This window comes from Primulina eburnea, chromosome 3, assembly GCF_022965805.1.
Source record: "Primulina eburnea isolate SZY01 chromosome 3, ASM2296580v1, whole genome shotgun sequence".
NCBI classification, from domain to species: domain Eukaryota; kingdom Viridiplantae; phylum Streptophyta; class Magnoliopsida; order Lamiales; family Gesneriaceae; genus Primulina; species Primulina eburnea.
Genome location: NC_133103.1, coordinates 11,467,160 through 11,582,523, shown reverse-complemented (window position 1 = coordinate 11,582,523; position 115,364 = coordinate 11,467,160). Strand labels below are relative to the sequence as shown.

Here is a 115,364-nt window from a genome sequence, read left to right as displayed (position 1 = left end):
CAGGCTTTTCATCACCCAAAGCCGAAAACTAATGGGTTTTTTGAGAGATGAGGAGAAGCGACGAGTCGAAGTTGACGATAATAAGATATGGTTGGATGTCTTGGCCACCGATCAAACGGGGGCAAGCTACGAGTTGCGTTTGAAAAAGTGGCACAGCTTGAACATGGTTGTCCTGAACGGGAGAGACTGGAAAAAAGTGGTTTTGGAAAACAATTTGGAGGCAGGACGTTTGGTCGAACTATGGGTATATAGAGAACATGATACTGATTTGCGCTTGGCCATGAATTTCAAGAATGTCGAGTGATTCAAGAACAACTAGAGCCGCAACAACATGGATCATCTTAGAACCAATTAAGACTTAGATTTTTTTTCTTTTGAGTATGAAGATGTTAATTGAGTCCAAAAACAAAAAAAAAAACAAAAAAAACTTAATGCGTAGCCAAAAAAAAAAAAGAAATTTTTGGTAGCAGTCAGGAACAAAGGATATCGTAGAATGGTTCTAATTAGGACTTAAAATTTTATTTTTTATCGAGTCTGAAGATGTTACTCGAGTCAAAAAAAAAAAAAGAGGTGTCCAAAAAAAAATTTAACGAGGGTAGTAGTCAGGAACAACAAGCAGAAGCAATCTTTTTAGAGTCTCTGTTTTATTTTAAATAAGAACTTTTCGTACAATGTTTATTTTTTTAATATGATACATGGATTGAGTTATTTTATTTACTGATATTAATTAGTTTATTTTTTTGATACGGTACATGGATTAAGTTATTTTATTTACTAATATTAAACAATTTATTTGTTGCTTCAACTTTATCGTTTGACATATCTGTTTTTTTCTTCCTAATCTACCTTAGCAAATCTATTTAAAGCCATTATTGTTTTTAAATTATTACCACTTTCAGAATAGCAATAATAATTTAGCAGAATATGAACTTGTCAAAGATCGCCTCTCAATTACTTCATAATTTTATGGTGGGATAATTACAAATCACAAGACTTGCATATTAGAAGCAGCATTTATGAACAGTATATATAGACAATAATAAAAGGTAAACAAAAGTGAGAGCTATTTTCAATTACACGAGAGTGATGTGTATTACAAGTAATAAATTTATTTCAAATTTTGGTGTAAACACAAGTTCAATATGGAATCAAAACTTCTTTTTGCCTGCTAAACTGGAAGAATCATCACCATCCGCCTGTGCCTCTGCTCTCTGTAGTGTATATAGTCCCTCATATTGATCACGAATCCGAAGATTCGAACTCGTTGATGATTGAACCATTCACCGAGTTCCCTCAAAATTGTCCAATGCAGAGGACACATCAACTCAAAACTGGAGACCAGAAAACAGAGAACATACAGAACCGGCCTAATGGAGTCTTGGAACACAAGCGATACTAATGAAACACAGGTAAATAGCCAACAAACAAACATACAACGATTCAAAACATTATAACTGGACCTCAACTCATACTTTAGCCGACAGAAATACACAAGAAACAGTATAGAAATGAGTGCAGAACAAATGGTTTTCGGGTGGGTATCGAACGGAGTCTTGTTGGTGCCTTGGCATTTCAGTATCAGAAATTCTACGAGAGTGGATATAGAAGAGAAGTAGAGTTCACATAAGGACGTGGTCTCACCTTCGATACGCAAGAATAATATTCTATAGCACACTCTGTTGAGAAATACAGAGAAAATATGAGGGGAGAAGCTTGTTCTGGCTGCAGGAAGAGAAGCTGTTCTCTGTCCATTATCTGCCATTGTGTTATTAAACTTGGAATGCAGGTTCAATTCACAAGGAGGATGACTTGAGCACATACATATATATATATATACATTTATAATTCTTCTTTTGTCTCTGAAAAGGGTGCGTGCGCTTATAGGAAAAGGCCATGTTTTTAAAGGGATTGGTGAGGTTAATTTGAGGCTAATGTTCAGAAGGTTCATTTGGTTCTTAAAATGAAGTTACTGTTTGTGTTTCATTATCTGGGTTGCATTTAATTAGTCAACACTGAAAAGGGACTATCAGTATTCAAGGATCGGATGTTGATGGGCATTCGTATGCCTTTATGCGTTGTGTTTGATTTTACAAAAACAACAGCTTTCAATTTTCCACAGTTACTCGCTGGATTTGGATCATCTGAAAAAACAGCATGTGATATTGTGCATATTTTACACGAGATGATCACGTGATCATCTTATGGACATCAATTTAAAAAATTGTCAAGTTAAACGAGATGATCAGTTCACAACATTTGACGTCGTGTTTTCAACACGGTAGATGATCCAAAAGTCTTTTGATAGAACAACTGGTAACATGTTATACAAGATGAGAGGGCATGCATAATTAGTTGAGGTCCAAAGGGTCCATTCAGTCGACAATGTCGAGCATTTGGGAACCCTACCAAAAACCCATTAATTCACTTCACCTAAGAAAGACAAGAATATTCAAAACCTGTTGAATTTAAGTTACACTGAAGTTGCACTGATGTTGACGGCTATTTTTAAATAATATCATATTTTTCCATCTTTATATATATATATATCGGTATTTTATTCGCTTATTATTATATTCTAATTAATTAAGTGTTACCAAATTCGGTTACTAAAAGGGTCTCTCGATTAGTATAATTGTATAATCTAGATATGAAAAACTTTCTTTAGTTATTTGATATATTTTATAATAAATGGGTAAATGTATATAGTTGAGATGTGAAAAAGTGTAGAATACTTAATTCCCCAAATGCTTGACATTCTGGAGTAAATTAACCCTTTGGTCCTGTCAAATGTCCAATGCCCCTTCATCAATTATTATAATCAGAGTAAAATATTTTTTAGCAAAAATAAAAAATAATTATAAAACAAAAAAAAAAATTATACAAGCATACAACAGATTCACGAAGACATTAGTTTGTATGGTTGTGTTAATTTTTTCACGGACATGACTGATAATATTTGATTTTTTACATAAATTTATCTAATTTATTTTACATTGTAAAGATTAGGATAAAAAAATGGGATGATTACATCCACTTTTCTGAAGTTTCTCTATAAGGCAAAAACTTATGTAAGACGGTCTCATGAATCGTATTTTGTGAGACGAATATCTTATTTGGGTCATCCATGAAAAAATATTACTTTTTTATGCTAAAAATATTACTTTTTATTTTGAATATTGGTAGAGTTGACCCGTCTCACAGATAAAGATTCGTGACACCGTCTCACAAGAGACATACTCCTATCGTAATCATAACAAAATTCAAATACATTTAAATGTTACATGGTTTGTCAAAATGAAATAATAAATCTAATAACTTTTGAAATTACAAACACCCTATTAATTTTGTATTTAACTTATATTTTTAGGGGTTGGAAGTAAGAAAAATACAAATACGAAGGATGTATATAATATTAAAAGGTATAAAATTTATTTGTTATTTTTCAGAAATAGGGAGACGTATATAATATTTAAATATAGTTGAGTATTTTTTGTTAATCAAGATGTAATTAATCCTAAAAAACTTGATAATCAAAATAGCAAGGAAATCAATTGATAAATATGCAAAACCAGAGGGACTTAATGAAATTATGTGAACTTGTGGGAGTTAAATTGAGAATTTCCCCTTCGCCTCCCCCACATGAGCTTTCAAGAATCGCAATTGCAGCAGATCCGCGATTAGTGAAAAGATGGTTAACAATAGAGGATCATATCAGAGGAACCTATTTTCATCAAGAAACAGAAATTCATCGTTTTTATCAGTTGTGTTGTACGTGATGCTTTTATTTGTTCTTTCCATCTCCATTTTCATCATATACAGCAAAGATATACTGGAAGAAGATGAAAAGAGTATTCCCCTTCTTAGAGTTGAGAAGTCCAAATCCGGGCAGGTTTGGTTTTGGTGCTTTTATTCGTATGATGATTAAATTTTTGCTTGTTTTCGATAAATATGTAAATTTGGGATGTTGCTTGTTTTCTTGGTTGAATAAGTGAATTTGGGAACTTTTGACTTGGCGTTATATATGATTTAAAAGTTATCGGTATCTACAATGGAGAACTTTTTTTTCACCAACTATAGTATATCGTCCACATTATTACTGAGTTCATAGATTCAGTTGCTGGTGTTCAACGGGTAATAGTAACCGGGAGAGTGTTGTCGGACTAATTTTCTGTCTGAAAATCGTGTTCTGCCATGGTTGTGGGTATGAAACTTCAAAGATCGGAAATTTGTCAGAGAAAGCTTGAACGTAGCTGCAGTTCATAATTCTGTCGTGGGTGAATCTTTTTATACATATTAGCAAGAAAACTGCACAAATTTATGGGGGGAATTACAGAGGACCGAAGGCGGGCTCCAAGGCTAATTATCAAAAATTATATGCTGCTTAAATTATCACCATGTAGTTAAGGTTACAAAACACCCCATAACAAAACATACGATTTCTGCAGGTGTTTTCATTGTTAATGGCATCATGGTTACTAAAATAGTCTTGTGTTGATTTTCATAAAAATGTCCATGTTCTCGCTCGGTTCTACGGCCACATTTTTTATTTTTTCTATGAATGAATATTTGGACTAATTATTTCCCATTGCCCATTGAGGCAGATCTCACTTTCTAGCTCGTTCTGTGATTTGATTATCACTCTTATCATAGGGCTAGAAACTAATAACTGAACAGGTAAAAAGTAAATTAAGTGGAACATTATCGAAGGCCTGTGGAAGTATTGGGTAGGTTCGATGCACTGCCCCACATGGTTCGAATGAACAAGATTTAAACACATATGTGATTTAAAAAAAATTAGTGGACCCCATGTATGTGTGGCTAAATTTGAGCCCTTGATTCTATCATGGGGTAGTGCCCCTACATGTAGGATGGAATCAACCGAAGTATTGAACTTTTACATTATGAACATATTTCGTAAATGTTAAGTAGCAAGCACTTTGATTGTTCAAAAACGATTTTTTTTTTAATCTAGAGGGCCAACCACAATGCCTTAAAACTGTTCTAATTCTTAGTGACGAGGTTATTTTGATTTACTCTGCAGCAGAAAGATGATAAACTATGGGAAGCTCCTCGTAATCACCGTTTAAGACCATGTTCTAAACCTACCAGTAAATATAAAGGTTCTGTCCTCTTATCTAACATATTTATGTTCCTCGAAGTCCTATGATTAATGTTATCTGTACTTCCATTTATTCCAAATTCATTTATTTTGTCTTGAATGCCCGGTCCCCCACAGCAACCTCAGTTGGGAATCACTATATAACAGTGAGGAGCAATGGCGGGCTAAATCAAATGCGCACTGGGGTAAGCATTTTTTTCCATCCACTATTCTGTTGTTTGTGTGGATAGATTGATTTGTTTTAAAGTTAAAGTTAATTCTCACTTTTGAACATGCTATGTATTTAGCAAAAGGCATATTTCAAATTGGTTCTGTTGCCTGGATTTCTATGTAGTATATCCAGATATTCTGCTAGTGTTGAGGGTACATCATTTTGAATCATTTAGTTATATTATTTTGGTAAATACTACAATGCGGAAACAAAAGTGACAAAAGCAAAAAAAAACATGCAACTCTAGCCATTTTAAATCTATTCCTTTGTCCGATTAAAAGAAAAGACTAAAGATGATGTAATTTCATTTATTCTTTAGAACTGATACTGTTATTATGATCAACAATTTGATAAATGCCCATTTTCTTATAATTTGTTCCATGGATGTTTTACATGTAGATAGCTGATATGGTGGCTGTGGCACGCATAATGAATGCTACACTTGTGATTCCTCAATTAGACAAGCGTTCATTCTGGCAGGATTCAAGGTACATTATTTTACTGCAATGCTTCTGCTGCATATCAAGTCGTCTTTGCATTAATATTGTAATAAATTTGTAAAGGTCTCTTCATTGTTGGCGTAAGTTTTTAACTTCGGGGATTTTTGTTGAAATACTGTTTATACAACAATATTATATGAGTTTGTATGTCTCTGACACTAAATGGGATGCATTTGTGTGCAGTACATTCTCTGATGTATTTGATGAACTCCATTTTGTCAATACATTACAACAAGATGTGGTGATTGTGAAGGAACTTCCTAAGGAATTAGAATCAGTTCCTCGAGCTAGGAAGCACTTCACTTCATGGTCTGGTGGGAGTTACTATGAGGAAATGAGACAACTCTGGAAGGACTATCAGGCAAGTTTTTCATCATCCGTTTGTTACTTGACCTCCAAAATATTCACACAAAATAGAAGCACAAATAGTTATCTCATATTACAGCTGTTAGGTATTGTTTCTTTCATGTGCATTGTTAAAAAAATTTTGAGGAATCAATTACTCAAGATTAAAATATCTGGAATGCCATTAATAGATGTGGATGGATGTGCTATAATCATTTGCGTGTGAAATTCAAATTTCATTCTGGATTGACTTTTTCAGTCTTATTTGTAGATAATTCATGTGGCAAAATCAGACTCTAGGCTTGCAAACAACGACCTGCCTCTAGACATTCAGAGATTGAGATGTCGCGCTCTATATCATGCTCTCCGTTTTGCTCCTTCCATTGAGAGACTTGGAAAGGTCAGAACCATGATTCTAGTTTCCATTCCCTTGTCTGAATTACTATTTTGATATTTCACACTAGAATCACTCCGAGGTTGTCAAAATTTCTCGAGGTTCTTGAGAAATTCAAATACCTAAAAAATGGGTTCGTAAGTAGAATTACGAGTACGATATCCATGAATTCACGTGTTTTTGGTGATATATTTAAGAAGTATCCTATGGGGATTCATGTTATATTAGGTTCTGAGCTTAAATGACGGTGACACCACAGAAGCTAGTGGAGCGGCTGAGATTCCGTGCAAAAAGATACATTGCGCTGCATCTGAGATATGAGAAAGATATGCTATCTTTTACTGGCTGTACTTATGGTCTTACTGATACAGAATCCAAGGAGCTCAGAGTGATGAGGTGAAAAGCTTTCTATGTTTTTTACGTGTTGATGTGCCCATATGAATTTTGAATGACTTAGGTTTGTCTAAAATCTCGTAGCCAACTTCATTATCACTGTTGTTGGTATCTGCGGATTGGAGTTCTCTTTTTTGGTGTTCTGACTGGTGACGATCCACGGGTCCCTGTGCTGGGTTGACTGATGATGTACTGGAGCAATTTGGAAATCATCATAACCTAAATATGGTTTAGGTTAAGAAATATATTCTTGTGAATGATCAAAAAAATAAGAAAATTATTCTGGAAGTACAAGCTATCCTATTAAGAGGGCTTTTCTTGGTTTTGATTCTCTGTAAATTGGTTTTGTTTCATTTCAAACATGTTCAATTAAAATAGTTGTTTGATATTGAATAATTTATTTGAATGGGGAGATAATTGTTCCATGACATACTGTTTAGAACATGCTTAATCTTAAGGTTACACAGCTATAAGTATTTGAATCCTCCTGTTTAGTTAATTACTTGGTTTTATTGCTAAAACTGAGTAAACAAATTCGTGATTTACAATGAGGGCATTTGGTGAGCTGTCTCTTCTATACATATTTGCCTACTAAACACCGTTAACCTCGTGTATTTTCCTCATCTTACATTCTCTAATTTTTGGTCTTGTTAGGGAAAATATGAATCATTGGAAGATTAAGAATATTAACTCAACCGAACAGAGAATTGGTGGTTTCTGCCCTTTAACTCCCAAGGAGGTTGGCGTATTTCTTCAAGCTCTTGGTTACCCTCCATCTACATTGATATATATTGCTGCTGGTGAAGTTTATGGTGGCGACGCTCACCTTTCAGAGCTCAAATCTCTATTTCCAAACATAGTATTCAAGGTTGCTTTTGTTGGGAATTTTGTATTTGACCGGGAAATATATGCTTTTTTTTCCTCTTTCAAAATATAGTTCTCAGAAGCTATCTGGCTAAATTTCTCAATCATGACAGGAAATGCTTGCAACCCAGGAAGAACTGAAAACATTTTCTAATCACGCCTCACAAAGTGCAGCACTTGATTACATCATTAGTATAGAAAGTGATGTTTTTATTCCATCTCATTCGGGTAACATGGCGAGAACTGTTGAAGGTCATCGTCGATACATAGGGCATAGAAAAACAATCACTCCAGACAGGTATAAAGTACTAGCAGCAACAATATCTTGTTTATATTTTCAGGTAAATAATTTTTATATAATGTTACTAAATAGTTCCACTAACCTTAAAGAAGCAAACAGAAACAGATGTCTAGTAATGTAATATTGGTGATTATACTCCAAATGTAGAAAGTCAATATTCTCAAACCCATAATTTACCATGACAAAGCCTACTGCTAGGATTGCTATTAGAAGAATATCTATATTTCTTTTACCTTATAATTTAGATTTTTAGGCATCCAAATGAAATCTTATCATTCGTTTGTACATTATGATATTCGATATTTTTAATATGGTCCATTATTGTTACAAGTACAATAGTGCATAAAACTTTTCTGAGTTTCTTTATTATGTCCTATGATACTCTGTACATTATGTGCAGGAAAGGTCTAGTTGAATTATTTGATAAACTAGAAGATGGAAAGCTCGGATTATCGTCTTTGTCCCGTCTTGTGAAGAAACTTCATCAGAATAGGTAAGAGATGTATACGCAACTTTATATTTCTTGTTCACCTCATTGGCAGATATATTTCAGCGCATACTTAGCTTCTTTTCCTGCGTTGGTGGATTACGTTCATCTCAATCCTATTCTTCTCAGATGTTTTGCCCCTATTATGTTGAATTAGGTTTCTTCCGAAAAGATGTAAGAAATGTTGCGGGGTACATTTGAACCCGATTGTGATCCTACACAGCATCTTTAGGGGGAAAAAAGTAATTCTGAAAGATTGACTTTTAGGTTCAAATTAGGTTCGTTTACTGATCACCACTTACTGGGTTGTAAACAAGTGTAGGCAAGCTCAAGTGGTGTTCTACTTGAGCTCAATCTCGCTGAAGTAGCCTTTTGAAGTCGATCTCTTACTTGTAGGAAATAAGGTTACTCACTCTCTACAAGCTGAAAGCTTTTTCAAGTGTCGATGGAGTTGTTGCGATAGAAATAATTCAAGAGGTCGGCTAATGAAACTGCTGCATTGGCCTCTGGTCTTCACAACATTAGTTGTCAAATGGCCAATTTTTTTTCCAGAGTGAAGAGCAAAAGAGCAATTTAAATTAATTGAAAAGAAAAATATATATAAAAATATAATAATGAATACTCGAGTCAGAGGAAGGAACCGCGCTTTCAACGAGCAGGTTGAAGCGCTTGCACCTCTACCTTGGCAAGCTGATTTATAATTATGCCACATAGATTAACTATACTACGAACTTTTACAATTATGGACTTTCAGGTACGGCGCACCTAGAAGAAGAGAAGGAGCTCCTCCAGGAATCAAGGGCCGAGCACGACTCAGGCTGGAGGAATCCTTCTACCAAAACCCGCTCCCTGAATGCATATGTAACTCAGAAGATGCAGGCAGGTGAAATGCAAAAGTTGTACCCTCTTCATCAAGAAAAAGTAAAAATGGGTGATCAAAATGAGCATCAGCTATTCCAAAATTTGTTTTTCGGCCTTTTCAAAAATTTTAGCACTGTGATTTTGGGTTCATTCTAACTTGTGAACTATCATGTTCATCGTATTTTGGGTTCATTCTAACTTGTGAACTATCATGTTCATCGTATAATTCTTTCTAGTTATTAGTTGTGAAATAAAGCTAGTAAGTTGTTGTAACCATAATGCGTTGATGCGCTGTGATTTATTTTTATGAAATAATTTTTCGTTGTAATGTACGCCATTCGCAATCACATACCAGACTAGTAGTCTATGTCAACAAGCAGCATTCTATATAGGAGTCGCGCATGTATTTTATGTGAAACCCATGATTGCTTTGATCCATCCAACAGTATTTGTTGTATAGGAAGTACTTTCTTCGATACAGCACAGATTATTCGGACCAATGTGTTACAAATGACAGTCAAACAAACGACAACTAAAAGATTATAAAGAACTTGAGTCTTGAATCTCATTGGTGTCAAGGGTATAGTGATACGTGACCCTTTCCAAAGAATAAAGGAATGACGCTTCGTAAATTGATGGACTCGAGAATGGAAAAAATTATTCAGACTTTTGCATACAAATATCACAACAGCAATGAAAAAATGACGTGGGAACGACAAAAATTGATGCGCGATCTCTCTGTTTTTTGGGTGTGTTTCTGGTACAAAGAATGAAAAAATTAAGTACCAAACTTCTTTGACAAGCTATTCTATGGTTTACCTTGTGTTTAGTAACTCGTGTACATGTTCCAACTTTGCTCGCTAACTTAGCGAACTAGTTCCTGTAGTCGGTTATAAGGAATTGATGACCAAGGAATTTACCCACAGTTCTGAAGCTGCAAACAAAGAATGCAAGCTTAATGATAACGCCTTCAGTTATAGATATCATCAGTACATCAAAGAAACTAGGGCCATTTCCATGGGCTCAAAAACATCGCATTATAAAGACTTGTTTCACGAATAGAATCAAGGTATAATCTGTTTTTCATATTCTCCAACACGTAGTATACACCTACACAAAACCATGCGTGACTTGCAGAATTACATGCGATAGATGCGATGTAGGACCATGTGTGACCTACACGATAGATATGTAATCAATGGCTCAATGCACCAACGTGTAATCGACCTTATCAAACTGTAATCAATGGATCCAATAGCATAAAAGGGTCTTGCATAAATCTGGGAGAGGAAAGCAACACGGATAACTAGATGGATTTTGAGGGGGCAAATTTTATAGTTCTAGAAAAATTACTCATAAACTTTCAAATTGTTAAAGGTGGTCCACTCCCTCGTCTTTTTTTATCGGTACTCGTCTTTTTGGTCATTAAGCAGTCAAGCATGAAAAAGCACAATATAAAGTCATTACTCCAAGTTTCTACAAAAGCGTCAAGGCCATTAACTTACCGAATTCTCGCACTCAAAATCTTGTTCAAAGATACCGAGCAAATAGGAAAGGACTATCTCGTTCCACATATCAGGTACTCCAGGTAGACACCAGTGGCTACAGTCAGATAAAGAAGGCATGTCACCCCAATTCCCAACATGTGCATCGCTTCGAAAAGATGACATTGGAGTTACGTGAATAACAGTAACAGGAACGGCCATATTTTTCACCACTTCAAGTACCATACTTGAAAATGGATTTGCACTGTCTTTCGTGACTTCTAAAAGCGGCAACTTAGTCACATTGCATAGCCGCAAAGTCACATTCCTGAAGCAGAAACAGACTGCCATTTGATAAGATAAATCGGCCCAACATGGAAAACCAATATAAGAATTGTTTAGCAATAGGTACCTCCAGTGAGATGGCTCAAATGTTCGAAAGAAAACTCGGGTTCTTTTTGGATTAATCATTTTATCAACCCAAGATGCCCAAGTTTGCAAGGCAGTTTTGTAAGCACCAACAATTGGCATTCCAAGCTTTAAAGTCTTACCAAACTGGAAATAGCAACCCCTGTAAATACAGAATTCAAGACTTAATATACATTAAGAGAACAGAGGAACCAATAGTGGTGGTTCTGGATTACATGATTAGTTAATTGTTCAAAAATCATATGCATGACATAGAAGATATCAAACATAAATCGTCAAATAGTTGGAAAAATGATTGCCTACTTGCACTCAGATCGTGCACATTAGTTCAATCACGACACAGCTGATATATCTTATAAAGGCTCAATGAAATGAATAGACAAATAAATCTAAAATTTATTTATGATCGAGGAGGTAACTTACGTCCCAACAAGCTTTCCCGGGACCCACCACTGACCCGAATTGAAAATCAGAACATCTGAATCAATCCATTCCTTACTGATACTATCCAACTTGTCCAACTTAAGGGTTGATCTAACTCTCTTTGGTGCATGTTTAGGCGCCCAGTTATGTTGTACAAGGAAAACCGATCTGTAAAACTCAACGGTGAAATTAAAGGAACTGAACCTTACACCCAAGAATCTAATTTGCTTTGTTATTTTGCTCCCGTTAACTTCATAAGCACTCTCCTTATCTTCCAAGCCGGTCATTAAAAAACATATCAAAGATTCCCACTGTGTTCTACTCATTGAATCACCAACAAAAACAACTCTTTTATTTCGTAGCTTTTCCAAAATAACCTGCACATTAACTCTTGGAATATCACAATTCTTTGGTTTCCACCTCCATTTCAGATAATCTTCATCCATCCGACCATTAGCTAGACAATTGAATCCTTGCTCTACAAAAGGACATTCTGAAGCATTGTACAATGGGTAACCATGATCCAGAACCCAATTTCCATCAAATACATCACACGTATTATCGGAACCACTGAAATTCATAAATCTATCCTCCGGAACATGAAATGAATGCGTAAGATTTGGCAGAACATACATGTATCCACAGCCCACAGCCAAGAAGAAGGAAACCAACCATCCCATTATAATCAGAGCATGAAATAGAGGTGACATCCGACTCTTTCTACTAAATCTTGGACTTCCAATATTAGCAGTCCTTTGTTTAAAGGAAACACTTCTATTAAAACTACTCATTCTTTCCATTGATAACAAACTGCACCTCCGCACTTTAAAAACAAGATCTTCTAAAACAGGAAACCAAATGAACAAAAATTATCTCTTTAAACAAAAAGAACCATCTCTAATAAAGCACCCAAACCAGAAATAAACCAGACAACCAATCAGTACACCTACCATTCAGTCACAATCACACCTAATTTAGCTGTACACCAAACTAAAATGATAAAAAGTTCATTACATCTTTATCAACTTTGTCCATAAAAGTCCCTATAAATCGAACCCTGAACCTCACTGGATGACACCTTCATACAGAAATACACAAAATGAAACGGGCATCCAAGAATTCTTAAAAAATAAGCTTTTTCCACGAATTTCGACTCAATCCAGCAACAAAAAAGCCCGGATAGAATCTTATGCCAAAAAATGAATAATAAGTAATGGGAAGGCGAGATGGAACAGTTGAGATCGAGGGAGTTGGAACGATGTTTGAACAAACAACAATGGTTCCGGTATTGCCGAGCATTACGTGGATCCCGGCACTTAGCCTACGTTTTGCTTTAATTACCCCTTGAACTATTGAAAGTTTCTTGATTCTAACCTTTTACTTTACTCGTCATACCATTTTGCGCCACCAAAGTTATATTAATATATTAATGATTTATTTTTATTTTATCAATTCAATCCTAAATTATTTTTTAAAAAAATAATACGCCAATATTTGTTAATGATTAACTAACATAAGTTCAAGAAATTCCTAAAAAAAAAGATTTTTATTAATTTCTTTCAAGAAACATTATCCCACTAAAAATCAAATTTCCACAAATTATTTTTTGGGGAAAAAATAATTTTGATGAAATAACTTGTATACAAAATTATATGTACTGAAAGAGATTATTTATTGTATGAGTGAGTCTTACGTGAGACCGTCTCACGGATATTAATCTGTGAGACGGGTCAACCCTACCCATATTCACAATAAAAATTAATACTCTTAGCATAAAAATTTATACTTTTTCATGGATGATCCAATAAGAGATCCGTCTCACAAATTCGACCCGTGAAACCGTCTCACACAAATTTTTGCCTTATTGTATTTATTTACATTTTTAGCAGAAAAATATAATTAAAAATTGTCGATATAATTTTAGATTATGGGATACTTCTAAAAAAAATCTTGGTGGAATAATGAATTTCTGACTGCAATTTTTTTATTTTCTATTTCCTCCAGTAAATCCAATTTGCAAGGGTATATAAATAAATTATACCCATAATTAGGCATGGGAATAAAAGATTGCTGAAGCTGCATACTGTGTGTAGCTCGCCACTTCAAACCTACTATCCGCCGGAGCTGGGTGGCGGGAATGGAGAAAGGATGCAGGGATGCTAAAAAGTTCTCAAGAAATTCATAGATGTTTGAGTGATTTTTTCAATGTTTGTTTCTGTGATCAGGTCTGCTCTTATCCGCATAAAGGTCTTTGGCAGCGTCCAATTCATGGGACTCCAATCTGTTCCATCGCTTCCACATTTCACTCCTTACGTTTCGGACTCTGGTTCAGAGGATCTGAATTCCATCTTGACGAATGGTGCTGTTGTAATCAGTGATAGCGTCGGCAAGTGGTAACCATTCCGGGCAGTTGAATCTGTTTAAGGTCGTTGAGATTCTTAAGGGATGCGAAGGAAACCCATTTCTGCGTTATCTTTTCTTAAGCAACTCAAGGAAGTGGGGTTTCAGCACACTGTTGAAACTTACTTGGCAGTTATTGATATTCTCTGTTTTTGGGGGCTTGGATAGGAAGTTGAATTCTTTGATGTTAGAAGCAATAAAATTTGAAAAGATGCATGGTGATTTCAAGGTGTCGGAGTTGATGGAGGCAATAGTGGGGGTGATTCAGGCCGAGGGTCCATGTTCACTTGTTCGCGCTTTCGATGCCTTAGTTAAGGGTTATGTTAATTTAGGCATGTTCGACGAGGCCATTGATACCATTTGTGAAATGAAAAGAAGCGGTGTCGAGCCACGTTTGTGTTTGTATAATAATTTGATGAATGGGATGATAAAGCGTGGGAAGGTGGATATAGCCATTGCTCTGTTTAAGCAGTTGAAGACACTTGAGCTGAGGTCGAATGTGTATATATATGGGATTGTCATCAAGGCATATTGTCGAAAGGGTGGTCTTGAAGAAGCCGTTGATATATTTGTGGAGATGGAGGGAGTAGCACCTGATGCTTTATTTATGCAACTTATATTGAAGGGCTTTGTATGCATGGGATGTCTGAGTGGGGCTATGCGATCTTACGTTCTTGGAGAGCTAAATGTTTTTAAATTGATGAACACGCTTATATTTCTGTGATTCGAGGGTTTGTTAAAGAAAAGAAGCTCGGAGATGCAGAGATTCTCTTAGTTGACATGGAAGAACAAGGGCTAGTTCCTAAAGAGTTTAGTTATAGTCCGTTGATCCAGTGGTTTTGTCCTTCAGGTAACATAGTTACTGCTTTAACTTTACATAATGAGATGGTGACAAAGGGTGCCAAAACTAATCATTTCATAGTTGCTTCGATTCTTCAGTGTTTGTGCCTGAGGGTACGTCGCATGAGGCGGTAGACCAGTTCTTTAACTTCATGAGATCGGGTATTTTTCTTGACACAGTGTTGCGAGATAGGTAAAATAGAGGAGGCGATGGAATTGTTTGATGAGATGAAAAGAAAGAAGTTAATTCCAGATGTAGTGCATTACATCTTTGTGCATTTCCTTGGTAATTGGCTATTGTCTCTGTGGAATGATTTTGTTGCGATAAGCTTATTAGAGGAAATGAACAAACTGGATTGAAACCCGATTTTATACTTATGATGTTCTTGCATGTGGATTGTCTCGAAAGGGTCTATCGAAAGAGGTGCATTTCCTTTTGGATACCATGAAAGGACTAGGTTTGACTCCAAGCACTGTGATGCATAACATGATAATTGAAGGCTTGTGCATTGGAGGAAAAGTCAAGGAAGCTGAAAAGTACTTCAGTAATTTAGAAAAGAGTCTCAAACATTATACTTATATGATCAATGGGTACTGTGAATCGAGCATGGCGACAACAGCTTTCGAAGTTTTTTTCCAGATTGATCATGCGAGGATTTCTGGAAAAAAAGAGTTCTTGTTTAAAACTTCTTAGCAGCCTCTGTTTGGATGGAGAATGTGACCGAGCTATCAAGCTGTTTGAGATAATATTTCTTCTGTCGATGGTCCTAGCAAGAAAATGTATAGAACTCTCAGATCTTCTCTATGCTGTGCTGGAAATATGAAAATAGATGGGCATTTGATTATATGGCCAGAAAAGGATTGTCTCCCGATGTATAATAATGTACACCATAATGTTGAATGGATATTGTCAGGTGAATTACCTACGAGAAGCCCTTGATCTCTTCAATGATATGAAGGGAAGGGGCAATAGCCCTGACACAATCACTTATACTGTCATGTTTGACAGACATTCGAAAGTAAATTTGAAAAGGGTTTGGTCTCAAGCAGAAAATGAAGGAATCAATAACAAGAAACTGACAGCTTCAACCTTCTGGTCTGAAATGAAGGAGATGGTATTGAAGCCCGATGTCATTTGCTACACAGCTTTAATCGACAGTGGATGCAAATCTGACAACCTTCAGCGTGCTCTTTCCCTGTTCAATGAGATGATTGAACATGGTTTACAACCTGGTACTGTCACATACACGGCCCTCTTATCTAGGTATTATAAGCAGGGGCGTATGGGCAAGGCCTTAACCCTGTTACATGAGATGTCATCCAAGGTAGCAGAGCCAGATAGTCGTACCATGTCAACGTTGTATAATGGTATTGTATGAGTGAAGAAAGTACAGTTCCGACATTGAATCTGCCTCGCTCTCTGGTAGAATACTCAGCATCGTTATGCATAGGGGTGCAAACGAACCGAATCGAGCCGAATAATAGTAAAAAAGTCAGGCTCGAATTCGGCTCGAAATAGGTATATTCGAGTTCGAGCTCGATTCGAAGTTCGATAATTTCAAATATTTGGGCTCGAGCTCGGCTCGAAATGAAGTTCGAGTTCGAGTTCGAGTTCGGCTCGAAATATTCGAATATATTCGTGAACTATTCGAATTATTGCTCGGATATTAAGGTTTGAAAGCTCGAAATGCTCGAAATATTCGAAATGTATATATATATATATATATATATATTATATTATATTAATAAAATATTAAGGCTCGCGAACTATTCGCGAGCTATCGAACAAAATAATTTGGGCTCGAGTTCGACTCGAAAAAAAGTTCGAATGTTTTCGAGTTCGGCTCAAATTCGATAAGTTCGAATACGAATCGAATATTTATCGAGCCGGCTCGAAAAACTCGCGAACATGTTCGGTTCGTTTGCAGGCCCTAGTTATGCAGTTGTGGCTAGCTATTGTATTATTTGGAATTAGATTTTTGCTTTATAATTGTTTGAAACTGCGGCTATTCTTTTCACAGATTTGACATCAGATGGGAGGGGAGTTGCATGTATTTGGGCCACAAAGCTGGAGATTTTACGTATACAGATTAATGCAACTAGCTGATAATGCTACTTAAAATCCCAAAGAGTTTCTCGTCCTCCTTCGTGGTTCGAGAGAGCGCACACGGATGATGGATCAAAGGCTTTTGAACTGCCTAGACAGCAATGCACCAATGTGCTGTGAAATGGAGCATTTCCGGTTAGCCATTTTTTCTGAGATTCGACTCTAAAGCCCATCTTACCTTATCTGTGCAGATAATGAAACGAAGAATGTTTTTGGGTGGGAAGAACTTCGAAGGTGAATGGATTCCTTGATAACTGAAATACAAAGCCTTTTTCTCCGACTTTGGCCAGCTTAAAAAAGCCACCACCACCCCCAGGTGATTGTGTTGATTCATTTGGAACATCACCTTGCACGCAGATAAGTATCCAATGTTTCCTTTCAGGTGAGGAATTTCACAATTGTCTACAATTACCATAAACTGCATATTTGAGATTTGACTTTGACATTTGCTAGCCGGTAGAAGAAAAAAGTTGCTGGACAGTAAATTGCAGCCCGTTTTACTTGTTTTGAAAGTAGATTGAGAACAAAATGCTTTATATGCAGAAGCTTTAGAAGTTATCAAGATGTATTATCAGATGGGTTACCATCAGAAATGAGGGAGAGTTGACAAAGATTTATTCAGGGCCTCAGCTCACAGCTGTCAAGAATTTAATTGCAAGTACATAGAACACTACCCAGGCTTTCAGTGCCAGGAGTTTTATTAGAAAAGTATTTGTCTGCAACTTTGTCGGTTGCCAAATTTTGTACTGTGCTCTATATTGTTGGAATAAAAGTTATTTTATCGTATAATGTCGAAATACGATCGGTAGGTGCACAGCATTTGAATTTGTAATAATATCTACAATGAAGACCCTGGTACAAAATGTAATCCATGAGAATCCCAAAACCTCACAACTCCTCGACTTAAAAAAAAAAAAGCATAAGAAAAGAAAACACTATGCAACCCAGCTACTATTTATATGAGAAGATTGAAGTTTTATCCTCCAATGTAAACTATTAAAAAGAAACCCTAGAATACAAGAATTGATGCTTTCAAGTCCTCGCTGGTGTTGTACTCTGAGTCCCTCCAATGAATGTGCCCACCTTCTCTCCCCTAATGGCTTTCGATATGTTGCCCGATTTGTTGAGGTTAAACACTACAACTGCATCAGAGAGACCAAAAACCATTTTCTAAGAAAGTACAAAGAATCAAGAAAATGACATGGTTTGCCTACTAATAATATATATATATATATACACACACAGAGTATCAAAGGCAATAGCACAATATTACTTTCCTTTACTGTTTCGGGGAATGTAGGGAGTGGAGTTAAAACAATTGAATCCACATATGATGTTCATGAGAGGTTCAAGGCTTACCAGGAATGTTGTTTTCTTGGCACAAAGTAATGGCAGTCATGTCCATTACAGACAGTTCCTTTGAAGTTACATCTTGGTAGGTTAAGTTATCAAGTAGTCGTGCATTTTGATTACACCTCGGATCATCGTCATAAACTCCATCCACATTGGTAGCTTTCAGCACCACTTCCGCATTAACTACACATATTATTCAGAAATTCAACATTAGTTTCCGATGTCCCATTTATACTATGAAATTTTATACAAGGAAGAAACGAATTATTAACTATACAAAGAAAATTGATGGCACTTGAATATTTACACAACGCGAAGGAATACTAAGAGGGATTTATGGTTTTGTAACATGTGATAAATAGCATATTAGTATAAGAATCTAAGTCAAAGAAATGGACTCACTCTCTGCACACCGAAGTGCTGCAGCAGTATCGGTTGTGAAGAAGGGATTCCCAGTTCCAGCTGCAAAAATTACAACTCTTCCTTTCTCTAAATGGCGAACAGCTCTTCTTCTAATGTATGGCTCAGCGACTTCTGACATGCGAAATGCAGTCTGAACTCTTGTTGGGATGCCCATGCTCTCCATCGTTGATTGCAAAAAGATCGCGTTCATGACAGTTGCTAACATCCTAAACATCAAAACAAGAAATGCTAAACCATCATATTACAATAAACCATCCTAATCTGTAAAGCTAAAACATAATTGTTACAATAAACCATCCTAATCTGTAAAGACCAGTTCGATAAGATACACAACTAAAAAGTTCAGCTACACGCCAATTTGTATAGCTAAATTTGGAACCTTTTTTCTTTGAGTTGGCTAACCCATGATAGTAATTTAGGTTTTTGATGAGTTCTAAAAAACATTAAATGTTACGAAGTATTTCAAAGATCGAATATTAATAACTATTATCAAACTAAATTTTAACGTGTGAACAAGAAACTAGAGGACACATTAATTGAGATGGGTAAAAGTGAATACTTCTGAAAAGCATAATGTATTGCACAATCAAAACTATCACATTAAATTTTGTTCAAAATGTAGCAACGTAACAACAAGAAATTACCCAATATAATCTGCAGATGAGCGATCAAGACCACTGCTCCCTGCCCAAGAGGCTCCCCGGAAGATATTTCCTCCGCCAACCACAATTGCCACCTGAAGAATTTCTGTATACAAGTCAGTACTGTGCGGAAAAGGAGCAATTTAAACCCATGTCTTAGCTAGAATATGATGGTAACTGCAACGTACTCAAACCACGTTGCAGTTACCTATATAGTTCATTGCGTGAAGAGAACTGACAAATGCAAAATTAGCCTTAAATGACAATAAGGAAAGCATTTCTAGCTGCATTATCTAGCAGCTATGTCACAAAAAAATTTTTCTTCCCTTTCAGAGAGTGTAATGATAAAAGATACCTCAATCCCAAGCCGAGTAACAGATGCAACTTCCTTTGCAATGGCCATAGTGATCTGTAAAAGTATATTTTTTTACAAGCATAGAGGATGTACACTAATAAACGCTAAATTATATCTGCAACAGTATTCCAACCTTTGGATCTATAGTTTGTGTTTGATCGCCTGCAAGTGCCTCCCCGCTTACTTTAAGCAACACCCGTTGCCATTTGTATAATGGTTTGGATGAGCTACTATCATCCATCGTTACACCAAAAGGAGGCATAGACATTGAAGATAATTGTTTTTGCCTGTGAAAAAAGAAGGATGTGAACAAATCGGAAGGAAAATAATTTTCATTTATATACCTACATTGTGATAATGAACAAACTGAAGAGAGCCAATACCCAAAAAAAAAACATAATAGAAGAAATTATCCGTACATAAAATTTGAAATATGACTAAAAATTTCCAGAATAAATATGCATGTCATATCTGACAACGAATGATCGAGGGAAAGGGCATTGCCCAAGGCCAAGGGAATGTCCTGTCACACAAATCATGAAACCTCGAGTCGATTTGACTTTCACTTTAAGAACCATCGCTAAAGCAAAATAAGAATGAAACATTGGTGTATCTGTCATTTTGTAAATGGCTGGACGTAGTCATACACCATATGTTAGACATGAGACATTCTGGAGGGGACCATCTGCCTCTTTAATTTAGAATGTAAACAAAAAACAGAGCGCCATTTTCAAGAATTATTTTACATGACGGTAAAGTAAGGTACATTGTCGTGAAAACAGCACATTGAACTGAAATCGGGTGAGACATGACTTGGTAGGGGACACGAGCTATTCCACAACATATACATTGCTTCCACTAGCTAAGGTCCCTCTTCTCAGAGTGCAAAGCAAGCCATTCAAATTCAATGTCCCACAATATATTTTATTCTGAACAACAATTTTAAAGACATAATCGAAAAAAATATTTTATACTGAGAAAAAAATTAATGATTGAGAGTTCCCAAGTCAGATATTTTTAAAAGTATGTGGGGAATGTTTCTTCACGATCAGAATTCGGTTTGCTTCTCCAATAACATACAACTATTCAATTGTTTGGGGAACAAAGCATTCTAACATATATAACAACTCACTATCACGAAGACTCAGCACCTGCGATACAGAAACACAATTCCAAGAAACACCCAAGCACCATTCAACAATTTACAAACAACCCACCAAACCACTCGCAATTGAGTACACTAATTCACCAACAAAAGCAAACACGAGAGAGAAATATTAGCTAGAAAAGATACAGCAATGAAGGACGAGAATACCTGAAATTCACAGGGTCTGAGTTGGGACTCTTTTCAGAAGAGCAGCATTTGATAACTGTATGATAGCAAGAGCTCTGAAATCCCACAAACACTGGGGCCTTAGGCCTCGAAAAACAGAGTGGCGCCGAAGAGGTAATGGGACGGCAAAAGGAGTTTGAAAGAGCCATTATTCAGAACACAAGAAAAGAGTAACCCTGATTTCAATTCTTCAGCTATCTGTGGACTGTGATTGCTTTTCTGCCGCCTTTTGTGTTTTTCTACTTCAGTTTTGGTTTTTTTGCCCCCTGATAACAAAGGCTAGTTGAATATCTTGGATGAAACGGAGGTTCATGAAAAATATAAAGACAAAAAAGATTGATGGAAACTCAAAATTAATTTTGTCATTTAATTGCCAGTAGGTTTCTGTAACTTATGTATTATAGCCGTCTTCTTTATTTTCAATAAAAAAAAAAAATTTAATTTTTATTGTTATCATATTTTTTTTATGAGCCCACTAAAACTTTCCTACTTCATCAAAAATCGTTATCCTATAAAATGTATGTTGCAGAAAAAAAAACGAAAATGGAGACCTATATGTTTAAAATGGAGACCTATATGTTTAAAAAGACTGGTAGCGCATGTACGTTGCACGTTGGTGATGAACTTAAATACGTTATAAAATAAAAATCATAAGAAAAATCATGCATACATCAAATAGATTTAATAAAAACTCTTCCAAACACGAAAAAGAAACATGAAAATTAGATATGATGATATGATTGTTGAATTTATTGAAGAAAAAAGCAGGAAAATAAAATAAAAAGATGAAAAAGATAATGAAAAATTCGAAAATCATATGGTTGTTTAAAATGATAGATAAGCACTGAAATAATATTTGTTATTGAATTTTATGAGTTATATTTTAAAAATTAAAGGAACTTACATCTGTTATGGTACCACCAGGTTTTCCACCCCGCTCAATGGGAGATACAAGTAACAAAACAACAATTAAAAAGAATTTATTAAAAAATTAATATGAGGAAATTAACGCAAAACCACAATCACGGAATAATTTTACGTTAAAAAAATATTCTTACAAATAATTTGTAACATATTTCAATATCAATAACATGTATGATGCTTATTAGTTCATATTTAAAAATCAACTTGTTATAAAAACTATGTATTTATATGTAAAATAAAAGAAAATATAAGGTAGAAATATTAAATATTCATTAGCAACCATGAATAAATCCACTCATTTTAGTAACCGATTTTAGTAGAAAAAAATATTGATAATTGATAAATTCAATATACATTAATGTCCAAAGTCATTTAAGATGAATAATAAATTATAAAAAAATTAAAAAATTTATTGATTTAATTTTCAAATTTAAATGAACAATGGTATATTAGAAAATTTACAATTAGAAGTCGTATATTTATATGTACGATAGACATTCTTTTTTTAAAAATAAATAATAAAATTATGGAAGATTCTGCAAGACTGCAACACTATCGGCTAGTTTTTTTATTATCGGACTGCACCAATACACACCATATCGATCATTTTGTTTAATTTAGCATGATTCACTAGGAAGATAATTAGGCATGAGGGGACCGTTCACAAAACGATTCCTGAACGATATAGAGAACACATATATAATATAGTATATAACGATATATATATAAATAATAATATATAAACTACTAATATATTAATGTTTAATTAGCATGATCAAAAACAATTATGTGTCCTGTGGTTGCTCAACTCATGGTGGTTATAAATATATATATCGATCATTTTTGTTTAATTTGCATGATTCTAAAATTATGTGTCCGCGTTATATATATATATATATATTTATATATATATATATATATATATATATATATATATATATATATATATATATATATATATATATATATATATGGGTGAAGAAATTTGAAGTACTTCGACGAAATGCTTTTACAAAACCTTTGCAATAGGTGCTCCAAAAAAGTTTTAATTGAAAATAACACAATATCTAGCCTAACATCCTAAGATTCTTTGGCTATAATCGAAGTGTCAAATTACAATTAAATGACGAATGTTAAAACAATTATTATTCTTATCCCAGTGTATATATCTTTCAAAATTATTAACCTGAAAAATCTAAGGGCTCAAGTTCTTCTGCAGCAAGGCTTAATGATACAGCAGTCAATTCCCTGCACTGAAAAATGAACAATATCATCTTCAATATGTCTTTGAGCAACACTAGTTCTAGCACCTGATGACCATGCCAAAAATAGCATATCTGTGACTTCTTGAGAGAACCCATTGCGACTAAGATCTAACAGTTGCAAACTAGAAGCCATCTTAATAGAAGCCCCAAGTTTTTGGAAGAGCTGGTTTCCCGAAAGGCGAGCTCTATCTTGGGACAAGCATGCATGACTTTCATCCACACCAGGTAATGTAGTTTCTATTCCTACTTGCTCATCATCTTCACTGTCAGCGACTTCAAGCTGGTTATCTATTGTGTCTAGGACACATGTTTCTTGGGGTAAGACCTCGATTTTTTCAGGTGCAGGAGGGTGTGCTGATACTTTTGTTGGTTCAATGAAGTCTGTTAGAGAATGGATTTCCCGTGTGCTAACATTTTTGGTCAGGTTGAGCTCTTCAAGGGAGCAATTCTCTGACAGAGCTTGTAGTATGTGAAGGAGACCAAATAAGCTGAGTTCACAGTTGCTGATTGCCAAAACTCTTAAACAACATTGTGGGTTGCTAAGGAAAGAAGCCAATGCATCACCACCCTGCATTTATTCTTTGATTTAGCTTCATGAAAACGAATATCTTAGAAGTGTGATATAACCCATATGACTAACAAAAACTACAGTACAATTTGGATAAAAAATTGTCATCTCACCTAATGATTATAAAACTTTCCTGGATTTGCATCATCACAAATTAGGTTATCAAAAGGATCCCTTATTGTAGAGCACCTCAAATATCTAAGAAGTAACTTTTAACTTGAAATTTCAAGAATTGCACGAGTCTAACCTCAAGGTTTACATTCAGAACACAACTCTCAAAATTTTAAGCTATGTTAACAGAGAAGTTACGAAGAAATTCTCCAACAGCATAAATTTTAAAGAAATGGCTCTACAAGGGAACACACTTAAAAGAAAAAACAAACCTCTTTCTTGATTGGATTTCCACTGATATTCAGCTCCAGGATACTACAAATCAAAGATACTTCATTGCAGAGATCAATGATACTGCTGCATGTAAGTTCGCAAAATGAAATGTCAAGCCTGACCAATTCCTGGGTGTCTTTAGGTAGTGACTCAATCAACCGTTTTGTGGCATCCTGAAAGCCATCCTTGCATATGGTGAGATTAATCCAAAAGGTCATTTGCATGTAAAAAAAGCTTCAGACATTAAAATTGGATATACACAAGATCGATGAAGGCATAATTTTCCCAAGAGATCAAGTTTCGGTTGATTTAGCACAATAAAAACACTAATAATAGAAATTTTTAACTAAGTTTGGCTAGTAAGGCATAAATATGTGATCAATCGATAGCCATTATGAGCAAATAGATAACTTACGGTTCCAATATTAGTATGTCCCAGCATCAATCCTGACAAACAACGTTTCTTGGCAAATTGACAAAGGCTGTCTACCATAGGCTTGCTTAGCTTTATACCATTCAGATTGAGCTCGTGAAATCTGTTACAAATAATACAACAATTTTTAATCCAACAATATTTTTCATATCAAACAATTGATGAGTAATGGAAAAGTAGGAAGAAAACTAAACAATAATAGACCTTTCTAAAGTGGCAAGCTTGAGCAAGAGACAACTTATTGCATTTCTAGAAACAGGGCGATTGTATCCTGTTAAACAAAAAGGGCAAGTGAATTTGTTACCCAGACGAAAAGGATCATAAAGATGATATTTTCTACTTTCTCAAGACAGATATACCTAAACAAAGTTGTGCAAGCATTGATCCAGTATCCAATGAATCAGCAAGCCTTTGAATGGTGAGCGATGTGATAGAACAGTTCTCTATATCCAGACTATACAGAGCTGCGAAACAAAGAGCTAGTCAAGAGTCTTACCACACAAACTTGTGGAGCTTCCTTTTGTTGATGATGTCCAGTTCAACAGACAACCCATTCAAACTCCGTATGAGGTCTTAACCAAGCGACTGAAAGAAACCAACTTTTTACAAGGTTTTTTACCTTTGCAGTTTTTAAGGATGGTTGAAAGGTAAGAGGCACATGAATCAGTCAAACAGTTTCCCGAGAGATTGAGAACTTCCAATCGAGTAAATAGAACAGGGCATTCACAAATCTGTGAAGGGGAGCAGAAAATGTTAGCTAAACATCCAGATATATTATGCCCATCTGGCACAGTTGCGAAGTTGTGACGAGGAAAAATCGTAACGGCACTAAGTTCAACATCTACTAATGAACATGATGTTACTTAAGGTATTGGTTCAAATCAGAACCAAATGAACCGTTAGGAAACGAAACGGAAACACAAACCGACCAATCTATAGAACATACAATTATGGTTCTGCCTTTTTTGGACTGGGACTTCAGTTCCTGAGTCATGGTTAGTGCAACCTTTCCAAATGTCCCTCATTTGGCATTTCTTTCTTACAATGCAGTAAATATCTGTTTAAAAGTTCAGATTCTTAGAACTTTAAAAAAAAAGGAAACAGCTCTCATTTGTTTTTTGCCGTTTCTTTTGTTGATTCTTATTCTTTTTTGTCGATAAGATACTTTTAGGTCTACAAGAAATTTTAAATTAGAAATCAACGCCTATTTTATTATAGCAAAATTTAATAATGCTAATCTTCCACCAGTAATAATTTGAAAAAATAATGAAAATAAAAACTCGGACAAAGAATGATCAATCACAGTTACAAACACAAGAGTTAATATTAGTGCACAACCTCGTGACAGGCTTCAATCGCAACATAGATTGAACATAGCTACATCTCATTTATTTTAAAATATGGATCATTTGTTTTAATTTTGACAGGGTCTAAAATTGGATACAAATAACATATTTTGTGTTTCAGGATATGAAATAATCAATAATGGAAGGATATTCAAATTAATAACGCTCATATCACTATTTCTACACGTACAGTGTATTTCCACCATCAGAGCCATAACAGAAAGAAAGAGAAGAATATAGAAGAACCATTATAGGCCCATGCATCCACGTGTAGTCAAACTCATCAAGATACAACACTTGTAGAAGCAAATTGAACAACTAAAAAAATGAAAATTTAAAACCAACAATAACCAAACCTGGAATAAAGCAGTTGGCCCAAGTTGATTACAGTGCAAATTTAGAACCAGACCACCGTAACTTTGTCCCGATGACATAAATACTTGCTTAAGTTTCTCAGCTGTTCCATTTCCTGAGCAATTAAAAAATGAAAGGAATATTTTTTGTTAAAAGTGAAAAAAGTGAAGAATCACTTATTCAACAAGTATGGAACGCTGCAAAAATACACCTGAAAAAGTTTGTAACAAGAGAAACACGACAAAACAAACTACAGCACAAAAATTACCTAATAGATTGTGAGAAAGGTCCAAGACGGCGAAGGTTTTGTGTAGTTGCAAGGCATTTATTAATGGTGCTACTGACACATCTTGCAATTCACAATCAGACACAACAATCACGTCGTCTGACGCCTGCGAAAGTTCGTCGAGAAAATAAAAGGTTATTCCTTGACCCTTTAGCTTTTAAGATCACAAAATCTGAGGAAATCATTTCAAATAGCAGTCTGTGACCGACGTCGAATTTTAAAACTTGCCTGTAAGTTGTACAGTTTTTTGACGACTTTTAAATTTGGTGGCACAGATAGTTCATCACAGCAGTCTACATACAGTTTCATCACACGCTTAGGCACCATCACTGTTAAAGGAAAATAAAATCATCTCTGAATGTCCATAATTTTAAATCTTCCTACAAATGACAAAATTGTCAGTGGCTTTCAAAAAAACGACTTTATCATAATATACTTACCATTGTAATTTTATTGAACTATCCATCACTACCATTGTAATTTTATTGAACTATCCATCACTAAAGCAAATGTATACATTCCCCCAAACCTATCTTAAATTGTATGCAGCATTTTTGAATAACCATCATGCAGGATGGATTTAAGCTGATGTGGTATCAGCCACAATTCTTTTTCCAATGTCGCATTTCTGTAGTTTGTGTCCGTATCCAATATGCATTGGCCTTAACCCAACTTCAAACAACAAAATTGAACAAATAGTGTGCGAGAATAAACAGGCCAAAAACTATACCAGCAACAGAAACCTCCATCAAGCCATTTCCTGATGCATTGTCTCTTAAAGTAAGAAGCGTTTCCACAGATTCAAGAATTCTCCCCTTGTACTCAACATGCTGAATGACTGGCACTAATCCTGTGGACATGCAGCAACAATTATTACCGGTCAATAATCCATGCTTTTAGCCTAAAATGAGTTCCAACAGATTCAGCAGTCGAAGTCATGTTTCTGCACCCTGACTGGAAAAGGTTAGTGGAACACTGCTGAAAATAGTTGGAAAATAGACATGAGCCTTCTTTGTTTTTGCACCTAGACCTATAAGGTGGGTCTTAACTCTTAAATAGTATAATATCTTGAGTTTCTTGACCATTATCATTAATATAAAAAAAATGATCCAAAAACCTCATCATTGGATGGATTTCATAAAATATTATTGGATAACAAGCAAAAATACCAACACCCAACAAAAATCTCAAACCCTACTGCCATGGTTAAAAGCAAAACATTGTGCACTTCGAATATTAAGAGTTTTCCGCTGATAAAAGATTTTATAAAGTGCTTTTGATTGTACCTCAACCTTCATGACATATTAAGTTAACAACTCAAAGATCATCGGAAGAAGCATTCGACGACCATAATCAAGTGGGAAATCAACATTAGATGCTTCGAAGTACGAGATGAAAAGAGGGGTTTGTTTAAAGACTATGAAAATCATGTGCATAAGAAATCGTGATTTTCATTTCAAGTTCAAGCAAGCTCTTGGTCAATCAGATAATGTGTAAGCGAGGCTATAAGTAAAAATACCAAAAAAATTCAGAACTTAAACACGTTGAAGTTTGCCTCTAAATTTAGCTGGTAGACAATTATTCAAATTTACGAATGGCAAAAAAGTAGCCACTAATGTCATGAAACCTGTAACAATATTAATTAACCATTTAGACATTCTTAAACCATTTTCAAGCAATGGGAAAGACACATAGTGGGTAATAAAATACTTCATGACCAGTGGATTCCGCTGTACCACAAAACTGATCTTCGGGATAACACGAACATCTGACTGTCAGCCTAATCACCACCTCATTAAATAATCACAAAATTAAGTTACCTAAAGAATGACTGAGGATCACAGTTTACCTGTTGACCTTCTCTCTTTGGAGAGTTGTAAATAGTACAAGCATGCCAATTCAACCTTCAGTTGTTCCATGCTGAGCTTACCACCAAAATTCCACAAATCTCGGTCCATACGTAGCAATTCATCTTCGATTTTGAACACGATATGTTGCTGCAATAAAGAAGTTCAGTACCATGATTTGTAAATAGTATGTTCATGAAAACAAATGAAACCCAACTATAATACAAAACTTATCCAAGGAGACCAACCATCAACTGATAACAAGGAAAGACAAAGTTCTCCGTCATTCAGGTAATGCACTGCCTCATGGTCTTGACAAATTATTAGAAACTGTTCTTTCAAGGAAAAAGTGATTATATCTATTATTTGACTATGTGCATTTCCACTTCAATTCAGGTGTATGGACTTCTATCATTTAAAGTGGCACAAGAGTGTATGTGAGCTGTAACTACATATTTACAGCAGAAAGATTGACAAATGGATCATAGTCGCAAAGTTTTTTTTCTTTTAAAATTTACTCACACAAGTTTCATCACAGCAAGAATGCACATTGGCAGTGGAAATTTCATTGTGGAGAAAGTTACAGGAGCCAATAGCTGCACGTGCTCCTGCAAGTCCAAAATCCTTGCCATCCTGTACACCTAATGTAGAACTCCTAGATTTGGAGGAACAAGTACTTGTCTCAAGGTCAAGAGGACAAGCACCGAGAGTACATCTTGAGACAACGGGTGAAACATTCTACAAAACAGCAAAACTAGAAAGTTAGCTTTGATTGGCATGGAAAATAAACATGATGAACAAGGTTACAAAGTGCTATTACCTGAACTTCGTAAACAGGACTGCTGGCAATTCTTTTCATATCTGCAACAGTATAAAATTGTTTCAATTTTGTTTCCTCGTTAAAAAACATTGAGAAAAATGAAAAACCCATTGGTAGCTTACATTCATCAGAAGTCGCAATTCTTTCAGCAGGACCCTTGTTAAATAATTTTTCAGGACGACTGACCTCGTCATCTACATGTTCATCATCAGAAATGATTACACGGACACGTTTACGACTAACTGTTGGACTACCAGTGGATTTGGATATGCTGCGTGTTGTGGAGCCTTGTGGAGCGTTAGGTGCCACTCCACAAGCAGTTTTTTTCTTGTGTAACTTTTTACGAGATTGAAGTAGGGATCTCAAAGTTATGTCCTCGATCACCTCATCAGCAGAGTTGTTAGCTTTCGATTTAGAGGAATTCCTTGAGCTTAGGTTTGGAGAAAAGCTACCATCAGACTTATCGTCTGTTGATAGATTATCCATCTCGGTTTTAGTTTCAGAACAATGGTTTCCTAGCAAATCTTCATCATCAAGTTCTGCATTAGTTGGTTGCTTTAATTCATCAATCAACAATTTGGTCCTCCTGAAAAGTTATTTGAAGCTATTGAATGCACAAATTTTAGTAATTTAAAAGAAAGATTTATTACTCATCAAAGCCAAAAAAATTCATAGAGGATATTTGGAATCATCTAAATGGTTATCCTCAACTTCTTTTTCCAGCAATGATTTATTTCCAAGCCAAATGTTCAAAACTGTAATGCTACAAGGAAAGGAAGAAAGGGAGCAGCGAGCAAACTCAACGCAATGGATTTTGCCAGCAAATAACTGAATTTTCGGCTGTTCGATCAAGTAAATGAAACTCAATGGAATTCATAACTTTTGCAATCTTTTTTGCCCTTCTCTTTTTTATTGTCTGAATAGTCAGGAGCTAAGACCATTCCAATGCCCCCTTTCGCCATGCATAAACTAGAGCAAACATATGATAACAGATTTTAAATTGTAACCAGGCGTCGCCCAGTGGTTCTATACCCGATTCATAACTAGAAAGTTTCTCCGGCGAATCCGCTAATGAAGGTTACAGATTCATAGCAAAAATCCTTCCTTTGCACAAATGGTCCTCCAATATTCTAAGACAAGTACACTGCACCCCACTAATAAAACACTCAATTTTTCCGCACCTGGTATGGATCATGGATTTGTGAGATGTCACAGAGTGAGCCAATTATGGATTAAGTAAAAATGTGATTTACCTTGCTTCTTCTGTATCATCTAAGCGAATCATGTAGATATAATGCATATTTTGTAGAGCATACAGCTGCAAGGAAGACAATTTTGCATCAACAGCGATCCTGCAGTCAAGAACTATTGTCAGCAAATATAAATTTGTTTTGAAAAGAAAAAAGAAAGAACCAAAGAAATCTCCAGCAACTTGTCTATAACAACAAAAAAATTTATAATGAATAGTGGCAAGTAAAAACATTTAACTATTCTTTGTCCAAGTGAAAAGAAATAAAATAACTCCGCCATGGCCGGTCCCAGGCCCGGGTAAAGGAAGAGGGTGCTTGCGTTAGGTTATCAGCCAGCATAAAACCTTGGAAATTTTTTATGCTTGGACCCATTAAAGAGGATCTACGACCCCGTCTAGTGGGATAAAGGCATGTGATTGATTGATATATGATGTGAAATGAAATAAATCTCTTTTTCATTAGCACCATGAAAAGAGATAAGCATGCAAGATTGCAGAGGCTCAGAGGCAGAATGTCTGGAAAGAAAATCCATAATTATGACAACATAAAAGGGTAAATAGAGAATGGGAGTGATCGAAGTGGAAGAGAGGGAGAGTTGGGATATAAGAAGAATATAGGTACACAAGTACCTAGTATTTGAGACTACAAAGAAACCAGAAAACCAATTAAAAACCACAATTATCAAAATAAAAGTAAATGTCTTCTGAATCAATATATTATTAAATAAGTCCCAATAGGTGATGCGCTTGAGTATTGAGCATGAGGAAGATTATAGTGATACTTGCCTGTATCCCTCCTTAAAAGCATCAAGAGCACCTGCCCAATCAGCATTGGAATCCAAAGTATTTCCCATGTTAATCTTGGTCATCGCTTGCCCCTGAAATCACTTTGGTAATAACATAAGAATCCATAAGACTGACAATGGAGAATTACGATAATTTCGCAATCAAAAGATTCTGTTTTTGAGACACTGATAACATTTCAACCATGGAAATCAGTATATCATTCAGTGACAAGTACATGATTCTGAGAAAATTAACATGATAATCATGCTTTGGAAAATTTCCCTCCGAAACGATTGTAAAATTCAGGACGGGTGATAAAATAAATTACCTCTAAGTTGCCAATCGACCTATAGGCATCCCAACCTTTTCTGAACCATTTAAGCGCTTTGTTGTGTTTCCGAAGGAGCTGGTATGACTCTCCAATGACTGAAAATGAATCACTGAGCTTCTCTGTGTCACAAAGTTCACTTGCTATTTGCTTCTTCTTTTTCCCATATTCACGAAGCTAAGTTAAAAAAACATGAATTATAACAATTGAAATGACAATAACTGGATAGAGAGGGCAAAAGATCAAATAGATCATCCCCTAAACTTAATTTTGAAAAAAATTACACACGTTGACATCCTGATTAACACGAGCTAATAAATATTTTTGTTGCCTCCAATCAATTCTTCATGTGCTAGAAACAAAAGTGTCATCCAAATAGATTCTTGGTCAAGTGTGACATGGTAAAATCACTTTTCTGTCAAAGAAAAAATCAGTTGCCAAGGAAAGAAAATAAAGTCAGAACTATAATAGGAAATATATACCTTTGGCCATGAAATGATCATCCTTGCTTTCTCAACAAGGATATCAATAGACGAATTCTGTTTCAGCAACCACTTCCTTTCATCTTCTGTGCCTCTAGACATTCTAGTGTATCTTTCGAATTTTTTGAGAGTCTGCTCTTCTTTCTTTAAGTCATCGATCACTTTTACTGCCTCTCTTACAATCTCAATATTTCCATCAATTTGATCAACTAGTGCATCTTCATCTTCCAGTGATTTGGCAAGGTCAAGTGCTTTTTGATAAAAAGAAATAGCTTCATCGTATTTTTGATTTCTATAATGCAGCTCGCCAAGATTAATATAGCCTTTAGCCTCCCCTTGACGGTGCCCAATTTGCCTACATATCATCACGTCCTTTTTTATGTGCTCTAGGGCTCTTTGCCATCTCCTCAGCTCCAAGTAAACATTTCCCAGGTTATGATGGAGCCTACTGCGTGTATCATCATCTTCAACCACCTCTTCTTCGTCGCATATTTCTAATCCTCTTGAAAGAATCTTCTCTGCTTCACCCAAGTTCTCAAGATCTAACTCAAGCATTCCGAGGTTATTATGGGCATCAATATATTCCTTTATGAAAGAAAATCTCTCAGTAGGCGGATTCTCCTTAAGAGTTCTGGCAAGTTTCATAGCAGATTTGAAATACTTTTTGGCACTACGAACTGAGTAATGGTCATCCTCTGACTTTAAAAACATTTCATGGTATGTTCGCCCAAGCTGGGTGCTAGCTCTTTGCTGCTCGATAAGGTCGTTTGCATCATTGGCAAGTTCTAAATGTTTTTTCTGCCATGTATTAAGTATTAACAGAATAAAGTTAGCAGGAAAAGTAGAGCTCAGGAACAACTGTAGACTGTTTGGGTGTCCTGTAAGTGAAAAAAAAACGGTTTTGGAAGTTCGGAGCTAAAGCAAAGTAGAAGAATGCGTACAATGAAAAAGTGTCGCAATTGGTAAAAGGCTTGCTGGTACTCGACACAAAACTTTAAGAATCGGACGTGTGTGCATGCTTTATAGATCACCAGCCTACATTAACAGCTTTCGCACATCTATCAGTATTTGGGTATGCACTGTAACCCAGTTTGTAGTATGAACTTAAATCCCACGAGAGATCGTGAGTGAAGGAAAGGCAGAATCCAAAAAACAAAATCCCAGCTTAAGCAGACCATATCAGTCCATCAAGAATCCATAAGATTTGCGCATATCTTCAATCCAACGAAGCAAAACAGCATGAAAATGCATACAAACACAAGGATTAACATGAAAATGGGAAATCCCCTTGACATACCTGATACACAAGGGCATCGTTGTAGTGATGGAGGCGGAGGTAGAGTTCGCCGAGGGACTGACACGTGGGTAGCAGCTGCTTTTGCGTCAAGTGCTTGAGGGAGACCTCATAGTCTTTTCGCAGCCACCGGAGAGCCTCAACGTACTCGCCGCGGTTCTTCAGTATGTCCCCGATCACGTTTGCCCAACGGGCCTCCTCCTGGTGGTTGCCCTCGGCCACCGCGCTCTTGTAAGCGTTCTTCGCCGCCTGGAGCTGCTGCTGGTTACTTGCCGCCGCATCTTTTGGACGCATTTTTTTAGGGTTTTTGATCGGAGAAACGATGATATAATCAGTCTCGGGAGTGTGTGAGCGTGGGGTGTGAATGATGTTGGGTGTGGCGGGTATTCCTTATAATCTTGAAAATTTGTGAATCGATTTTCCCGCTCGACGCGAGTAATAATCATCTTATCTTAATTTTAAAATATCAGTTTGGTTGAGTGGATTAAATAAGGATAGATTAATAATCAAATATTTAATCTTTAAAATTTTAAGTTGTTTTAATAATAATTTTGACCCGGTTTAAGATCTAATTTTATGGATAACTATTTGATTAATAAAATTACCGAGTCGAAATGATTATTAAAACAACTTAAAATTTTAACGATAAATATTTGACTATTAATCTATCCTTATGTAATCCATTCAACCAACACACAGTAAAGTTATAGATTTTTTTATTACCTATGGAAAGACAAATCAGTGTCTCTAAATACCTTCTATTTCTTTGTTTTTTTAGCATATAAAAAAATTAAAAAACTTATGACAAAATCATAAAATTTTAAATTTGATTTGAACATTTATATAAAAATCGACTATACAAACACACAACGTACATGAGTGATACTGATTATAATTATTAAAAGATATATGATATTAATAAAATAATATAAAATATGATTTTTAAGGTATTTTATATATTATAAATTTAGAATATTACCATAAATATCGACACTAGTTTAAAGTTTCATATAATTTTTCGAATAAATAAATAGTGGGGAACCAATTGGTTTTCCCGTCTAAGTAAAAATTAATGAAAGAAAAGTAAATAAAAGCGGACAAATCAAACGTTTGAAAATGAGTAAGAATGAAACATAAAAGGATATCGTTTTACACCCACAGCAGCGGATCCATTCCCAATTTTGTTTAAGGCGGTAAAAAGTGAAAAAAAAAAAAAAAAAAAAGTCAAGAACAGTGGTTAAAGTGATGCTGGATAGTACAGTTTTGTTGGAAGATTCAGACGGCAGCAGCGGCGGTCGTGGTCGATGGTCAGCCTTCAATAGGGTGGCGGTGGAGTTTGGAGATGAACTTGACGGCGGGCGTGGTGCTGAGGAAGAGGGTGGCCGGAGCTCAGGCAGCAAGCGGTGGCCACGTGAGGAAACTGTGGCTTTGTTAAAGATAAGGTCCGATATGGATCAAGCATTTCGCGACTCCGCTTTCAAAGCTCCTCTGTGGGATGAAGTTTCCAGGTATATTTCGATTTAATATGTTGATTCTGGGTTCCATGAAGCTTGTGAAATGCTAATTTTTCCTGAAACAATAATATTATCCTCGCAATCTGAAAAGTTTAATACATTTGGTAGTATTTGAGCAAAATGTTTGGGAAAAGTGGTTGAAGAAATTGTACAAGAATTCTGATGCATTCGTGTTTTTTAGAATATGATTAATAATTTTATGAAATAATTTTAATTAAAAACAATGAGTATGTTTGAACATATAAAAATAAGATGAAGATAAAATTTTTGGAAATAATATTGGAGAATATAACGAATGTTTGCGTTTATATTTGAATATTTTGGAAGAATGCTAAATTTCGTGATGGAGATTGGCTTCTGTATAGTACGAAATAATTTTGTTAAATTTAGTAGATGTGAAAATGGGGAAATTTTTATGTTTGTTTTAATGAGTTTGTCCTATGTTATTGGTTTATAATTTATAATGAAATAAAATGAAGTCCTCGTAGTTGTTGCTTTCTTGTCTATGAAATCTTGTCCTCTACCAATCTGATCGTTTTAAATGATGAATCTGAATCTAAATTAGGACAAGCTTAATGTGAATTGGTAGTCATCACGACAGGAAATTAGGTGAGCTTGGATACAATCGAAATGCTAAGAAATGCAAAGAGAAATTTGAAAACATCTATAAGTATCACAAGAGAACCAAGGCAGGGAGAGCTAGTCGACATAGTGGGAAAAGAAAGAACTATCGGTTCTATGAGCAGCTAGAGTCTTTCCAGGCTGGAAGCTCAGTTCCGTCTACTCCCTCGGAGCAATTACACTTTACACCGATGGAGAAAGATGCAAGTTCGACTCACGCAAAAATATCGGTGAAGCCAGTGAGTTCTTGTCAAGATTTTAGCATGCCATGCTCCACGGAGTTCGTGTCTGTTTCCACATCGACCACGTCATCTTCAGGAAAAGATTCAGAGAGGAGTGTCAAGAAAAAGCGGAAGTTAGCCGACTATTTCCAGAGCTTGATGAGGGAAGTTTTGCAAAGGCAAGAAGATTTGCAGAAAAAGTTTTTGGAGGTCATTGAAAAAATCGAAAGGGATCGTGCAGCGAGAGAAGAAGCGTGGAAGGTTCAAGAAGCGGCTAGAATGAAGAGGGAAAGGGAATTCTTGGCCAAAGAAAAGGCTATCTCTGCTGCAAAGGATGTTGCCATTCTTGCTTTTTTGCAAAAGTTATCGCGCCATATGAAACTGCCAGTGCAGGTTCCGGAGAATCTTGATAAAATGTTTGAGCAAGCTTTCGAGAAACAGGGGATTGTATTGAAAGAACCGGTCGATTTACTAGTTAATGGCACCACCGAGACTTCTACTCAGATGAGTTCTTCTCGATGGCCTAAAGCAGAAGTTGAAGCTCTGATCATGCTAAAAACCGATCTCGACTCAAAGTACCAAGATAACGGATTGAAAGGGACGCTGTGGGAGGATATCTCAACATGCATGAAGAAGCTTGGTTATAGTAGAAATCCCAAAAGGTGTAAAGAAAAATGGGAGAACATAAATAAATATTACAAAAGAGTAAAATACGGTGACAAGAAGAGGCCCGGGTATTCGAGAACTTGCCCGTATTTCGGCATGCTCGATACCCTTTACGCAGAGAAATCCAAGGACGGGGAATACAAATCGTACAGTGGTGATTTTAACATGAGACCCGAGCAAATTCTGATGCAAATGATAGGAGGACAGCAATCTTTGGGAGAATATGAACCAGACCAAGACCAAGACCGAGACAACTATGAAGAAGTTGAAGAAGGTAATGGCAGTGGAGATGCCGCCATTAACTGCCCTTCAGCGCCATTGGAGTGAGCACGTGTCAAATTGGATAGTGAACAAAACTTTTTTTTGGAAAACTCTCGAGAACACGAAATTGTATTAGATGTTGTTTTAATGTAATATGGGATTGGTTTTGTGTTCTGCGGTCGATTTGATTCAACTAGTGTCAGTCGTCAACAACTGGGCCGGTATGATGAATTTGGCCAAACTCGAGATCTGACCTGTAATCTGATGATTGGACCCGCTAAATTTTTAATTGGTGAAAATTTTAATTTTTTAATAGCATTCACTACACAATAAAATGTTTGAATTTTAATAAATTCTCAAAATTACTTTCTTCTTTATGTTAATAATTTTTTAAAAAAGATACTATCATAAATTAAAATAGTTTATTCAATTCATAACAATTTTTTTATAATTATACATTTTCATATCATATGCATCATGATATAATACAATTATTTCAAGTCTAAAATATAATGAATTAAAATTAATAATTAAAATATTTATTATTCAAAATAATAAAAAAAAATGTAGCTAGATTGTTAATTAAATATATGTATCCGTGTGTATATATATATATATATATATATATATATATATATATATATATATATATATAAGCGTGACGAATTCGGAGCTGGCTCACTAAATATCATGATCCGCCCGAATCCAATTATAGACCCATTGAACCGGGTCCAACTGACTTCACAGGCCCTAACTGATAACTCGCCTATAACGGAGAGGGTTTAATTTGGGACCCGGTTTGCCATCTCCGTGTTTGAGTTCGCCGGCTTTTATTAGTTCTTCGATGCTCAAGCTCCTAAGAACTTTAGGGAGAGAGAATAGAACAAGAATTTCTAAGAAGATAGTTCTTAGATAGCAGATGAAGAATGATTTCAGTCGAAGTCGAATTTATAATTTATTTAATCTAGGTTTTTTATATATACTAGTTATCATTTATAAGCGTTACGTTTTTATATAATATATTTCATGTATAATATTTTTTTGTTAAGAATCTGAAATTTGACATAATCTTTTTCATGTATATTTTTATTTTTACTGTTTATTATTCTACAAGGCTATAAGATTTTTTAATTTTTTTTTCATTTTATTTGAGATAGTTATCTAAAAATACTTATTTAGTTAATTATATAAATATATTCTCTACTTACTTTTGTTAGCCGTCAAATAAATAATTAGTGAATTAAATATTATAATTACAAATTCGAAGCGATCATAATAGTTATTTTAAAGTGTTTTCTATTATAATATAATATACACACACACATATATTTAACTAACTTTCAATTCATTGACTAATGATTATAATAAAATCCTCATTGTACTTTGTATTAAGCTCTTTTGATCTACGAATATTATCTACCCGAGACCGACGGTTTGGCTCAATGGTCTAACCTTATTTTCTTCGTATTGACTCAAAGTTCGAGTCTTCTCTACTCACTATATATATATATATATGTGTGTGTGTGTGTGTGTTATCTACCCAAAAAATATAATTCTTTAATCTTTTGAAACTTCTCTCTTTTTCTTTCGCACATGCGAACATGTTAGCTTTTTTTGATATTCTCTCAACGATAGTTCTCTAAATATGGATGGTAATGGGGCGGATAGAGGTGGGGGCGAGTTTGCTATCTCCATTTCCGTCCTCGTATTCCCACTCTCACTCCATACCCGTTTCGATCTCCCTCGAACCCAAAATCGTGAGAATTAACTTTTCATCTTCGCCCTCATCTGTGTTTCAAAAATATAAATGTCGCAAGACGAGGGCAGATTTAAGGATTTTCTCAAACCAAAATGTATTATCATTAGTGATAATATTAATATTAATATTTTTTAAAAAAATTATAATAATATTATTAATGCTAATAATATTATTATTATATTAATGATATTACTTTCGGGATGAGATAGTAATCTCATATTCGTTCTGAAATATTTCGAGAATTTTAAAAAATCATCGAACCCAAAAAAATCCTTATCTCTAAATGTGAGACCATTTATTTTTCATGGCTTCTTCCATAGTACGCTTAATCCTAACGTAGATAGCAGTATAGAATTTACTTTATTTCACATGTGTTTTAAATTTCATTTCCTCTGTATTTTATGTATTTTACATTTATTATTCTTATCAACCGTGAAATTATAATACGTCAATGGATGTGAATTCCAAATACTTGAAATGTAGGAGAAATGAAATTAACATTTTCAAATATGTAGTACTCTCTCCATCTCATATGTAAGCTTATACATATTTTCACACAAATTTTAAAAATTATTAAGAAAGTAAATCTTAGAAAGAAATTTCCGTTTCAACTTTACTTAACGTAACGAAGGTTTTAATATGATAAAGAATTAATCGGTAAAAAAAATGATATTAAGTTTGGAAACTATACTATGTATATTTGAGACGTATCAAAAAGAAATTGAAGACTTTATGTTTGAAAATTTTTCATGTCCAGCGTATCACATTTACTTTTTTGAAAGATATTGTCTGTTGGACGCCACGTAAGAATTGGGATGGCCCACACTCAAATCGATAAGACCACGTCGTTTAATGAAGAGAGTATGGAAATGCTGAGCTGTTGCAGAGTAGTGAGAACCAACTGAAAACGCACACACATTCTTTCGAAACGTGGCATCGTTTCTATTTCATTCATAGGGTTTTCCGAATATGTATTTGTTGATTTTTTTCCTGATTTTGTTTAGAGTTTGATGAATGGTTCTTTGTATTGATCAATGAAGGGTGATGTTTCACGTGCTTCGGCGGCGGCCAATCTCCGCAAGGTATGGTCGGCTGGCTGCGTTTTTTTTCCCTAGCATGCGAATGCAGTTTTACTTTGAGTTATGCTGTCTGATTTTGTTCAGATGGATTCTTTTTCTTATTGTATGTGGCATGTTTTGGTGTAAATTTGATCTGTACTGTTTTTGTAGTTGAGTGATAAGTGCGTTGATTCTTTAAAAATAAAAAAATATGATGGTTACTTGATTGAGTAGTTTAAGTTATACGAAAAGAAGACCAGAGAATTTTGTGTTTTTTGTCCTTCATTATTCAATGCATACTTAGGAAAGATGGTGTCACTTAAAAAAAAGAGGTGATGTCCTCTGAGTTCTAGTTGTTTAATATAAGGTAGCAGGGGTGGGAAAACGATAAATGGTGCTTTGAATGTAAAGATCATACGAAGGTAACTGTAAGATGACGCAATCGAAAGATGTGATACTAAAAAAGACGCGCGTGCACGATTTGGGAAAAATGTATTGTATTAATTTCATGGACCTGTCTGGTGGAGTATTTATAGAAGACCGAGAGGGATGTGAAACCAGAAAGCGAGAAACACGTGTTAAAAGCTAAGTAAAGATGAAGTAAGCATAAGATTTATGATTCATAACGATTTTTTTTTTTTTTTTTTTGCGGATGTGTCCAGTGTCAACTAGGAATTTCTACCTAGGATTGGAGATAAATATGTCGTAAAATAAGTTGACATAATAAACATGAGTGTTGGATCACTCTGGCTTTGTGTGAACTTCTCCAATTTTGAGGAAATGTCGTTGAGTAGTTGTTTTTTTCGTATCTTATATGCTGAACGGAGGTTGGTAAGCTCCCTAATTAGATGTTTTGCTCGTGATTCATACATGTGAATATGTTACCAGTTTTGACTGAATGTCTTTGTGCTAAATGTGATCGTATCATACAATGGTAGGTAAAAGCCAACTCCCCAAGGTTAATCATATAGTCTGGCAATGAACAATTCCAGATGGGGGATTGCGACTACAATTGCGAATTCGCTCCCATTTTTGTAAAGACATTCTGGGTTGTTTTACTTTGCATGATTGTCGAGTTTACAACTAACATGTGCAGTACATCCTAAGAATTTTGCACTCTCTCTTGATATGGTTGACTGATTAGATATATTTTCTGGGATTAGAACTTGGGGAGAATGCTCGAGTAATTGTGTACACATTCTAGTAAACTTGATTGCCCTTGGGAGATTAGTCTAAGTTCTAGTATGGGTTCCCATGAGAAAAAATCATAGGTAAATGGTCCAAATCATTAATCTGGCAAAGGATATAGCCTTTCTACAAGGCTAGATTCTTAATATATGCTTATTAATGGCAGATAATGGATGTCCTTTTGCTGCTGGATCATATTACTGTTGGGATCTTGTTTAGTTGAAGATAGCATATCCATCAAATGGGTTTTGAGAAATTTAACACAGTTTGTGGTCTATTTAAGCATTTCAGATTTCATGATCTTTCTTGACTTTCACGTGTTCTATTTAACTGCTAAAAAAGAGCCATTTCTATCATTAACCGGGTGAAGTGTGTGCAGGAAGATTTTCGTTTAAAATTTGGTGTAAAATCAAAGAAGACAAGTTCTAATGCTTTACGCTCAAAGAATCATCTTGCCTGGTATGTTGCATTTAAAGCAAATCCTTCAGAAAAGATGCTTTCAGGCAATTTTCAGATTAAATGGAAATGCCCTCCCAAGGTATGACAGGTGGAGTTGGAAATGCTATTCTGGTCTTTCCTGTTTCTGAATTCAATTCTATCACATCCTACTTGTAATTCTGTCCTGTGAGCAGCTAGTTTTGGATCCTGGATGGCACGTGGCCTGTGGTGAAGAAAGTTTTGAGATAGACGCTCAAAAGTGTAGGGAGACATCAGTGACTGAAGCAGTTTATCCTCATCTCTCGGCCATACCTCCCAGGTAAAATATTTCAATATATATCTGAATATATATTCTTATACTTTTTTAGTTTTTTTTCCCAATTTTACAAGTTTCTGCCATTTGTCTGAATCTACATCTAGCCCTTTGGTCTCTCCGGGCATGGAAGGTAAGCATGATGACGACGACGACAGTCAAATTCCGCTAATCCCAATAGTTCCTATTGAAGAAGCAGGAGCAATAGAAATGCCATTCAATACATCAGCACCTGTGAAGACTTTCAATTGTCATTCAACTTCTGAAAGCCTCACCCTTTCTCGGTGCGACTCTTCTGTTTCTCCGAACCCGCCAACTGGTAAAAAGCCTCTTCTTAACGTATTGCATGGTTTAGAAGGTAATGATCTGGCAGTTGCTGCCGGTGCTGCCGTTATTGTTTCTGCATTAATGGAAAGTAAACACGAGCTTGACACTGAACTGTTGATCAAATATCTTACTGACCCAGAAATGATGAAGATACTGATAAATGAAACCAGGATTGGAGGCGATACTGAATCCAGATGTCCATCTGGACCGAAATCTGCTAGGTATCCCCTCTCATCAAACTCAACACCTGATCCAGGTGTCAACATCTTCGTGCCAATGGCAATGAATCAGCCTATTCCCATGAAAGAATCAGCCAGTGACCCTGGTGTGACTCCGGCAAAATGTGCGCATATATGCTCTCCAATATCGTGAAGAATTGGAGTCCCGCACCACTAAGATCCGATTCTCATTCTCTCCTGATTCAGGACTGGACGAATGAAGCCAGAGAGCCTGCGATTGTTCATTCGAGAACCCGCAGTGCTACAGGTACAAACGAACCCAGACCTCTAACTGCTCCAATCCTGAGTTATAATGAGAATCAACATGCGAGACTGATTAACCAATACGGAGTATCTAATGCTGCTCCGAATCAATATCCGAGATTGATTAACCAATACGGAGTAGCTAATGCTGCTCCGCCTCTTTATCCTTCATTCTCGAAACGGAATTTGGAAGCAGCAAATAACCCAATGGTTAAACAACATCTACCCCCTTTTTTCGCTGGGATAAAGCCGGTATCTTCTCCACCTCCATTTTCTTCCACCTGGAGACCATATGAGCACTGTACGACTGATGGATATCGAGCCCTTGATCATGCTGGGTTAAATCCCTGCCTGGGATTAAACCCTTCCATGCCTTCTCCCTTGCAGTCGAATTTCACTTCAAGCGGTACATTTCATGCTTGCCCTTTTCCATGTATGAATAGATTACCCTCTCCATTGCAGGATATCAACTACTGCAAATCACTAATTAAACAGCATGGAGAAAACCATGTCAGAAACGAGGACAATTTCCCAAAATATGGGCAACCATCTAATCATTTGCATGAACTAGAATTGGCACAACACAGAAATCCATTACAAATAAATCCTACTTTTCAGAAGCCTTGCATATTCTTCAATAGTCCTAATGGGTGTCGTAAAGGTTCCAGTTGCCAATATACGCACGCAATGTCTAGACGGTGGATGGCTAATGGAGTCGAGGATGGTCCGGTCGCTAACAAGATGAACTTAAGTCAGAAACAGAGATTTTAAAAAAGGCTTCTTCTGAAGCTAAAACAGTTTACCCTCCAACGTTTCTTCATAACTCTATGGTGGTAGCAAATTTTCTTTTGGTGGTACTTCGTTTGAACTTGGGTATTTGGATGAATCCATATTGGCATAGGAAGATGATATCTAGTGCTTCTGCGGCGGATTGGACGCTCAGTTTTTCAACCTTTATCCAACTAGCCAAAATTCTAGTGTCGAGAGTAAATCTCAGTAAATACAATTATTAATATCTATAACAATTTAGAGAATGGATTTCGGAAATATGTGGAATATTTTATCTGCAATCCTTTCATTTAAAAACAGAAAATGGGGCGAAAAAAGAGAGATGCTTATTTAAAATTAATCAGTAAATTGTCATGTTTTTTTTTTTTATTTTGAATAAAAATTGACATATATATTCATAAATATGAATCTGACATACATGCATTGTCTCTTGTTTCACTTTCAATCCTCACAATGACTATTTTGTCCCTCGGCTTGCATGGTTGGTTTAATGATCCACGATAATGCAATTTGACTCAAAACATCATGGATCCAATATTCTGATGTTTCGTCACCGACCTCTAGGTCAAGTGGCATCACTTGTCCTAAATACGGGAGACGTCATGGGTTCTATGCCCACAACTCACAATCCCCCCACACCCAACTCCCAAGTCAAAAAAATATTCTGATGTTTCAATGAGAAGGATGATCCATCCCCTAAAATCAAATAAGGTTATATAAATAAAAAAAAACTTTCTAATTAGGTTAACTTTTTAAACGATTCTTCCGTATGTTTTCATCTTCTTGTTCCATATTTTTTTTCAAAAGTTACACTTCCAAATCTCTTCTTTTCTTTTGTTTTTTTCCCTAAATTACCAAAACACCTGTCAAATAAATTTAGATTGTACACGCACAAAAATATCGGCAGGACGAGTCGTACGACTATTGGTTATTACAAACGTTCACACATTTTGTCATGTCTCAAGGACAGCAAACCAAGTTGCACATATATTAACTCATCAAAGTAGGAAGAATATAGATTTTCAGGATGCTATCCCTCTTCTTCTGTCAGAAAATGTACTCTCTGTTATCCTTTCCATTTAAATGATATTGAATTTTCCTCTAAAAATAAAACAAAATCAAGAGTGTCTACATCCGTAAAACAACGCCGTCAATCATTTAGATGAGATACAAGGATGTAATTCTAAACTATTTAGACAAATAGTTGAAACAAGAGTTCCAGAATGAATCATAAAGTTAAACTTATATTTTGCAACTCCACTGATCTTAGGTAAAAAATTTACTAAATAAATATTAAAGAAGTGTTTTGCGTTATAAGAAGCATGCACTAAATCTAAATCTAACAAAGCATACAATACATACAGATCCAACAAAGCAGTAGAACAATCTTCATAAATAAACTGCATGGTACAATTCTTCTGAGACTTTTGAAAACACCAACTTATATGATCCTTATCAGCTGCATTCATTTTACAAATGAGAAAAATAATGACACATGTTTAGCGATTAAGCAAATAATTGTAACTCCGAATATACGGCTATATGCAATCATATTAACGATGGATCACTGGTGATTTCGAATAAGGAGATCCGATGATCAGAAGGGGGTAGGGTCGCGAATCAACCCGTTCTCTTTATGATATGAACTCCACTGTCAGTGTCTATAATGTCACTTATCTCACCAATTTTTAGAGCAAATGTTGCTTCTTCAAAAGGCTTCTGCATTTGACCCCTTCCAAAAGGTCCTGCGATTGATAACATATTTCAAGAAATCAGTTAAAAAACACCATTCACGCTTCTTCAACCTGATTAAGTCACAGGTTTAGTCCATGTAAGATTCAGAAAAAAAACTTATCGAAAAAAATCTCACCAATCAATTTCAAATCATTTAGACTGCTTTTGATTTGACGACGGATTTGGAATGAAGGTCAAGGGTTTTAATAAATGACTTCTTCTAGGAATTCCAGATGGTCCAAAAGTTGGCTCATAAATGTATTGAATTTAAGTAATATATTTCAAATTCTCAATGTTCTTTCCATATAGCCAAGCATATATGTTGAATTTGGACGATAAATTTTAAATTCATGAAGTTCATATTCCACAATCCAAATAAAGCTCTAGGGTCTCCTAAGAATTCACGGTTTTCATCAATTAATGAAACTTTGGTTTGATCATGGCCAAAAACAGTACTAAGTTTTAAAACATCGACGGAGGAGAACGCAGTGAGCTGAACTCACACGTTAAATAATAGCCCACAGCATGTCTCTACAGTAGATGGTGCTGTTTGCAATGCTTCAGCTTCAAACATGCAGTATAGTTTAAATTATTCTTATCCGAATTCTCCCACCCTCCCACCAATCTACAGTTGAACAATAATTTAGACCACCAAACTCTCAATGCCCATCCAGAACTATAACCACCAAAATCACTGCTAAATATTTTTTGTTAGTTAGCCGAGGCTTCAGATTATTTCTCATTGTGCTTACTTGTCAATGTTTGTGCGTTTGCATGAACTAGCATGCTCCTTGTACTCTAAGCTAGCATTTTGGATTATAGGATTTAATTTGAGCCCTAGATTACTTTATAACTTAAAATTTTGAAATCCAGAATCTGGAAATTATTAAAGCAACTTGAGTTGATTTCTATCAATGTTTTGAAATCCACCATTCCCAAATCCATCCTTCAGAACAAAAGTCACAAGACAATGTAGAAATAGTTCTCAAAGAATTTCTAAGCATTCCAAAGAGGGTAAACAATTGTGGTATTCCCTCAGCTTATTGGATCAGAGACCATCGTTGTGGGCAGGCCAATATGATCTGAAACAATCATTTTTGACTTCTAATGATCCTTGAACAACAGACAAACACACATTTAGATCCACTTGTCTAACTCGGTAAGATTTCTATTATCTTTTTCCGGCAAGAGTTTGAAATGTAGTGAGAATTGAAATGAACATAAAAGAAATTGTTTCAAACTGACTCTGCAGGAAAGTGGAAAGTTTGATCGGAATGGAAACATGTACATCAACTAGTTATGATGTGCAGGATTCAAACAGAAACACTTTTGAATGCCGTACCTGCAGAGGCATTATATCCTACCCCAACCATTCACACTTATATCATATCATTCTCAATTTCCAGCGATTATTTCTATTACTTTCACGAAAGGCCATCACTTTCATGTTCATTATCACTTTGATTGAATGAAATTTAAGCTCTAAAATTACAAAACCACGATTTGGGTCTAAAGAGTTTCATATCAAGTACGATCTCTAAAAAAAAAAATCAAACAGCAGTCTCGAGATATTTCTACAGCTGAAGTTCCTTCTTGAGAAGTATAACTAAATTAATCAAAATCATGAAATCGGTATAAATTAAAGTTGTAAAAAACAGCAGATTTGGATGATGGGGACGGACCGAGATCTCCTCCGCGCTTGGCGGAGCTGCAGTGAGAGTGACGCGAAGCGAGGTCCCGGAAGGAAGCATCACCGGAGAGGATGTCTCGACGGAGGTCCTGTAGCTGCGAAACGGCATCGTCTCGGGTGGTGGCGGAGATGAGAGTGCCATCGGGGTCCTTCCAGGAGGCCTTGCGGCGGGAACCCTGGTGCTTTATGAGTATGTGCGATGCCTTCACTTTCTCCGATGAGGGCAGTTTGGTCTTCTTACTGCTATTTGCGCCGTGCTTGTGGTGGCGATGGTCGGTTTGGTCGCCTGGTTTCTTCCTCTTCCGAGGATCAGAATCTGTTGTGTCCGTTTCATTCATTTGTTCAGTCCGTTTGTGTGCTGACCCTTTTTATGTGCGAGATTTTTGTTCCAACCATATCCAATTTCCAAATACAAATAAATTTTTTTTTAAAAGAAAAATACAAATACATTTTTTACATCTTTTTTTCTGGTGCATCTCCCGTTAAAAAACTAAACATAAAATTCTCTAAAAATATATTAATATGCTAATACACTTTTTATTAAAAAATAAACATATTTAACTTTTATGTTATAAAAACCCAGACTCATCTACGTTTCTGGTATGAGATTTTATGCCTGATTTTTAAAAACACAAAGTTTAAAATATTATTAATTTTCCATATGATGTTTTTGATTATTTTTTTTATAGAAAGTGTGGATGCAATTCCTTTTGTTTTTTGTCTTCAGCATAACTATTTGCTTTCCGTTCAACTTTTTCTCATGAAAATTTTTTTTTTATTATTTATATTATATTAAACCAAAATATATTATTCAACATCTGAGTACAGCAACTCTATTTCAAAAAATAAAAAATCCAAATATATAACTTATTTTCTCGTAACATTTCTGTAATTTTTTGGTTTGGGCCTTCATTTTTTACCAATTTTTTTTTAAAGGGCTCTTCATTTTAGTATGCGACTCTTTCAAAAAATATCCATTTAGGTCTTGACTACGAGGCAAATGAAAATTCATCAAGGACATTTTTTTTCTTCATACCTCGAATATCAAAATATTCTACAAAAAGAAGAGTCCGTTAATAAATAATTCATCAAAGGATATTTATGACTCTGTTTTCCCCTTAATGTTAAAAAGTCCGTTAAAACTGCGAAATTTAACAAGCAATAGACGTAACTGTATATTTACGAATTGAGACTTCGGTGGTTAGGCCAGTAACCAATCCAAGTTCACAAATTACAAATGAATTATCAATGGTCCAGTAGAAAAGAAGATATTCCAGTTGCCAGTACGAGTACCTGTAGTCCAGTACAAATATGTGTTGTTTTCAACCACAAAGCTCGAGAAAATAAATCATTCCCAGCTATGTCAGCTCCTCAAGAAACGAATAAGTCCGCGAATGATCTCCCAACAGTATCTTGTGTCAAAAAGAACACAGACTTTGTAACTAAATTTCCCTAAGAATGGGCCACCCTCTTCGCACAATTTCGCTGATCTTTGAATCTATCTGTTTTTGTATCCTGGGTGGACAAAGTTCAGCTGCATATCCATTAAGCTTCGTCGCCAGGACAGACATCTCAAGCTCTTCTTCCGGTAAGTTCCCAATCAATTGAAGAAGAAATGGATTTAATTTGAGCTCAAATTTCTGCAGATAGGAATGTTAAGAGCTAGTCGTTAGCCCCTGATCTAATAGAGCGCTGAATGCTAGGGAAGAACCAAACAAGCACTACAACTTGAATAACAGAGAATATAGCAAGTAAATGCACGATCGCAGCAGCATGAATTTCAGATTTGTACACAATCCCTTTTACCATACTAAGCCCAGCAGTATTTCTTTTCATGGTTACGAGAATATAAATGACCATTGAGGTTATCATCGAGAATTCTTCAAACTTAAAGATTAAACAGAAAATAAACAATAAAAAACCTGATGTTCAGCTTCTGCACGATAAAATGTTCCTAGTTGTTGAATTTGGGTGGTAACAACACTATTTTTTGACCTTGTTTGCTCCTTTTCTTTGCTGAAAGCAGCAAGCCTGGATTCTTCAGTTCCATTTGCAAAGATTATAGACCTGCTCAGGTAAGATGCTTGGGAATGTAAGAGCTCAGGCCTCGAGTTGAGAATTATACACGACAAAGGCTAAAGGAAAGTAAACTAATACCTGTATTGATTTCCAACATCAGGACCTTGACCAAATACTTGCCTAGAATCATGACTCGCCCAGAAGACCTCTAGTAATTGTCTGAAAGTTATAACTCTTTGATCGTATTCTATCTGCACAGTACGGATGGAAGAGTAACTATTACAATAACTAAGCTTAGTTACAAAGTTGTAGCATGAAAACCTAAATACAGAGTGCTTCAGAATCACAACAAATATGAAACATGAGGACGTTCGTTAAATGTCCACGAGAAGCCCCGCACCTCATTGAGATCACAGATTCACATTGGCGTACTCTCTCAACAAAGAATGCAGCTTCAGCACCAATTAAAGATTTAAATAATTCAATACATACCCACAGGCTGTAAAATATTTGCCAGTTGACCGCTACCAAAGGCATCAAGGCAATTCAAGAAAAATGGGCAAACATCAAACATTCCGCACAAGTAAATTTTGACGAGGATAAAAGCCGCGTCTTGAATCTTGAGCATCCGGAGAGAGTGGAAATCTCAAACCAGGGACGCATCAAGGAAAAATCAATATTTTAAAGAAACTAAAAAATCCATATTTTAAAGAAACTAACATGCACAGCAAGCATTTTCAGTTTGAGTGCTTCGCTTGCCAATGAAAATCCCATGTTGGTTGTATTCTTGATAACATTCAAAATCCCACCCACTGAAAAATCCCCTGAAATCAATAATTTCTCTTATGTCCCTTTCAGTGAGAGCCAAGCCATCTCACAGTCATTCAAAATTCTAAATGCACCTCCTCATATTTTCTGATAATGCCTCTTAGCACCAAACCAAATCATTTTAGCATGATCCAATGATAAGTCTAGCATATTTTTACTAACAGATAATTCAAAAAATCAATGGCAACTCTTCTTCTAGCTCTCGGTTTTCTATCTCATCAATTTCCACAAACTAAACTAGTAAGACATATATACATTCTAATCAACGAGCAAATATACTACTTCATTCGAACGATTCCAGCTGACAACAAAGCTCGCAGGCAATATTTGAATCGACAACGGATCGAGGAAAATTAACCTGCACACACTCGGCGTGATCTCCCAAGCTCCGGTATTCCGGGTTGGATTTGGATCCGCCGCAGTAACCAGCGGCGGTGTGCACGACGCCATGCAAGCATCCGAACGACGCTTCGGACCTCCAGAAGCTTCCGAGTGCGAAAACCGCTGTCCTAAGTGGCAGATCCGATCCTTCAGTCGGGTTTGCAGGTACCCGATCCGGAAACCTGATGCTCAGAACTGAGCTTATCGACAATAGGATTATGGCCAAAAGGTGAACCGACACAAGATTCATTCTTGCCCCAATCATCGAATGAGAAATCGAGCAGTGAACGAAACTGAAGAAAGGAGCCGAACAAAATTTCAACTAATCCCTCAAATATTAATATTTTCGGAGATATACCCCAACGTCACGAAATTTTATGTGTGAACAAAATGATTCGATTATAATTATTATTTTGAAAATAATATTTTTGATATAAAAAATAATATTTCAATCTCACAAAAATTTTTGAGATATTTCAACTATGGTATGTTTTAAACAAATTAATATTGTTTCAAAAAAACACAAATTAATATTACAGATTAACTTTGAGATACGAATTTTCAATTCGATCCAGTTTATGAATAATATTACGTTAAAAATATTTTTTTGTGTTGTAAATATGGATCGATTCAACTCGTCTAAAAAATATAAATTTATGAGGAGTAGCTCTCTGGTGAGACGATCTCACGAATAGAGATGACAATGGGCCGGGGCGGGGGTGGGGGCGGGTTTGCCATTATCATCCCCATCCCCGAATTCCATCCTCACCACATCCCCGCCCTGATCCCTGCTTTTTCGGGTTCGGGGAATCCTCAAATCCGAAATTTCTGGGATCAACTCCACATCCCCGTCCTCATCCCCGTTTCAAAATATTAATACGACAAAACGATAACGAATTCGGAGATTTTCTCAAACAAAAAATTATTATTATCTATTATCATTAGAGATAATATTAATATTAATATCAATATCAATAATAATAATAATAAGCCTCTTAATATTTTAAAAAATAATATTATTATTATATTATTAATATTAATAATACTATTATTTTATTATTGATATTATTTTCGAGGCAGGTTCCGGGATTTCGGGGATAGAAATAGTAATTTAATACCCGTCTCGAATTACATCGGAGATTTTAAAAAATCCTCGAACCCGAGCTCAAACCCGAAAAAATTCGCTGATCTTTGGCCTTTCGAATGGCCAGCTGTAACTGTCCATATGAGTGCCTATATATAGGTGCAGCCTCAAGTCATTCAGATTATCCAATACACTCCCCTGCTTTCTGATTTTCGTAGCTTTACTTCCAACTGTCTCGGCTGCTGCTGCTTCACCAGTTGCTGCTCCCTGTTGTTGTTCTATTCTCGTGATAAAGTTCAGGTACTTTTTCAGTTCGCCGTGGTGGTGCCTTGTGCTACGGTACTACTGGTTTTCCGTTGTATCCTGGGAAACAGACGTCCGCGTTCATCCTCGCAGCACACACCGGAGGGGACGAATCTATTTTAAGGACACTGTATTTTAATACAGGCCTCGGTTTGATTTAATTTTTGCACTGTCCTGCTGTTTTGTTTATCATACTGCTTCGCTTGTTCCGCACGTTCCTTTAAGCATTGTGCTACTTCTTTTGTTCGCAATAATAGTACATTGTTATCGTGTTCCTTTCTGTTTGTGCATATACATTTTGTTTAACAATCTTAAAACAGATTACTCATTACGTGCTGTTTCAGATATGGCTACTGAATCCAGTGTGCAAAGGGAAACTGTTCATGTTGTCCCTCCTCGAGTTGTCCCTCACGGTACCCCACGTGCTGCTGTGGTTGCTGTTCCAGCAAGTCACGGCGAAAAACCCGAGAAGTTTACTGGTGTGGACTTCAAAAGGTGGCAGCAGAAGATGTTGTTTTACTTGACGATGCTGAACCTGGCTAAATTCCTCACGGAGGATGCTCCCAAACTCAACGAGGGTGAGGGAGATGTTGAATCCGTTAGTGCGGTTGAGGCATGGAATCATTCTGATTTCTTGTGCCGAAACTATGTACTAAACGGATTGGCAGATTCGCTCTACAACGTGTTTTGCGAAAAGAAAAACGGCTAAAGAGCTGTGGGAATCCCTCGACAGAAAGTACAAAATCGAGGATGCCGGGGCCAAGAAGTTTCTTGTTGGTCGCTTTCTGGACTTTAAAATGGTGGATTCAAAGCCGGTTATCAGCCAAGTTCAAGAACTCCAAGTGATTCTTCACGAGATTCACGGTGAGGGGATGACTTTGAGCGAATCATTCCAAGTGGCTGCTATTGTTGAGAAGCTACCACCATCTTGGAAGGATTTCAAGAATTACTTGAAGCACAAACGAAAGGAGATGAATGTTGAAGAGCTCATTGTTCGACTTCGCATCGAGAAAGACAACAAGAGTTCGGAAAGACGATTATTTTCTCCTGTTGCCGCTAAGGCAAATGTTGTCGAGCATGGCCAAAGCTCGGAAAAGAGAACATTTTCTTCCTCCAGCAAAAGGTTGAACATGGGACCCAAAGGAGGCGTGTCAAAGAAGAAGTTCTCGGGAAAATGCTATAATTGTGATGGCATGGGTCACAAGGCATCTGATTGTAAAAAGCCGAAGAGAAACCGAGTGGCAAATGTGGTAGAGAACATATCTCAAGAGGTTTCGAATATGAATCTTTGTGCTGTAATATCAGAGGTTAATCTGGTGGGTTCGAATCCAAGGGAGTGGTGGATCGACACGGGTGCCACTCGCCATGTTTGCTCGGATAAGGAGATGTTTGCAACTCTTGAGGAATCTGAAAATGGGGAAAAACTGTTCATGGGAAATTCTGCCACTTCTGAAATCAAGGGTCAAGGAAAAGTTGTCCTAAAGATGACATCGGGAAAAGAACTGACGTTGAACAATGTGCTGTATGTTCCTGACATCCTTAAGAACTTGGTGTCCGGATCGCTTCTTAACAAGCATAGTTTCCGCATTGTCTTCGAGTCAGATAAGGTTGTTTTGTCTAAGAGTGGAATGTTTGTTGGCAAAGGTTATGTTTGTAATGGTTTGTTCAAACTAAATGTAATGGCTATTAAGCCCGTGATCAATAAAGTTAATACTTTTGCTTACTTGCTTGAGTCTTCTTGTTTATGTCATGGTAGACTTGGACACGTTAATTACGATACAATTCGTAGATTAATAAACATGAAAAGCATTCATGCATTCCAAATTGATAAACAACACAAATGTGAAACTTGTGTTGAGGCAAAACTAACGAGATCATCTTTTCGAACTATTGAAAGAAATAGTGAACCACTTGATATAATTCACAGTGATGTATGTGATTTAAAAAGTGTACAAACTCGTGGTGGAAATAAATACTTCATTACTTTTGTTGACGATAGCACAAAATTTTGTTATGTGTATCTCCTCAAAAGTAAGGATGAATCTATTGACAAATTTATCCAATATAAGAGTAAGTTGAAAATCAACTTAGCAAGAAAATTAAGGTGCTAAGAAGTGATCGTGGAGGTGAATATGAATCACCGTTTGCTGAGTTTTGTGCTCAACATGGTATCAAACACGAAAGAACTGCACCTTATTCTCCTCAGCAAAATGGCATTGCAGAGAGAAAGAATCGCACTTTGAAAGAAATGATGAATGCGTTGCTATTAAGTTCTGGTTTACCACAGAACTTGTGGGGGGAAGCTGTTCTAACAGCAAATTACCTTTTAAATAAGGTGCCCCGAAAGAAGCAAGATAAAAGTCCATATGAGTTATGGAAAGGTAGAAGTCCTTCCTAACAATACTTGCGAGTGTGGGGGTGTCTTGCCAAGGTAGCAGTACCCACTCCAAAGAAAGTAAAGATAGGACCAAAAACTGTGGATTGCATTTTCATTGGATATGCTCAAAACAGTAGTGCGTATCGTTTTCTTGTACATGAATCTCAAATACTTGATATTCACAAGAATACGATAATGGAATCAAGAAATGCTTCGTTCTTTGAACACATGTTTCCATGTAAATCTAAGGAAGAACCAAGTTCATCCAAAAGATTGCATGAAACAGTTGATGAAGAACAAGAGCTTGATCAAGACATTGAACATAGACGTAGCAAGAGAGCTAGGACTGAGAAATCCTTTGGTCCGGATTTCATCACTTTCATGATGGAAAGTGAACCTCAAAGCTTCAAGGAAACAATTAGTTCATCTGAGGGACCTCTATGGAAAGAGGCTATCAATTCTGAAATGGAATCAATTTTATCTTCTTCCGGGAAGTAAACCACTAGGCTGTAAATGGGTTTTCAAAAGGAAAATGAAATCAGATGGAACAATAGATAAGTATAAAGCCAGATTGGTAATTAAAGGTTACCATCAACGTGAAGGGCTTGATTACTTTGACACATATTCTCCTGTATCGAGAATAACCTCTATTCGTGTGATACTTGCGATTGCGCATTGCGGAATCTTGAAGTACACCAAATGGACGTAAAGACTGCTTTTCTAAATGGAGATTTAGAAGAGGAAATTTACATGGAACAACCTGAGGGATTTTCTGCGAATGGGCAAGAAAATAAAGTATGTAAATTGGTGAAGTCTCTGTATGGCTTAAAACAAGCACCAAAGCAATGTCACGAAAATTTGATAAAGCCATGATAGAAAGTTGATTTAAATTCAGTGAATGTGACAAATGTGTATACATAAAGAACACTGAATTTGGATATGTCATCTTATGTCTTTACGTAGATGACATACTTATCATTGGTAGTAATGATAAGATGATCAAATCCACCAAGAAGTTATTGAATTCAAGATTTGACATGAAAGATTTGGGCTTAGTCGATGTAATCCTTGGAATTAAAATCCATAGAACATCAGAAGGGCTAGTCCTAAGTCAGTCACATTATGTTGACAAAATACTTGAGAAATTCAATAACGATGACTCTACATTGGCTAGAACTCCGATAGATACCAGTCAGCATCTATCAAAGAATCGAGGTGAGAGTATGTCTCAATTAGAGTACTCTCGAGTCATTGGAAGTCTGATGTACCTAATGAGTTGTACAAGACCAGACATAGCCTATGCAGTAAGCAAATTGAGTAGATTCACGAGTAATCCAGGAGTTGAACATTGGAAAGTAATTATCAGATTGCTAAGATACTTAAGGTACACTTGTGATCATGGGCTGCACTATACAAGATATCCTGCTGTTATTGAAGGATACAGTGATGCTAATTGGATATCTGATATGAAAGATTCAAAATCTACAAGTGGATTCGTATTCACTTTAGGAGGTGCAGCAATTGCGTGGAAATCTTCTAAACAAACTGTAATAGCCAGATCCACAATGGAATCTGAGTTTATAGCTCTTGACAAGTGTGGTGAAGAGGCTGAATGGCTGCGTCACTTTTTAGAAGATGTTCCAGGATGGGAAAAACCAGTGCCGGCTATATGCATACATTGTGATAGCCAATCTGCGATTGGTAGGGCACAAAATAATATGTATAATGGTAAGTCTAGGCATATACATCGTAGACATAATACCATTAGACAACTACTCTCAACTGGAGTTATCTCTGTTGTCTATGTAAAGTCAAAGGATAATATAGCAGATCCGCTAACCAAAGGGTTAAACAGAGAGTTAGTTGCGAAAATGTCAAGGGGAATGGAGCTCAAGCCTATAGAATAAATTGGTGTGAAGGAAAACCCAACCTACGCTGACTGGAGATCCCAAGAACTAGGTTCAATGGGAGAACCTAATCGCACTAATTTGGAGAATCACTGTGGGGGTTATCCCTAATCCATTCCTATCATGAAACAGTGAATGTTGAGGATAAGCTTACGGCTTTTAATGATTCTGATGAGAAGCTATATAGAATCACCTATGTGAGAGAGAAGTGGGGCCGCTTCGAAGGAATTGCAGGGCTCAATTCTAGACCCTCTTACAGAACCAGGAGTGTGTTCATGGCCAAAACGAACACAATCATGAGAACTGAATAGTATTAGGAAGAATCTTGTGTGGAGTATATCTTAACTCACACAAACGGCTGTACAGTTCAAAGACATCATGTCTACTGTCAACCAGTGAATTATTATGCTTTCACAAGGGAATGTTCAAAGGGTAATACCTACCTATCCTATGCAAGATTCAACTGTTGAACTTTATCACGAAAACCTTTGAATATCTTTCAATTTCCATTCATGTGGGGGATTGTTGGACTTATGGGTATTGGGCTTGGTCCATTTGAATGAGAAATTGGACAATTTAGTGGATGGTAAGTGGGAATTGTCCCACATAGAAAAAAGTAGATGGCATTGGTGAACTTATATTGATTTACACTTTATAGAGGTATAAGTAAGATTGGTCAAGAGGCTCTCTCTCGCGCCCGCCGGCGCAGGGGAGGTGCAAATCATGGGCCCGATTTGCAGTGGAAAAAAGGCTTGACTTGTGTGCAAGCGTACGTGCGCGACTTGGGCGCGTCGAATGTCGGACCGATCAAGGCAAAATTTCCCACCGAGGTTCACCTGGCTTTTGCTATTTTTTTCGAAAATTAAAGACCTTTGGTGTTTCAGCTAACTCGAAACTGAAACGACCTTTGGTGCTTCAGCTGACTCGAAACTGAAACGACCTTTGGTGCTCCAGCTGCTGATCTTTGGCCTTTCGAATGGCCAGCCGTAACTGTCCGTATGAGTGCCTATATATAGGTGCAGCCTCAAGTCATTCAGATTATCCAATACACTCCCCTGCTTTCTGATTTTCGTAGCTTTACTTCCAACTGTCTCGGCTGCTGCTGCTTCACCAGTTGCTGCTCCCTGTTGTTGTTCTATTCTCGTGATAAAGTTCAGGTACTTTTTCAGTTCGCCGTGGTGGTGCCTTGTGCTACTGTACTACTGGTTTTCCGTTGTATCCTGGGAAACAGACGTCCGCGTTCATCCTCGCAGCACACACCGGAGGGGACGAATCTGTTTTAAAGACACTGTATTTTCATACAGGCCTCGGTTTGATTTAATTTTTGCACTGTCCTGCTGTTTTGTTTATCATACTGCTTCGCTTGTTTCGCACGTTCCTTTAAGCATTGTGCTACTTCTTTTGTTCGCAATAATAGTACATTATTCTCGTGTTCCTTTCTGTTTGTGCATATACATTTTGTTTAACACAAATAAACATATATTATTTGATATAATCCATGACTCTGCTCTATAGTGTTTTAATGTTTTTTCTATATATTTTATATCAGTTTGCCTTGTATTAATATGTTCGACTGATTTATAAGCAATGGGTCGGGGAGTCTGGATCAAACACAAAAATTAAATTTTTTGTGTATCGACCCGTCGTCTTGTCTCGGCCCACTGTTACCATATCTGAAATTCGCCAATGTGGAGTTTTGTACGCAACACTATATATGAAAAATGATGATCGTCAAAAGATGAGATACGATTATTTTCTTGAAATAAGTACAAATATTTCTTGTCCGTTGCTTTACCATCATGATCATAAGCTAAACGTAACGAATTTTACAAATATTTGGTTTGCGATACATAAATCCTTCAAAATTCAAATTGGTTCAGGATAGATACAAGAAAATACCGGTTTGTTATACAATTGAAAAATCAATAGTAAAAGATAATGCAATTAAGGTGACACTCGAGCATACATATAGTTTCAATAAATTACAGCACTTCCAATTCAAAACGTCACTCATCTTATCATGGAAATCAAAGAGCAAAACTCTTGTTCATCACAAGGGATGGTAAGTCCAGCACGGTGTTCGAATCCGAACTCTTCTTCCGCCCGGAGAAGCAGATTTTGAAACTCGGGGCACCCCAAAAACGTGATGGGAACTATGTACCGTGCCCTGTTTTCGCCCACGTAGACCACGAAATGACCTTTAGGAACGTCACATCTCTTGCCAAAATTGGAACAGTTTTTGACAATTTGCTTGAGTTGTGCTGGATTTTGAGGGCAGGACTTGTTTGTTTTCCGAAGTCCCATCACTTGGTTACTCAGCACCAAAGAATAATAAGAAGAAAAATGGCTTAATCTGTTGAGATTAAGGATATATTTGTGAATGTGGGGGGACAAGTACTTTGTATGTATATTTATATTTATTCGTGTGCGCGTGAGAGAAAGTGGTGGGAGAACAAATACATGTGTAGTGTAGGAGTTCAGATGTTACAGGTTCATTTCTCTCTTGATATGTGTCCTACATTATTGTTACTTCTCCTCAAGACATTAGGACAACAGGACCAGCTCTTCTACCTCCTTGGCACACGTACAACCAATTAATGATTTATTGACTTTTATTTATGATGATAGAACCTCCAACCATCACTTTTCGGTGCGCACGTCATAAACCTTCATGTTAACACAACAACGTGTAAATCATGCTAGTTAAATAAACCGCACTGAGCAAATCGGGTGCGAAAGACTTGCCCGAAAAAATATTGGCAGAAGGAATCGAAGTCATGACGATTGAACAAGCGCTCACTTATTTTATCTGCTAAAATTGGACACCCTTTGATGGGCATGATTTATCAATTTACTATTAGTGTTGGGGGTAAGCATACAAGACTATTATTGATTTATTTTTAAATTTTTTTTTTATCATCGACATGAATTATTCTGTCAGACGATTTAATTTTGAAATAAATTCCTTTAAGTATCATTTTGTAAGAGTTTGATGCATTATTGCTGCTCTTCTTTTTTTCAATAATTTCATATTACAATTCGACCCAATGATCTGTGATAAGAAAGATAACAATAGCATGATAAATTTACTAAGCTAGAAGACTAGACGGTGAAAGTGCCATTTGCCAAACCAACATGAAGAGGTAGTGCAAAAATTAACTAAACAGAGTTTCACAGCCCTACTAACACTTGTTTCCGATGTTCTATGGAGTTCAGAGTTGCCTTGTTACTTATTCATTTTGCCTAATAATTGATTCAACCATGCAATCGAGTTACACCATCATCATCAGTCATAGATAGCACCCGCACCGATATATCAAGGTTTTCGTATGGATGGTGAAACTGATCTTGCTCGGAATATTCTCATTGTCTTATTATATATGAAGCTGGGTTCATATGTAGAAATGAGCATATTAATAAACGAAAACGACACCATATTCAGAACTCATCATGTATCTGCATGTTACTCTTAATTGCCCATGTATGGAGACAGAACTACTTTAAAGAACGTACATTACACTCAGAAACATCTCCCCTTTCATTTACTCACAGGGCTAATAAGATATTTCCATTGATTAGGAGAATGTCCAGAAAAGTACAAAACTTAAACATTCTGGAATATTTATGTACGATAATGATGGCCATGACCTATCCGTATCAATATTGTCAAAAAAGAGGACAAAAAGAATTATAGGGAAACAGATTTCAATTGGTCGAGTGGCTTGTTTCGAAACAAAGTATTCTAAAATAATTCATTTTTTTTTTACTAGAGAATAATCAATCATGTTTCTTTAATCTAAATCACATGTAGATTTGAAAAACAAGCTTAGCACTCGCTAAATTATTTGGTGTTTTGATGCGTTTTGTGCGTTCTGATCTTCTATTTGTCAAAAATTTGTGTGAGACGGTCTCACGGGTCTTATTTATGAGACGGATCTCTTATTTAGGTCATCCATGATAAAGTATTACTTTTTATTGTGAATATGGGTAGGGTTAACCCGTCTCACATATTAAGATCCGTGAAATGGTCTCACATAAGACCCACTCCTTCTATTTACATATAATTGGTTGTTAAGATTCTCTGATTTTGGCTTGAATTCAAAAATATTCGACCGAGTATTTATTACAAAGCTTGATGGCTGAGTAAATGGATAAAATATTGAAGTATACAAATAGCTTTCCAACCAGGATATGGGACAATACCTTAGGGTTTTAAACGAACCACTTAATATGATGAAAATTTTATCGAAATAGATATATTCGAACATGAGATCGATTCGAAATCATAAATTTTCTGTAAACTATTCGAACCATTGCTCGAAAATAAATACTCGAAAAACTCAAAATCTATTAATTTATTATATATTTATATTATATTAATAAAATATCAAGATTTACAAGTGGCTAGAAAACTATCAAACAATATAATTTGAACTTGAATTCGAAAATATTTGAGTTTCTATTACGAATTCAAATACTTTTCGAGTAAGTCGATACAAAAAAAAACAATATGTTCAAGGTCAAATCTACACCACTTTGAGTAACATTTGTTCAATAGATCATCGAGATAAACAAATATAACATTGACCGAAGATGTACTTAATTGGACAAAGTTTTTAAAATCCTGCAATGGTGCCGAAATTTGTTGCAAAAAGGTTGATTCTCGGTCGGAAAGGAGGGGGAAAAAGATAAGTGTGTATTTTTGTCAATGGGGCCAAAATGAGAAACAGACAGTACCGTTCAAAGTAGTTGCTCACTAAATATTTAGCATAGCTGTACAAAATAAGATTACACAAAATTAAATATATATTTAATCCGTAATTTTCATATTTGTCTAAGCTCCAATCAGCATCCACTTTCTCCATCTCTAATCTCCAATAACGCACTTTTTTACTTGCATTTTTCCATACATAGAAACCGAAAACTGTCAAAATGAACTTTCAAGTCAACCTCCGAATCAATCACCGCTAATTTGTTGCGCCGGAAATTATTACGTTGAAATATTTTCTTGAAATTACCTTTTGATAATCAACAATTTCATCTCTGTACAACATTTTCTTGTTTAAAAAAGTGGATCAAGTTCTGGGTGTGCTGTTCTTTGATTTGGATTTGGTGTTGGACAATTTCATCTCTGTACAACATTTTCTTGTTTAAAAAACTGGATCAAGTTCTGGGTGTGCTGTTCTTTGATTTGGATTTGGTGTTGGATTGATGGGTGAGTTCGTGAAGCAGATTCTTGCGAGACCCATCCAACTGTCGGATCAAGTTATCAAAGCGGTGGATGAGGCCGCGTCTTTCAAGCAAGAATGCTCGGAACTCAAGTCTAAGACGGAGAAACTCACTGGGCTCCTCCGTCAGGCGGCTCGTGCCAGCAACGACCTCTACGAGCGTCCCACGCGCCGCATCATCGATGACATGGAACGGGTCCTCGACAGGGCACTTTCCCTCGTCCTCAAATGCCGTGGTAACGGTCTCGTGAAGCGCATGTTCACCATCATTCCCGCCGCCGCCTTCCGGAAGATGTCTTCCCTACTGGAAAATTCCGTAGGAGACATGTCTTGGCTCCTCCGTGTTTCGGCCCCTGCTAGTGATCGAGGCGACGAGTATCTCGGTCTACCACCCATAGCGGCGAACGAGCCTATCCTCTGCCTTATATGGGAGCAGATCGCCATTTTGTACACGGGTTCCGCCGACGACCGCTCCGACGCCGCTGCTTCGCTGGTTTCTTTGGCCCGGGACAATGATCGCTACGGGAAGTTGATAATTGAAGAAGGAGGAATTGGTCCCTTGTTAAAATTACTCAGAGAAGGGAAATTAGAAGGACAGGAGCATGCTGCAACTGCCATTGGGCTCCTTGGTAAAGATCCGCAAAGTGTCGAACATATGATCCACGCCGGTGTCTGCCAAGTGTTTGCAAAAGTCCTCAAAGAAGGTCCCATGAAAGTTCAGGCAGTTGTTGCCTGGGCCTTGTCGGAACTCGCCTCCCATTACCCCAAATGTCAAGATCTCTTCGCACAACACAACATTATTCGATTGCTGGTCAGCCATCTGGCCTTTGAAACGGTGCAAGAACACAGCAAGTACGCCATTGTTAGCAAGGCAACATCCATGCACGCAGCTGTTGTTCTTGCGAGTGGTAATAATGCTGCTGATAATGAGAATAATTTGGACGGTGAAAAGAGTTTGATTTCCCATCCTTTAGACAAGAAGCATCCTACTAATCAGATGCATGATGTGGTTAGTAACACTATCATGATAAACCTTGCAAGGCAAAGAAACAATCTTGCTAATGGCGAGAAGGCTAAATCGGTGCATGATCTGCAGAGTCTTTCGGTATATGCTTCGAGTAATAAAGTTAGGGAAATGGAGGATCCTGCCACCAAAGCTTATGTTAAAGAAATGGCAGCAAGAGCTCTTTGGAAACTAGCAAAAGGGAACTCCCCAGTCTGTCGAAGCATCACAGAGTCAAGAGCGTTACTGTGCTTCGCGGTTCTCTTGGAGAAAGGGCCCAAAGAAGTTCGTTACAGTTCAGCTATGGCATTAATGGAGATTGCAGCAGTAGCAGAGGAAGATGCTGACTTGAGAAGATCGGCGTTCAAGCCCAATTCACCGGCTTGCAAAGCTGTCATCGACCAACTATTTAGTGTACTTGAAAAAGGCGATTCGGAACTTCTTGTTCCATGTATTAAGGCAGTAGGGAATTTAGCTCGAACCTTCAGGGCGACCGAGACGAGAATGATAAGCCCTTTGGTGAAGTTACTCGATGAGCGTGAAATCGAGGTTTCTAGGGAGACGTGTGCCGCTCTTACCAAATTTGCATGTTCAGATAACTATCTCCATCTTGACCATTCTAAGGCTATCATCGGTGCTGATGGGGCTAAGCATCTAGTCCAGCTTGTGTATTTTGGAGAGCAGAACTTGCAGACATGTGCATTGGTTCTGCTTTGTTACATCGCGATGCATGTACCAGAAAGTGAAGAACTTTCAGGAGCACAAGTGCTCACGGTGCTGGAATGGGCGTCGAAACAAGCTTATTTGGTGCAGGATGATGAAGTTGCGAAATTGTTAGCTGAGGCCATCAGAAAGTTGGAGCTGTATCAATCCAGAGCATCTAGGGGATACCGTTAAAAAAAATTTATTACCAAATTTCCTAGCTAGAGGGGGACTGAAAATAGGGAAATGGATTGTTGGAAAAAAAAAATCGAAATTTTTTGGAAACATCAAATTTATCCCTCCTTATGATATCTATAGCATCGGTCAAAAATTTCATTTTGTAAAACGAAACTCTCTAAATAATATAATATAAGAAAAGAAGTTGACCACTGCAATTTCTCCTTGTATAAAATTTATTATCTGTTCATTGCCGAATAAGAGGTTAAAACTTGAATTTGATTTTTTATTTTCCCATTTATGGTTCCAGACATCTATTGTTTCTATCACTATATTATAATGGATCAGGGTTTCATAAAAACTACTTTGATGTTTTAAGTGCATATTCTATAATGCTCCTAAATTTTATTAATTAATATTTAAAAAACGGTATAAGAAGGGTAAAAAATTAATAATTAATTTCTTCCACTTCTTTTTATAAGTTTAATCTTAAAATTGTAATATTTTGTTTCACTTTTCTCTATTAATTAAAAATAATTTATTTAGCACATCTTAAAAACGGCAAAAACTTGTGTGAGACGGTCTCACGGGTCATATTTGTGAGACGGATCTCTTTTTTGGGTCACCTATGAAAAAGTATTACTTTTTATGCTAAGAGTATTACTTTTTATTGTGAATATGGGTAGGGTTGACCCGTCTCACATATTATGACCCGTGAGACGGTCTCACATGAGACTCACTCCTTAAAACATAAAACAACCACGACGGAAGGCCAGCCAAGTGCAGCTCCTCATGTTCTTTATTTTTTCTTCCAATTATGTCTTGTAGCTTTCACAAGACAACGTGTGTGCTTTATTTATAGTATTATACAACCTATATAAACCAACCAAGTATGTAGAAAAAGGTTAAAATCTAGAATCTAACTAAATCTGGCGACTATTGCACTGCTTCAATTATTTCATATATGATAACAATGAATAATAATAACTAGTACACCGACTCACGCGTTGTGTATTTGTATAATATTTTTATAATTTATTTTATTTATATTTAAATAAAGATTAAAATATAATTATAAAAAATGACAAGATAATATAATATAATTTTGATATATGAATTAAAAAATGTAATAGAAAAATAAACAATGTGTATATTGGGTCTGGATTGAACAGGCCCAGTTGTAATACGTACGTCCATTTGCAAATCTTCACTGATCAATTGACTTGTTTCATCTCCCCGTGAAATTCCAAATTCCTGTATTTGCTGGAGTTTTTGTGATCTTCACCAATCATGGAAGAGGAGAAGGTTACTAGATCGAAAGGGGTGGTGACGAACTTTAACGATCAGAAAGGGTATGGCTTCATTCAACCCGACGAGGGTGTCGAAGATCTTTTCGTCCATCAAACCGCCGTGAAATCTGACGGGTTTCGTATTCTTCGCGAGGGCCAAATCGTCGAGTTCACAATCATTCTGGAGGGCGACAAGACTAAGGCCGTTGACGTCACCGCACCCGGAGGTGGCCCTCTACGGCGGGGAAGTGACGGTTATAATTGTGACGGAGATGGCGGTGGATACGGGTTTAGTGATCGGAGGAATGGTGGAGGCGGCGGAGGTGAATGTTATAATTGCGGTGAGTTTGGGCATATGGCTCGGGATTGCATCGGCCGAATCGGTGGCGGGAATGATAGCAGTTGTTATAACTGCGGGGGGAATGGCCATCTGGCGAGGGAGTGTCCAAGTGCTAGCCGTCGCGGAGGTGGAAATAGTGGAGCTTGTTTTGCCTGTGGTGAGCCGGGGCATATGGCGAGGGACTGTAAGGGTGGTGGAAGCAATCGTGGAGGTGGTGGTTTTGGGAGGTTTGGAGGCCGAGGCAGCGGGGTCTGCGGAGGGAAGTGCTTCAACTGCGGGGAGTCTGGACATTTTGCTAGGGAATGCACGCAACCACCTCGCAGATGATCTGTTGTGACTTTTCTTTCTTCTTTTTGGCTCCTGTTTTGTTATTTTCTTTCAAATATTTAACATCCTGGGTTATACTTATAGCCTTATAGAGTGATGTTTGGTTAATTTTGGTTGGCATGCTATCAACTGATTGACGAAGGGAATTTCTTTGAATTGGTTGGTATACAATTGGAAATATTTTTCTTTCTTGGTTGTCATTGTATTTACTTCTTTCTCTTGTCATCTTACCATTCTGCGCGTGTATATGGTTGGAGTACCCTATAATCTACGTTCTCATGGTTTTAGACTCTGTTTTATTGATGCCCTCGAGGGATTATTTTTACTTGGTGGTTGTGGTCTGATAAACTGATTGAACCAATTATCTTGATGTTGATTTTAAGCTGCCTGCAGATAGTTTGTTCTCAGTTTGACTGACTGAAAATTGCTATTTGAGGCGATGCTTTACTTGGATATGAATCTTTACTATGTTATTATCGATCATGTTTACTTTTTATGGACTTGTATATGATAGTATCAGTGTGTAATTATTTCTATGAAGTTGGCGCTGTAAGATTATTTAGGAATAGGGTTGACGACTGATACCATTTTTCATCAACTTTTAAGCTCTGTGATTTTTTTATATGACATAATTCAATTGATATACTCCATACCCACTTGATTTGTTCCCGTCACCTCAAATCTACATTGTCACGATCTTAAAAAAAGATCCATTCCCTCGGGTATTCTGTGACATATCCCCATTTGAATTCCTTCGATATTTTAGGAAAGAAAACTTGAAAATTTTCCAATATATAGTGGTTACCGATGTCTCATACATGTACATGTCACCGACCTCTTTGTCTGTTACTTGTTTGTGCTAGCCAAGGCTGCCCCTTTTCCACACTTAAATTTATGAGTTTTGAATATAAGATAATGTGTGATGTGTGAGTTATCATCTACTTTTAGACCAATAGTTTTTGTTTTATTTATTGCATCATAGATTGACAAATACATATCGTATTCTACGTGGAATAATTTCTTCACACATCTAGATTCTAGGAATACTTTGCTTTAGTTTGTGTTGCATCCTTGAGTGTTTGTTGCTTTATCCGCTATATTTTAGAGATGGCTAAAATCTTTTATTAGTGTATCATTTTACGAGTTTTTAAGGTGCTTTTCCATGTTTAGACTATTATTGGTGATGTTTGGACAATATTCCGTGTGGGATAGTAATGAAATGATTATTTACTATCAGCACTTCATACCTATTCACTATTGTGCATGAGGTTGTAGTTCCCATACTTTCTTGCACTGCAAATGGTTTGCTGCCGATTGATGTTTACTTCGAGATATATTTATTTGGGTTATAATTTTATGGAACACCAAAATAGATATGAAATATGTTAGAAGTTTACCTACATCTAAATCAGTATATTGTTGCTCCCTCCAGAAAGACCACCAAAAAAGAACAAGGTGGAAACCAATGTAGAAACTGCACGATTTAACTGGCTGCTTCAATACTCAAATCTTTATTTCGTTTATTTGTTTAAATTATGATGAATCATATACTTGACAGATATTGGTCATCTTAATATTAGTATAGATATAAAATGCATATATTTTGATCAAAGATTAATGATGCACAATTATGGATATTTGAACACAAATACATGGATACAAGATATGATAATTATTAGAAAATTTGGATACAATGTACACATATGTAACATGATAACGGATTGAATTTGTAATAAAATGGATTCCAATATATATATATATACATATATATATATATATTAATTGTTTATTATATAAAATTTATTAAAAAACATAGAAGTAAAATTATTATACACAGCTTTGTCCGCCTTTCCCAAGCACCAGCAACTAGTTGGTGGCGGTACGAAGGACAAAAGAATGAAATTTACAATGGCTGTGGTAGAGCGTTGCTCTTTTTTAGCTTTCACGGACTCAATCCATCCCTATACACATTTTGCTACACCATCCCTATACACATGTTGCTACACCATCCCTATACACATGTTGCTACATGTGTGTTCATGCTTTTCATTTTTTGTTTTCGTAATTATGTTTGTTTTTTTTGTTTGATTTGCATAGTTTATTTTGTCAGTACCTCCATGGAAGTGTTTGTTGGTTGTATCACTCGATTTTCTGTCTTGTTTACCACAAAAATTTCCGCGAAGAAAAAAATGGTAGCTTACACTGCATATGTCATAATCCAAGATGAGAATGTCAAAATTTTAAATTAAAATTCAAACGGTATCATCATCCTCAACGGAGGGGACTAAACTTGCCTCAATCCTTTTAATCCACACTTTCTGTTATCGTCGGGTGGCAGCTGAACCTAAGATCTTCTCCAGGGAATGTGTGAATCTCCAGTAGATTTACCCCATGTATGACCATTCATTTGGCAGCACAATGAATATGTTTCCTTTTATGCAAAGTTTCAGTAAAAGCGGACAGGTGATAATTTTACAAGAAGAGCAGTATGTGGTAGAAAGAGAACAGTAGGATAGAGCAATAAAGATTGTAGATGCTAGTTTTAATTTTTTGGGAGTTCAATAGGCTTTATCTAAGCTGAAAATAAATTAATTTTTTTACATGCAGCATCAATGAAACTTGGGGCTTTTATGTAGCTGGATATATCTTTGCAATGAATGTGCACTGCTTCAATGTACCTGGGGTTGTTATTATTTTTCTCTATAAAAGATGAGCATCAACTGTGAATAGCTAGATATGCATACTATTAATTTATCCTATCTGTTTTCATCTACCTGCAGTACGCTGCAATCTCCATAAGTATATTATCATTTATGTGCAGCATAAGGCACTCTAAAGTCTAAACTGGAATAATTTCCTAGATTTGCTTTTTTGTTGACCGATGGGATAATTTGCCACTATAGGTGAAATTAAGATGTATCGAATTAATCAGTGTTTAGTTCTGTTTTCGATTTTTCATGTCTTGAAAATTTGCTATAATGGGATACAAATAAAACGGAGTAAATGGAATATTCTATTGCACATCTTAGTATCTTATTTGCCCTGAGTTGCTTTTGGATATGCTAATTTGTGGTTCCCGTTTCTCATTTAATTGGTTCAAATAAATGCCATTTATCCTTTGGGTTTTAATCCATGACAATTTTCTGGTTTTTTTATGTTCTCCTTGTTTAAGTGGACCATTTTTGTATCACCACTCTCTTTTATTTTACGCGGATTAGGTTAATCGTGACCACTGCCTTTATTCCTTATCTTCCGTGTATTACTTGTGAAAATTGTGAAGGAACTCGAGTCTTACTTCGTCACTTCTACAATTCCTAACTATGACCCCTCAACACTCTGTTTCATTGGAATGTGCTTAGTCCTTATAATTGGTCCTTGGAATGTACCCTGACTTTTTCTTCATTTTGAGATATCGACCTTTTGGAGAATTTATGTGTTGAATTATTTATTTAAGGAACTATAATTGATTTTGTATGATCAAGCAACTATAAAGTGATTCCTTTTTTTTTCACTCGATGCTTCTATAACTTTGAATATCAAATTTTATCCGGCGAAACTGAGCATTTACCACACATTCATGGTGTTCATAAAAAGAAGTTTTGTATCTTTGAAGTTCACTAAGATTCCTTGAATATCATTTCCAGTTGTATGGCATTTCCTCGCAGCCATCCTCCACATTCTGGCTGGGATAAATTTCATGGACTCACAAAAATCAACACTCGTGCTCAGCTTCCCTTGGTCAACATCCAAAGGTTTAATTAATATGATGTATATTTGGAGGCTAAGCGGAACGTTGTTCCTGATTGCACTTCTTCATTTTCCATTGGTAACGTGATAGGAATTACAGCTCTAAACTCGTAGGCACCCTGGAATCAAAGTGCTCGGAGCCAGAAGATTTCTATGTGGTAAATATGCTAATCAGGGGAAGGGGTTATTAATGCAAGGAAATCTATGACAAGATGATTGCTGAAACTCGGGTTTTATAGAAAGAAAATGAAAAAGCAATTGCATTTTAAAGTGAAAGAGGGAGTCAGCTACGGGGTTCTCATGATATCCAGTGGCTGATTTTTGTCACAGGTCTCATCGAAGTCCGCGTCACCGGTCACTCAGAACTGGGTAACTTGTGAGTCAATTTCGGTATATGTTTCAACAACTGATGTTTTGGCAGTTTATTTTTCTGAATGGGTTTTGCTTGCCTTTTCATGCACAATAACACGTGTTCATCTATTTTTCATTGAATGCAAAGGCGATGCACATCTGTGCGAAGAGTTGAACTAGACGCATTTCATATTTATGTTATTTTGGTCTGCAAATATTATCCGAGCATGAGATACGAACTTTTTATGAACAGGGTGATATCTATGGTGTTCCATGGCTTCTTTTGGTGTTATCAAGTCTGTATTGGATCAATCAGAGATGGGAATGTAATGCGCATCTTGTACATTTCTTTCTATTGTTTTCTTATTTTAGATTCTCTTGTTTATCACTATTTCGCTTTCCTCAACTGTAGTGGATAGTCCATCATTTAAGGATGGAGAGAATTGTTGATGCCTACTTCACTTCGAAATGTGATTTCCGTTATCACTGTTCACGCAGATGTGAGAGTTTGTCCTTCGGAACTCGGCTTTCTTTTCATGCTATTTCAATTGACATTCCATGGAGGTATGTAAAGTTGATGATAATGGCTAGATCAATTGCTTTCTATATTACATTAAAAACACATGCGCCACTAGCAAGAACTCCTGATTGGTCATGTGCAAATGAAACATCATTGTTGATTATGATGGTTTCAATAAATAAAGCCACTTACGATTGCCGTGCTATATCATGCCAATTATTATGCATATTTCCGAATAAAGGACCCCAACTTCTAGCGGATTTTTATGTTGAAAATATTGAAAGTCAAAATAAAGATAAACAAAATGATATTGACCCAGACTTTATAGATTGAATTTTGGAGTAGATCCAGTGCATTAGATTACTAGTTTGTGGAAAGAAAAGCGATGAGACCATTTTGTTTTATTCTATGTGTTTTGGAACACAATAAAAAGATTAAGACTGACAAAGTTAATAAAACGATATTTATAATTTTCTGCGGATATGTTCCTTGTGTTAGTGAAGGCCACCTTTAATGGGAACACCCCCTTCGTGCCAGTGAGTGTGAAATCAATTTAAGATAAACATCACATTAATTATTTTTTGGAACCAAAAACATATATGAGTGGGATCCAGTCTAATGGGCTAAATTTGTGTAATCTTAACCAGATTTTGTCAACGTCGTATTATAACGTTTTAAAAGCTATTTTTTATATTTATTTATTCTGTTCTCTGGTTCGCATATCTCCATTTCTTTTTCATTCAAAACAAAGAGAAGGGATTTGTGATCCAAACCATCCTTTTTAGGGGTAAGGCATACCGGGTATTTCTTGTATAAAATTTATTGTTTGTTCGTACCTGTAAGAGGTTAAACTTGAATTCGATTTCTTATATTCCAATGTATGGTTTGGTTTTGTTGGGAATCGTAATTTTTTTATGTGTGTGTGCGCGCGCGCGCGTGATGTATTCTTTATATTAGTAAATTGATATGATCTATAGTCCACCATAAGAAAAATTTATTTGAATTGAGAACTAATTTTTTTTAGGTTTTATATGCTATTTTTTCGGAAAATTGAAGCCAATTGAGTGAAATTCGCTTCTATAAGTGACATGTGAGAAAGGTAGAGTATCTCGATTCCATCCCATTTTGGAGAAAACTCATTGAATTAACTTATTACATGTATTGAGAAAAGTGGTCAGTCGCGTGTCAGTTGTCGGATCTTTTTCCTTCAAGTGTTTGGGTTGACGTGCTTGCCAATGTTATTGTGTTTTTATTAATGCCTAGTTGCTTTTTGGTAATGATGAAACAAATCTAGTTAAATGACTAGGGCAGGGCATTGGATGTGAACATCCCTCTTCCATTAAAAATAATTGTTATTGTGATTTTATTAATGCGTAGTTGCTTTCGGTAATGGTGAAACAAATCTAGTTAAATGACTAAGGCTTTGGATGTGAACATTCCTTTTCCTTTAAAAATAATTTCTCTTGTTTCAATCGCATTCAATGATGAATGATGATCTAAGGTTCTTTTCGTGTTCACCTCAAAATTTACTAAATGAACCAATTATGTGACAATTACGTATCCTCAATATATTTAATATCGACAAAGCTGCTTACATATAGTTTCAGGAGTCATGCCTTTGCCGTTGTGACATTCCTGAATATTGGTCTATGATGTATTTTGATAAGCTGTCCAAGAAATGAATGGATTACTGGAAAAATAGCCATGTTGACTTGTAGAGAAAGAATCGGACTCCATTACTGTCCTTGTGTCTTTTTTGTTGCATGAACGTGTTACCATGTACTAATAACATTTTACTTTTGTGGCGCATAATTTTTTTTTTCAGTGTGATGATCAATATAGGAATTTATCTAGCAAAAAAATTTTCGCTATTGGTAAGTTCAATGTTGCTGTATGAAATTGGATTAGTGAATATTGGCCAACGATAGTATGCTATCATGCATGTAGTGTAGGCCGGGTGACATCGATTGACATTCTGGATAATATACTAACTGGCGGCTGCTTTCCGCAATTTATGGGCGTGTGTTAGGAACTGGAAAGTGATGATAAAACTGTTGTTTGCTGCCTAATATTCTCGTGAAGTTCAAAGGTTTTATGAAAACAGGATAGTGGTTTGATGAAAATTACTGGTATAGAGAATCTGAAATAAAAACCAAGTTCTTGTAAACCCCCCAAGTAGACACCAAGTTTTTTTTGTGGAATAACGGGTTGTGGAAGCAGAAATGCGTTTAGTTGATGCGAGCTAATTTATTCGAACTTTTATTTTTGTTGCGTTGTGTGCATAATTATTTCTTTATGTGCCAGAATTGTAAGAGTGTCAAATGGCTGAAATTCCAAAGTCCAGCAAGGGATCGTTCAAGAATGAGGTGTTCAAGAGGCCATCTTCAGGTACAAGGGATAAGAACGTACGCAAACAACAAAAAAGAGAGGACTACCCTGTCCAGATGCTTCCAGCTATGAGGTTAGCGGTTTCCAAACCTTACACATTTCGAGACTTTAAATCCATCGGTCAGAATTTTTTCAACAATAAATTAGCTACTAATCAAGAGCAAGAATTTGTGGCCGGTGCTTCTGGTGTGGATGCTGACAACGGCAGTGGAAGTTGTAATGGTCCCAGTGTTGAAATTTCACCGAAAGAGAAGTCCCTCAAGGCTGCATATAAGCTCGACCTCAACTCTACTTTGCCTGACCTGAATGAAGCTGCCCCTTCTGAACTCGTGTCAATTAAAGACGTTGATCAAGATGGGCCTTCGTTCATCGCTAATGACCTCCTAGAGGCAGTGCAGGTTGTCCGTACACTGGAAATTGAGGGCTATATCTCGGGGATTTTCAGAATGAAATTCCTCTCTTTTTTAGGCTTGAAGGCCACGGCCAAAGAACGTGATGTCGTGCGTACCTTCATGCGAACTATGGGTGATGATCCACGCTGCTTGGCTGGACAGTTAATTGACTCGTTCTCGGGCGTTGTAAACATGAAGCCATGAAATGGTTTCTTTCGAAAACCTGGGGCATTTTGGAAGAGCGACTCAGTTTATTTTACCTAGCTGTTCTTGGAACTGGAGTAATATTTAAACTATGATATTTTCGTCGTGGTATTCTCTTTATGCTGACTTTATTTTTAATTTTGAACTACATGATATTGTGTGGATACAAGCTTCTGTTTTTATTTAGCGATTTGACTGAGGTTAAATTTACATGATGTATTGAGTTTGTGATTTTCTCGCAGCAGCACATTCTTTTAGCATTGTGACTTAGTTTTTGGGCACGGTACAAGTTTCGACTTTGCATACTGAATAACCACAAAATCAACTTCAAAAACTTTTGATTTGAAATGGGTTACACAATTTCTCTAAGATGTAAAATCTTTTGTTTGCATGATTGCTTGCATTATAAATTTTCGGTCTCTGGGCTTTTTTCACGTTTTTCCTTGAAAACAAAGTTCGTTACTTGAGCATTTAGATTTGTCATTTGGTTTTGCATGACCAATTAATCTTGATTGACATACTCGAATTAAATCTACTACAAGAATCAATTCTTGAAACTAACACTTCAAAGCTTCACCTCAAAATAATATTACACGTTGTGTCTGAGATAGAAGGACGATTTCCTGTTACATTAGTTCTAAAAATATGTTGCAGACATGCACAAATTATTACATATATCTTTCACACAAGATAGAACAACATTTGGGTCGATTTTTTTTTTGGTAGTAATCAGAGCTCCACGGTCGAAGCAGATTGCCCGATCGACTCGTTTGCAGCGCTATTCGGAACCATGGGAGGGCTCATAGTTAGCTTCTTGACGGGTTGCTGTTTCGGAATAGAAGGTGAGTTTAAATTCGGCTTCTTAACCTCAAAACTGCTCTTCACCCACGCAATATATCCCCCTCCCATGTTATATGCATGTTTGAATCCCTACCAATAGAAAACCACCGATTTATTTCGAAAGGATCATAATTTTGACAACAATTTCAATCATATAAATAGATTACACATTTTATAATATAGTCGACAATATATTCATTAACCACACACACACACACACACACACATATATATCAACATAAAATATGTATATAAAAAATTATTGCTAAAACTAGGTCCTTACAGCATCAAGAAGATCAGTGGCGGCATACACAGACCTCACCCCACTTTGGCAACCCTGGAATTTTAATTTCTTGACATTAGATTTCACTCTAATGTAATAAACATCCATAGATAAACAGTCTTTTTAAGCATTTTACATCTAATTCTTTAATATCAATAATTTTCTCCATATATATGAATATTTAATTAATTACCACAACAAGATGATCTTCCCTGGCATGTGTGGACAAAACTTGATCCATAAAATTCGGATTTTTCACCCTTCCTGAATTTTAAATATCATGGTATGAATATATATATAAATAAACTGAAAAAAGAATAAAGAAAATAGATTATATAATACAACCATCTGGGGTACTAAACATGTATGGAACATTGAAGGCCTTCTCCACGTGACCATTTTGGAATTCTTCTTCGGTCCTGTTAAAATTTTTAATTCTTAAAACAAGAAAAAAAAAACCCACAAAATGAATTGCATGTTGAATGCTTGGAATTTAGATCACAGCCTTGATAAAATCAAAAAATTATCGTAATTTCGTAAACAAATATATACCGGAAAACGTAATTAAATTCAATATTTGATCACCTGACATCAAGATAGAGGTAGCCTGAATTTAGAAGATTTTTTGCTGCATGCACATCAACGGTGATAATCTCTGCATTTGAACTGCACAAACGAATGCAAAAAACCCAAGATTATACATATAATTGCAAGATTATTTTCTACTTGATAGCTAATATGAAAAATATATACCTTTTCTTCGAATCCATTAAATTTTGTGAGAGGGGAAATTATTGGGTTGTAGGTTGATATGCTGCTTCTGTGCTAAAAGCTTGCCAGTGGGTTCACGTCATTTTATCGCCAGTATGGAGTGCCCATAATGGAGTAAACATGGCACCAACTGAATGACATATTTATGTCTACAACAAGGAACGAAACTCTCCACAACTTTGTACAACAACTGAATATATAGTCTAGTGGTAGGAGTAAGTGAGCGATTATTATCAGAAGTTTGATTTCTTGCCAACACTTTCTAAGCTGTCGTATAGGATTTGTCCAACATGATTTATCCGATTAACTTGATTTGCAGGCTACTGTGTTACTCTGATGATTTAATAGTAGCGACTGTGAATTTCATCATCATACAAAAATAACCAAACATACAATCCAATTTCTATATCTAGTAGTATTTGTCTTGTTTTTTTTAAAAAAAATTGACATACATCTATTACCAATTTCTTGGATAAATGTGTAATGTGTTAAATTTGCATTCTAATGATGTTTTTATTTGATGTGGAAAAACAAGCAAATTTATATGATTGATGCGTGATGGAATAATAATTAAAATAAATTTTATAGCCAAAAAAACTCCTAATTTTTACTTATTTACCATTCAAATTAATAGTCAGTCACCGCTCAAACATCCCAAATAATTGTTGTGATTTGGATAAAAAATCTGCATCACACTTCAATTGTTTCATGTCTAGATACAATTAACATAAAAAACAATAATTAATTAATAAAGAAATATTCATCCTTTTCATCATCATACAGCACCAAGTGCCGTATAGGTCTTTCTATTTTAATTGTTGTAAAAAACAAGTCATCGCCCAATCCTTTTGCTAATATCAAACAAAAGAAACATGATATATTAATAGTAGGTCTCTGGTAAGACGGTCTCACGGATATTTATTTGTGATTCGTAAATCGAGTCAATCATGTTCATATTTACAATAATAAATAATAATTTTAACATAAAAATAATATTATTTCATGAGTGGCCTAAATAGGAGATCTGCCTCACAAAGTAATATTTGTGATATATTATTATACATAGTATAATTTAAAATTATTTGCTCAAATTAAGAAGTTCCTCGAAAGTGTGTGATCCGTTAAATAATAGTGATTTTTTAAACTGAAATTATCTAATTTTATTTAAATGAAATTTTTATTTTTGGGGTTCTTTACATAAAATTATTAATTATATCTCGATTCGACACGAGCAAAAATTTCAGAATTTCCCTTGGAGCGCAAAGGTTACGAGATGGATCGCTGAACCAAAAGAAGCATTTTGGTAGTGGAAGAAAGAATGTGGAAACTTTATTTTGAAAGTTGGTTTCATTTTGTCTAATTAATGTCTATTATTTAAATCGATCGATGATAGGAATAGGTGAAGGGGGGGAATTTTGGGCAAACATCTTTGATAAAATATGTATTAAAAAATTGATTTTAATTTGTCAAAATAGGTATGGTCCAAAATGAAAATATACCGGGGCCTTAATTTATTTTTAAAAATGAAATCATAAATTAATTTAATATTTTATCTTTCATTTTTAAATTAAAATACGTGCACAATTATTTATTGTACACTTAACACGCGTCCATTATTTCTTTTCTTATTTTTCCTTTTTATTTTCTCTTTCTTATTCAATTTAGTTGCAGAAGTGCACCATTATTTACAGTACACTCAATCAGGGTTAAAGACTTCAACGTCAAAGCACAAAAATTAGGCGATATGAGTCATTCAACCACCCAACTTTAAAGTTATGCAATATTAATTTTTAATGTATGGTATATTTTTGTAGGAAACTATATAATTAATTAATTATTAATTTATGATTATGATAGAGAAACAGGAACGGAGCTAGGAATTTTTTTGGTAAAATTTTGTTAGTTCGATAACGTTTTAAGTTTTGGTGATTATAAAAAAAACATCGATTTACTTTAGAGTTTAGCTGCTATTTGTATGTGTTTACAGATTTATAGCTGGACACTATGAAGTCAAGCTGGACATTATGAAGTCAAGTCGAGCTGTATTCAAGACTCTAGCACAAGTTCAAATTATAGATTGGTTTTTAGCTGGTAATGTTCACGCAATCAAGTCTATTTGTCTGCATATTAGCTCAATTTTATAAAGTATATTTGACCAATCAATGTAAATTACCCGAAATCTTTAGTTGGCAAGAATGTCTCTTAAAAAGACAAGGATATGATGCATGTTATTTCTCACTACTCAATCAACTTTTTAGAAGTAGTTAGTTATTATATTTTGATAATTGCCAATATGCATACTATAAAGAAAAAAGGGACAAAAGACAGTTTGCTTCTATGTCAGGTGCTAGTACATACGATCGTTGGTGATCTTTTTATTGTTGAAGGAATTTCGTTATATATAGGCAGATTAATGATTGAAGAAAGAGACAAAGAACCAATTTAACTGGTTTATCAAAGCAACAACTATATGTCAGATTTTGAGCTTGAGCACTCTACATCTTTCAATATCAAGTCGCTCATTTTAGCATACACTCATTCTTATATCAGATTATCAAGGATAAATCCGTACTACCTTTCTAACTCTAGTCTCTAGCCGCTCAAGCTACTTTTTAGAAGTTTTGACTATTTGAATGAAGAGTTTTGTAGACAGTTGGATATTTGTACTGTTATTGTGGTGATACTAAGAATCTTGATTTAGACAATGATAAGTCCTAATCAAAGTATATTTTTATAAAAAGTTATATAAATCAACGTATTTTCATTTTTATATCTTTGTCTTATTTTTTATGTAGTCGTTGGGTTAAAATATTGTTTAATATTCGATGTGTATCGTCACTAGTCAAATCCGACCATGTTCGCATTTGAAAAACATTTTCTGATCCTAACAAATTTTTTCCCAAAATAATTAATTAATAAGATATTTAAAAAAATAAATATAGTGTTTTCACATTTACTCACAAAATTATAGTAATAATAGTATTTATTTCTTATGTAAATTAAAGATATATTCTGAAAATTCTTAAATTAGCCCAATGAAATATTTAAAAAATTAGAAACTATTAATTTAAAATAAATTATATAACAATTACAAGAAACAAGAAAGCCAAAATTTTCAATTAATTGGGCGATGTGAGCCATTCAACCACTTAAAGTTCTTCTGCAATATTATTATTTTTATTGTGGGGTATATATTTTTTAGAAATCTATATAATTAGACTAAAAAACGAGTATTACATTCAACACGAGAATGTTTCAAATAGTTAAAAAAATTCTAAAATAATCCGTTATTAAAAAATAAAGTATAAATATAAATTGTTCACATTTACTCACAAAATTATAGTAATAATAGTATAATAAACCATCTATAAATTAATAATGTTGGGACCATACAAACTTATTAATTTGGAGAGGTTTTAATTAATCGATAAATTAATATTTTATTATTTTAAAGAGTATTTTTTTGATCAAGTGAGCATAAATTTAATTACATAAAAATATATTGTCTTTACCATTGTCTATATCATATTCCTTGAATTAATGTAAAAATTTAAAATTTATTGTACATATTTACAAAATCATGGCGCAATAATTGGTCCAACTAGAAATATGATCGAACCGTTTTAGACTTATTAAAAAAAATCAAAGTTATACTATTACCATTAGTCATAATTTTTTTATAAATCGGCGAATGTTCGATCATACTTATACGTTGTTTAAATAATTAAACAATATTCATTTCGACGATTAATCAGATAGATTTGACCTTGTAAAGTGTAAACTATAAGAATAGAATTTAAACATCGGAAGTAAATTTCAAGAACAACAAACAAGTATAGAATCATATCTTATTTCATTGTCCAAGTAATTGTTGTAATTATAAATAATTATTAATTTGTGAAAATATAAAATCGTGTGGTACCACTTTAAAGGCATCAAAATAAATTTATAAGATTGTGCTATTTTAGGAACATGAATTGATTTATTAAAAAAATATAAGCTTTAATAATAAGTTGTGGTCTTTGGGAGAATAATTTTAAATAAAAAAAAAACATTTGTGGTGATAACGTGTTATAAATTTAATAGAAAGTTAGATAGATAGAATAGATAAGGAGAAGAGAAATGAAATAATCGGGTTGTCTATTATTTCAATTAGACACCCCCTTTTAAAGTATAGAGATTGATTAAAAAAAAATATTACCATCATTTATTAATCAAATAATCATCTACATTAACTCATATGTATCATCTATGTACACAACAAATATATGTTTGTGTCTTACAAATATAGAATAATAATCACGTATAATATATTGAAATAAATATATGAGTATACAGATAAAAGAAAACGCAACAATCGAAATATTAAGAACATTGTTAAGACTTGAGACTTTTAAATTGAGAAATTGATGAGGTTGATTTGAAGGTTACAAAATTTAAACTAAAAACAGATTTTATTTATTTTTATTTTTTAGGTTTCAAACTTAGATTTGCAACCATTTCCCACAAAGTCTAAAACTTCAAAATTATAGAGTCAAATCATTATAAATCTACAAAATAATTAACTTCATCCGATTCATTTTAAATTCAATTAATTTAATTCAAACAAAAAAAAATTGTCAAAAGATGGTAAATCGAATAATAGGATCACATCTCTTTGAGAAACTAAATTAACTATTACTACTAATATTAGATACAATTAACGCAAAAACTTGTGTGAGACGGTCTCACATGTCGTATTTGAGATAGATATCTTATTTGGGGCATCTATGAAAAAGTATTACTTATTATGCTAATAGTATTATTTTTTATTGTGAATATCGGTAGGGTCGACCCATCTCACAGATAAAGATTCGTGAGAGCGTCTCACAAGAGACCTACTCTACAATTAATTTTCAATAATATGTTTACTGATTGAATTGAATTGCTTAAACTTATTTTTTCATTAATTATGTTTAAATTTTTCAGTCGCTCAAACTTATTTCTTGACTCCATATTTTGAGTTCTTATGTTATTTCAAATATACAATTATAAATTTTTTAGTAACAGTCTATATTTACATATAAAAATTTAATTTGCTGGCATTTCTTATTTTGTTTTCTACTTAAATTTTATATTTAAATATAATATTTTTTCCTATTGCTCAGTTGGCTTTAATGAAAATGGGACCTTTATGCTCGGCAGCTCCATAGCATCCCATGCAGACCAATTTTAATGTCACACACGCGATGGTCTCAGATCTGCCGAACCAAAAATCTTACAAATTAATCGATTATCCATACTGATCTGTTCAAGTCGGTCAGTTCTGATTGGAAGTAATATTATTCTAAATTCATTTGTATGCAAATGCAATTCCATTTTCATTTATTGCAAAAGATTTCGTTTTTATTGGAAAAAATGGAAGGTCGATCCTTAGCTAAAACGCCATCATGGGCTGTTGCCACTGTTACTAGTCTTTTGGTTGGCATTGGGTATTTGATTCATGGCGGATTGAAGAAATTTGGAAAGGTTTAATCATTTTTTTGTTGGTTTCATTCTTTTTTCGCTTTTTTACACAAATATATCTGTTTATATATACTTTAGACATATTCTTAAGAGACCCTTTTGGATTCTTCAATTTGAAAGATTTTATCTTCTTATATTTCGTGCGGAAGTGGTTGGATAGGACTAAAAGGAAGCATCTTCTTGCTGCTCTCAACAAGATAAAGGAAGGTAAGTAAGATGTAGACCAAATTAAACTTATATTGTTCAAAAAATAATGTTCGAAGTTTTCAAATGTTTTGCACCTATATAATCTGTGGCAACTTTGATAGTTGTATATATATATTATATATGTATATTGAAAACGATAGTTGAATAATTTGAACATCTTAAGAGTTTATTCTTCTGGATATTTGATATATATGTTATATTTTTTCTTTTTTGTCTGATCAGAGCTAATGGTGTTTGGCCTTTTGTCATTGCTGATGGGCCATTGGATCATTTTTGTGTCCAAAATTTGTGTGAAGTCGTCAGCATTGAGCAACCGGTTTTATCCATGTTCACTTCATAATCATGTACAGCGTCGTGCTTTTGTAAACCATGCTCTTGTTTTATCATCTACTCGCTGGAATTCCTCGATTTCACGTCACTTATTGGATGATTCCCATGAAGATTTTTGTCCTAAGGTACAGTGTTACTTTAATTGGTGTATTTTGGTTTGTATCACGCTTTTGATGCGAACGTGGGACCAAGAACTTTTCTTTAAAACTGTGTTAGCCCTAAGGTAAGTAGCTAAGCTATAAATTAAGCCAGATTAAATGAAGTATATGCGGACTAAAAAATGAGTGTAGATGAACACTTATTTGTCACAGTCTAGAAGTGTCACATCGGTTTAAACTTTGAACTCTGGGATTAGGAGTGATAAATTGTTGAAAAAGCAAATCAAATTGATCGGTTGCAAACTGAGTTCATCCGAGAACAAAACAGAACTTATCAATGATGCTGCAACTTTTACTTGTCTAAAAGATTCAAAAATTCAAAAACAAAAACGAAAGTTGGAGATGGAGTTTCTCGATAGCGTCTACCGTGGCATCAGAATGGCTTATGAAATGCCTACCCTACAGAATCACTATAAAGCTTAACATAACATTTATGTATAGCAGCTTTATTGTAAATTTGAAAATTCATTCTTGTTAAATTTTGATTGTCTGTAGCTTCAAGGAAGCTTTTCATTCTGCTATGTTTATTCCAGGATCGTCAGCCATTTGCCTCATACGAGAGCCTTGAGCAGCTTCATCGGTTCTTAATTGTTCTAGGTGTTACACATGTCTCCTATAGTTTTTTAGCCATTGCACTAGCCATGATCAAGGTCAATATATCACCTGCAAAGTAATGTAATTTTGGCATCAGGGTGCAATTACCTCACCCATTGTGCTTAAAATTCAGCCCACAAATGCAGATTTATAGCTGGAGGCCATGGGAGAATCATGCCAAAACCATGGCTTTTCGGACCTTGCTGACTACAAACACTTCTATTGGTGATTGATAGAATTTTCCTATAATATTTCCCAATTATTTTCATCCATGGGACAGATAAAGCTGATTATCAGCTGAATTATTTTTCCGTACAAAATTTGATATAGATTCTCAAGATGTCCCGGTGAATGGTGCGCGAATGACGCGTCCCTCAAGTTTCATATTTCATCGGACTTCCCACAGATGGAGTCGGCACAGAGTTCTGGTTTGGCTGGTATGCACATGTAGAATCTTTCACGGTTATCCAGCCATTTTGCAGCTGTAAAATTTCAGTTTTCTGTTCACATTTCTGATGCTTTAAAAACATATTTTAGTTTCATTCTTTTCAGCAACATATTCTGCCTTTGATAAGGAATTTAAACTTATGAACTCTTCAAGCTTTTTTCTGTTTTCAGCTTTGTTTTTGCCGCCAATTTTGGAGTTCTATTAATCAAGCTGACTACACGGCCTTGCGATTAGGCTTTATCTCTGTAAGTTTTTTTTTCCTTTTCTCTTAATAAACTTGAATTATATGGCCGAAAATTTCTCAAAAGTTTCAGAGTTTCTGACAATAATTTCTTGTTTCACTGCAAATTAAATCATGTTAAAAAATTAACTTAACTTCATCATAACTTAGAGCAGCATATATTAACACAATCAAGAGCCTAATTTGTCTTTCAACCCACTGCAGAGACATCAACTACCTGTAACATATGATTTTCATAATTACATGCTGAGAAGTATGGAGGAAGAATTTCGAGATATTGTTGGCATTAGGTATCAAATCACTATTTTGGTCTTCAAACTTCGTATTTTTGAAACTATGGTATCAAGCATTCCGTCTATCTGATCATACAGTGAAAAGCCTAGTGTGAAGGGCTCTCATTTGGTTTCCGTTACTGTAACTTTATCAATACTGGTTTAAAAAGTTTATCTTTCATTATGTTGGTGATTTGCATATGAAATTCCCTGTCTTCTTTTATCTGTGCTGGGTTTTGTTCTCTCTTGTTGTGTTTCCTTCCTATTATGTCATAAGTTCGAGGGGAGAACCAGAAACCAAAAGACTAAACTGCTAGTAGGAAGCTCGTTCAAGCTTACTAGTCACTCCATAATTGTTTGTGAAGCCAATATAGGACACATATCATATTACTCACCCCTCGAGAAATTGATGCCTATGGAGTCCCCCCATGTCACTTTTTTCACTCGAATTCATGTATCTTAATCTAGCCTATAGTATGAATAAGTGCAACATTATTGAAACTGAGGCACCATAGCCCTTTCCCAAGTCACCACTTGCTGCATCAATTCTGGACGAAAACGTCAATGTTAGGCTCTAGGAAGAGAAAGGTCCAAACTCAAAAGATAAGGATTATAGGTGGGAGAAACTCTCAAGGAAATTAGACACTCCACAAAAATTGTGGCGCCAATGTGGAACGGAACATATAGCACTACGGAAATAATTTAATACGTGCAAATAAATTGAAAATGTGATCTTTGTCTGTGCATCTATTATTGATACTAAATGAAAAGTGTTCGACTGATCTTCACTTCTTTTGCAGTGTCCCTCTTTGGATATTTGCCATTTCATGTATTGTCCTAGGCTTTCATGGTAAATTCATGTTTCCAATTTTTACCTTTGAAAGTTCTGCAATTAAACATATTTTTGGCTCTTTCGTGCTGATGGAAATACTGAAACCACCTTAATAAATGGCTTAAGAATAAATTTTGGCGATATTGATGTTTGCATCTTGTCACTACGAATTTGGCTGTTTGCTGAAGTTATTAAAAAATCAAGGGAAGAGTCACGCTTAGACAAATTACTGTAAAATTGCTGTGAATTTAAGTTGAGGGAAGTGTTATCCCCTCCTACTTGTTCTATCTATAGGCTTCAGATGTGTGCGTTAATTTTTTTTTACCAAAGTTTTAGGCCATTAAATTTTCACAACGGATAGTAGACTCATTCCTGCAACAGCATCAATCACAATTTCAGGCCCTAGATCTACAGGACACGCCCATGCTAGTAAGATTTTATATAGTAGGTTCTACCAGCAACTAATTTTTTGTTCTATTCAATATGCTCCATAGTAACTGATTTTGTTGTTCTCGTCTTACGAAAATAATTAGCCAACGCTACTTAAAAGGTCCAAATTTCCACAGCTCACCCGCAATCTGATGTGGGGCGAGCATAACACGCCATCATATTCTTTCCATAGATATACATTTGGAGTGAATCACGGCTTGGTAGATGTTTTTTCAGTACAAACACACCAAAATTTGTTATGCAATCTCTGAGGTGTTGTGTTTCCTTGCCTTAGGAACAAATATCTACTTCTGGATTTCATTCTTACCTGCAATTGTAAGTCTTTTTAATCCTTCTTTTGTCTTTGAAAACGATATTCGTGTTTTCGTGTTGAGTGCTAAGATTTATTTGTTCCTTTATCCCCTCTCCCAAATTTTATCTTGGCTAGTTGATCCTCGGGATCGGGATGAAGCTCCATCACATAGTTGTAAAGCTGGCTGTTGAAATCATGGATTCGAGTCAACGGACCGGATTTGATCAGTTCAACCTGAGGGATGAACTGTTCTGGTTTGGGAACCCTCGGCTTTTGCTTCGGTTGATACAATTTGTATCCTTCCAGGTTACAACCTGAAAAGCCTTTTCGGATTCAGATGAAATTTTTTATTCAATGAGATGAAAAAAGTTGAACGAAAACAAGAACGAAACCATTTATTTCTTTACACCTTACTGAAATTGCAGAATGCATTCGAGATGGCGATGTATACATGGTCACTGGTAACATTTCTGGATGTCCTACTTTCACTTTCCTTGGAAAATTTTATTTGATCCCAGATAAAAATTTTGGTCCATACCTAACTAGTGGAGTTGTTTATCTTAACATGCAACAAATAGCAATTTCAGCTCCCTTGTTCTTTGTTATTTACGTTCTTTACATCTGTTTTCTTCATTTTTCCAGTGGGAAATTAGAGGACCTTCGTGTTTCACCGGAGATCGTAGTTTCCTTATAATTCGCTTGACATTTGGGTACACCATTTTCCCTACGCAAGACTAATTTAGTATCTGTTTTACAACCTTCGATTTATATGAGTGATGCTCCAGCTAGTAGATTTGGTTGATTTGTCTGCAGGGTTGTCTCCCAGTTCTGGTGTAGCTTTATCACATTCCCTCTCTATGTTATCGTTACTCAGGTAAATGAAATAAGAGATTCCCTCTCATTTTTCATTAATCTTTTTATGTTCGTTTCTTATATGACACAGCTTTCTTTGTGGAGATTCTGACTTCCACGATCAATAAAATGACTCTGATATGTGTCTTGTTTGCTGTTACCAATTGTTGCAGATGGGTTCCAAATATAAGAAAACAATAGTATCCGAAAACGTGAGACGATCACTTCATGGATGGAGAAGAAAAGTGAGGGCCAAACAAGAACCATCTTTCAAACTGTTGACCGCAACAACGTCCATAGCATCGGTGGAATCAATCGAAGGAGGATATGAGGAGCCATATTGTGGCCAACCAGCAGAAATATCTCAGAGCCTTCCAACGCTCGAAGAACTGTTTATGGCCACTCCACTCGATGAAACTAGTGTTGAAAGATATGGATCAAGAAAACTAAGTTATCATTCTGATCTTTGAATATTCTCTTTTTTTTTTAATATTCCGATACGATTATATACAAATAGCATTTTGTATAATCTGTAGGAACTAAGCAATGCTTTCACATAATATCAAACATACGTAAATACAATCAGTGATTTTGTATTTAAAGAATAGTTTATTTGGTCTAGACTAGATAAAGTGTACATATATTTGGTCTAGGCTTGATAAATTTTCTTTATCGAGTATATTTTGACAAAAATTTATGTGAGGCGGTCTCAAAAGTCGTATTTTGTGAGACATATATCTTATTTAGATATTATTTTTTTATTGTGAATATCGGTAGAGTTGACTCGTCTCATATATAAATATTCGTAAGACAGTCTAAAAAAAAACATACTCATATATTTTTATATAAATATTTTATATAAAAATGAAGAAAGAACGTTATTTAAAAAATAAAAAATAAAACAAATCTTTGGACGGATACATCCCTTAACGTGTATATTTGGTCTAGACTAGACTAGACTTCTATAAGTGGATTCAAATTATCCCCAAAAAATTAAATTTTATTTAATTTAATAATGAGTACATATATCACAGAGACTCTTTTCGGTGGCCGACACCAATCTCTTCGTCTGACTCAATTTCAATTCGGGGCTGTCTTTGAATTTGGTGAATTTAACAAATTTTAGCTTAACAGCGATGAAAGATTACGAGGTACTAAAGATTCGTTCATTTATTTGTTCTAGGTTCAGTTACGGATTTTGTTTTCCTTGATTTAGGGCACGATTTGGAATTGGGGATAATTATTTTCCATATTTTCTGCTTTAATTAACTAGTGATTAGGGATTTGCGGACAAATCGAAAAGTTGATTGCATGATAAATTACCTTGGCAAAATCTCAACCTTTTTTTCTTTGCAATCGAATAAAGCTGGCTTTGAAATTGGATTCGATGTGCTTGAAATCAAAATTCTAGTTTTGGTCTTTGAGAAAATCAAGATGGTGTTTAAAGAATCTCGTTTTGCACTATTATTTGAAGTTAAAATTGAAAGAAATAGAATTTATTTTTGAAATCTAAATATGTTTTATAATCCAAATCTTTCCAAAATCCAACCAAGTTTGAAGCGGTTTTTTAATTCGGTTCTTTGTGAATAGGTCAAATTTTTACAATTCCAAATCTGTCAAATCATTGTTGGCTAAACTGAATCTTTTTGTTATCAGTTACTGCAGACTATTAAAATATCTGGTTTGGAATTGCAGTTATTTATAATTTTGGTTTGTCCTGTTACTTTTCTGAATATAATGCTGTGTTTATTTATGCTAGTGAGCTCAAAACTTTGGTGGAACAGGGGTGGGGGGAACGCATTATTGGACATAGTAATATGGTTGTTTTAAGAGTCGCTTGACCCTTGTATCAGATACAAAAATATCTTTAAGACTGAAATGTATATTTTGAGTGAGTTAATATGACTGGCTTTGTAATTCATATGTATTCAGTTTGATTACTACTTATCTGTGATAATATTAATAATATTTTGTGGCCTGTCAGTACAATTTTTTAGTTGAAAGTCGTTCCTGCATCTGAAAAAGTGAGCCCTCTAGAGGGAAAACTAACCTCTAACCTTTCAAATTCTCACATGATATCTTATTTATTGCATTTTTATTCAAAATTTCTCGCTGTTACGACTTGTGTGACACACCAAAATATATCCTTCACAGATCGAAGAAAAAAAGCAAGCTGCTGCTGACGTGTTATTTCAGTACTCAAAATTTGTAATGGCGTGTATCGGGCATCAGGTTCGACCGTGTGACTTGAGGTTACACCTAATGAAGGTAATGTGTGCAATTCATTTTTATTCGTTCTTTTGAATTATACTGATTGTTGTGGATTTTTATAATACTTGACAATTAAAAACCGTTGTATTAATAGCTCAGAAGTCAGAAGGCATATGCTTAGTTTTAAGGTGCGACGAGATTCATTACGTCTTTAATTAAATACTCTGGCAACTAGTATGCACGACACCTCTGCCGTGTTTTAGTGTGCATTCCTTTAATAATTGAAGTTGTTAATGCTGTTTTATGTTGTTTTGCTTAGTTTTTATAATTAATCCAATTAAGTAATGTAAAACTGAAAGCAAATTAAGAGCATAGACAATTTTAACGTGGACCGATTCAACCGACCTGTCGACAAAGAATAGTCAAAGAAAGTGGGCAGACAAACACAATGCAGCTGGGGCTGCTTTCTTTGAAGAGAATTTGAACACGGCAATTGATTTTCTGAAATGGCGGATGAAGGTTCATACTGGAATGATGCATCTATAAATAGAGGCATCATTCGGCATTTCAATGCATCTCATTCACAAGCTTCTTCTTGAGTTTTCTTATTTCTCCTATTAGTTCTATAATATTTGTGAGGTGTTTGTTCTCCTGTATTAAAAGAGTGTGTCTTCTCTTTGGAAACACTGTGAGTGAGTTGTACACCATAAAATATTATAGTGGAAATCTTTTCATCTTGCCCGTGGTTTTTACCCTAATAATTTTTATGGTTTTTCCACGTAAATCTCGGTGTCTAATTTATTCTTTATTTTCGGGTTTATTATCTCAAATTACCGCACATGAGATCAACAAGTGGTATCAGAGCCTTGGTTTAAAATTCTTAAAATTCTGAGTATGCGATGTGGTTGCACCCTAGACTGATCTTCCACATCAGAAAATATTTTTTGAGATTTTTTTATTAAGGCGGGATTATTTTGTTCAGTCTACTAAATTGTTGTAGACATAATGGCGGACAAGTACGAGATAGCAAAGTTCAACGGAAGCAATTTTATGCCGTGGAAAATAAATATACAAGCAGGTTTAAGAAATGAGAATTGTTTGGCGGTTATTGGAGATAAACCATTGGAAATTACGGATGATGGTAAGTGGAATGAGATGAATGACATTGCTGTTGCGAATTTACACTTGGCTATAGCAGACGAAGTATTGTCAAGTATCTTTGAGATAAAAACAGCCAAAGTTATTTGGGATACTCTGACAAAGATGTACGAGGTCAAGTCGTTACACAAAATGATTTTTCTAAAGAGAAGGTTTTATACTTTTCGAATGGCGGAATCCTCATCGATGACCGACCATATCAACACACTAAATACTCTATTTGCCCAACTCACTTCCATGAGGCATAAAATAGGAGAAAATGAACGTGCGGAGCTTCTACTTCAAAGTCTAACAGATTTATATGAGCAACTTATCATCAATATAACCAACAATATTCTTATGGGCTTTCTAAGATTCGACGATGTCTTAACTGTGGTTCTCGGTGAAGAAATTCGGCGCAAGAATAAGGAAGATAAGTTGGTAACATCGAAGCATGCAGAAGTTTTACCGATGATAAGAGGAAGATTTATGGACCGTGACTCCAGTGGGAGCCAAAGACGAGGTAGATCAAAGTCGAGAAGTAAGAAGAAAAATATTTACTGCTTTAAATGTGGCGGTAAATGGTACTTCAAGAAAGAGTGTACGAGTATTGAAAAAAGTTCTCAAGGAAATGTGGTCAGAATTTCAGTCAGTAGTGAAATATTATTCAGCGAAGCAGCAACAGTTGCAGAAAGCAGACACAAATTTTGTTACACGTGGATTATGGATTCAGGAGCGACGTGGCACATGACGTCTCGAAGTAAATGGTTTGATCATTATGAACCAGTCTCAAGAGTATCTGTATTAATGGGAAATGATCATGTCTTGGAAATCGCTGGGGTCAGTACTATCAAAATTCAAATGTTCGATAGCACCTTTCGCACCATACATGAGGTACGACATGTGAAAGGACTGACGAAAAATCTTTTGTCCTTGGGGCAATTGGATGACATCGGGTGCAAAACTCGTATCGAGAACGGGATCATGAAAATTGTAAAAGGTGTGCTTGTGGTTATGAAAGCAAAAAAAGTTGCTGCAAATCTGTTTGTACTTTTAGGATAAACACACAAAGAGCCAGAACTAGTTATGCATCAATTGGTTCAGGAGAAGAATTAACAGTGTTTTCGCATGGAAAGCTCGGGCATATGTCAGAACGGGGGTTGAAAATTCTCTCGGAACGGAAGCTGCTACCGGGACTTACAAAAGTGTCAATACTCTTTTGTGAGCATTGTGTTACCAGTAAACAACACAGATTAAAGTTTGACACTTCTACTGCCAGGAGCAAAAGTATATTGAAGCTAATTCATTCGAATGTTTGGCAAGCACTGGTTGTATCCTTAGGAGGAACGAGATACTTTGTCTCGTTCATTGATGATTTTTCTATGAGATGTTGGGTTTATCCAATTAAGAAGAAGCTTGTGAATGTGATGCATTGAAATGCCGAATGATGCCTCTATTTATAGATGCATCATTCTTGTGTGAACCTTTGTCCACCATTTCAGAAAATCAGCTGTCGTGTTCAAATTCTCTTCAAAGAAGACTGCCCCAGCTGCATTGTGTTTGTCTGCCCACTTTCTGTGATTATTCTTTGTCGACATTTCTCCCACTTGGATATTTGATTTGAGTCTTCTACTACTTTCCGTACAAAGTGAAATTGGACTCCATTGTGTTTAGTCATTGAATGAAAGGCTGGATTCTTTATGTGTAAGGCACCCTGACTATCACAAAACAAGGGAACATTGATAAGTTTGAGTGGTGTAGGTCCTCAAGTGGCCTAGCAGAAACGTAAGTAGCAGGAAATGACAAGATTGAAAGGATTTGTGGAGATGTGTTTGATTCTCAATCAAATCTCCAAATGAGAGAAATGTCGGCAAAGAATAGTCAAAGAAAGTGGGCAGACAAACACAATGCAGCTGAGGCAGCCTTCTTTGAAGAGAATTTGGACACGCCAGCTGATTTTCTGAAATGGCGGACGAAGGTTCACATTGGAATGATGCATCTATAAATAGAGGCATCATTCGGCATCTCAATGCATCTCATTCACAAGCTTCTTCTTGAGTTTTCTTATTTTTCCTATTAGTTCTATAATATTTGTTAGGTGTTTCTTCTCCTGTATTAAGAAAGAGTGTCTTCTATTTGAAAACACAGTGAGTGAGTTGTACACCATAAAATATTATAGTGAAAATCTTTTAATCTTGTCCGTGGTTTTTACCCTGATAATTTTTAGGGGCTTTCCACGTTAAATCTCGGTGTCCAGTTTATTCTTTATTTTCGGGTTTATTATCTCAAATTACCGCACATGGGACCAACACGACCTACGTCCACGGGGTTACACGCAGCTATTAAACAAATTCACTAAACTTCAATATTGTTACAATCATATAATAATTTATTCAAATAAAAAATTCTTTTTTTTCTATTGACGTCTCTATGACGAACGTATTCAATAGACTTCACTTGACTAGCACCACTCATCTTCAATTCCGTCTTGATCGAACTGCTTCTTTCAATAATATACCGATTGTTCTTTCCTGAAAACGTCACCATCTTCTTCCGAGGAATGAATCACGAAGCTCGGAATATGTATGTACCATCATCAATTGAAAATCTCTGAAAACAGAATGATAAAGTGGAACTGTCAGTAACTTGTCTCTGCAAATATCACGAACCGAATGATAAGTTTCGTTTTTATTCACAAAAAGCCTATCATCACAACAAATGATAGTCTCTCAAAATAATTTAACAATTAAAGCTTATGGCCTATCTCGACCACATATGACCATACTTGGCAATCTTCAAAATGAAAAATGTGTTATCATATCCGAGATAGATATTATCTTTTCTAATTTTGCACTATGTCTTTCAAGATGATGTTATCCAATATCTACGTCATATAATTAAACATCATGAAATATATTCAAACACTTGTCTTCTTTGGTCATACTTATCTCCTTTGTCTCCAAAAAATTTCAAATCAATATTTTAAAATTTCTTATAAATAATCTCAAAAATAATGTCAACCAAAAATAACATCTAACCGAAGTAAAAGGGCACTAATTAGCCAGCTACGGAATGTCAAGTACTAGTGTTATGTGTTTTAACGACGGATGTTTTTAGGCAATTCAATTTTATTCTCTCTTATAAATTATACTGATTATTGTGGAATGATTTTAATGATAATTGATAATTAAAGATTGTTGTAAAACTCAAGTCTTGGGTCGGTGGGCTTAAATACTCTCAAACTCTGTGAATTAAAGATTGTTCTAATTTGGAATAAAATTCAATTTTATTATCTCTTATAGAAAAATCTCTGTGAATTGTAGGCAATTTGTGTTTCCTACTAGGGAACTAAAAAGATTGTTGTAAAACTTTTTGATACAGGAAATTTCCGGGGTGCCGGTTTCTTTGAAAAGGTCACCGTCCCGAGCAGGTGAGATGATCAGAGAATCTTCAAGCTCAGGCTCTTCGAAACTTGATAAATCTGACAGTTATAAAGCACTCTAAAACACACTCGCTTAAACATTTACGTGTATTCGACACCTTTGCTTTAGAACCAAACATTATCCATCGGCCTGCCTGGATAGGGTACTATATTCATCATACATGTATACATATACTCTCAATGACTGTTACTCGGTTGGTTCTATGTTTTCAAAGTGTTCTATTTCCTATGTGATGTGAGAAAGCAGACACTATTGGTGAAATTTACATCTGGTAACCCAGGGTCTCTAATTTGCAATCTTCTCTTATGTCATTATATATGAAGCCCCATTGATTTTTTTCAAAAAAAAATTAATTGAGCATATTACATTTTACACAAAAGCTTAATTAAATTAATGTTGCGCTAAGATGGAACTTATGAAGTTCAAATATCCAGATGAAAACAGAATTATTACAACGAATTTACAATAAGAAGAGGTGATCTCCAGAATTTGATTTATTTATATAGTTTTAGATAACCAACATGTTTATTTCATTTTAATGATAATGAATTTCAAATTCACTCAATGATGAAGACATTTAAAATTTATTATACTTTACGCAACTAATGTGTAAATAAATAATATAAGGATTTATGATTTCATATATCATTTCTTTGTTAACAATTAAATTATAATTCAAATACATGAATTTCAAATCTATCAATCTAAATTCAATCTAAATCAACAATCTAAAAGCAAAAACTTGTGTGAAATTATCTCGCGGGTCATATTTTGTGAGATGGATCTCTTATTTGGGTCATCCATGAAAAATTATTATTTTTTATTTTAAGAATATTACTTTTTTATTGTGAATATCGATAGGATTGACCTGTCTCACAGGTAAAGATTCGTGAGATCATCTCACAAGAGACCTACTCTAATTTAAATACAACCTAAATTCGTCGCTCATATCTGAACAAGGATTGGCAAGAGTTCAAACGGAAACAAGTCTCCCTATGATCCTTGATCATCTACTTAGGCTTGCCTATTAATTTATTTTTTAATATAAATTCACGTGAATTTAGCTTGCACGAATTACTAGTAAAAATAATAAAAGCTTATGTCAAGCGAGTTTTTTCTGTATCCAATAACCATATTAAATTTTAAAAAAGTCTCTATCCTTTTATATCACTATAATTTTACTATAATATTTTATATGAAAATACATCGATTTATTTTATAATTTGTATTAGAAATCCGATTCCCCGATCTATTGACACCGGCACATCGTCCGGCTAAAAATACAAAGAAGCCAAAAGTATACTAAAGGGGAAGAAATAATAAATTCGAGAAACACTTTACATAACGCAAAAATAACGTAGCACTTTTAAAAACTAGTGACAAGCCATTCTCCTCTACAGAATATTTTAGTCTCTAAAAACATTGTATGTGTATGAACATACAATCTGATTAATGCTAAAATAATTTCCTAATCCGAAGATTCAATACTCGATGTATTGCACGGGTGGTGGGCGTGTTTTCGCCGTGTGAGTACCTGTAAGTTACACGAACGAGCATAAAGTTTGACATCGGATCGTTTTAAGAGAACGTGTAGACCAGAATAAGTACCTTCAACTTCACGAATCTCCACTTCGCGCCATTCTTGTACCAGAGCACAACAGCAACACATCAAGTGGGAAATGAAATCGTCAAACATCCCTCCCTGATAAACATTCAGCACAGGTGCCCAGAAATGGTTAGAAACAACTGCGCCGGTATCTTCTATTGCAATACATAGCATAACGATTAAAACATGGCATTTGAGCTACTATATAAACTAAAACATTTGGATTGTTACGTAATCATCAGCTATAATTTTTACTATAATAACAATCGTTCGCTCTTGCAACAAATTCCAGTTTAATCACGAAATAGACCAAATGGTGTTAATGTGTCCTGTAAACTGTAAGAGGGTACCAACAAGTTGATATAAAAGTTACCGCAATGTTTAGCATTATTCGAAGCTTCCTTCTGATGCAACAAGTATAGCAGCAGCAGGACAGTATCAACGAATAAGCCATCAAGTCATTACAGACTTCAGCTGAAGCTGCAATCCAGAAGCAGGACTTCTTAGGAATTTCAATGGTGAAAAAATGACCAATTAAATTTTTTTGTTCATTGTTTCGTTGAACATAGACAGCGCCAAAATGGATGGGAAGCAAGGTATGAGATATTCAGCGATTTTATCAACAAATGAGGCATGATGGTAAATACATTGAAACAGAAGAGGTTGTGACAAGGCATGCTTCTTGGCTGCCTCTTTGCTAAATTTTAAATAATGTTATATCTACTAAAAAATAAGATTTGAGCCCCCTAAAAAATTATCGAATTGCAGTTCTCACTCTCACACCCCCTGCTTTTCTGGCAACCCACCATCAGTGCAGGAGGACTCTTGCAATTGAAGTTTTAGAAACACTTACAGATGTGCCTGTTACCAGCCGCCGAAGCAATTCTTGAAATCGTGCCACAGGGGAATAATAAAGTTTTTATGCCTGCAAGTTATCTTAAGCTGCTTAGAATTCATGAGTACAACTGAATGATATTATATCTATACTAGAGCATGGCCCTCACACAAAAAATATGTTAGTTCCTCTAACATCAGGTCAGGATGCAAGACAACAAACTTCAAGAACATAAATAGCTATTAGTGATTCAACATTAAACTTTGATTTAGCTTGAGTTTAGTTCGTTGATTATATGCAGGATTGATAACTACTCACAGTCACATGTTTGGTTCGTTTTACTCCGGCCTGTGATATTAGACAGAGCCTTCTCTGTATCACTACCAACGGCACCACAGTCCAAAAATCATTAAAGCTTTTTGCTACAAAAATAGACAATAGATAGAGAAACATGGGATAGAGAAAAGCAAACTAAAAAAGATCGATTGGGGTGTGGTTAAAGGAGTGATATGAGTTGGTGAAGGGAGCATAGTTGATTGTGGTGGTACAGGATAGATCACAGCACAGTTGCAGGGCCTAAAGGTGTTCAGTAGTGCATCAAGGCGGGTGGTAGCGGTGGCAATGGTGCATCTGGTGACAATCTTTTCCAGCTTCGGGTGTAGATATTGTTTTGTTAATAATGTGTTGGAAAAAATACTGATAAAGATTAAAAGGGATCATCAATTTATAAAGTTGTGTTGATGGTCGATTTCATGGAGTTTGGAGGAACTATTTGATATGCAGAAAAACCGAAATTGCCTACAAGGTGAAAGAAGAGAGAAAACTAAAGAAAAAAATGCCATCTGTTTTAGAAAGAAAAAAACTATACATTCGACCTTTAACACGATATCTCAAATTTTACACAAAACTAATCATAATTATCAAACAGTTCATCAGTTATCTCATAGCATTTTACCAATCAAATAACAATCACAACATTCAAACCAAGTGCATAAGGATTAACTAAGCCATTCACATACAGATTATTTGTCTTTGATTTGTTTCCTTCTTGACTTTCAAAATAGTTATATCCACAAGGAATGGAGAAACATTTTCTAATTAGAATGAATAGAAGAACAAGCCAAAGTTGCTAATACATCTGGAATAACATGCAAGAAACGTACACAGAAGAGGTTCTGAACAACAGCCGAGCAAATCTGAATGCCAGTCATTGTGGGAGCCTTTAAATGACAACAAATCACGTGTAGAGGAAACTGAAGACGTGTTCCTGTACCGCATAATACATGTTAGTAAGAGCATTCTGCAAATAATTCTCAGACCAATATTTACGTAATGTGAATAAAAATATTTCGAATTCAATCACGTTATGTCATAAATGAATTAAAACTGACCTTGAAGCAGCCTGTTTTTCACTCTTTGAGTCGCTTTTATCATATTTCCCTTTATCACTATTATCACCTAAATAAACGTGTTCGACCTTGGATTCTTTCACAGGCATTACTGCGACAGCTTCTGTAACATCAAGCAGATGCTGAATCACTTCACACTGACCGACGTCCAAAGTAGCTTGTGAATGTTGCAATTCTAATTGAAGTTTCTCATTCTCCTTTCGTATGGCTTCGTTAAAAGGCATATTTGGATAAGAACATGAAAGACTTTTCTTCAACACCGTAGTGTCGTGCTGTGATGGCTCACGTTTCATTATCACATCTTGCACCTTCCTGTCTTCATCATCCAGCGTATATTCATGCTGATCCTTTTCAATCATTTCCATTCGTTCCTTTCATCATAATATGAGAAAAAATATACACATCATGCTACAAAACGACTGTGAACTTGAGAGGAACAAAAATTCTACAGTAACATAAGAGGTCTCAACTAACATCGCTGAGTTGAGGAAATATTAACTCGAAAATACAGGGGATGGGCGATATCAAAATTTGAAGATAGGGTTTAAAAATGTTATATAATCATATCACATCGATTTATTGCACAATTAAAATTGTTTGTATTATGTTCTACAAAGTTCTACTGTTCCAAATAAAAAGAAAATAATAGAAAAATCTTAAGATTTAGACTTCATGACATCTAGACATGTATCAACTAGTGACATACAGCTTTCCATGAAACAAAGAAGAGATTTGGGTGGTCCCAATCCAACACCCTCTTTTAACAATATTTTGTATTTCTCTGTATTCTGTACAACTTCATTGGATCTCTACATATGTACTCCAAAAACTATCATCAACTTAACTTCTAAAAAATTATGTGAAGGGCGATTTTAGAAATCTCTCATAAAGTATTTATACGTTTCTCTGTCTAAAGATGATCCATAAATATTGACAAATTAATTATTTTAAAAGATTTATTTTCTTTTTTCTTGTTTTTAAGCTCAAAAGAAGTGCATGCATGATTGCTTGTTTAATATTATGCTCCAATACTTGTTGCTCAACGAGGAGAACATAGGGAAAAAAAAAAAAGTAACCACAATAAAGTCCTTTGCGCATCTTCATGTGATTTCTATCAGAAAAAGGGTGATCGAGGGTGGGTACTCACTGAAGGCTACGCAAAGGAGGTCATAGCTGCAAGGTAATTTTACCACAAACTGTCCTGGCAAGGTTTCTTAATAACACAAGGGAAGTTCTACAGGTTCCTAGAGCACCATCCGAATGTATCACTCACCATTGGATCAATTACGTGAGAGATCAAAAATTGCCATAGGACTCAATCGAATGACTTAACTACAGGAACAATGACAGAGTGCACTAGAAAAGTTTGGTAAAATGTCAATAATCACGACAAATTGGGAAAATGACACATTAACAACCAGGAATGATGGTCCAACAACCAACCAACCAAAACATCAGCGACAGTTCACAACATTTTACTGTGAACTTAGAATTTTTGGGTTGTTTTTTCATAAGCGGATCTGCACTTACAAACTTCATACAAGATAGACCCAATATTTCCAGAACAACCCGAAAGCATATGCAAAAACAAGTGTGAAATTCAGGAAAACAAAGACGTCAAATGCAAAGACCAACATGTAACAAATCACAAATTTTCGAATCAAAGGAATAAAGAAAACCAATACCCGAACACGAGCATTATCAACAAGGGTAATGAGAGGTATGAGCTTCAGATAAAGATCAATTTCGGTCTGAGCCTTCCTGAACTGATAAACAATGTTCCATCCCATAGCCAGCAGATAGAAATAGCTTCGATCTTGGCAACTGTTCACTAAAATGTATGACCTCCTCAGTGCATCCTCGAGATGCTCCAATGGCTCCCGAGTCTCGGGATACTTTTTCATCTCCGAAATCTTTAGTGATTCCAACAAATTCCCAATAAGTTTCAAATGCTGCGCGAACTGCCGGCAGTTTTTCTTGTGCATTCGAGCCGTGTTCGCAGCCTTCACTATCATTCCTATTAGCCTCACCGCATCTATTCCAACCAGTTGTGCTATATTTGCTATCTCCCCAAAATGTTCCCAAGACGACATTTTTATACTTCCTCCGCTAATCTATCACTCAAGTTCTTCTTATCTTAGCAAAACCCCCCTAGAAATGTACCAGATCAGCATTTCATCAATAAAAACCGCATTTTTCCAAGAAATTCTGAAGTAGCCCGCATTTCTTCCTATGCAACAACTCCCATAGACGAAGGAACAGCTGACTGGAATCAACTACGAGAACAAAGAAAAACAAAGAATCGTCATTCTGTATATCAAAACCCGAGATCTCAAAGAATTACATTATTACAGAGACCCGACTCCCTAAAATGTCAACAAATTAATTATTAGAACAATCCCATTACAGTGCTCTGCATTTTCTTTTTTCCCAAACTGTAAAATCCTTGAATGCTCTGTAATTTGGACAATCATACTCTTTAGGTAATTAATTTTTTTGAGTTGGGTCTAGTCTCGATTTTAACGATAATCATGTAAAATGTATCTCGTTGACTGAATTAAGTACTTAGAGTGTTGGCAAAAACTTGTGTGGGACGGTCTCACGGATCGTATATGTGAGACGGATCTCTTACTTGGGTCATTCATGAAAAAATATTAATTTTTATGCTAAGAGTATTATTTTTTATTGTGAATATGGGTAGGGTTGATCTGTCTCACAGATTAAGATCTGTGAGACGGTCTCACATAAGATCAACTCTAGAGTGTGCATATAACAACTTGGATAATTATCCATTGTGAACTCAATTTTTTATTTGAGTTAGATGAAGCTCAATTTTATTCAACCTGGATAATTATCTATTTTGAACTAATTTTTTATTTGACATAGATAAAGTTTCAATTTTAACACGAAGAGAAAATGTTGAAGGAACATCCTTGGAGCATAAGCGAAACAAAAAAAATTAATTAAAAGCAATAAACTCACCTGACGGTCAACCAATTCACTGATAAGTCACCGAAACTTTACACACACTCATGAGAAGGAACAGACATAAAAATTCTCTGCTCATTTATATTAAAAGCCAAGAAAATTAAATCTTTTTTACGGGTTCCATTTAGATTTAGCACTGTGAGTGTAAAATTATTCTTGGAAAACGGGCTAAATCTCTGGAATCTCCGTTTGAATAATTGTGAATTGACGCATTTGAGAAGGAAAAATCACAAAAGAAAGGGGTATTACAGAAAGCAAATGGCCAAATACACCGAACAGCTTTCCTCTTCTGGATTACATTACCAGCATCACACACATAAATACAAGTGTGTGTATATATATATATATATATACATACATACATATATATATATATATATATATATATATATAAAGCTGAGTTGTTACTAAATTTACTAAGTTTCCGCCTAAATGACATTCTAAAAAAAAATGCACGAAAAATGTAGTAATATATATTATAATAAATGTCTAAATATATTTAATTCATTATTAAAATTGTGTATTAATGTCTGTTTGAAATTTGAATCTCTCTTATAAATTACAACCTAAATTAAATTATATTTCAAATTTCAAATCCAGAAATTAAATTCCATTATGGGAATTATAAATGAAATTCAAATTGTTATTCAAAATTTAAATATGAATTCTGCAAATTTGAAACATATTTCAAAAATTGTGCTCTGTTGAAATCATTTTATTAGTTTAAAATTAATGACACAAATATATAGATGTAAGGTTATTATAATTAAAAAAATTCATCTATATTTTAGATGAACTAATTTTTAATTTGATTTTATTTTTGAAATCTAATATATTTATTTCAATGATAGTATAAAATCATTTTTCTCTTCAATATATTAACTTTAATCTTAGACCGATAATTCTCGAATTATTATGATGATTAAAAATTAATTATATGTTAATTGACATATTTAAAATTAAAATATATATATATGAAATTTGACCTACTCAACAGGCAAATTTTGTTAATTAAATTACTTCAAGGCCAAAATTGATTATGGAGTTGTATAGTAGGTTATTGTTAAGAATCCATGTTAAATAAATTTATATTAAATACCAATTACTATTTTTTTTAATACTTGAATACATTTATCTTGTGAGTTATCATTATAAATATTTCTTTTAGAATTAGTTCCATTTATTTTAATTATTTTTGTTGTAAATATTTAAGCAGAAAATATGGATTCGAGAGTCTACTCTCAACAATTCAGTTTTCATGGTTCAGTCAAGATGTTGATTCCAACATCAATATATACATTAAGTGATATTACAAATGATATGATTTCTTTTAATTAATAAAGTATTTTATCTCCAATATAGATCGTTCTCTTAGATTATGCAATGACATTGTGAAAAGGTTTGGAAACCATGTTTTAGATGGAAAAATTCCTACTGGAAGTAATGCATGTCATAAAGTGCTTATTCCAAGAATATCATTGACGCCTTCTAATCTAAAGATTACTTTTAAATTTCAATGAAGACACTTTAGTATTATTTGATTGTATCATATGCAATGATAATCAACAAAAGTCAGGGGCAATCATTGTCTTATGTAGGACTTTTTTTAAAACCCTATTTTTAGTCATGGTCAGTTATACGTTGCTGTATCTAGAGTTACGAATTCTTAGAGTCTAAAAATTTTGATATGTGATAGTGATGCAACCCGAAAAATTCAACGACAAATGATGTATTTAAGGAAGTTTTTCAAAATTTGTAATTTGTTTTTTTTTCTAATTGTATGATCTATAATCCATTTAGTTTATTTGTATTTTAATTTAAATTATTTATTGAAATTAAAACCACAGTAAAAGTTTGTATGATGTTTATCATTTTATTTTGTTACAGTTATTGTTTTCTACGTAGGACATAAATTTATATGTGAATACAATATAATTGATAAACACATTATTTCATTCATTGTCTAATACAAGCGTGATATTAATTTTCAGCCGAATATAAAAATGACAATCATTGTCTTATGTAGGACTTTTTTTAAAACCCTATTTTTAGTCATGGTCAGTTGTACGTTGCTGTATCTAGAGTTACGAATTCTTAGAGTCTAAAAATTTTGATATGTGATAGCGATAGCAACCCGAAAATTCAACGACAAATGATGTATTTAAGGAAGTTTTTCAAAATTTGTAATTTGTTTTTTTTCTAATTGTATGATCTATAATCCATTTAGTTTATTTGTATTTTAATTTAAATTATTTATTGAAATTAAAACCACAGTAAAAGTTTGTATGATGTTTATCATTTTATTTTGTTACAGTTATTGTTTTCTACGTAGTACATAAATTTATATGTGAATACAATATAATTGATAAACACATTATTTCATTCATTGTCTAATACAAGCGTGATATTAATTTTCAGCCGAAATATAAAAATGACTCTTTTATTCAGTATTTTATTGTTGAGATCTATATGTATATGAAAATAATAAACATTTCAGTTTGATAAAAAGTCACGTTATAGAGAAAATAAACAAATTATCATACATATTAATTTTAATAATAAATTAAATAAAATAATTGTTCGATCACACGTGCTTCGGTATCTCTTGTCGGGACTCGGTTTTGGTAAGCAGAGTATTTTCTCACGCTCTTGAATCAGCGGTGTATGCGCTTGCATTGGCGCAACAAATTTCGTTTCCTTTTTGTTCTGATGACATATGTTTCTTTTTTAAATATAATTTTTTATATTTAAATGATGATTAAATACATTCAATAATAATAATTTATCAAATATATAGGAATTTTTTTAGATAAACGTAGATAAAGATATATGATACGTGTTAAAAGTATTAATAATTATATTAAATAAAATCTTTATTTATAGGAAATATTAGGGTGAAATTAGAAAGAAAAAAATTGGTGTTATACAGCGAAAGACACATGTACGATGTATGTGTAGAATAGTATAATGATAAATATTAAGTACATGAATCATGATCGTTTTAGTTGATAGATTGAGTCAATTTATAAAATTTTGTTATAATTTTTAATTATTATTTGGATAATGATAATGAAATTATATTAAATACTTAATTTGCAGAGATAATATGTAAATTTTTTAATTTTATAAAATAAATAATAGTATCAGTTTATGTATATACGATGAAAAACACGCGATAACAACACGTAAAAGGGAAAATTTAAGAGGACGGCATATGAATTTAGTTGAAAATGTTTTTTTAGAAAGGAAATCTTAAATTTGTTTTAAATACCTTATTAAAGATAACTTGTATAACGATCAGAGAGGAAATTTAATTAGAGATTTCTTAGGAGTTTTCAAATAGAAAATTGAGGATATTTGAAGTTGAGATTTGAATTCCTCACGTTTGAAAAAACAATTTTTAAATTTACGGTGGTTTCCAAGTTATATTAGTGAAAAAATGAGTTTTTCCCTTTTTAGGGTTGTTAGTTTTTCCTATTTTTATTTTTTTAAAAAATAGGAGTGTTATAAATGTGAATTTAGTTTGATGTCACATTAACGAAGCAAATCTGATAAAATATATGACTCAAATTTAATTATAAGTACAGGTTATTCTGAACTCAAATATTATATATGTTCACAATAATATAAACTTGTTTATAACATGTAACTCGTCTGATATCAAGATCTCATATGTCAAACAAAATATCGGATTTGATACTCAATTATAACAAAAAAACATAAAATTAGACCCCTTAATCATAACTGGATATTTTAATTATTAGACAGCCTAATCTCAACTATGTACTTCATAATTTATCCTATACAAAGATTTTATAATTTAGATGCACGTGGATATTTTATCTATTCTATTTTATTAAGTTGATGACATGATAGTAACCACTTAGGAAGATACCAATTTTTTCTTCCAATTTTACCCTTATATGATACTAATATTACACTTTTGTTTTTTGATTTTTTTTTAAAGATTTCAACACACACTTTTATTTTTATTTTTTATTTCAACAATTCAAATATCAATTTAGTCCCTCCATAATTTGTCAAATTCCACTTTAATTCATCGATAATGATAAAAAAGAGTATACACATACACACCGCGTGTGCAGAATAACTAGTATTTTATTATTATCACTATTATTATTGGGTAATGAGCCAAAATTTTCATCCTTTTTTTTTAAAAATAGAAAATTGTGTTCAAAGGATATCATAGATGAGATAAATTTTATATAAGAAATGTTATTTACATTCTATTTTTTGGTAAATGAATTTCAGCTTAATTTTTATAACATAAATTGACAATGATTTAATAGTCATTTATGTTATTAAATCATAATAACATATGTATCCGTCGGTAGTTTCCCCGTCTAGTCTGTGCAGAGACAAAGCTTGCACAATATTCCTGCCGAGATCTGTTCTATTTACAGTTGACCTTAATCGATGTTATAGAGTCTCTATATATCGATTCTGCCACTCATACGTCTCTCAGAATCCGAATTCCTACTCAGATCCTCGATTTTCAGGCGTTCGATTTCACAATTCATGGCGGTGAAGGGGCGGCAGCAGCACTCTCGGGCGCCTCGTAAACCGGGGTCGTCTTCAACTCTGGTGCTCTCGTTCTTGATAATCTTGTCATTGTTTATTGTAATTCTGTTATCTCTCGGAATTCTCTCGATTCCCGGCAGTACGAAGGGCTCTCCGAAAGCGCATGATCTCAGCTCCATAGCTCACAATTCTCGTCACTCGTACGAACTGAATCTATTGCCTGTTCAATTTCGCATTTTGCTTACATGTTGGTTTTTCGAATTTACGTGTGCGCTTGTGGGGTTAATTTGAATATCGCAGAGGTGATGAAGATGAGGATAACAAAGATCAGTGGGTTGAAGTTATTTCTTGGGAGCCCAGAGCCTTTGTTTACCATAACTTTTTGGTATGTATATTATCTGTGTAGTATCGATTTTCTGGGCTGTATTATGCTGAGTTTAGCCGATTCAATTTCAGAATTACATGGCAGATCTGAATTATTCGCATGTAATAGAGGGTATCTATTTGAGTCCCCAATACCATGATGAAGGTGGGGAAATAAGTTTGAGTATAATTGATCAGAATAAAATAGAACAGGTTATGGTGAGGTAAATTGCACTTTTTAAAAACTTTATAATCCATTTAGTTTGATTTGGTGTTTGGGGGAATTTATTTGATGACTAGTAAGAGTTCGAATTAGCATGATATAGATGATTCATGCCCACGCTTTTCTTTTTCTTCTTCCGCCTTTCCGTTTTCTGTGCAGGCAGGGAGATGAATCTTGTTTGTGCGTTTTTTTCATTCATTAACGTTTTCTGTGTGCCAAATTTCTCTGTAAATTCAAGGGTCATTTACTTTCACCATTGTCCTTTTGGCAGTCGAAAGAGGAATGTGATTATCTAATCAGCATCGCCGAGCCCCACATGCTAAAGTCCTCTGTTGTCGATAGTGAGACTGGAAAAAGTAAAGATAGCAGGTATATGAAGTCCTTCTTTCCCTGGTAATGAGTTTAAAGTCATCTCGAAAGTGTTATTAATACCATTGTGCAAGCTTTAGACCTATGGTTGGGTCGATTGCATGTATATGTTTTTTTGATTGTGCTGACCCAATCCCTCTCTCAATTTCTTTGAGTGTACTATTTGTATTTCCTCCCAACTCATCACAGTTGTGTTTGATGGTCAGTGTTAAGTGTGCACAAATCATCTCAATCTCCCAATATCTTTATCTTATTTTTCATTCCCTTGGCATACTAGTTTTCAATTCAAAACATTGTTCTGTAACCACTCTTCCATCTTTACATTAGCATCTTGAATACAATCATAATTCACATTTCACACTTCGGTGTCCCTGGCTTTAATAATATTTGAATGCCTTCATCATCATCACATCCTAACCTAACCAACTTTTAGATATCATTTCTGTCTTCATTTGTTCTGTTTTCTTATTCTCAGGTATTTCAATGAGGGCTTCTCTAACTGCTTTCTTCACTTCCTTCTTAGACTTAATACCATTGTCATAAGGCTTTCTATAATGGCATTTTCGTTGGTCTCTCTCCAGCTTAATGACCTTTTGAGCCTCCACCACCAAGAGTCCTTTTTAGGTGGACCTAGCTCTTTCGTAATGGTTTTGCCTTATTACACAGCTCCAGAACTGACATCCTATGCAACAGCATCTTCTAAATTTACAAATGTGTTCTGTTAACAGTGTCCTTGGAAGGTCCTATTCTTGTTTTCTAAGTTCCGCTATCCAATTTATAGTTGTTGCGCTCTCCTCCTGTTTTTGTCCCACATTTTAAGTTTCACTTTCGGGTGTTAATATGATAAACTATTTTGGAGAATATTCTTGCATGTCATATCTATAGTCAGAGTACTCACTCCTTAGTTTTTACTACAGCATCTTTGTTGAATTCGTTATGTACTCAATAATTGAGATCTGCTTTTTATTGTTATATTTTTTAAATTGACTGGATGCTTAAATTGAGCAGTCTAGTTAAGCATGTTCTACTCTATTATAATGTTTCCTTGATTTTATGATTCTTCTTGCAGAGTGCGTACTAGTTCTGGAACATTTCTTACTAGAGGAAGAGATAAAATTGTTAGGGACATTGAGAAAAGAATTGCAGATTTCTCCTTCATACCTGTAGGTATGCTGTTTGGTAACTCATTGCTATCGACTTTGATGTCTTAGAGAAATATTATTTACTAAAACTTTGCATTGGGAAGAGGACTGGTGGACTTGATTAAAATTGATCCTTTTAAAACTGTGTTGCATCAGTTTCTACATTCAATTTTAATTTGTGGCTGCCAAAATTAATCTAACGTTTGCAAAGTATTGCTCCATTCCGTTAATAAATGATCTTTACCCGTTTCGGCTTTAAGTTACAGTTTTACTTTTATCCTTCGTAGTGTCTTTAAGAACTAAAATTCTATTGTGTGTCCACTTCCCAGAACAATGAATCTTCATCCGTAGGAACTCATCCACATTCCTCATTCTCATAATTTCTTAAGTTTCAAATTCAGTTTGAGTATGCCCTGAGCAATGCTATTTTTGACTCGTTTAATTTGATTTTTTCCCCCTTTTTTGGCTCATTGAATATCTTTAAATTATTATTATCACAACCAGAGCATGGTGAGGGCCTTCAAATCCTTCATTACGAAGTAGGGCAAAAGTATGAGCCACATTATGACTATTTTATGGATGAATTCAACACTAAGAATGGTGGTCAGCGCATTGCTACGGTTCTCATGTACCTGTAAGTGACATTTCTACAGTTTTGCAAATTGTCGTGTGCGTGGATCCGTCCGTTCATCGTCTGATATGAATTACAGATCAGATGTAGAAGAAGGAGGTGAAACAGTATTTCCGGCTGCGAAAGGAAATGTTAGTTCTGTGCCTTGGTGGAATGAGCTCTCTGAATGTGCAAAGGGAGGACTCTCTGTTAAACCAAGAAGGGGTGATGCACTTCTTTTCTGGAGCATGACTCCCGACGGAACTTTAGACCCATCAAGTTTGCATGGTTAGTAGATGTTCTGACTGGTTTTATTCTCTCACGAATTATTTCAACTGTGACCCTTGCTGATATACTCTCGGCAGTTGTCTTATCATCATATAAATATCGCTGTTACTTCTAGTTGTGACATCTATTTTCTGTGCTACGGCTCGTCACAAAACACTTACTGCATTCTACAGGTGGCTGTCCTGTCATTAAAGGAAACAAATGGTCGTCTACGAAATGGATGCGAGTGCATGAGTACAAAGTGTAATTTCTCGTGTATTAAGGTGAACCCAGTTGCGCAGATGAGGATTTCATGTATAATCACACTTGGTTATATTTTTCGACATCTTAATGCGATGTGCATATCTGCTCCCTTGCAAAATAGCATGAAGTTCTAATGTCATGTGATGCTTTTACTTTTTTTATGCTTCTAAATTTTGAGTAATTTACTCCCTAGTAGTGAATCCAAAATAATCATCTTTTCATCTACACACTAATACCTAACAATAATAAATATTGATGTTATTTTTGTGATTAAATTTTGTTTTATGTGTGGGATTTTGGGTATTCACGTAAGAGATAAAATAAATAAATGCAGCAAAACTATGCCCTGCCAGAATTCCAACTGCATTGAAACAGAGTATAACCCAGATCAATTGCCTGTTTTGGTACACAGTGAAGTAGAGTTCGCCCTTCCTCTACTGACTAAACATCACTGCACCGTCCCAGATTCTCTTTCAATACGTATGATTTTGTTAGTTATCTGGTTATATCTAGAATTCTAGATTGGTTAGTCACTCTAGAGTTGGCTTCTTTCGTTTCATTTTGGCATTTTTCGACTCTTGTTTGTTGGACTAGTGTTCTCCTTGGATTTGCTTGAGGTCATGCTTGACTTCCTCTCTCGCAGCTTGGCGGATTTCGTTATATTCATTTAAATTAACTCGTATTCATTACGTTGTTCTTCTGTTACAGAAACCATGATGGATTCAAAACTGGTGATCGTTGGTGATACATGTGCTGAGGTTCTTACAGCTCTTATATCAAAACATCTGTTTTCATACTTAATTTATTTGTAAATTTATTTGTACTGGCTAACCGTCTTACTCGATCATTCAAGGACAAATTTTGTGCGGGAATTTCATTCGAGTTGAAATACAGTTCAAGTTTTCGTGAAAAAAATCAATACAGTATAACCTTTTGAGTATTTTATTTTGGGAGAACTCGTTAACGATAAGGAAAAGTTGGTGTAAAAAAATTTTATATTGGAATATTAATGTGTTAAGTATGAAATGAATAAAAAGTAGTTTAATAACATATTGGAATATTATTAAATGTATGTTATAGAATATGCATTTATGTGTTTATCGAGACGTTAAAAAGAGCCAAACTTGGAATCATATCCCGAATCATACTAAACACACAGTCAAATCTAGCATCCTCGTTAATAATAAATTTTTTACTAAAATGAGAAATCTGAATAAACTCTCTCAACCAGATTAATGAGTTATGCAATGATAATAATACTCCAATGATAGATTCATTGGCTATCTTTAACCCAAACATATGAGATCCACGCTCAATCCCATATATCTACAATATGAGTAATACCTTCAAGATATGTTTAACTCGATCTCAATCCTCTAATGTTATGTTTGGAAATATTTGTTCACTTTGTACTCTGTATTTCATGTGATTTGGCAGACTACATGCTTCTTAGAATAAATTTAGATATTTTAACATCACATGCCACTCATCTATTTAAAAAACGCTCACAATATTATTTTAAAACACGCATATTTTATTTTAAACAAAAAAAATGCTATAAATGTGTTTACTTGTATTGCTTTTTTACATTCAAAATAACAATTTCTTCCACAAAATAAAACCAAACAATACGAGACTTCTCGGGGAGTTAACAATAATAAATTTATTGTTGTTGTAGCAGATGTTATAAATTCTTTATCATAAAGATTTAGAAAGGAAAAATAAATATCCGGTAACATCTTCCTTCCATCACAGAACACATTCTGATAATTATAATGTAGACAAATGCTGCAGAATATCAGTACAGATGTGAAAATCTAAACCCGCACTTACCTTCCATCATCATCAGACCCTCCAAATTGTGCAGAATTTCCATTCCAATAAATGTTTTTGTCATTGTCATCATCTTCATCGCGTTTCAAAGTGTGGATGTTGGCCCCAAAAGCATAAGTTTTCTGTCTGCTCCTGCTATTGCTATTTTCGCCACTTTCAGATGTATTTTTATCTGACGAGTATACGGTCGAAGAAGAGCTTGAACCCCTTGCATTATTTTGAAACGAAGATTTTGGATCTAAATGGTAGAAACAAGGCAATCAATCAATCAAATAATGAATCGGAATACATGCTTGAAGAGGTGAATGTTGATAATTAATAACTGGTAAGCAACATTTTCTCGCATTATTTTGAAACGAAGAATTTGGATCTAAATGGAAGAAACAAGGCAATCGATCAATCAACCAGATAATGAATCAGGATAGATGCTTGAAGAGGTGAATATTAATAATTAATAACTGGTAAGCAACATTGTCTGTTCAGCAGATAATTTGTGTTCATCATCCAAGTGATTGCAATGGTAAGTTGGTAACAACCAATTCCGGCAAAAATCTTGAATGGGATTCTAAAACACCCTGATAAGATATAGTAACCTAACAGAACTGTCCCTTTACCTTGGCTCACAGTTAGGGCATATGATGAGTCGAACGAATCACGACTTGAGATTCTTTATTATGGAGCTTGAGCTTTTGTATGACTCGCGAATATGTAAGTGTTTTGTGTGATCCAAAAATTTATCCAACCTTTTCTTCGTAACATAATGCAAGACACTGCAATGTAACTCAATTTTGATCCCAAACAACAATCATCCAGCTTAATGATCGTTTTGAGCTCAGCTCAAAAATTCACAAGCACCAGTGTGTATACTCAAAACATTTTAAAAAGTTAGACCAAGGCTCGACTAGTTTACACCCCATTCGATGTTCTATTCCCTTGACATAGCACGGATGAAATGTTAAATTCTAAGTTCACAGTACAGAAGAAATTCATCAAAGGAGTGATGATTCATAAACATGCATCTTTAGAAAGAGAAGTGAATGTAAGTTACTAACTGTATTGCCATGAGCCACCAGGGAGTTCCTCGCGAGGACTTTGTGAGGCAGCACCACCACTCAAATAAGAAAAAGGATTCACATAAGATAAAATTCTTTTCACAGATGCCCAGTACCCTTCATTACTTTCGCTTGAAGAACTGTTTGTAGAAGACTGCAGAGATGATCTTTCTCGGTAATTCGTATTAGTTTGGTTACGTGGAACCACTATCAATGTTTGTCTATTGAAGAGGCCCAATGCTGATAATGTGCAGTCCAAATCTGCATCCGCAATAAAATCCACAAAGAGAATCAAGAGCATGAACAATTTAACATGATTCGCAACAAATATGACAAATTATTGATCTGAAAACAAATCAAGAATATTTTGGAAAATGCTGAGTCACAAAGTGACAGATGAACTAAAAGTGCTTTAAAGCCAAAAGGAAACTTTGATTGCATAAAAAATTATTAGAGTTATTTTTGTTTATTATCTTCTACGACATTAGAGCACATTAGAGCTTGGCCGATATCATCTGCTCTCTTCTGAGAAACAACCGATAACATAGAAAAGAACTCTGGTTTATTGGACACAGAAAAGTGGGTTGATGTAATTAAGAACAATGAACCTGTAGCTGCTAATTTGCCATGAGTTTACTTGTGTCAAGTGTGTAAAATAATATCTCGATATGGCAGAAGCCTCACAACAGAAAGCAAAAAAGTTAAACTAGCAATTAGAGCATACCTTGGTCGCTGAAAACATGGCGAGGGTAAGGAATTGCTAAATCGAAAGAGCCTAATTTGCTTGTTTGATTGTCATTTATATACTGATGGACAACTCTTAACGTGTCCATCACAGAGAAGTTGGCTTGCAAGCTACCATCTGACAGTCTGATATTGAAAAAAACATTATTTGATTTTACGCCAGGGTAATCAAAAGCATCGACTTTGTCCACCTCTGCGGTTTCTGGTCTTTTCACCTGTGGCACATCAATTGTTTCATTGGGAAAATCTTGAGAGATTTCATTTCCACTACCAGAACAAAGTCCACCAAAGTCTAAATTTTTTTCTGGGACAGGGCATACAACTTCAGGTTCACCTTGACCGATCCCTTCAGGATTTAGATAAACATTTTCGGTTTCAATGGTGGGTTTAGGCTCATCGGTTTGATGATTGGTCAATATATTACCATGAGATGCTTGAATGGTCACACCATCCATTTTGGAATCTGGCTCCTTTTCATTAAAGAAAGTTGCATATTAAAACCAGAGCAATTTGGTCAGCACAACAACTACTATCCAAGGCGAGATAGAATTCACCTCACACACATCGTCATGGCTATTCCTTTTCGCTCTTGCCTCTGAAATTTTTGGCAGTTCAGCATCCAGAGGTAAACTAAGATCATTTATTGGTGGCAATGATCCATAGGCCCCTGTAGTCTGCTGCTCAGATGATGCCCCCGTAGTCTGTGGTTCAGATGAACAGCTACCTGAAATCCTGGAAGCAAGTGTGGCAGTCAAAAAAGCTGCTGTTGTCTCCTGCACATCACAAAAACTAACTGACGATTAACTCGACAACTACCAAATATAAGCATTCATAATGCATCAAGAATACAGTATACCCCTAAGAACTTACATGGTAATATTTCAAAGTAAATCAACTAGAGTAGCAATACACATTAATCATGTGAAAAAGAGAAAAGGCTGAGGATGTCCTTTAAAAAACTAAAAGAAAAGAAAATAAAGGCCGAGAATTGACATGAAATATAACATATCCTTCGTCAGAAACATAACTCCACCAATTAGATGACTAATGTTACTCGTACATTCAACAGGTATAAGTTTGAGACAACCTGAAGATGAAGACTTAACCATGCCTTCTCGAGACTGGTGGAGAGAACGTCAGCAGAAACAAAGCCTTCTAAAAAAAATTCCATCAGGAAAACAATCAGTTTGTCAGAAAACCAAAATCATAATAGAGGAAGTTGACATAAAATGGACCTCAATTTCTAAAAAAGAAGTACCTTTTTGCCAAAGTCGTGTCCCATTGTATCCAATGACAGTTATACAGGGTGTATTATTCTGCGGATCTGGATTTTGATGCAAGAATACACATTTTGTTTATACTGATAAATGCTTCAAAAAATATTTAGTTGGAAATCCAACCACTGGATGATAATAGTGAACAACTAACGAGCAGATACTAAAGATAGTGTGCACAAATAGAGGGATATGAAAATATGTAAAAATTGTCGTCGTGAAATCTCGATGATAGGCTTTGATTATCTTCAGTTCATATAAAAAACGAATATCTCCTCTATTATCACTCCAGTATTTACTGACAAGTAAAGATTAGTTGGAGGTCAAGCTTTCCCCTTCAATTATCATAATTGTTGGCGCCAGATTAACCACAAAACTCAAAATTTTGAGGAACTGCTCAGCCGTGTCAAAGGATACATATAGCTGAAAAGTAAGAAGCTTCGGAGCTTCCCTCCGAGATATGTAAGAAAACGCAGTACTTTGTCAAAGTCTCTGAAACCTGGATGCATCATGAATCATGAAACCAGTGAAAGAGGGAAACATTATTTTTTCTTTCTTAGAACCATCTGCTGAACAGAGGTGATTTGTACACAGTAGATAGAGCAAACCTACAGTTGGATTACTCCATGTGGATGTTTCTAAAAGTTTTGACTCGGGTTTGTCACCTAGTATGCAAAACAGACACCGTGAGGACCAATAATGTGTGCAGCTAAAAAATTGCGTTGCAAACAACAACTTCTTGGGTAACGAATAACAGCAAACAAAAAAAATCATAAATCATTCATTTCAAAACAAACTCGAAAAGACAAGGAAAAAATCTACAGTTCACTTGCAAATAAAAAATCCATAAATTTGGCTATAACATCTTAAAAATGGATGGTTGTTCTGTATAAAATTCTTAGATTTAGCATAACCACAGGGTAACTTAATACAATTTTACCCAGTTAATCGTACGAGTCATCGATTCACTCTCCAAATCATCCCATTATTCAACCAAACCCAATCAAACAGCGAGTTTGAGCGATACCACAAAATTACTTAAAAATGTGCTAGGAACAAAAAACAAAAGTCGGAAAACCCATCGTCATTGACAGTAAAATTGGAAAAATAACCACATTTTACGCTCGACATTACCTTGCACTCCACCTTCTTCCTATCCTACACTTCCCTCTTTCCATACCGAGAAACGTTCAAACTATAATTTTCTTTTTCAAGTTCAACCAAATTCTCTGTTAATTAATCAATCACTTATTACAATGAAAATAAATCCATGAAAAAGGCATCACCTGCGATATAGACAACAAACAGTTTCTTTTGTAGTTTCGCTTCAGTGATTGCTTCTGCTATAGTACCTTTAAATGCAAGAGAAGAAAGAAACTGCTCCATCTGAAAAGAAAACTGAACAATTTAACAAGTCATGATCATGCATTTTACAGAATATATTTAGCTGAATACTAAATTGTCGATACAAAGTGATAGCTAGAATCTATGCCAAATAAATGAAAAGTCGTATGTTAGGTTGCTGGTTACTTGGCCACGAGATTTAGAGATACAACAAAAAACACAATCAAAGGCAGCTAATGAAGATGGAACATATGAATTAATATCGATTGAACAAACTGAAATAAACAATTCTTACCCAGAGATAAACTCTGTTTGCAACCGTAGCTAGATGCAAGTTCCCTAGCCAAAGCTAGAAACAACAATCAAGAAAAAATAACAGAATGATTCCTAATTACCCTCCCCTCACGTTTTATACCCTTTCCCCATGTCTAGATCCTTCCAAGGACTTGGGGCTTGCATCACTTGAACTGCATTGATCTAGGCCCACCATAGTAAAATCTATAATAATATTTATGTCCGTAACATCGTAACTCATATAAATCAATTTTGGTCAGAAAAGGCACCGGCGTGCAAAATAAAGAATGTCTAACTTCCAGAGAATTCTTCAAAATTTCACAACTTAAATGTAATGTGCAGCTAGATATGAACTCAATTAAATAAACTTAATTAACGCTCTGAAATCCGAGCATAGACGTCTATTCGCTAAGCTAAGATGAGGTGCATGACTATTATCATCGATAAACAACGAATGTATTGTATTGCACATATATAATTCCACATACAATTTACATGTTTTGCACATAAGGAAGAAAAAGATTTCCATATTCTCAAGTAGTTCATAAAAGAGATGATGATGGGAATTAGTTGAAAACAGAAAACAAAATGACACTTATGAAATGGCTTCAAATCGAAATCTTTTCGCAAAATTAACGCACTGTTTCACACGCACATGAAAGCTGTTATCGTGCATCGAACTTTCCGTCCAACTTATGCTTCAAATCTACGCGAAATAAATTCATGATCGGATCAGAACACGATTAATGCGTTGATTATTGATTGTGCATAAATGGAACCGCCGACGATCTACGAGTTGGAATTGGTGGTGCTACCCTACCGAGATGAATGGTCAGCTCGAACTACAACTATTTATACATTCAACATTAATCATAATTTTCGTTTCCCCGGAACTCAAATCTAACAAGTTCAAATCACAGGAATCCGACGAACATATTCTTTGCCGATATATTATCAAAACGAAAGCAGACGGTAAGAAAAGAGCGCACCTTTATGAAAATTCAATGTCACGACTCACGAGTTTAGTCCATGGATTGTGAGGCCGGCTCGAGTCGGTCCAATTCTGGCAAGAACTTTCAAGATCGAAGCAATTTTTGGATCGATCGACTTCCGGGTATCATCGAATAAACTCCTTTGGTAATTGTTGATTTGCAAATTATACGATATTTATTCTTTATAAAACAACCCTGTCCATCTATTGTAATTGTAAGGACCCGATGTCAATTGTCTAAAACAGTGAATTAACTTTGAAAATAATATGTTCAATTTTAATTTATGGACCGGAATACAAATCCACCAACGCGATGAATGTTTATATATTGAATAGGTATCTTGAGAGACGATCTCGAGAATATATTTATCTGTGAGACGGGTCAACACCACCGATATTCACAATAAAAGAACAGCTCCTGACAGGCTTCCAGGTGAGAGAACATGAATGAAGTTAAGAACTCCAAAGTTAAACGTGCTTGAATTGAGGCAATTCTGGGATGGGTGACCCTGAAGTTTTCCAGGTACGTGTGAGTGATGATATAAGCACGTTGGAAAGACTCGTCTTGGTACAGTGAGGACAGTCGTCGAATCTGGGACGTACACATTTGTAATGCGGGATAATTATTAAATCTCTCATATATAGATTTATGGTCATCCTGCTTAGGGGCTGAAAATTTAATGAAACAAAGTTTATAGGATTTTAGTTGAATTTAAGTGGTTATGATATCTTTATGTAATATTAAGGTCATTTAAATTTAATATTATATATTTGTCTGAGTTGATATTTTCAGATAATGTGCAAAATAAAATAAAATATTTATTTTGTTTCTACACATTTTTATTTTAGTTAGACACATTGATATAAACTAAACAAATCATATTGAGCATGTACGTTATTGATGTCTGTTTATATTTATGCTAAAATCCGTAATGTGATATCATGTTATGTCTTGAGGATTTTTTGACTCGATTTAATTCGACTTGTGTAGTTGTTGGCATGAAAATGGAGCCATATCTAGGCATGGCCCATTGAGGCGTGAACCAACTCAATCATGTTATGTAAAATTGTTGTTTATCGATCATTTGACTCGTGTACATATATATGTATTGCATCCATGCATATTATCATAATATTTTTATGTCATATTTCGCCGTTTCTTGATATCTCGTACTATGTGATACCCGTGATTTATGTTATTTCTGTAAATTATGAATAATAAAAGAACTCATGATATAATCGCAATCAGAACTAAAAGTTGAAATGGTTTATTAAATTTTAAACTAGTATATCTAATTTTTGTTTAATTTTAAAAAAATAAAAATAAACAGTGAATTATTTTAAAAAAAAAGTTCATTTAATTTTAAAGATAAAATGATAAATTATTGATTAAAGTTTGAAATAAATAAATAATGGCAAAATGATGATTATGAAAACAAATCAAATTGGTGTCTTCCCTCAAAGTGCAGACACGTGGAGATGGAATTTTTAATAAACAAATAACGAGGATTAGTGGACCGCCTCAATTCTTGTGTTTAATTGGTTTGATGCACAGATTGTGCCAGAACTTCTCATCAATTTTTCAATGAAGTTAGGCTTCGAACCCTTGTCCACCATTTCGAACAAGCTGCGATTCCTCTGTAATTCTAAATTCTAGTCAGTACCTTTAATCAATTCATTTATTACTTGTGATAAATAAGTGTTGAAGCATGAGTTATGATTAATTAATGAAAGAGATAAGACGATGTAGCATTCTTAAAGAGCAGATTATATCCTAAATCCAGGTTAATTGTTTTGTTAAGCTTAGAAAATAATGATGATGGTTATACTTTATACATAATATCAATGAATTAAATAAGTTATTAGTTATAGATGTAAGTATCTATTTTGAATTTCAAGATAGACAAATTACGGTTGAGCTTAGAGTCATTTTAGCTAATTATTAACGAATAAAAATGAGTGCTAATTGAATTGTTAGCATTAATATATAAATTAAATTGCAGTATAGAATATTGGTTGACTAAACTGAAAGACATTGAGAGTAGACGAAGAATACGATATATATATATATATATATATATATATATATAT

The 115,364-nt window shown here is 35.0% G+C and overlaps 17 protein-coding genes and 2 pseudogenes across 45 annotated transcripts; 10 read left to right on the top strand and 9 right to left on the bottom strand.

Annotated features, from left to right (window-relative positions):
* Window positions 1-3,616: 3,616 nt before the first annotated feature.
* LOC140826392 (O-fucosyltransferase 38) lies at window positions 3,617-9,657 on the top strand. Of its 4 annotated transcripts, none has more exons than XR_012116812.1 (11): window positions 3,617-3,889; window positions 5,042-5,120; window positions 5,237-5,304; window positions 5,730-5,818; window positions 6,014-6,191; window positions 6,447-6,575; window positions 6,829-6,965; window positions 7,617-7,830; window positions 7,940-8,167; window positions 8,528-8,620; window positions 9,369-9,618. XR_012116812.1 is itself a non-coding variant. In XM_073188658.1 (11 exons), the coding sequence occupies exons 1-11, from the start codon at window positions 3,689-3,691 to the stop codon at window positions 9,499-9,501; spliced, it is 1,503 nt and encodes a 500-aa protein (XP_073044759.1). In that variant the 5' UTR covers window positions 3,617-3,688; the 3' UTR covers window positions 9,502-9,657. The 4 variants fall into 4 exon arrangements, 3 of the variants coding, with proteins under 3 accessions (XP_073044759.1, XP_073044758.1, XP_073044760.1); XM_073188658.1 differs by having other exon boundaries at window positions 5,045-5,120; window positions 7,940-8,124; window positions 9,369-9,657; XM_073188657.1 differs by having other exon boundaries at window positions 7,940-8,124; window positions 9,369-9,657.
* Window positions 9,658-10,260: 603 nt separating this feature from the next.
* Window positions 10,261-13,205, bottom strand: LOC140826394 (protein trichome berefringence-like 7). Its single transcript, XM_073188660.1, has 4 exons — window positions 11,812-13,205; window positions 11,372-11,530; window positions 10,981-11,287; window positions 10,261-10,409 (listed from the first exon to the last, which is right to left on the bottom strand). The coding sequence occupies exons 1-4, from the start codon at window positions 12,609-12,611 to the stop codon at window positions 10,392-10,394; spliced, it is 1,284 nt and encodes a 427-aa protein (XP_073044761.1). The 5' UTR covers window positions 12,612-13,205; the 3' UTR covers window positions 10,261-10,391.
* A 644-nt stretch (window positions 13,206-13,849) lies between these two features.
* On the top strand, window positions 13,850-16,457 carry LOC140826390 (uncharacterized; annotated as a pseudogene).
* Window positions 16,458-17,974: 1,517 nt separating this feature from the next.
* LOC140826391 (uridylate kinase PUMPKIN, chloroplastic) lies at window positions 17,975-21,585 on the bottom strand. The gene is made up of 7 exons (XM_073188656.1): window positions 21,246-21,585; window positions 20,064-20,217; window positions 19,931-19,984; window positions 19,579-19,670; window positions 18,914-19,140; window positions 18,518-18,694; window positions 17,975-18,300 (listed from the first exon to the last, which is right to left on the bottom strand). The coding sequence occupies exons 1-7, from the start codon at window positions 21,410-21,412 to the stop codon at window positions 18,191-18,193; spliced, it is 981 nt and encodes a 326-aa protein (XP_073044757.1). The 5' UTR covers window positions 21,413-21,585; the 3' UTR covers window positions 17,975-18,190.
* A 1,575-nt stretch (window positions 21,586-23,160) lies between these two features.
* On the bottom strand, window positions 23,161-34,046 carry LOC140826389 (protein TONSOKU). The gene is made up of 19 exons (XM_073188654.1): window positions 33,633-34,046; window positions 32,336-33,133; window positions 31,854-32,030; window positions 31,526-31,617; window positions 30,744-30,842; window positions 29,613-30,076; window positions 29,491-29,531; window positions 29,193-29,408; window positions 28,673-28,820; window positions 27,554-27,673; window positions 27,052-27,152; window positions 26,806-26,929; window positions 26,540-26,652; window positions 25,457-25,568; window positions 25,197-25,301; window positions 25,042-25,108; window positions 24,820-24,940; window positions 24,404-24,577; window positions 23,161-24,020 (listed from the first exon to the last, which is right to left on the bottom strand). Exons 1-19 carry the CDS (start codon window positions 33,921-33,923, stop codon window positions 23,391-23,393), a joined length of 3,993 nt encoding a protein of 1,330 aa, XP_073044755.1. The 5' UTR covers window positions 33,924-34,046; the 3' UTR covers window positions 23,161-23,390.
* Window positions 34,047-34,620: 574 nt separating this feature from the next.
* Window positions 34,621-37,095, top strand: LOC140826388 (trihelix transcription factor DF1-like). 2 transcript variants are annotated; one of them, XM_073188652.1, is made up of 2 exons: window positions 34,621-35,137; window positions 35,733-37,095. In XM_073188652.1, exons 1-2 carry the CDS (start codon window positions 34,875-34,877, stop codon window positions 36,976-36,978), a joined length of 1,509 nt encoding a protein of 502 aa, XP_073044753.1. In that variant the 5' UTR covers window positions 34,621-34,874; the 3' UTR covers window positions 36,979-37,095. The 2 variants fall into 2 exon arrangements, with proteins under 2 accessions (XP_073044753.1, XP_073044754.1); XM_073188653.1 differs by having other exon boundaries at window positions 34,629-35,137; window positions 35,745-37,095.
* A 2,455-nt stretch (window positions 37,096-39,550) lies between these two features.
* LOC140826386 (zinc finger CCCH domain-containing protein 45-like) lies at window positions 39,551-44,054 on the top strand (annotated as a pseudogene).
* Window positions 44,055-44,644: 590 nt separating this feature from the next.
* LOC140826385 (peptidyl-prolyl cis-trans isomerase Pin1) lies at window positions 44,645-47,063 on the bottom strand. Its single transcript, XM_073188651.1, has 2 exons — window positions 46,683-47,063; window positions 44,645-45,011 (listed from the first exon to the last, which is right to left on the bottom strand). Exons 1-2 carry the CDS (start codon window positions 47,026-47,028, stop codon window positions 44,887-44,889), a joined length of 471 nt encoding a protein of 156 aa, XP_073044752.1. The 5' UTR covers window positions 47,029-47,063; the 3' UTR covers window positions 44,645-44,886.
* Window positions 47,064-47,913: 850 nt separating this feature from the next.
* On the bottom strand, window positions 47,914-50,243 carry LOC140826384 (peptide methionine sulfoxide reductase A5). Its single transcript, XM_073188650.1, has 4 exons — window positions 49,896-50,243; window positions 48,848-48,960; window positions 48,613-48,757; window positions 47,914-48,330 (listed from the first exon to the last, which is right to left on the bottom strand). Exons 1-4 carry the CDS (start codon window positions 50,181-50,183, stop codon window positions 48,133-48,135), a joined length of 744 nt encoding a protein of 247 aa, XP_073044751.1. The 5' UTR covers window positions 50,184-50,243; the 3' UTR covers window positions 47,914-48,132.
* Window positions 50,244-57,490: 7,247 nt separating this feature from the next.
* Window positions 57,491-57,996, bottom strand: LOC140828235 (protein SMALL AUXIN UP-REGULATED RNA 9-like). The gene has a single exon (XM_073191221.1). The coding sequence runs from the start codon at window positions 57,891-57,893 to the stop codon at window positions 57,600-57,602; it is 294 nt and encodes a 97-aa protein (XP_073047322.1). The 5' UTR covers window positions 57,894-57,996; the 3' UTR covers window positions 57,491-57,599.
* Window positions 57,997-60,441: 2,445 nt separating this feature from the next.
* Window positions 60,442-62,917, top strand: LOC140826383 (uncharacterized). The gene has a single exon (XM_073188649.1). The coding sequence runs from the start codon at window positions 60,801-60,803 to the stop codon at window positions 62,715-62,717; it is 1,917 nt and encodes a 638-aa protein (XP_073044750.1). The 5' UTR covers window positions 60,442-60,800; the 3' UTR covers window positions 62,718-62,917.
* Window positions 62,918-63,881: 964 nt separating this feature from the next.
* On the top strand, window positions 63,882-64,845 carry LOC140826381 (cold shock protein 1-like). Its single transcript, XM_073188647.1, has one exon. It carries the CDS (start codon window positions 63,990-63,992, stop codon window positions 64,653-64,655), a length of 666 nt encoding a protein of 221 aa, XP_073044748.1. The 5' UTR covers window positions 63,882-63,989; the 3' UTR covers window positions 64,656-64,845.
* Window positions 64,846-65,666: 821 nt separating this feature from the next.
* Window positions 65,667-72,472, top strand: LOC140826379 (uncharacterized). 13 transcript variants are annotated; one of them, XR_012116810.1, is made up of 7 exons: window positions 65,667-66,878; window positions 68,300-68,407; window positions 68,517-68,560; window positions 68,733-68,771; window positions 69,007-69,079; window positions 69,166-69,317; window positions 71,578-72,472. XR_012116810.1 is itself a non-coding variant. In XM_073188642.1 (7 exons), exons 1-7 carry the CDS (start codon window positions 66,650-66,652, stop codon window positions 71,583-71,585), a joined length of 567 nt encoding a protein of 188 aa, XP_073044743.1. In that variant the 5' UTR covers window positions 65,667-66,649; the 3' UTR covers window positions 71,586-72,472. The 13 variants fall into 13 exon arrangements, 11 of the variants coding, with proteins under 11 accessions (XP_073044743.1, XP_073044745.1, XP_073044746.1 ...); XR_012116811.1 differs by having other exon boundaries at window positions 69,007-69,093; window positions 69,252-69,317; XM_073188642.1 differs by having other exon boundaries at window positions 69,252-69,317.
* Window positions 72,473-72,805: 333 nt separating this feature from the next.
* On the bottom strand, window positions 72,806-74,313 carry LOC140826382 (thiosulfate sulfurtransferase 18-like). Its single transcript, XM_073188648.1, has 6 exons — window positions 74,134-74,313; window positions 73,966-74,046; window positions 73,726-73,799; window positions 73,574-73,644; window positions 73,381-73,434; window positions 72,806-73,187 (listed from the first exon to the last, which is right to left on the bottom strand). The coding sequence occupies exons 1-6, from the start codon at window positions 74,148-74,150 to the stop codon at window positions 72,987-72,989; spliced, it is 498 nt and encodes a 165-aa protein (XP_073044749.1). The 5' UTR covers window positions 74,151-74,313; the 3' UTR covers window positions 72,806-72,986.
* A 5,059-nt stretch (window positions 74,314-79,372) lies between these two features.
* LOC140826378 (MLO-like protein 4) lies at window positions 79,373-84,953 on the top strand. Its single transcript, XM_073188635.1, has 15 exons — window positions 79,373-79,659; window positions 79,806-79,863; window positions 80,086-80,318; window positions 80,885-81,001; window positions 81,092-81,170; window positions 81,276-81,382; window positions 81,564-81,638; window positions 81,839-81,924; window positions 82,707-82,756; window positions 83,463-83,503; window positions 83,616-83,786; window positions 83,906-83,941; window positions 84,123-84,190; window positions 84,294-84,354; window positions 84,506-84,953. Exons 1-15 carry the CDS (start codon window positions 79,492-79,494, stop codon window positions 84,800-84,802), a joined length of 1,647 nt encoding a protein of 548 aa, XP_073044736.1. The 5' UTR covers window positions 79,373-79,491; the 3' UTR covers window positions 84,803-84,953.
* A 372-nt stretch (window positions 84,954-85,325) lies between these two features.
* On the top strand, window positions 85,326-91,399 carry LOC140826377 (uncharacterized). The gene is made up of 3 exons (XM_073188634.1): window positions 85,326-85,483; window positions 86,487-86,600; window positions 91,062-91,399. Exons 1-3 carry the CDS (start codon window positions 85,469-85,471, stop codon window positions 91,182-91,184), a joined length of 252 nt encoding a protein of 83 aa, XP_073044735.1. The 5' UTR covers window positions 85,326-85,468; the 3' UTR covers window positions 91,185-91,399.
* Window positions 91,400-92,408: 1,009 nt separating this feature from the next.
* Window positions 92,409-98,322, bottom strand: LOC140826376 (protein MID1-COMPLEMENTING ACTIVITY 1-like). Of its 3 annotated transcripts, none has more exons than XM_073188631.1 (8): window positions 98,211-98,322; window positions 96,659-97,249; window positions 94,956-95,344; window positions 94,728-94,831; window positions 93,583-93,654; window positions 93,103-93,209; window positions 92,732-92,825; window positions 92,409-92,657 (listed from the first exon to the last, which is right to left on the bottom strand). In XM_073188631.1, exons 2-8 carry the CDS (start codon window positions 97,064-97,066, stop codon window positions 92,605-92,607), a joined length of 1,227 nt encoding a protein of 408 aa, XP_073044732.1. In that variant the 5' UTR covers window positions 97,067-97,249; window positions 98,211-98,322; the 3' UTR covers window positions 92,409-92,604. The 3 variants fall into 3 exon arrangements, with proteins under 3 accessions (XP_073044732.1, XP_073044731.1, XP_073044734.1); XM_073188630.1 differs by having other exon boundaries at window positions 97,956-98,278; XM_073188633.1 differs by having other exon boundaries at window positions 96,659-97,239; window positions 97,956-98,278.
* A 3,976-nt stretch (window positions 98,323-102,298) lies between these two features.
* Window positions 102,299-106,660, top strand: LOC140826375 (probable prolyl 4-hydroxylase 10). Its single transcript, XM_073188629.1, has 8 exons — window positions 102,299-102,703; window positions 102,804-102,888; window positions 103,361-103,458; window positions 104,528-104,625; window positions 105,105-105,234; window positions 105,311-105,498; window positions 105,672-105,761; window positions 106,450-106,660. The coding sequence occupies exons 1-7, from the start codon at window positions 102,501-102,503 to the stop codon at window positions 105,743-105,745; spliced, it is 876 nt and encodes a 291-aa protein (XP_073044730.1). The 5' UTR covers window positions 102,299-102,500; the 3' UTR covers window positions 105,746-105,761; window positions 106,450-106,660.
* Window positions 106,661-107,384: 724 nt separating this feature from the next.
* LOC140826373 (plant UBX domain-containing protein 11) lies at window positions 107,385-113,454 on the bottom strand. Of its 11 annotated transcripts, none has more exons than XM_073188620.1 (11): window positions 113,272-113,454; window positions 112,938-112,988; window positions 111,931-112,042; window positions 111,257-111,309; window positions 111,062-111,143; window positions 110,629-110,694; window positions 110,458-110,522; window positions 109,925-110,143; window positions 109,351-109,840; window positions 108,627-108,887; window positions 107,385-107,812 (listed from the first exon to the last, which is right to left on the bottom strand). In XM_073188620.1, exons 2-11 carry the CDS (start codon window positions 112,956-112,958, stop codon window positions 107,571-107,573), a joined length of 1,611 nt encoding a protein of 536 aa, XP_073044721.1. In that variant the 5' UTR covers window positions 112,959-112,988; window positions 113,272-113,454; the 3' UTR covers window positions 107,385-107,570. The 11 variants fall into 11 exon arrangements, with proteins under 11 accessions (XP_073044721.1, XP_073044719.1, XP_073044722.1 ...); XM_073188618.1 differs by having other exon boundaries at window positions 110,458-110,525; window positions 113,272-113,452; XM_073188621.1 differs by having other exon boundaries at window positions 110,458-110,525; window positions 111,931-112,030; window positions 113,272-113,452.
* Between the last annotated feature and the right edge of the window lie 1,910 nt (window positions 113,455-115,364).

Excerpts from the sequence above, each read along its gene's own strand:
- LOC140826388 (XM_073188652.1), top strand. The coding sequence starts at position 34,875 with ATGCTGGATAGTACAGTTTTGTTGGAAGATTCAGACGGCAGCAGCGGC. Across the intron at positions 35,138-35,732 it reads CTGTGGGATGAAGTTTCCAG|TCATCACGACAGGAAATTAG; the intron begins GTATATTTCGAT and ends GTGAATTGGTAG.
- LOC140826375 (XM_073188629.1), top strand. The coding sequence starts at position 102,501 with ATGGCGGTGAAGGGGCGGCAGCAGCACTCTCGGGCGCCTCGTAAACCG. Across the intron at positions 103,459-104,527 it reads GGAAAAAGTAAAGATAGCAG|AGTGCGTACTAGTTCTGGAA; the intron begins GTATATGAAGTC and ends TTCTTCTTGCAG. Across the intron at positions 104,626-105,104 it reads TTTCTCCTTCATACCTGTAG|AGCATGGTGAGGGCCTTCAA; the intron begins GTATGCTGTTTG and ends TATCACAACCAG.
- LOC140826383 (XM_073188649.1), top strand. The coding sequence starts at position 60,801 with ATGGGTGAGTTCGTGAAGCAGATTCTTGCGAGACCCATCCAACTGTCG.
- LOC140826381 (XM_073188647.1), top strand. The coding sequence starts at position 63,990 with ATGGAAGAGGAGAAGGTTACTAGATCGAAAGGGGTGGTGACGAACTTT.
- LOC140826376 (XM_073188631.1), bottom strand. The coding sequence starts at position 97,066 with ATGTCGTCTTGGGAACATTTTGGGGAGATAGCAAATATAGCACAACTG. Across the intron at positions 95,345-96,658 it reads TTGATAATGCTCGTGTTCGG|GAACGAATGGAAATGATTGA; the intron begins GTATTGGTTTTC and ends TTATGATGAAAG. Across the intron at positions 92,658-92,731 it reads GGAGATTCGTGAAGTTGAAG|GTACTCACACGGCGAAAACA; the intron begins GTACTTATTCTG and ends TGTAACTTACAG.
- LOC140826392 (XM_073188657.1), top strand. The coding sequence starts at position 3,689 with ATGGTTAACAATAGAGGATCATATCAGAGGAACCTATTTTCATCAAGA. Across the intron at positions 6,192-6,446 it reads AACTCTGGAAGGACTATCAG|ATAATTCATGTGGCAAAATC; the intron begins GCAAGTTTTTCA and ends TCTTATTTGTAG. Across the intron at positions 8,125-8,527 it reads AAAACAATCACTCCAGACAG|GAAAGGTCTAGTTGAATTAT; the intron begins GTATAAAGTACT and ends CATTATGTGCAG.
- LOC140826384 (XM_073188650.1), bottom strand. The coding sequence starts at position 50,183 with ATGATTGGGGCAAGAATGAATCTTGTGTCGGTTCACCTTTTGGCCATA. Across the intron at positions 48,758-48,847 it reads GATGTTGGAAATCAATACAG|GTCTATAATCTTTGCAAATG; the intron begins GTATTAGTTTAC and ends TTACCTGAGCAG. Across the intron at positions 48,331-48,612 it reads GTGCAGAAGCTGAACATCAG|AAATTTGAGCTCAAATTAAA; the intron begins GTTTTTTATTGT and ends TCCTATCTGCAG.
- LOC140826394 (XM_073188660.1), bottom strand. The coding sequence starts at position 12,611 with ATGGAAAGAATGAGTAGTTTTAATAGAAGTGTTTCCTTTAAACAAAGG. Across the intron at positions 11,531-11,811 it reads CCGGGAAAGCTTGTTGGGAC|GGGTTGCTATTTCCAGTTTG; the intron begins GTAAGTTACCTC and ends CTGTATTTACAG. Across the intron at positions 11,288-11,371 it reads TTTGAGCCATCTCACTGGAG|GAATGTGACTTTGCGGCTAT; the intron begins GTACCTATTGCT and ends TTTCTGCTTCAG.
- LOC140826382 (XM_073188648.1), bottom strand. Across the intron at positions 73,435-73,573 it reads GGGAAGATCATCTTGTTGTG|GGTTGCCAAAGTGGGGTGAG; the intron begins GTAATTAATTAA and ends TTAAAATTCCAG. Across the intron at positions 73,188-73,380 it reads CCACTGATCTTCTTGATGCT|GGATTCAAACATGCATATAA; the intron begins GTAAGGACCTAG and ends TTCTATTGGTAG.
- LOC140826378 (XM_073188635.1), top strand. The coding sequence starts at position 79,492 with ATGCAAATGCAATTCCATTTTCATTTATTGCAAAAGATTTCGTTTTTA. Across the intron at positions 81,171-81,275 it reads GACTACAAACACTTCTATTG|ATTCTCAAGATGTCCCGGTG; the intron begins GTGATTGATAGA and ends AATTTGATATAG. Across the intron at positions 84,355-84,505 it reads TCTATGTTATCGTTACTCAG|ATGGGTTCCAAATATAAGAA; the intron begins GTAAATGAAATA and ends CAATTGTTGCAG.
- LOC140826391 (XM_073188656.1), bottom strand. The coding sequence starts at position 21,412 with ATGGCTCTTTCAAACTCCTTTTGCCGTCCCATTACCTCTTCGGCGCCA. Across the intron at positions 19,671-19,930 it reads TTACTCGGCTTGGGATTGAG|GTGGCAATTGTGGTTGGCGG; the intron begins GTATCTTTTATC and ends GAAATTCTTCAG. Across the intron at positions 19,141-19,578 it reads TCATCTGCAGATTATATTGG|GATGTTAGCAACTGTCATGA; the intron begins GTAATTTCTTGT and ends TTTGATGTTTAG.
- LOC140826385 (XM_073188651.1), bottom strand. The coding sequence starts at position 47,028 with ATGAATGAAACGGACACAACAGATTCTGATCCTCGGAAGAGGAAGAAA. Across the intron at positions 45,012-46,682 it reads CAAGCGCGGAGGAGATCTCG|GACCTTTTGGAAGGGGTCAA; the intron begins GTCCGTCCCCAT and ends TATCAATCGCAG.
- LOC140828235 (XM_073191221.1), bottom strand. The coding sequence starts at position 57,893 with ATGGGACTTCGGAAAACAAACAAGTCCTGCCCTCAAAATCCAGCACAA.
- LOC140826373 (XM_073188618.1), bottom strand. The coding sequence starts at position 112,958 with ATGCACGATAACAGCTTTCAT. Across the intron at positions 111,144-111,256 it reads CCACATGGAGTAATCCAACT|GTTTCAGAGACTTTGACAAA; the intron begins GTAGGTTTGCTC and ends TGATGCATCCAG. Across the intron at positions 110,526-110,628 it reads GACACGACTTTGGCAAAAAG|AAGGCTTTGTTTCTGCTGAC; the intron begins GTACTTCTTTTT and ends AATTTTTTTTAG.
- LOC140826389 (XM_073188654.1), bottom strand. The coding sequence starts at position 33,923 with ATGCGTCCAAAAGATGCGGCGGCAAGTAACCAGCAGCAGCTCCAGGCG. Across the intron at positions 25,569-26,539 it reads GGCCAACTGCTTTATTCCAG|ATTTGTGAATGCCCTGTTCT; the intron begins GTTTGGTTATTG and ends TCCCCTTCACAG. Across the intron at positions 24,578-24,819 it reads GACATACTAATATTGGAACC|GATGCCACAAAACGGTTGAT; the intron begins GTAAGTTATCTA and ends GATGGCTTTCAG.
- LOC140826377 (XM_073188634.1), top strand. Across the intron at positions 86,601-91,061 it reads TGAGGTTACACCTAATGAAG|GAAATTTCCGGGGTGCCGGT; the intron begins GTAATGTGTGCA and ends TTTTTGATACAG.
- LOC140826379 (XM_073188639.1), top strand. The coding sequence starts at position 71,595 with ATGGCTGAAATTCCAAAGTCCAGCAAGGGATCGTTCAAGAATGAGGTG.